Source organism: Microtus pennsylvanicus, chromosome 7 (genome assembly GCF_037038515.1).
Source record: "Microtus pennsylvanicus isolate mMicPen1 chromosome 7, mMicPen1.hap1, whole genome shotgun sequence".
In the NCBI taxonomy this organism is placed as follows: domain Eukaryota; kingdom Metazoa; phylum Chordata; class Mammalia; order Rodentia; family Cricetidae; genus Microtus; species Microtus pennsylvanicus.
The window spans coordinates 64,625,176-64,769,354 of NC_134585.1; the positions used below are offsets into that span (position 1 = coordinate 64,625,176).

Below are 144,179 nucleotides of genomic sequence, written 5' to 3' on the forward strand. Positions count from 1 at the left end.
ACCAGTATTAAACAAGCCCCACACCTCTGTGTTTTCCGAAGGGATTAAGGACCTCCTCTAGAAATGTTCCATAAAATCAGAATTGAGACCCTGAGGAGATGAGATTATTCCAGACAAAGTGGCAGGAGACTCTGAATCAGAGCCAAGAATTGGGGGTGGTTGAGGAGTGAGTTCAGGGGAATCATGTAGTTGGATGGGTGCTAAAGACTCAGGTGGATTTTAAAGCTGCCAAGGACATCAGTACCAAGACTAGCCAAAGAGTCTTGCTGATTCTAGCCTAGACTGATCAGATCTGAGTCAGTTTGTTAGTACTTTCCCTTTCTATTTAAGATGACTGGTAAATGGATATATACATTGAAGAGACTACTCATAAAAGTTCAGAAACCAAAATGACATTAAAATTCTGACAAAAAGTATTAAATTTGCAATGAAGGTTTAACATTTAATCATTTTAGACACATCAGAATCAACTGATAGCTAATGTCTTGATTTACAAAGAAAAAAACAAATTTAATAAATAGCATAAACTGTTAGGAGTTATTAATAGGTGTCAAGTACAAAAGGTGCACCGTACTTATGAAATTTAAATATTTTAGCTCTCAGTGGAACTGAGGCTAACTTTGTGATCTTGTGCATTTGATTTTCTTACATTCTTTAAGTCTAATTTTGGCTTTGTTGGAAAGCAGCGATTGTCAATGTAGCATCTGCTTCCCCACCAGGGTGGAAAAATCTACTTGATGAGTTTCTGATGAGAAACTTGTGGTTGGGAAAGGTAAGAAGTCAGCCGGGAGTGGTGGCACACACCTTTAATCCCAGCACTCTGGAGGCAGAGGCAGGGAGATCTCTGTGAGTTCGAGTGGGGGCAGCCTGGTCTATAGAGTGGGAAAGGTGAGAAGTAGTCACACAGTCTTGCTAAACCTTTCATGCTCCACTCCTTTATCTGGGGTCTGCCTCTTCAGGTAGAGGAACAGTTGGAGATGGACTTTTCTGTCCCACCAGCCAGTTCCTAAATAACCATACAGAGATACACAGATTAATAGAAATCAACCAATTTAAGATGTAAGAGTTAGCTAGAAATATGCCTAAGCAATTGGCCAAACAATATTGTAATTAATATAGTTTCTGTGTGAATATTTTGGGTCTGGAGAACCAGAAAATAAACAAGCAGTCTTCACCTACAAGAAAAATATTTAATTTTTTAATTATTTCGTCTTTAACTCCATAAAAGACCCCAGAAAGGTGCAATATTACCTAACAACTGGGACATCTGGCTGCCTGGACAGTCACCCAATATTCTTCTGTAATATTGGGGCATCCAACTTTGGCCTTCAGGCCTAGTATATCTGACAGACATTTTTGAGAAGCAGGGAATTTTGAAGGACTTCCCTACCTTGTCTTGGCATAGGTTGACAGTCACTTTCTTTTGTAGCCTGCTGGTCCAGTTTGGGCCATATATTGCCAGCAATTGAAGAAAGGATAGTTTTTTTGTCCATATGATTAGCTTTTGCCATAAAGGAAGCAATCTACATACAGAGGTTCTTTGATGCCCATTCTTTTTTGAAGTAGATTGGTACTGTCAGGAGCAGATGTGTCTCGCTGTCAAGAAATGTCTAAGGTTATTAAACATCTTAAGTGCCATATTTTGTAGGTATATGAAGTGTTTAAAGACCATCTAGCTATCTAAATATATCTCTTTAACTTTGAAAACATATCTAATCTGACTACTAACCTGTATTTTTAAATTACACATTATATTTTTAAATGAGTTGCATAAGCACAAAACCAAAAGAATAGAAACATACATATAGCATAGCAAAAATAACTTTAACTTTGTGTCAGTAAACCAAAAGTCATACTAATGTAAAATATTTTGAGATTAATGGTTGTTTTTTGAATTAAAGTTGACTCAATAATCTACCTTTTCCCCTTTCCTTTCTAGATCATATCCCCCTTTCTCCTTTAGAAAGAGATCTTTGAAACTAACTCTTCTGTTTAAATTTTAGCTATTCATTTGAAAAGAAACCTTTGTAGTTCTGGGTGAACTTCAAAATGACATCACTGCTGGGGCAACAGTTTCTATAACAACACTATCTCCATCTTTGCTAAATAAAGGTCAACATAGGCTTTATAGATTTTGGAAATATAAGTATTTTGCAAACTTCAGGATTTGGAGTTAGAATTTGCTAGACCTGCCCAAAAAATTTACTTAGTTTAAAAATCCATGGCCTTGGTTTATTGGAAGGGTCAACAAATTGACCAAGCATTTCAGATACTTTTCTTATACACAAAATACATTAAAGTACTCCTAAATTTCTTCCAGTTGGGGTTGTAATATCACCATGTATCTGAACATTTTCCTGCTGCCGGTGCATACATCTTGACAACTCAGAACCCACCCTGCCCCTACCCTAGGCCTGAACTGGGTTGTAAGTGACCAACTTGTTTATGCAGCTTTGTTAAAGAATATGCCCAGATCTGCCCCTGTTCAGAACAGCCCTGGTTGCTGATCTGCTGCCCTTGGCCGCGTTGCTTGGCCCTGAGGTAAGTGGGCTTGGAGTCACTGCTGCTCATCCTTATTCCGTGTTTCTGGTGAGATTCGGGTGTGGGTTCACACTGCTCAGGACATTACATCTCTCCTTGTCCTCAGCCCACAAGATTTTTGACTTTCCCATCTGGCACAAATACTTTATCTCAAGTTGGCATGGTACGGAGCGTATGGTGCTGATCCATTCTGGTGTCTGCCCTTGCCAAGTGAGGTCTAGCGAGGTCTGACGGCCTTTATTGTGTGGTTAGGTTTGAATGGCCCTGCTTTAACGTGTTCTTATGCCCCTCCTGGCCTCTGAGCTGAATCTTCTCATTTGTAAAACTGTCAGGGCACTTGACTGAGCAGGTCTTTAGAGAAGATTTGAGGATACTTGTATTGCTACAAGTGCCACGGGTATTGACAGGGACTTCACGGAGCCATTTGGGGAGGGGATACTATTGCCGTGTGGCTGTGGGGTCCTAAGAAGTAACAGAGCCTCATCTGCTCTTCATATTGGTCCTCACGGCTGTCTGCAGAGCCCTTGCAAGCTGTGCTGCAGGGAAATGATGCCAGCTCATGGCTTTTAAATCACCCACTTCTCACAGAATAAGTGGAAAAGTTCAGACCCCAAACTATAGGACCTCTGGTGTCAACCTTATTATCCTCCCTCTACCCTTACTATTGAATTTCCTTTGTGTCTAGACAAGAAAATTCAATATTGTCTGGGAAGTATTTTACTCTCAGAGAGCAAAGACAGTTCTTGTTAGTTACATAGTGGGAAAGTGTAATTCTGTTTTCTATATTTATCCAATGGCTTAAAAAACAAAATGAGCAAAAGGGGGAAATAAACTATAAATAGTTTCTTAAAATGATATGAACGGGGTAGTGTCCATCAGGGATCTATATTGTGGCCAATAAGAAGGAAAGGATAGAAATGGAGAAGTCTGTTCAAGATCTCGCCATTTCTTTAAAGAATTGTGGATGTATTCTCATTACTGATGCACTTCTAATGGCCGTAAAACAGGAAGTAAGATAGCATCCAAACTAATTAAAAGTTAGTAAGTTTTAAATATTAGGAACACCTTGAAAGTTACACTCAAAATGGAACTTGGGCTCAGACATGGGAGTGGCAATTCTGTGACCTCAGTACCCAGGGACTGGGGCAGAGAGTTTTGAGTTCATGGTCAGTCTGAACGACACAGAGAGACCTTGCCTCAAAACAGAGGAGTTTGGAGTGAGGCAAGTGGGCTCACATTCTTACTGCATTGTGTAAAGCCACTGACCTCGGGGGAGGAAATGGGTCAGACCCCGAGTCAGAGACAGGTCCTGAAGTAGAAGTTTCCAGCAACGACCCCTTAGGAGGGTGGCAATTAGGGAGAGAGCGGCCATGAACCATCTATTCAATGAGATTTAAAAGGCTGAATTGTGTGGTTTTGGAGACTCCCTGTTTCAAGTAATATAGAACAGATTTCATTCATTTGATAATCAAAGGAAGAAAGAAAGGGAGGTGGAGAAGAAACGGATAGGAGACATGAAGGAAAGAGAGAGAGGGACTTTTCTGACATCCCATCTGGGAAGGGTACTGACTAGAGTTTTGCTGTTTTTGCCATCTAAAAGAGTGATGTCCATGACACTGAGTGCACAGCCTCCCCCACACTTTTGGGGAAGACCACTTTGAAGAATTTATTTGCTCATCTTTAGCTTTTAAGTATGTGGTGTTGGAAATGGAACCCAGGGCCTTTCACATGTTAGAAAACTGCTCTACCCCCGAGGGTCAGCTACAGCCCCAACTGTTGGCTCATCCCCATATCAGAGTATTGCTGGCTGGTATGGGGCAAACGCAGTGCCCACTGGGAACACGGAAGGACACATAGATATAGAGAAAACTTTATGAATGTTGCTTAAAGCATCTTTATTTTTCTGAAAACACTTGCATCCATTTTTAGAACACAGTACATGTATTTCCAACCGAGATTTTTGTTTTAAAAGTGGGGAGTGGAGCACATAAATATGCTAAAATGGAGAACAGCTGAAAGTCTTACAGCCACACACTGAGTCAGGTGGGACCAGCAGTGTGTGCGTTAGACACGAGAGCTGTTTTCTGTGTGGCTATCAGTAGCTCTCAGTGGTCACCAAGGCCACAGGAGGAATTGTTATTGGAGGCTAGAGGGCCTGGGAGAGGAGCTGATCAAACTCCAGAGGAGACTCGGACCTGTGAATGCAGTTCAGGTGTGAAGAGGTGCAGAACTATAAACTATAACCCCAAACAGCTAGAGAAAACAAGGAAAGTTAGGCCTTCACAGCCTCTACACCTGGCAACACCCAGAGCCCTGTGTGAAAGATTTTACAGCGCTTTAGTTGTCCTCTTTGAAGTATGTGACATCAGTTTCCCTTAGACTGTAGCCCTACGCAAGACTATGGCTCTGACTTAGACCCTGTCAGGGAGAAATCTGACATTTAAAGTTGTGAGATGAACTCGACTTGAAAACTTAACTCCTCTAAAAATGTCTAGAATTTTCCATCTTTCCCAGCATGGAACACTCTTAGTTTGATTTGCTCATTTAAAATCTGGCATAAACAACACAAGCATCTTTCTATCACTTGTTTATGAAATGTGTATGACTTATTTTTTTTTACAGAGTAATACTCCAAGTATTTTGGAGTCAGATGTCTGATTACTTTTGAATTGCCTATCTAAATTGCAACCAGGGCTGACGTAGATTGCTGGGATTTTTTTTTTTATTGATAAAAGAAGAATAAAGAAAAAAAAAACAAATTTCCACCTCCTCCCAGCCTCCCCTTTCCCTCCCCCTCCTCCCACTCTTCTCCCCCTCCTCCCACTCTTCTCCCCCTCCTCCCACCCCTCTCCCCTTCCCCCCACTCCTCTCCCCCTCCCTCTCCAGTCCAAAGAGCAGTCAGGGTTCCCTGCCCTGTGGTAAGTCCTAGGTCCTTCCCCCTCCGTCCATATCTAGGAAGGTGAACATCCAAACTGGCTAGGCTCCCACCAAGCCAGCAGATTGCGTAGGATCAAAACTGCGTGCCATTGTCCTTGGCGTCTCATCAGCCCTCATTGTTCGTCATGATCAGAGAGTTCAGTTTTATCCCATGCTTTTTTTGGTAATAGTCCAGCTGGCCTTGGTGAGCTCCCACTAGATCAGCTCCACTGTCTCAGTGGGTGGGTGCACCCCTCGTGGTCCCGACTTCTTTGCTCATGTTCTCCCTCCTTCTGCTCCTCATTGGGACCTTGGGAGCTCAGTCCATTGCTCCAGTGTGGGTCTCTGTCTCTATCTCCATCCATCGCCAGATGAAAGTTCTAGGATGATATGCAAGATATTCGTCAGTATTGCGCTAGGATGGGGTCATTTCAGGTTCCCTATCCTCAGCTGCCCAAGGAACTAACTGGGGACCTCAGCTTGGGCACCTGGGAGCCCCTCTAGGGTCAATTCTCCTGCCCACCCTAAAGTGGGTCCCTTAACTAAGAATTGTGGTTCCGTGCTCCCCTATCCAACCTTCCTTTATCCCGATCCTGCTGTTTCCCCAAGTCCCCCCTCCTTCCCTTCTACCTTTTCTCTCCCCATCTCCCCTTACCCTCTTCCCACCCCACCCCCAAGATCCCACTTTTCTCCCCGGCAATTTTGTCTACTTCCCTTATCCAAGAGGATAACGATATGTTTTTCCTTGTGTTCACCTTCTTACTTAGCTTCTTTAGGTTCGCCAATTGCAGACTCCGTGACCCCTATTTATGGCTAGAAACCAATTATGAGTGAGTACATTCCATGTTCTTCTTTTTGGGTCTGGGATACCTCACTCAGGATAGTGTTATCTATTTCCATCCATTTGCATGCAAAATTCGAGAAGTCATTGTTTTTTTACCGCAGCGTAGTACTCTAGTGTGTATATATTCCATACTTTCTTCATCCATTCTTCCATTGAAGGGCATCTAGGTTGTTTCCAGGTTCTGGCTATTACAAATAATACTGCTATGAACATAGTTGAACAAATGCTTTTGACATGTGATAGAGCATCTCTTGGGTAAATTCCCAAGAGTGGTATTGCTGGGTCCAGGGGTAGGTTGATCCCGAATTTCCTGAGAAACCGAAACACTGACTTCCACAGTGGTTGCACAAGATGGCATTCCCACCAGCAATGGATGAGGGTACCCCTTCCTCCATAGCCTCTCCAGCAAAGGCTATCCTTGGTGTTTTTGACTTTAGCCATTCTGACAGGTGTAAGATGGTATCTCAAAGTTGTTTTGATTTGCATTTCCCTGATTGCTAAGGAAATTGAGCACGACCTTAACTATCTTTTGGCCATTTGAACTTCTTCTGTTGAGAATTCTCTGTTCAGTTCAGTGCCCCATTTTTTAATTGGGTTAATTAGCATTTTAAAGTCTAGTTTCTTGAGTTCTCTATATATTTTGGAGATCAGACCTTTGTCTATTGCGGGGTTGGTGAAGATCTTCTCCCAGTCAGTAGGTTGCCTTTGTGTCTTAGTGACAGTGTCCTTTGCTTTACAGAAGCTTCTCAGTTTTAGTAGGTCCCATTTATTCAATGTTGCCCTTAATGCCTGTGCTTCTGGGGTTATACCTAAGAAGCGATCACCTGTGCCCATTTGTTGTAGGGTATTTCCCACTTTCTCTTCTATCAGGTTCAGTGTTTTCGGGCTGATAATGAGGTCTTTAATCCATTTGGACTTGAGTTTTGTGCACGGTGATAGATATGGGTCTATTTTCATTCTTCTACAGGTTGACATCCAGTTGTGCCAGCACCATTTGTTGAAGATGCTTTCTTTCTTCCATTGTATACTTTTAGCTCCTTTATCGAAAATGAGTTGTTCATAGGTTTGTGGGATAAAATCCGGGTCTTCTAAACGATTCCATTGGTCGACTTCTCTGTTTTTATGCCAGTACCACCCTGTTTTCATTACTGTAGCTCTGTAATAGAGTTTGAAGTCAGGGATGGTAATGCCTCCAGAAGATCCTTTATTGTATAGGATTGTTTTGGCTATCCTGGGTTTTTTTGTTTTTCCATATAAAGTTGATTATTGTCCTCTCCAGATCTGTGAAGAATTTTGATGGGATCTTGATGGGGATTGCATTGAATCTATAAATTGCCTTTGGTAGAATTGCCATTTTTACTATGTTGATCCTCCCAATCCAAGAGCAAGGGATGTCCATCCATTTTTTGGTATCCTCATCAATTTCTTTCTTCAATGCCTTAAAGTTCTTGTCAAATAGATCTTTCACTTCCTTGGTTAGATTTACCCCAAGATATTTTATGCTGTTTGTGGCTATCGTGAATGGAGAAGCTTCTCTGATTTCCCTCTCTGCTTCCATATCCTTTGTGTATAAGAGGGCGACTGATTTTTTGGAGTTGATCTTGTATCCTGCCACATTACTAAAGCTGTTTATCAGCTGTAAAAGTTCTTTGGTGGAGTTTTGGGGGTCGCTTATGTACACTATCATATCATCTGCGAATAACGAAAGTTTAACTTCTTCCTTTCCAATTCGAATCCCCTTGATCCCATTATGTTGTCTTATTGCTATTGCTAGAACTTTCAGCACTATATTGAAGAGGTATGGCGAAAGTGGACAGCCTTGTCGTGTTCCTGAATTAAGCGGGATGGCTTTGAGTTTCTCTCCGTTTAATTTGATGTTAGCTGTCGGCTTGCTGTATATAGCTTTTATTATATTTAGGTATGACCCTTGTATCCCTAATCTCTCCAAGACTTTTAACATAAATGGATGTTGAATTTTGTCGAATGCTTTTTCAGCATCTAATGAAATGATCATATGGTTTTTTTCTTTCAGTTTATTTATATGCTGGATTACATTGATAGATTTTCGTATGTTGAACCAGCCCTGCATCTCAGGAATGAAGCCTACTTGATCATAATGGATAATTTTTCAGATGTGTTCTTGGATTCGGTTTGCCAGTATTTTGTTGAGGATTTTTGCATCGATATTCATGAGTGAGATCGGCCTGTAATTCTCTTTCCTGGTTGAGTCTTTGTGTGGTTTTGGTATCAGAGTAACTGTAGCTTCATAAAAGGAATTTGGTAATGACCCTTCTGTTTCTATATTGTGAAATACATTAAGGAGTATAGGTATTAGGTCTTCTTGGAAGTTCTGGTAGAATTCCGCATCGAAACCATCTGGTCCTGGGCTTTTTTTGGTAGGGAGGTTTTTGATAACCTCTTCTAATTCTTCGCGACTAACAGGTCTATTTAGATTGTTCACCTGGTCCTGATTTAACTTTGGTAAATGATATTTATCTAAGAAAGTATCCATTTCCTTTACATTTTCCAGTTTTGTGGCATATAGGCTTTTGTAGTAAGATCTAATGATTCTCTGAATTTCCTCTGTGTCTGTGGTTATGTCCCCCTTTTCATTTCTGATCTTATTAATTTGCAAATTCTCTCTCTGCCGTTTGATAAATTTGGATAGGGGTTTGTCAATCTTGTTGATTTTCTCCAGGAACCAGCTTTTTGTTTCATTGATTCTTTGGATTGTTCTCTGTGTTTCTATTTTATTGATTTCAGCCCTCAGTTTGATTATTTCCAGTCTCCTACTCCTCCTAGGTGAGTCTGCTTCTTTTTTTCTAGAGCTTTCAGGTGGGCTGTTAAGTCTCCAATGTGAGCTTTCTCTGTTTTCTTTAAGTGGGCACTTAGTGCTATGAACTTTCCTCTTAGGACTGCTTTCATAGTGTCCCATAAGTTTGAGTATGTTGTTTCTTTATTTTCATTGAATTCCAGGAAGACTTTAATTTCTTTCTTTATTTCTTCCTTAATCCAGGTATGGTTCAGTAGTTGGCTGTTCAGTTTCCATGACTTTGTAGGCTTTCCGGGGGTAGCCTTGTTGTTGAATTCTAACTTTAATCCGTGGTGATCTGATAAGACACAGGTGGTTAGTAATACTTTTTTGTAACTGTGGATGTTTGCTTTGTTACCGACTATGTGGTCGATTTTCGAGAAGGTTCCATGAGCTGCAGAGAAGACGGTGTATTCTTTCCTATTTGTGTGGAATGTTCTGTAGATGTCTGTTAAGTCCATTTGTTTCATTACCTCCATTAATTTTCTAATTTCTCTGTTAGGTTTCTGTCTGATTGACCTGTCCATTGGTGAGAGAGGAGTGTTGAAGTCTCCTACTATTAGTGTGTGTGGTTTGATGGCTGCCTTGAATTTTAGCAATGTTTCTTTTATGTACGTGGGTGCTTTTATATTAGGGACATAGATGTTCAGGATTGAGACTTCATCCTGATGAACTGTTCCTGTTATGAATATAAAATGCCCCTCTCCATCTCTTCTGATTGATTTAAGTTTGAAGTCAACTTTGTTAGAGATTAGTATGGCCACACCTGCTTGTTTCTTAGGTCCATTTGCTTGATAGGCCTTTTCCCAGCCCTTTACTCTGAGTAGGTGCCTGTCTTTTTGGTTGAGGTGTGTTTCTTGTAAACAGCAGAATGTTGGATCCTGTTTTCTTATCCAATCTCTTAGCCTGTGCCTTTTTATAGGTGAGTTGAGACCATTGACATTAAGTGATATTAATGACCAGTGGTTGTTAACTCCGGTCATTTTCTTTTTTTAGTCGTAGAGTTTGTGTGTATCCCTTCTTTGGTTTGTGTTGATGAAGGGTCTCTAGATGTCTGAGTTATTGTGGTCATTGTTGGACTCCTTGGTTAGTGATTTTCCTTCTATTATTTTCTGTAAGGCTGGATTTGTGGCTGCATATTGTTTAAATTTGTTTTTATCCTGGAAAATTTTATTTTCTCCATTTATAGTGAACGAAAGCTTGGCTGGGTATAGTAATCTGGGCTTGCATCCATGGTCTCTCAGTTTCTGCAGTACATCTATCCAGGACCTTCTGGCTTTCATGGTTTCCATGGAAAAGTCAGGTGTAAGTCTGATAGGTTTACCTTTGTAAGTAATTTGGCCTTTTTCCTTTGCCGCTCTTAATATTTTTTCCTTATTCTAAATGCTTTGTGTTTTGATAATTATATGGCGAGGGGATGTTTTTTTTGATCCAGCCTATTCGGTGTTCTGTATGCTTCTTGCACCTTCATAGGTATATCTTTCTTTAGGTTGGGAAAGTTTTCTTCTATATTTTTATTAAATATATTTTCTGGACCATTGAGCTGCACTTCTTCTCCTTCTTCTACTCCTATTATTCTTAGGTTTGGTCTTTTTATTGTGTCCCATATTTCCTGAATGTTTTGTGATGAGAGTTTGTTGGACTTGCTGTTTTCTTTGATCATAGTGTTTATTTTCTCTATGGTATCTTCAGAATCTGAGAGTCTTTCTTCTATCTCTTGTATTCTGCTGGTTATGCTTGTTTCTGTAGTCTCTATTCGTTTACCTAGATTTTCCATGTCCAGCCGGCCCTCTGTTTGTGTTTTCTTCTTTGCCTCTATTTCAGTTTTCAAGTCTTGAACTGTTTCCATTATCTGTTTGATTGTTTTTCCTTGGTTTTCTAGGGTATCATTCACTGATTTATTCAATTCTTCAAACTTTCTGTTATATTTCTCATCCATTTCTATAAGGGCGTTTTTTACATGCTGTTTAAGGTCGTCAATCACTTTCATGAAGTCAATCTTTTCTCCTTCTTGATTAGGGTGTTCATGTCCTTCCGTTGTGAGGTCGTTGGTTTCTGGTGGCTTCATGTTGCTTTTCAGTTTGTTGGGCGAATTCTTGCCTTGGCGTCTGCCCATCTCTTCTTCCAAATACTCCCTTATGGATCTTCTTTTACCAGATCAGGTCTCCTTGCCTACCCAACGCGGCCTCCCCAATGTTGGCTCTCCTGGCACCAAGGGATCAGGTCTCCGTGCCCAACCCTGGCTCGTCCCAACGCTGGTTCTCCCCAATGCTGGTTCTCCTGGGGCCGAGAGATAAGGCCTCCGTGCTCGTTGGGCAGCTCGCAAACAAAGTGCCTACCCTCCTTGGTGCAGGCAGGCCACAGAAACAAAGGCACTGGAGCCCGCCCGGGCGCCCCGAGGACTGGGACCCAGCGCCCAATGCCACGCGCCAAAAGAGGGCGGGGGGGGGGGGGGGGGGGGGTGGCGGCGAAGTGGGGGGGGGCTCTGGACGGAAGCTGGGCGTGCCAGGAAGAAAGAGGCAGTACCCAGGGAATAGAGGTCCTGCAGAGAGCCCAAGAAAGACAGGAGGCCAAGGGACCCCCGAGATCCCCGTCCCCGGCTGGCGCCGCGGGCCAGATACTCACCCCAACGCTGGTTCTCCTAGGGCCGAGAGATCAGGCTTCCGTGCTGGTTGGGCAGCTCGCAAACAAAGCGCCTACCCTGCTGGGTGCAGGCAGGCCACAGAAACAAAGGCACTGCAGCCCGCCTGTGCGCCCTGAGGACTGGGACCCAGCGCCCAATGCCACGCGCCTAGAGAAAGCGGTGGGGCCCAAGTGGGGAGGGCTCTGGACGGAGGCTGGGTGGGCCAGGAAGAAAGAGGCAGTAACCAGGGAATAGAGGTCCTGCAGAGAGCCCAAGAAAGACAGGAGGCCAAGGGACCCCCGAGATCCCCGTCCCCGGCTTGCGCCGCGGGCCAGAAACTCACCCCAATGCTGGTTCTCCTGGGGCCGAGAGATCAGGCCTCCGTGCTGGTTGGGCAGCTCGCAAACAAAGCGCCTACCCTCCTTGGTGCAGGCAGGCCACAGAAACAAAGGCACTGGAGCCCGCCCGGGCGCCCCGAGGACTGGGGATTGCTGGGATTTTTAAGCCGTGCCTACATCCAATCTTCACAGCAAGGGCTGTGAAACACAATTGGTCCTTCAGTGAAGAGTTTCATTCTCCCTTCCTGTGTCCTAATGAAGCTGTAAGTGCATACACCAGGATGAGGTAGGCAGGGCCCTAATCAAGTTTTGCCGAAGCTGTGTAACAAGGGGACCTTTGAGTACGGAGGCTGTGCAATGTGAAATGTTAAGGCAGAGTGTGATGTACTTATGTCACAGCATGTTACCCAGGCTGGGACAGGCCGCGGGACACATGGTAGAGTCAGCCATGCCAGAACCTTGGTCTTGGAATTTTGGTCTCCAATACTGTGAGGCTAAGTTGTCCCTGTTTAAATTACTCTGTGGTCCTTTGTCCCCACAGTCACAGAAAGCTAAACACCTTTCCCTCTGAGACAGGCAGATACCCCTGCCACATTGTGGGTCCTTCTCTGTTTCTACTGTACTCTAAGCCAGAATGTTTGCTATCAATGACCTCAAGAGTCATTCTCAAAACCCAGGGTCATTTTACAAATGGGCATCGCTCCTCCTGGCCTTGGCCTTCCAAAGGCAAAGAAAGGAGGACAATACAGCTTCTCCTCCTTTAGAAAACCCTCAAAAAGGTGTAGCAATGCTATGTATGTATTCTAATATTGAGACCCATGTGATGGAGGTGAGAGCCCCATGCCTCCAGCGACCAGAGCCGGTGGGTGCTCCAGTGACCTCGCAAGATTTCAGCTGGGAAATTAGGGTAGGGAAATAAGAAGTCTCTTTGATGTTGAGGTGAGAGAGGATGTTACAGATTAGTTAAAAGAGACATGCCGAAGTGAAGCCACTCCTTACAAAACAGAAAGGGAGGCACTGATGCCAGGAGGGCAGTATGCAGTACCTTGACTTGAGGTCTTTCCTCGGGGAATCTTCAGCCATTCCTAACTTCCTGCTCTCAGAGTCATATATGACAGTGGAGGGGACTGGAGCTAGTTCTTGTACACAGACCGCTGATTGCTACCCCACCACCCTGACGGTCACCTGTAGCTTCTCATGCACAGGCTGCTGGTGACCACTGTGAGAAGCTATTACTCAGTAGCTCTGAAGTAGGACCTTCCAGCCAGTGCTGAGGTGCTGGCTGAAGTATAATACAGAGATATTTTCAACGAAAGAAGCTCAGTTAGAGTGTGCAGTGGTAGAGGGCTTGCCTAATTAGCAATCAAACCCTGGGTCAATAAAAAAGAAAAAGCTGAACTGGAGAGGTGACTCAGACGTTAAAGGCTAGGCTCACAAGCAAAACAGGAAAAGGTTCCTTGAGGGCGTGGTTTCTTTACCTGACACACGAGTTAGGGTTTTCACATAGGGATGAGGTTGGAGCCCCCAGTGTGTAGGGATAGTAGTTGCAATTTGCCCTCACTAGAGAGCAAGATGAAGATGAAAGACACAGGATGGTAGAAAACACCATGGATTACATTCCTGTTTTGAATTTTATCCTGGATCTCAAGGAAGAACAATGTAATGGTTAAGAAAGGAGACAAGTGGGTTTTCAGTTTACGAACAAATGTGACTCTGGCAGCTGATACAGAAGATGATATGGGGGTCAAAAGCCAGGCCCTGTAATTCAGGTGGGGAATGAATGACGCTTAGATTGAATCCTGTGGTGAAGATAGAACTGAGAAAAATGAGTAGAATGGAGTATTCATTCGGTCAGCTCAAGGAAACACAAACGAGTTTGATCTTCCTTTTTCTAAGACCTTCTACCTCCCCCCCCCATTTCCTTAGAACAACATTTATTTAATATTGCTTAAAAACCTCTTTCATATCCTTTATCACCAAAGCCCAGGAACCTTCCCCACCCACCTTAGGGCACTCAGTGAGTTTTTTATAGAGACAGGTTGTCACACCACACTTAGAAGTCTTCCAGTTTTTATCATCCTCCTTGATTTAATCTTCATTGTTACTGGGAGCCCTTGCTTTGCTTCATGTTGAGATTTCAGAGATGTGGTTTTTCCGGACACATTTCGTTTCCTCTCCCCTCCCTGGGCCGCACATTTCAGTGCTTGTTGCTCAGCTCTTGCTTTGAATGTATAGGCAGAATCGTGTTTGCTTTCCCCAGGTGCGGCTCCACAAATATTTCATGTGTAACTCTAAGGCACTGAAAGGAATTTGGCATTTCAGCCAAACATTAAATCGATAAACCATTACTGTCAATCACCAAAGAAATAAACTGAACAGTGACATTTGCTGATGTGCTTATTTCTGAGAAGGAACCCCTACACAGTAGCCTAAACCCTCTCCAAGTGTTCATTTCCTCTCGTTATCTTAGATGCAGGTTGTGCTCCGCTCATCCTCTATGCCTTATGTCCTCTGCCTTCCGTGGCCTGTAGGTGTGGCTCACGTTCACCCATGCTTAGGGAAGGCACAAACCTTGATGAACGTTCTCTTACATGTAGGCTTGGGTTTATTTCACTTTCTGTTAGGATAGTCACTCCATATTAAAACATATTTATAATTGTTCTCTGTAAGAAGTCTAGTGACGTCATCTGTTTGCTCAAACCTAAATAAAGTCTGTCCCAAATGGCCCAAAGAGGGTATGTGTAATGTATGTTGGCAAGTTCTCATGGGTGTTCACTCTGGAGCAGGCTTCACAAGCTGCTTGTTCTCTCCACGGCAGACCCAAGCTTGTTTATGTCAAGAGTCCTCCAACAGGCCCTGCCCTATCCTATGTCAAGCTGTTCCCTGGCTCTACTATGGGAAGAAGGAAAAACACTGTGCCCTTAAAAACTTCATTTCCAGCCAATGTTAGTATTGTCTATCCCGTAATATAAAATTGTCTACAGTGAGAATGGGAAGCTCATCCATGGAGAGAAAGCTCATTAGGAACTCCAGCTGACTGCCTCAGCTTCCCAGTCGGTGCCTGACAGCTGCGATAACCATCCAATTTAGTCACGGCATCTTTCTGATATTTGCTCTTTCACTTGGAAGTCACACCCGAGGGGACACTATGCTCTGCCTGGAACTCACTTGGGAACTCCATCTGGCTGCCTCAGCAAGGCTTCTTCAGTCTCCCTCTGCTGGGTGTTTTCAGCCCCATTGATGATGTTGCCTTCTCAAATGTGCTCCTCCAGTCATCCCTGCCAGATGCTGCGAGCATTGAATCCGATGTTCTGGGGAAGGCTGCTGCTTTTCTCTAGATGCTACTCACTATAGACTCCTTTACCTTCTCTTGCTACGAACTCAATAAACGCATTCAAAACCCAAAACACGGTTCTTGTAGATCATTCTCTGTGCTGGGTAGGCAGGGAGCACACAGAGCTTAGTGACAATTAAATGCCACACAGTGACAGCCCAGGGGCTTCGGCACCGCTCCCATGTGCCACAGTCAGATCACGGACGACTGTGTCTTTACTGGTCCCTTCTATTGGATCCCAAGACACACAAAGGCCAGGTCCTGGAAACCCACAATGTGGCCAGTATTCAAAAGCAACTATAAAGGATATCAGAATGGGCTTCACACAAATTATCTTTATATAAAAAACATTTCATTTAATAAAAACCAAGCCTTAGGACATAGATAAAACAAGAACCACTTATATTTACAGTATTGCCTAGATTAAAAATCAACAGAACGGTTAGTAAACCGCAGATTCCTGAAACACATAAGCACGAATCAAGACAAGGACATAGTTACATCATTATAGTGAACAGAGCCTTAAGATGCCCACACTGTGACAGTTATCTTAACATGCTCCAAATACAGTCCTAAATGTTGAGGGTATGGGAACTATAGACTTCTATAACTTTCACTTCATCTTTATCTTAATTTTCAGCTTTTCTTATAAATAATAAAAGAGCAGACCAATTAAAGTCTGAATTTTCTGTGTCTTGTAGACTCCTATATAACTACAAGACGCATATCTACATGCACCTGTACAAGGCAATGGATCTGCTCTTCTCTTCTCTCCTGAGGAGACTGGGACAAATACAGTTTCTAGTGAAAGTCCCGTCTCCGAATGCCAGCATAGCTGCTTTCTCCAGGCCTGGCTCTTACGGCAGGCTTGGCAGCCTTTCCCATTATCCTGACCTCACAACACAGAACCAGCCTAGTGGACTTTTCTTGGCCCATTTTCATTCACACTGGTTTGTGCTGCTGTGAGAAGACAGCACTGGATATTGGACTTTTCAGTAACTCCTTTCCTCCGGTGCAAATGCCAGAGGACTAAAGTGATGCAAAACATATTACATGCAATACACACAGGACATGTTCAATATATGTAACATGTGATATGTCACACACACTAGCTTATATATTTGTTACATTATATAAAGAACCATACATATAATACATGTAGTATCTTACACAAATATATTACATATAGCTAAATGACTCCGTTGCATATATGTGAAAAGGGGCAAGAACTCAGATCTGCACATCCACTTGGCACATTAATGTTACACAACTTCACGTGTTTAACCCAAAAGTCTTATGGTTGGTGTTATAATTGGTTATAACCACTGATCAACCCCGCTTCTCTATATGCTGTGTGTTGGGGCAGCAGCTCAGTGGAGCTCAGTGGTTTATTGGGAGGATTAGCCCTTTTGTCAACCCCATTACATCATGATGAGAGTGTTTACTTATGATAGCGAGGACAAGGACCTTAAAGCTGATTCACGCGTCTCTGAACGACAGCATGAGTGCATGGTGCAGCAGAATCTGCTCTGCAATAGATGCTTTCCCTGGACAAAAAGGCGAAGGGGCCTTTGGATCCCACTCAGCTTTGTTGAGAACCTAAACCTGCACTAAAAACTAAAGCCTGTTTTTTAAAAGCAGCACCAGGTGTATTATACATAGACACATACTTTTTCTCTCAGAGTTTAGGTGAGTCACGGAAGGGCCAGTCTGGTGTCTGGACATCACCTTTGTCAAACTTTTTTTTTTCAGTTGCCTCACTATTATTTATGTCTACAAAAGGAACTTTACACTCTCGTGTTGCACTGAGTGTGATTAGATCCCTTGGATACAGACACAAAAATCAGAAAGTTAATAATGGTGATATGGAAGCAGCTTCCCACCGAAGTCTTTCCTCTTTCAGACTGTAGTCCTGTACATAAATGTCACCCTGCTGATAATTAATTAGATCAACAGCAACTTCCTAGGTGTCTGATAACACGGAGCTAATAGATAGATAAAGATAATATAGGAAAGGGGAAAAACCACAGAGAGTGAAAGCGTTTAAGGCAGTGTGCAAAGATGCTGTGGGCTCCATGTAGCATCAGGACGAGGGTACAGGTGAGGACACGGATATGAATTGTCCAAGGACAAGGAGAGAACACATGGGACATTCTGCAATGGTAGAACTGATGCCGAGGTCTTACAAATACTAACACTTGGGTTTGAAGTGGATTCTGCCCACGACATTCAACTGCAGGGAGTAAGGAAGTCAGTTTGAAATCGAAACTGAGAGCGCATAGCAAGTACTTGAAGATAATTCTGAACAATGAATTAATCAGTCAGTGCTTAGTGATCTGACACATTGCATATGCTTCACAGAGGTCATCACAATAACCCTACAGGAAGCACTGTTTTCAGCTCATGGGTAGAATAGTTTGAGACCCAGTGGTATTTAATGAAGCTTTCTCAAGGTCACAGACAGGGCCTGTGCATGGTGTATGGGGAGTCAAGTCCAACTTTGCTTCAAAGCCCATGATCCTGCTACATCACTGGTCCTGTAAGTGGGGTGTCATTGCAGCAAACCTTAAGTGATGGTCCTGATGGGGAACACTGTACAGAGCTCGGTCTGTGAAGATGAAATAGTAGATGACAGTTAGATACCCATGGTGGCGGTGAGCGATGGACATTCTCGTAGTGGCATTTACCCTGCACTCAGTGGTGGTCATTGAGCTTAACTCTCAGAAGTGCTTGGTGAAAATGACTGGCTAATGGCTACTGAAGACTGTTGTAAAAACAGATCAAAATAAAGCTGTGGGAGTTGACAGCGGATTCACAGACCACACCACTTGACAGAGTGCACCTGGTAAGGCTCCGAGTGTGAAACAACAGATTCCAGAGTCTCATCTTTTCTTGAGACGCCCACAGAGGTGACAGCGTGGTGCTGTGAGTGTCTAGGCAGACACTGAATATCTGCTGAACTAAGGGAACTGGGTGGGGCTGGGGAAAGAAATCCAGAGGGCAGGTTGAGGAAGGAAAAAGAGGCTGTTGGATTTACAAGCAGGTAATGGTGTTGGATGCTGTTAAAGAACTCAGATAGTTTTTAAAGTTCACTATTTCAATATAGACAAAATTATTTTATTTCATAAAAAGTCACAGACTTAGTTAGATGTAGAATAACTGATAAATAATTTAAAATCTTATTAATTTTGCCCTTTTTGTGTGTGCTGCCTGAGCACAAATTGTGAGAAATCTTAAGTTGATGTTGACTCAGAAGTAAGATTGAACTGGAACCATACTTAGCTGGCTGTATCTGGTTTTCCTTTTTATGGCTTTAACTGAACATTTAATCATCTAGCCTTGGAACTGTTAGTGACACTTGGAAGGCCCCTTAGGTGAACTGCTCCCTTTAAAAGCAGAGAGACAATGTTGCAATTCCTGAATTACTGAAGGGCCTATCCCCAGAAGCCTCGCCTAGGACACAGAACTCTGTGGTGTCCCATGCCAGCTTGGCACAACACTGTTTGCACAACACCCCGCTTTCTCATGTGGCTTTTTTTAAAAAAAAAAAATCTCGTTAAGCTCATAGTTTATTATATGGACAGTTTGCTCTCAACACCTGAATGATTTCCTGTTAAAAAGTTATGCTGCTTTTTCAAACTTAGGTAGAAGAATCAAACTGCTAAAACACGTGACGGTGTCCCAGTGTGGCTGGAGTTGGAGACACTGCTGTACCAAGTCCATCTGTGCTGCTCACCAGACAAGGGTGTGCAATTCTGCCCTACTTCTCAAGTGCAGAGTCCCAGTCCTTCACGGGGGCCAATCAGCATCCAGAAGTTCAGGGTCTCCGTGTGTTTAATGGCAAGAAAAAAAATTAAAACCTGTGGCCCAAAGAAGGAAAATAATCCAAAATATTCCATTATCTTTCTCAGGGGGAAGAAATTCACAGACCCAGGGAAGCAGGGACTGCAGTGAAAGTCCACCTCGGGGTGTTTGTCATCTGTCAAAACAAAGCGAGACCTGTAAGTACAGTGCATAGAGCAAAAGTAACATATAAATAAGAAATGCATATGCCATCTATAGCCAAAACACATGTGTGTAGAAATTAGGTGTGCTTTGTAAATAAGGTCACTTACGGGTACATCAAATACAGATTGTCTTGCATACAGCAAGTCTCAAGGAGTATATAACTGTTATATTCTAAATTCTATTCTATTCTATTCTAAAATAAGGAGCCCCCTGTAAAACGCAGCCTTTCTCATATCAGCTAAGTTCTTCTGCCAGATTTTAAGGTAATGCGCCTTGCTCGTCAGAGTGAAGCAACTCAGTTTCTCACTGACAGAATTTCAAATCTTTAATTCTTTTAGAAAGCATTTTGACTGTACATGGTTTTCGAGAATATATATTATATACTATGCATCACAAGCTCCTTCAAAGTCTTATTAAGCTAAAAAAAAACACAAGTATAAAAAAAAGCAATCTCATAGCTAGGTGTGATGTCTCATGCTTGTAGTTCCAGCACTCAGGAGTCTGAGAAAAGAGAATCCAGAGTTCAAAGCAACATAAAGAGTTTGAGATGAACAAACACCACCACCACCAAGCCAACTAAACAAAGCACTGACAGCAACAGCAACAACAAATGCCTCCACATTTGGGCTTCCAGTCATAGCACCAATACTTACATGGTATCCAGGGTGACTGCAAATTCTGGGTGAGGGAGCTGCAGTGGGCTCCTTGATAAACTCTTGGGCACAGCATATATTAACTTTCTAACGTGCTTTCAAATAGTCTGAGAAGTGCATGTTTTACATCAAAGAAATGAGAACAAGATTTTTAAAAAAGCACAAGTAACAAATGCCTAAAAATCCTTGCAATAATTGTACCAGACAAATTTTTTAGGAGTACAGAGAGACTGGAAAGACAGCTCAGCTGTTGAAAGCACTCTCTGCTACTGTAGAGGACCTGAATTCAGTTCCCCAGGGCTGATATTGGGTGTCTCACCATTGCCAGTCACTCCAGCTCCTGGGGATCTTATGCCCTCTACTGGTCTCTGTGGGCATCTGCACTCACACGCACACACACACACACACACACACACACACACACACACACACACACACACGGTTTAAAAAGTGCCTAAAGAAGAGAAGTATATCAGAAAGAATGAAAAGGACTGTAAGACAGTGATGACTGATGGCTCTCTGGAGCTGAGGAACTAGAGCCCAGCAATCACCCTCTGCTGGGTTATTGGCTTATTTGTTGTTGCTGAGGAGGGAGCCTACCCCTGAACATGCTAGGCCAGCACTCCACCACTGGGCCAAATCCCCAGAGTTTCCCATTTTTTTTTCCACTTTCCAAAGTCTCTATGCAGAGCCTGGCCTAATTTTTTATCTTTTTAATAAGGCAAAACTATAGTCAAATTTATGTTAAAAATTAAAAACAAGGGCCTAGGGAACTGATTTAGGGTTAAGATTTCTTGCTATGCAAGAACATGACAAGAGTTTAGAACTCAGCACACACAGAACAAGCCAGGAATACTACACACCCCCATGCCCTCACTAGGCCTTGCTGATTCTAGCCTAGCCAAGAGGACATGAGCTGCAAGTTCAGGGAGAGATCCTGCCTTAAAGGAATGAGTAAAGTACCTGGAGAGATGGTGCAGAGGTAAGGGAGGAATCAGTAAGGATGACAGAGGAGGACACTCATTACCCTCTTTTGGCTTCCATATGCAAATATAGACAGACAGGCACACAGACAGACAGACACATAGACAGACAGACAGACACACACCCAAACATCTACTCACACAGACACATGCACAGACATATAAACACACTAACAAACAAAATAAATGATATTTTTTAAAGCCTTAAGGTGAAACTAGCAAAAAAAGGTGGAAATAAGTTACCCTCTGTCTTCCCTTTATGCTCTGTAACAAGGAAGAACAGAGTCACGGTATGTCTGGGTGTGCATATTTGATCTCACAGAAGCTAAATGAAGGGCACATGTGCAAAAGTTTGGTGTCCATAGAGAGAAGAGTCAGATCCCTGGAGGTGGAATTGCGGGCAGCTGTGAGTTGCCTAACATGGATGCTGAGAACTGAGCCCAGGTCCACCACAAGAGGTGCCAGTGCTCTTAGCCACTGAGCCTTCTCCCCAGCTCCAGTCTTACAGCCTGTAAGCTTTCCCAGAGTCCACCAGCGTATTCTTGCTGGTCTAGTTTCCAACTTCATGGAGAAACATACTCAGTTATTTCCTTTGTAAAACTGAACCAGTTCTCTCTCAGTTACCACAGCCAGGAGGTGATAAATGGCAGAGATGAGGTATTAGGCTCTTGAACATCCACATTCACAGTAACATCGTGTACTGAGAAGAGGTTACTCTTCACATCCGGAAAACCAGAGAATGAAATACAGTGAGCACACTGGCTTTCCATTTACTTGATAAGCCGAGTGTGTTGTCTTTAAAAACAGTGAAACCCTTTTCTTCGCATCCTCTCTTTTGGACATAGGTTACAGAGTACAATCAAGCTGGCAGACTTCATTCAGTCCGCCCATGGCTCTGGAGTCCCTAACAGACACACGGAAGACAGTGTTACAGGGGAGAACTGATGTTCTAAATTTAACAGCGTCAACCACACATCTTGCTCTTCACTTTGCTCTGTTTTCCAGAGCGTTTGTTCACTGGAGGACACATTTCATACAAATCAAATCAAATCCAAAGGGGAGCTGAGAGCGTGCTGGCCATGTGGCCAAGACATTGGGTTCTGGTGTCTAATTAAAACACTGACTCGGTCGTAAAACACTTATTATGCATCTTGTTATGAGCGCTCAACAGCGGGATAGAGGAGCTGATTTGTCGTAAGTCCAAGCTGGAACCAGTTTCTGTGGAAGGAGGTGTCTGAAGGGTTTCACAAAAGAAAGCCTCTCTGTCGAGTTTTGCTTTCCTGGATCAAAATGGGTGTGTGTGTGTAGGTCAGGGGAAAATCTTGAGTGCTGGTCCTCAGGTAACTTCCCCTTTTTGATTGAGACAGTGTCTCTCATTGTCCAGGCTAGCTGGCCAGTGAACTCCAGGGATTCCACTATCTCCCCCCTTCCCTCCATCACTGAGATTACAGGCGCACACCACACCTGGCTTTTGTCATGGGTTCTGGGTGTTGAACCAAGGTCTTCACGCTTGAGGCAAGCTCTCACAGACTGAGCCATCTCCTCAGTTCTTACCTTCTGATTCTCAGAGGCATTTTTGCCTTCGTATCAGTAGACAGACCCAAGTCAAGGACAAAGGCTTTTCAGTCAAGCTGGCTGCCTCTTTGTCTTACCTTTCCAGCTGGTCACTCCACATCAGAGCTGAGGAGCCTGGGCGGGGCAGGGAGGTGGAGCTGGAAGCATAGTTGGTGTGGTTCCTGATCTGTGGACAGACAGAGGTGTCAGAGGACAGAGCTACTCTTGGGTTCTTTATCTCAGATGATGTTTCCTCGAACGTGTTGGCAGGAAGCCAAAGCCCACACATTGACTACAGTGGGCATGGTAAAGGAGAAACGTGCTTTAGACTGTCTTCCCAAGACCATCACTCTCCTACCACCACGCTAAGAATGTGAGACACTCTGCTTCCTCCACATCCACGTGAAATGATTTCTGTCTCTAGAGGGGTTACTAAGCACTTGTTCAACCCTGAATAAAATGTAATACACTCTGAAAACATAGGTTCTGAGCCTTTCTTCTCCCACACCCATCAGCATTTCTGATCCCGCTAGCTGTACCTTTCAGTAAGCCTCTGCACGGCACACTGTGTGCGGTTAGCAGTGACACAGGCTGAGGCTCTGTGCAGCAACAGGAAGGACTTCAGAAAGGAAGCCGGCCATCAGCCAGCACCAGATGCACCCTGTGGCAAGTTATGCTTAGCTGCAAGTGGGAAGGCTGCCTGTTTTAAGAATGGGGCACTCTGGGAAGAGTGTCTCATGAAAAACAGCCTCCTCTGACCACTGTGATCCATTCCTCTAAGCTAGAAGTTAAGCTTTTAGACTATGTTGAGAAGCGGTGTTTAAAAGTTCATTAGCGCTTGGGAGGCAGAGGCTGGAGATTGGAAGTGTATGGCCAGCCTGGGATTTGGATAGGGGAGAATTATAAAGTGGAAGCATCCTCTTGAAGCTTTTCTTGCTTTTAATATCATTTCATGTTTAACTCCTCAAATGCACCGCCTCCCAGGACACCTCCAAAATGGTACAGTCAACTGCAAATAGACCTCTTAGATACCTCAGCTCTCCACAGCGGAACTCAGCCTTTGTATTGACAGAGGCTTCCTAGAACTAAGCCCCTCAGTCTGACTTCCAGTAATCTCATAGGGTGGCAAGTGTTTTCCCCACCATTAAATGCAATGTACCCTTTTCTCTCTGAGTATGAGGGCGTCTTGTGAAGATATATCAAGGACATGTTTAAGAACCCAGGTGAGACACTGAACACTACCCTCCCATGTGCATGCAAGCGGGTGGGAGGTCGACTTCCCTGTGGTAACTGTGGCAACTGTGGCAAGTGTGTCAACATACCAGTCCCTTGACACAGCCAGTGCTGGGTCTCCTCCGTGGGTGGCCTAGGAGCCTGTGGCTGCTGGAGGTTTGAGGGTGACTGACACCTCTATTTGTGGATCTGATAATAGATTAGAAAAACCCTACCGAATACTCAGAGACTATTTGCAATTATACCAGACAGTAATCTTGGAACTTAGCCACCATTTTACTTTCACAGGATCCCATAGAAAGAACTTCACCCCCATGACAGCTGGAAGTAAATCTAGAAGACAATGTCCCCTCTCCCAACAAAGTCAGGGTTAGGGACATCATTTAGGGGTTGATTATAATTTGTATAGGGTTGGGGATGGGGAGAATTATGTAAACTCAGGGATCTCTTTTTTTTTTAAAGAGGAAATTGGATGGGATAATAGATAAGTGTGAGCTTACTCACACTAATAATAATAGTGAGTAATGGAGTGAATACTTATGAGCTGTTATTTATAGGCAATTTACATTGATATGTATTCTTGTATATTGATACAAACTTAAATTATATTGAATATGTTCCTATTTTAGTCTAGCATATTTGTATATCTAGGCAAAGTTATTTTTTCATATTGTATGCATATATGCTTCTACCTCTGCTTAAGACATTTTGTATAATATTAATACAATTTTAGGATACATTTATCATATTGCAGTATACATTTCTACCTCTGATAAAGATACTTAAACATTATTTACATTTTGAGATCATTATCCTCATTTGTTGCACAGTTGTTTAAAGATTGTTTAATATTCTAATATGAAGTCTTAGTCTTTAAGTTATATAGGTATTAAGATTCATAGGTCAATAGTCATCCATGTTTGTCATACTTATAGTTAGACTAATCAGGTTCTTTAAATACATAGTGATTGAATTCTGCATTGATAGGTAATCTTCAACCAGTTCAAAGAGCTGTAGAACATGGCATTTAAATAACTTAGGGTTCTGTTGAAATGAGACACGATTGCTCCTGGCAGCACTGATCTATTCCCGAGAGAATGTTGAGCACCGAAGAAACTCCACTTGGAGCTTGTTTTCTTCTTGGCAAAACATGCCTTTGGGAAAGGAACTGCCCGTGCATTGACCACTTACAAAATACATGATGCCTGGACAGGACAAGCAGGATACAAGAAAAAAGACTGTCAAATCTTGCCAAGACAGGGTAAGACAACGGTTTTGAAAATTTTCCTGCCTCTAAAAATGGTCAGTTACTGTAGGCCTTAGCCAAAGTTGGTTGTTCCAATGTTGCAAATAAGACTTTGGGTGCTTGCCCAGGTAGCCAGTTGTCTCTGACATTTGTTGAAAATTTTGGAAGTTGCTTGATTGCACTTCCTGCTTACTCAAGTAATATTATTTCTCTTCTTGGGTCTTTGATGAGGTTGAAGACTAGATAGATGTAATTAACTTTCCTCTCATGACTTGGCCAAGTTATTTACATACAAGACTTAAACTCCTTAGGATAGGATAATTATTGAAACATTTATCATGTTTCTTGCTTGATATTGTTTATGCTGGTTGTAATTCTAATTTTTATACCTGATATTTGTTCTTATTGCATATAATTTTGTATTAGACTTAGAAATTTATTATTTAAACAAAAGGGGAGGTGTTGTAGGAATTCCTACCACCAGTAGCAGTTAAGTTACCCACCCACTTGGGCATGGCCCCTTATACTATATATGCCTATGTAAAGCGCCTGTCCCGCCTCTTTTGTGGCTGTGGGATTCGGTTGCTGTTCCCTGTTCCAGCAGAGGGTTGTGATCTGTGAGTCTACTCCTAAATAAATATCCCTATATTATACTCACTTCTGAGCTAGTATGGGATTTCTCTTAAGCATCCATCTTTATATTTGCACTGCCTCTGTGGACTGAACCCTGTGCTAGTCTGTCTGTGAGATACTGTAGTTCAAGGACCCCGTGTGCACGGACTCCTTAACTAACTGGCTTATTCCATCCCGGTCCTGACATCTCAGTGCTGGGACAGTCTACACAGAGGTCTAGGACTCATGTAAACATTAGCTTCATGTTTTGAAGAGGCCTGAGAGGAAACCTGTAGAATTCTCTCCTGTTGTCCCTAGTCACCTGTATTCTTATTACAATTATGCTCTCCCATAGCTGCCCACCCCTCTTCTGCCTCCTGTTCACTGGCCTTTTTCAAACCCTTCTGAATATGAATTATTCTCTTTGATTCCTTCCTTGAAAAACCATAATCATAATGTATTTTTCCTCTGGTAAGCATCGTTCTAAGCATTTTACCAATCTTAATTCATTTAAATATACCGTCTTCCCATGAGATTGGAGGAACTGAAACACAGATAAGTAACCCAGGGTCACCGACAGGATGTCCAGAGTTGGATTCAAGCCACACAGGGATAATGATACACTACCAATCTATAGCTAATATCACGGATGTGTATCAGTATTTATTGCCATTTCTGGTACTGCAGCTGTCAAGCTAAGTATGCCTGTATTGTGGATTAAGCTCTAACATTTATGAACTCGGCTCTCCCTTTTTATATAAAAATAGCAAAACTTCATTATCTGGAATGAAGACATTGTTCTGAGGAGGGAATACGGTAAATTTTATTTACATGACACTTAAAAGAGAAATTAGCCATTTGATCAATTAGTAATTAATAACTAAATATACATGATAGAGATGGAATTGAAGGGAAATGTAGGGACTTTAGGATGCTGACATGGGAAAAAAAACCCTCATGGCCAGTGGCTTTTCATAATCCAGATAATAATATACAGGCATGTATGTATGTATGTATGTATGTATGTATGTATGTATGTATAGTCTGATTTCTACCTTGAAGAATTATGGCATGGTAGAGAGTCCACTGGGATGACCAGAAACAGTAGAAAGGGGATCTAATTACAGGAAAAGAGACCACAGTGGAGCCGTCTTCACCCCAAATTGGAACTCGCAGCTCATTCTTAGGGAGAGTCTGCTCTTAGTCACAGGGCCAACTGCTCAGAGCAGTGCAGTGATCCTGTGAGTAAGCAAAACTGCACGTTTTACAGCTAGAAGGAGCTTTGGGGATCATGGAATCCAGCCCCTTTACACATGGGGATGTGAAGCCAAGTTGATTTTATGGTAACAAAGCTGGATTTTAGTAAAGGTTTGTCCGGAATCCAGTTTCCTCATTTTTGTTCCGCATGAAGCCCAAGAATAGATCGGAAGATTTCATCTACTTATAAACAGCCCAGAGCATAAATTGTCCAGTAAAAAAGAGAAAGGAGAGAGCAGAGGAGGGGAGGGGAAGGAAGGAGAGGGAAGGGAAGGGAGAGAGAATGTGAATTAATGACCAGAATGAAAGCTGACCGGGGACCTGGCCAGGTCTATTGTCATCAGCCCCAGATGTCCATCGGATTTTGTTTGTCGATGCCTCTGAGTGTCTAGCCTCTGGGATACTGCATCCTGATTACTCAGGGTATTCAAATGAGTGGGCCTGTGTTTTCACCTAGTATCTGTAAGCAGAGGTTAGCTCCACTCACAGGCAAATGTTGTTGATCATAGCACTTCAGTGAAGTAAGGGAGTTGCTCAAATCTAGATCAAGAACCACAACCTCATGAGCTCTGCTATGGATTATTCTATAGTGAGAATAAGGATGGTAAGTCACCCCAGGCAAGGAATAGCCTCTTGTCAGGTTTGTTAACTCCATCCTGGTCTTTCTGGAGTGAAGTTATCATTCTGGCTCATCATACATGGAGACCACTCTCAACCCCTCAGAGCTTCCCTGCTCCTTCCTGCTCTTCTCAGAACCCAGATCACTCTGAGAGGGAGCAAGAGGGCCTCCCTTTCAAGGGCCTTGGCCTGACTCCAGACAGATCAACATTCCTCTCCATTGTGGAGTTTCTGGGAGTGCACAGCCTCTTTCACAGTCCCATATGCTTCCCTTTTCTCCAGGTTTTGTGACTCCAGGACCACTGCTTGAATCTGGGTGTATCCAGTGGTATTCTCTGCTTTTGCAAAAACACCAATGTGCATTCTAAACAGAATAAATTGTCATTATTCTTCTTGCATTAACATAAGTTCACGATGCCTTGAGAACTTAGAGAGGGGATCTATAAAAGTGATTTAGGAGATCTGGGGCTTCCTGGGAAATGGAAAGAAGGATTGTGAGGAGGACTGCAGAAGAAGGGCTAAGTTCTTAAAGGCACAGTGGCAGGCCTGAGCCAGCACTGCCTGCCACAGGGGCCATTTCACATTGTCCTAAGATTGAGAGAGGTGGATGGTGTCTTGTGAAGCATGACACCTCCCCTCCATGTGAGCCCAAGACTTTCGCACACATTTGAGGGTCACAAGTAATAATTAGCTGTAAAAGTCTGAGGAGGAAGAGAGTTCAAGGTGAAGTCAATTACCTTGTAGGAGGAGCCCCTGGGAAAAGGCTGGGGAGAGCCATCACCTATTGACCTGTGTGACCACACCTGGACTGCTTGCTTTCATACCAGAAACCATGGAACCTGATGCTGAGCATGGCTCTCATCCCAGAGCAGTCTTCACTTCGCATTGTGAAGTAGGAGACTTGGTGTTCTCCTTAAAATAAAAAAAAAAAATAAAAAAAAAAGAAAACCACAGCATCATCACAGAAAGCAAAGGAAGCTGCTTGTAGTGCCCAAAGCTGTGAGCAGCCCTGTGTGGGACTGCCCAGAAGCAGGGGATTCTCTGAGAAGAAGTCAACAGTTCTTCCCACAGAATTTGATAGGTATCTGTAGACACTCTGTACTGCAGTGGGTTTTCACTTCCTCTTCAAGTGGTTATTCTCCAGGAGGATATGCATGCCTTATTTATTTAAAAATCCATATTCCAAAATAGTGTAAGAAAAAAGTAAGAACATTAAAAATACTTATTCCAAATGATTATCCCTGAAATCATATACATACAAGTCACTCTAAATAGACTAAGGTCATATATTTGTGTTCACATATGTGTGTTCACATATATATTAATAACAATTAAAGAAAAAGAAATCATGATTTCAAGAGAGAGCAAGGACAGGGAAATAGGAAGGGGTAAAGGGAGAAAAAGGAAAGGGAAAATTATACTTTAATTTTAAAAGCCAATAACAAAAATTTAATACAGTATCTAAAGCAAGCTTGCTATAATGTAATAATTCTCAATTTAACAAAAATTGAAGGAATTAATTTGAACATTACCCTAATTTTTAAAATGTCAGCACGCAAAAACTAAAACAGAAAAAAATACATCCATATGCTAACTGACAAGTTGAAGTGATTCTTATTTTTTAAATATCTTTCTGTGCATGGGGGTGGATACATGTCTGTGTGTCATATGTACCTGGTGCCCTTGAAGACTTAGACGAGGGTATCAGATCCCCCAGAACTGGAGTTACAGCTGTGAGCCTCCATATGGGTCCTGAGGACAGAACTTGGGTCCTCTGCAAGAGCAGCCAGTGCTCTTAGCTGCTGAGCCATCTCTCCAGCATCGATTCTGTTTTAAAAAGAGAAATCCTGCTGGGGCATCTCTTCCTCCATAAACCATGGCACATTTTCAGTTCCTCCTTCATGTTCCCTGCACCATCATGCGGACAGAAAGTAGCTTGTGTTTTGTTGTCTCTGGTCTTTGTTATCCTTGTCCATATCCATCCCCTGTATAAGAAAGCCAGCAAGCAGTGTTTTCCCCATTGATCCCGCCTAGATGCCTCTCAGTGCTGAACTGTGTCCTGAAAGTGTGAGGCCAATAAATCTTCTCCTCCCCAAACTGCTGTTTCTCACAATGGCAGAGCAGAAACTAGAACACGCTGTATGATTGTGTGTAAGCCTGAAAGGGTTGGTGTGTCTGAATTGCTCGGAACAAAACTGAGAGTGTGGCCCAAGGTAAGTGCTCAGGAGAGTTAGCCAATCCCTTTAAGCTGTGTTGGATACGGTATTTATTACCCTGTCTACAATTCTAGGATCCTGTAAGGGAAAGTCCGTAGCCATCACATCATCTGAAGGAATAACCATGAGTCTCTTTATATATATTTTGTATAAGGATTCTGTCCATTGCCGTCCAATCTGACTATACAGGCATGCACATCCAAGTCATAAGTTCGTCAGTGACCTATGACCTTGTCAATCAAGCAGCAAATTGTTGATGCTGGTTCTTATTGGTAGTCCACCTGAAGAAAGAAACTGTTGAGAGGTCCATGAGGGAGTTTCTAGATTGGGTAAATTGGGAGGAAAGACCCATCTTGGCTGTGGGTGGCACCATCCACAGACAAGAACAAAGCAAGCTGACTGTGGATGCAATGTGACCTCACATCCTGCCACGGTGACTGTCATACTTTGGATGAGAAATGTTCGCCCGGGGCTCAGGTATCATCAGAATCTTTAGTCCCAGCATCAGTTTTAGGAGCCCCATGAGCTTCAGGAGGGAGGGCAAGGCTGGCATGGTTGGATCATGAAGGTGTTTCAAGGTTTTGCGTCCTCCCAAACCATGAACCAAACTAATCCTTCCTCCCAGGAGCTGCTTTCTATTTGATTTTGGTCACAAAAACAAGAGAAGTAACTAAAGAGATAGCCTGGTGACTCCCAGCCTAGCTATCGACTTTCTTAGTTACTATTCTTGGCAAACCTGGAAGTACAGGGCTCAGGCAGAACTGGGGACACGCCCCATCAGCCCCACAAGAAGGCCCAGGTCCAAAAGGTTACACAGCCTTCCATAATTGTATTTTGTTTGCTTATTTGTTTTCTAAAGAGAGAGAGAAAGAAAAGGCATAGAGTTGGGGGGGGGGATAGGGAGGATCTTGGAGGACCTGGATGAGGAAAAATTATGATCCGAATATACTGCATGAAAAAATTTTCAGTAAAGGAAAAAAATATTACTGTTCCCTGCTCTCCTACATGTAAACACCTTTGGACTGTAACCAGAGGGAAAGGAAAATTATGTGGAGCTGAAGTGACAAGGGAAGAAATTGCAGATGAAGACCTACTTACGCTGAGTGACAAGCAGGGAAACGATGTCCTCCATCCAGGATGGGCGCGTCAACATCAAACTACATGAGCGTGAGAGGGAGGCAAGACCAGGAACCCCAAAAAAGAGGAAGGAAGGCTCTAAGCCTTTGAGGACACGCAGCAGCAAGGTGTCTTGGTGCTTGTGTGTGAGGTAAAGGGGAAGTTGATGAGGATGCTCTCATCTTTCCTGGCTTTCTTGAATTCCTTTGGGATTACGGAAGGGACAGAAAGCTGGTGGATAGAGACCAGCATAGGGACGCTGTGGTTAGGGTCAAAGAGTTGTCCTAGCAGAGGCAGTGTTCCTACAGGTGAGTAACCCAAAGCATTATCTAGACTCTAGAAGGAAATGGCTGAGCTTGCAGTGACTTCTATGCCAGAAGGAGGATGGTAGTCCTGATGTGTAAGGAAGTGACCCTCAGTTTACCACAACTCCCTTGTTTTCACAAACAGGAATCACCTGTGGGTAGGTTGCGCTCTGATTGGCTGAACCAGGTCTACCTGTGGGCAGCCTTCTCTCCCCTGTCAGGTAGTTTGGAGTATGTAATAGCCTGCTCCTTCACACTGGTACCATCTAACAAGGGAAGGAAGAAAGGGAGAAACAACAAAAAGAGAGAGAAAGAGAGAGTACCTTCAGCTGTAAGTTTTGGAACCCACTGTGCTGCTCTCCTGCCTCCCAGGCCCTACCACATCAGCGGAGAACACGGATCAGTGCTGATTGGTGGTGATGTTGCATTCTACACAACAAATATACAAATAGACAGTTAAAAGCTGCTAAAATCACAGTGATTTTACAATCAGTCTTGTTACTGTCATAGCAAACCCTAAGTTGCGGAGGATGTGTGCAACACCTCCCTCCTACTAGTTAGCAGAAAGGGAGAAACAGATGCCATCAACTCTGAATAAATACAGCACCTGCCCTTATACATATGTAAACGTTGACCTTTCCCCCAACTCAATGCATTACAAAAACAATCAGAAAGAAATCCAAAACAAAATTAAAATCTCTGCCCAAAATGAAAAATAAAAAAAGCCACACTAATTCCAAACAAACTAGGAATGTAGAAACAGAGACAAATAGAAGGTATACATTCTGCTCCTTTGAATAAATTGTCATCCAAAAGTCTATTGAGGATCTCCTTGCAATTTCCCATGGTAAACAGATCACAGGAAATTCAGCTCAGACAAGAAGCAAACAACCCCAAGGCTCTTATTTATCACCAAGTCATTAGCTGAGAGGCTCAAGGAAGATTAAAGGCTGCCGTGAACATGGGGATGTGTGAGAGCCATGGATTTCATGATAAATCAGTCCTTATGTCTAGGTCGGATAAGGTTTGATTAATACCGCTGCACTTGTGTACACTGCAGGGTTTCCTACTCCCTGATGCAGGCGCTGCAGTCAGCAGAAACATTTGCACCAGAGAAGTGACCCCTGTGGTTCCTATGTGCATCATAATCACCCACAGCCATTGAACAACCAGATGCTCTCCTTTATGCACAAGATAAATACTTCAGCCTCATGATGAAGGTCAACTCAATCAGCTCTTGCTGATAACATATTCTATGCAAAAGATGTTGTCCAGGCAGTAAAAACATTTTGACTCAATAACAAGAAAATTGTTGCAATTTGTTCACGATTTAAAGTGATCATTCTACAGCATATACCCTATGGGCTGATTGGTTATGATGAGTCTAAACACGGGGCACCCCCATTTCTCTTGGGTGACAGAGTCAGCCAAAGAACAGCCAACACAACACCAGTTCCAGCATGGGTGTCTGGAATCTGACCCAGAAGAGAGATTTCTCAGTTTTAAATACAAAACAATGCAGTAAATCATCATTGACTGGTATTTCACAGTCTGAATGTCACAATAACTATAACCCTCAGGCAGAGTCTGAAAGATTCCTTGACGTTAAGTAACTCACACAGAACAGGCATCACAAGATCACTCCCAATCCCAGCACAATAGTTAAGGATCGTGGCTCCTGCAGCTACTCTCTCTTCTGTGTACCAGAACCCATTACTGGCTGGATACCAACTAACACATTGCGTTCCCAGATCTCTTTGTTAGGTGTGGCTATGTGAGAAAATTCTGGCCAGTTATACGTAAGCAGAAGTGGTGGGACTTCTGTAAAGCCTTAAAGAGGCAAGCTTTTCTTGACTTCCTCCTCCCTACCAGAAAGGAGACTGATGGCTGGTACTCAAGAGGTTGTATTGGACCATGAGGCAGTAATTGAGAGTGGCATTTTATAGCATTGAATAATTATCTACTGTTATTAAAATGACCCAGAGCTACAAAGCATTAAAGGACCTTCTGTTGACAGTGACAGTTCAGTATCTGCATTGCTGAACCCATTGATAGGCACCACCCACAGACAGATAATAGGGAGCCAATGAGGACACACACATGACCTGATGCAATTTTGCTCTATAGACAGTAAAGTTTGGAGAAAAATCTGATTTAATTGGAAGTAGAATATTGACATCCATGTTGGAGGACTCTGGTAGATTTTAGGGACACCCTCCCAACAGGCACCTAGGTGGCCCAAGGTTTCATGATTAACTTTAATCATGAAAGTCACCTGATTTAAACTCTACTTAGCCCCCTCTATCTACTTACTCATACACACACTGACACACACAAACACAGACATAAACACAGGCACACACAGATACAAACATGCACACACACAGTTACACAGGTACACACACGTACACACATAGACACATAGACACACATGTATGTACAGAGACATACAGCTATGCACACACACAGAGGCGCACACACATAGAGATAAACATAAACACAAAACTCACATATATAGACACAAAGACACGCAGACATATAGATATATGTGTACACAGATTTAAACGTAGACACACACAGATGCATACAGGTATAGATACCGACAGACAAGGGAACACACAGACACATAGATACACATACATACACAAACACAGACACACACACAAAGGTACTCACAGATATACACAGATACACGCATGGACGGACACACACACACACACACACACACACATACACACTTGCTCCTTTCCAATATGACTTAGGAAAATTCAGCTCTAAAGAACACAAACTTGCCACAATCCTATAGATTTCTTGAGCATAGTGCCCTTGACCTGGGGATGTCTACTGCTGCATGCAGCCACAAAAGTCTGAAAGTCGGTGTTTAACCCTGTGGAAACACTTCATAGCAAGATCCCAAAGTTTGACCCCTTCTCCACACTACACTGAAGTGGAACAGACCTAGAGCCCTCAGAAAAGAGGCCACTGTTCAGTGAACAAGGAAACTTGCTTCATTTTTTTCCACCAGTTTCCCTTAAGGCTCAGATAAAGGATGGGTAATTTAATCGTTCACCCTGTACAGTGGATAAGGCACACAAGAGGCCCCAGATTAAATACCTTCCTCTTCTGACATTGAATGTGGATCTTAATTCTGGACATGTTTTTTCTTCCCCAAATCAAATGTACTTCAAGATCCCCACTCTTCCTCCTTTCATAGTGGAGCACATGTCCTGAATTGACTTGGCATCTGATATCATTACCATACCTTTGTCTTGCTTGTGCCAACCTCCCCTGTGTGTCGCTGGCAGTCCTTCTTTAAGGGGGACCTCCGAAGGGAACAAGGGAAGTCTGTGTGTGAAGTGATATGTGGGCAGGAGACCCCTGTGCTACCCCTGTTCTCTGAAGAATCCACTCTGTGCTATAGAGTGAACTGATATTGGACAGAAATACACATTGTGTGCAGCCAGGCTATGACGTTATCACGTTTGGCTCTTTGGCTACAGCCCCTGTAGAAGGTCAAGGCTGAGGAGTGCAGGAAAGCCTGTGGCTGAGGACTAGAGGGCTGTTCAGGTGACTTCCAGGCCTTGCAATCTGGTGTGCGTCGCCTGTAGGCTTTGTAGAGTGGTAAGTGGGAGCCAGTCCGAAGCCCAGTGTGAGCTGGATCCATGAATGAAGGACTAAGAGCTGTAAGTGATGAGCGCCATTACCAACAGAAGCAGGAAATACCTCAGAAGTGTTCACCGATCACAGCCTCACCACATGGGTGTTTTCATAAAAAGCTCTTGGTTCCGAGAAGGGAATGATTTGTGAACCCTTATCAGCCCTGTCTTCACACCCTGGGTGGGTGAGAAGCAAGGGAATTGCACTTAGAGTCAGTGGACAGAAACAGTGTAGCCAAGGCTCTGGGTCATCACAGCCACCCTTCTCTTCCTGCCTGGGCTCTCTCCTATCTGCTTCCCACCTGAGGTCCTTTTAGGGACACACCACCCTTCTCTTCCTGCCTGGGCACTCTCCTGTCAGCTGTCTGCTTCCCACCTGAGGTTATTTTAGGGACACTGAGTCAGTTCTGACAGGGTTCTCCCCTAAGCATACCTAGAAATGTGACGTGAAGGTGTGAGCATGGCTGCGCTCGGTGAATTGAGCTCATTCAGTTTAAACTTCTCTCAATGGCAGCGCTGTGAACAGGACTGGAAGATGTCCTGGATGTCAGCCTTACCGCTGGGGGTCTGTAGTTCACACACCTGTTCCCTTGGAATAGGCTAGGACTCTTCCCAGCACTAGTAACTTCCGTGAACTCTTAATTTTCCTCTACTAAGCACCTCAAATATTCTTGTACTTATTGATGGGTAATTCTACTGTGATCCTTCAATTCAGTGAAGTTTTCTACATCTGCTAAGTGTTTCTACTACAAAGTCTTCACTGACCTAGAGGCTGGGGGTGTGGGGAGGAGAGCAAACTGGGCAGGCTAGAACACCAGACTTGAAGATGCGGTTTGCTGTTTGAGGAGCCACAGAGAGGTGGGTGAGAGACAGGCATAGCTGCGGTGTGCAGGTGAGGGTAATAGGAAACCATCCCAGACACAACTGAAGGACAAAGCACAGTGAGGGGAGGGGGTCAGCCATTGGCTCTGAGTCAGTCAGAAGGAAGAAAACTCTCATCCTAAGCATTGATAACCTGGGTCTTCATGGAAAAGAAAAAAGTCTCCAGGTAATAAGGGGAGCATGTAAGCAAAGGAGCCTTTAGTTTGCCAGGATTCTAGAGAGGTTGGGAGCCCTACTTCTGGACACCCCAGGAATGGGAGGTTGAGCCCAAGTCCTGGTAGGTTTGGATAAGAAACGACATCCCAGTTTGGGGCATGGTGGAAACACCAAAGGCTCTTCAGGGAACTACTGTCTCTGCTTTCCAGAAGAGAAAATGGGGCCTAGAGAGGAGAGACACTTGCTCCAGCAAACAGGGAGAAGGTATCTGTGCAGAGTCCGACTCAAACACTACACCTTCTGTTGGGGGATTTTCCTTCATAACCGATTTATTTTTATCATATAAGTAATTATTTATTATATAAAGTATTATATATAATAGACTAAGTACTTGTTATATAAGTAATAATTTTATATATTTATGGTATATTCAATGAATTTATATATTAGTCTTCTTATCTCTAAAATTCAGAATAATATTTTCTATTTACCTATAACATCTGATGAAACAAAATTATAACTATTTTTTTTTAATTTTTTTATTGATAAAAGGAGGATAAAGAAAAGAAAAAAAAAACAAATTTCCACCTCCTCCCACCAGCCTCCCATTTCCCTCCCCCTCCTCCCACTCTTCTCCCCCTCCTCCCACCCCTCTCCCCTTCCCCCCACTCCTCTCCCCCTCCCTTTCCAGTCCAAAGAGCTGTCAGGGTTCCCTGCCCTGTGGTACGTCCTAGGTCCTCCCCCCTCCGTCCATATCTAGGAAGGTGAACATCCAAACTGGCTAGGCTCCCACCAAGCCAGCACATTGCATAGGATCAAAACCGCGTGCCATTGTCCTTGGCGTCTCATCAGCCCTCATTGTTCGCCATGAGGGAAGGAGGGTGGACTTGGGGAAACAGGAGGATCGGGATAAAGGAAGGTTGGATAGGGGAGCACGGAACCACAATTCTTAGTTAAGGGACCCACTTTAGGGTGGGCAGGAGACTTGACCCTAGAGGGGCTCCCAGGTGCCCAAGCTGAGGTCCCCAGTTAGTTCCCTGGGCAGCTGAGGATAGGGAACCTGAAATGACCCTACCCTAGAGCAATACTGACGAATATATTGCATACCATCCTAGAACTTGCATCTGGCGATGGATGGAGATAGAGACAGAGACCCACACTGGAGCACTGGACTGAGCTCCCAAGGTCCCAATGAGGAGCAGAAGGAGTGAGAACATGAGCAAAGATGTCGGGACCACGAGGAGTGCACCCACCCACTGAGACAGTGGAGATGATCTACTGCGAGCTCACCAAGGCCAGCTGGACTGTTACCAGAAAAAGCATGGGATAAAAATTATAACTATTTAAATGCCTCAGAAACTAGGAGTTCTGTGACCATACATGACTAGTGCCTTGTTATTTCATTGTTATCATAATTCATAATTCACTAACATTACTCCTGAAATTACCATGAGGGCATTTCTGTAAAGGTAAAGGTATTGGCGTTATCTAGTGTGAACGCTGGCCATGAGGGATGGGTCCTTACTGTGCTTCCCACATGTATTAGCTCATTACTTTGACTACCTTCCTCCAACAGATAGACACAAGCAGAGGCTAACACCTGCCCAGCAGCGCTGCATACATAGTCAAGAACCAGGCTTCACAGCTTTCATAACCAATGGTACTATGAAGGCTGCTGGGAGAAAAGCCATCAGCAGTCTTTGACTGCCATGGCAAGATGTGCCCATAGGCACACAATATCAGGGTAAACAAATACGTCCTGGTTTGATGTAAGGTCCTCTCTGTAGGTACTGCAAATTTGGCCATGAACCCACAGCTCAGGAACTCACAGACTCCAGAGAAGAATCTACTATGGATATTCTGCTAAACAGACATAACGTCAAACTACCCTCTAAATTCCCACCTCTCTGCTCACAGATTAGTACAACCCACAGACAACATCAGAGATATCTCTGTGTGGGGGATGGTGGTTAACATGGAAACTCACAGATCAAAGTGCAAGAGAGTCATTGTCTATGGGATGCTTAGCCACAAACACAACATCTATACACACGCTCCTCCAAGGCTCGAGGGACCATTTGGGGAAAGAGGAAAGAAAGATTTTAAGTCAGAACTGTTGTTCCCATGAACTCCCAGTGGCTGTGGTTTCTTGCACAAGATCTGCATAAGATAGACCCAGGGAATATTATAGCATGACTGGGAAGAGGTTCATGAGCACACACCCCTACTGAAGTGTGTGTGTGTGTGTGTGTGTGTATGTGTGTATGTGTGTATGTGTGTGTGCGTGTGTGTGTATGTGTGTGTGCGTGTGTGTGACATAAAGTTTGGAAGGAATAGTGAGAGTCTGAGTGGTTGATCTTGGAGAAATTAGAGGGGTAAGGTGATTATTACAAAATACATTATGTGTGTGAATGAAATCTTGAGAGAATTAATAACACATAGTAAATTTATTTTAAAAAGAACCATCCATCAGATGCATGCACCAATATACCAGCCCTTCCACAGGTGACCCTTTTCTTTCTCTGTTGATGCTAGGACCTCATGGAGTGCATGACACACTGCATGGAGACGCTATCTTCAGGGAATGCTTAGTGACACCACAGGCATCAACCCTTAAAACAGAATCAGCACCAGATTCTGTGGTGTAATGAGGTGTTGAGGAGTTAAGTAGAATGGTCCCTAAGGCTTGACTGATCTGAAAATCGTAGCTTATTTCACCTCTCTGAGTGTGAGGGCCTCAATTCAATCTCAGGGCTCACATAAAAATGCTGGTGGCATGTACCTTTCATCCCAGCACTTGGGGAGGTAGAGACAGGCAGATCCTAGCCAAATCAGCAAGGTCCATGCCATGTGAGAGACACTGTATCAGAACCAGCGTGGACGGCATCTGAAGACAGCAGCTGAAATTGTATGTGCAGATGTATGCGAACGCGTGCCCACACATGCAACAGGACACATGCCCACACATGCAACAGGACACATGCATGAGCGCGCGTGCGCACACATACACACACGCGCGCATACAGAAGGAGAACAATCCTATCGCTGATTTAAAAAACAAAGACAAAACCCCCCTTTGATTGTGTAAAGGTATCAGTTCCTTATATTATTTCAAACTTCCAGTGCTTCCCCGAAGACCTAAATCTAATGATTCACCTTTCCATATTTAAAGCCTATTTCTCTTTTTCTTATTTTTCAAACTTAAAAACACTTAACAGACTTGGTCATACTGTACAAAAGTTTGGTGAGAGATGTTCCCAATGGGCTTATTCTATTACTGTATGAATAACATGTATAATAAGATGATCAGGATAGATGATTATCTGAGTAGGCAGAAGCCCATATTGTTATGGGCATTTTGTAGGGAAGAGACTTTGTCCCTGGCATTAACGATCACTGCATGTTTCATATAAATGCTGAAAAATCACCATTGTGGCTCTTTACATTTTTTCCTCTCCTGTTTGTAAGAATACAGTTTTCAAACAAAAGTACAAACTGGAGAAACAAACATAGCCACCTGGCTAGACGAAGCATTGAGATTTGGGCTCCACACAATGTGTTTAGCATCACACAGAGCAGATGTGCCCCGGGGAGAGGTTCGGTGGAAAGCTAAACTCAGATAAAACTTTCTCATTCACACCGAGATTTGCTAGCCACTCTATAACTGGTTGTTTCATAGGATCCTAGAGTCCCGAGTTGGAAGAAGCCTTAAAGAGTGCTTACATCCATTTCCAGTTCTCCTCTGGTTGCCCAGTGTTTGCAGGACACAGATAGGGTCAGTAACTCACTAAGTCTTCAGGTGCATCCTTCATCTTGGGCCACACTGGTTTGACCTCCTCTCCTCTCCTCTCCTCTCCTCTCCTCTCCTCTCCTCTCCTCTCCTCTCCTCTCCTCTCCTCTCCTCTCCCCTCCCCTCCTCTCCCCTCCCCTCCCCTCCCCTCCCTTACCCTCCCCTCCCCTCTCTTCTCTCCCCCCTCCCCTCCCTTACCCTCCCCTCCCCTCCCTTCCCTTCCTCTCCTCTCTGCCTCCTCTCTCTCTCTCTCTCTCTCTCTCTCTCTCTCTCTCTCCATCAAGTCAAACTCTCTCCACCTTGGTGTTGAAGTACACCTGATTCCGAAACGTGGCACTCCTTAAATACAGAGACTCCATCCTGGCTCTTGGATACTGCCAGGCTTGAGGAGAGACTTTCAAGGACCAGCATTTCAAAGGGATTGATGATGGTGGCCGGCTCTGAACAGCATCACATCATTTCCCTCTCTGTGCTTTCTCCACTGTTGGGATTTCACACATTGCAAATGTAATGAAAAGTATAAACAAGCCTATTTCTATTTTGGGAAAATATTTAAGCTCTAAGCATAATGAATAAAAACCAAAACAGTTTTGAAGAATCAGACAATCTTTGATTGGAATGTGTGTGCTGACAAAGTTTGGTTCCTGGGGATGGAGTTCCACATTAACAATGTCCATTAAAGATTTATGGAGACTTAAAGAAACCAAACAATCCATTTGTAATTAAATTGTTAATCCAACCCTACACAAACCAGATATCCCCATACATATCCCTTCCTTTACAGAAACAAAACCAGGGCAGAAGTGGGGTCTTAAAGGATTGTTTAGAATCCAAATGCTATGAGAATTGTGATTGCTTCCGTCCTAATCAAACCCATTTAATGGCCTTTTATTATGTTATTCTCAAATGCAGCGTGGGCCAACATTCTCTGATAGTTCTATTTGCTAATTAATCCATCCCTAGACAAACACAAAAAGAATGATTCTGTGTGCATACAAAGTATTGCTTTGCTTTGGTCATGATAGGTCTGTTGATGATTTTATACATGAAATAATGGCAACAATTAGAATGGATAAGTACTTTATTAAGAGGCCAGCCTGTGTGCCAACAGGTTTGCCTCTCTAAAATAATGCAGTTCCTGTAAACTAAAATTCATGAACCTAATGTCCCTTGGTAGAGAAGGAGGTTGAGGTGTGTTTGTGTGTGTGTGTGTGTGTGTGTGTGTGTGTGTGTCTGTCTGTAGCAGAGGTGGGTGTTATACCAACAATCAACCTGACAGGAGAGACTGGTGTGCCTAAGATGGGGAGGGTGAGTCGAGTTCTGCAGAGGGAAACAGAAACTTCTCAAATGACCTTTTTTTTTTTTGGTTTTTCAAGACAGGGTTTCTCTGTGGCTTTGGAGCCTGTCCTGGAACTAGCTCTGTAGACCAGGCTGGCCTCGAACTCACAGAGATCTGACTGCCTCTGCCTCCCGAGTGCTGGGATTAAAGGCATGCGCCACCATCGCCGGGCTCAATTGACCATTTTTGAATTGTTACATAGTTTCTTATCTCACAAAGACAAATTGAAACTTGAATTATAGCCCAAGCAAGGTGGCTCTAATGTTTCTAATCTCAGCCCTTGACAGCCTGAGGTGGGAATGTCACCAGCACCAGTCAGTCTGGGCTAGATAGCAATAGCCTGTTAAATAAAATAAAATTAAGATCTCAGATATGCATGTTTTGATGTTTCCTATAAATTCTCCTACTTTCTATGGAGCTGGTCCACATCCGTTCTCTCCTCTCTTATTCTGAGGTGGGTGAGGACAGTGGTGAATACACTTAGCTTCATTTGAAGACTGGAGACCACTTGTCTTCTAAACTTTGCTTCAATGCCAATAACTTACAAAAATGAAGCAACCTTACTGCATGCTTATGTTGGCATTATTTCATGAAATTCGTACAATAAATGTGCTCTTATATAAAACTGTTACATCCACTCATAGCTAAATTCAAGATTAGAGAGATGACATTTGACTAAGATCACCCAGTGAGTAAATTAACGAAGCTAATTTTATGCTCCATGCTCTCAAAGACAACATTGCATGTTTAGGTCTCTGAAGACAACAGCAAGACATGAGCCCTGGAGTCAGAACGTCTTTCTCCACGCGACTGTGCGGTGTGATGAATTTCTCAGGTTTGCTCCACTGCAGCTGCCTCTTCTTCCCCCACTGCTAATGCAGCAGTACCCCCTCCAAATTGGTGCTCCCTCACTCTTCAAAAGATTTATATCGCTTTCTTTAATTATCACAGCTGCCCTATAAGACACTTCTTCCTACAAAAATCTTACGAGCATTTACACCGCTTCTTTCAAATCCCATTGTTATTACCTCAAGTTTGAATCTTAGATGATCCCTAAAGACATGTTTTCATAGTCACAGAGGTTCCCTGAATGAAACACTTCCCTTCCAAACACAGTCCCCACCAATCAACTGGCATCCTGCTTGCCTCTTGCCTCTAGAATATTCTTCTCTTCCCAACGGTGGTGCTAGGAAAATGTGAAGGGTGTTAATGCTGAGTGGGCCTTTTCTTAGTCAGAGAGATGCAAGACTGTGCTTTCTTCAATGAAACCATGAGGTTCAGTCTTTCCTTGCTACTTCAATTTTTTTAACCATTGTCTTATTAAACCCTGCTCCCATAAGATGAGGTCCATCAATTATTATATAATTTAAAAATTATATAATTACTGATAACTATCATGAAGACTTCTAGACGCCATATCCAATGCAAACTGCATAGAAGCTGGCCAGCAGAGGGAAATCATCACTAATTTTCTCCTAAGCAACTCATTTAATTTGGTTTAATTAACTCTAGGCTGGTAAAAACAAAATTTTAAATAAATATAAGAAATGTGTTAAAGCCACTCAAAATAAACTTCCCTGGATTCCCAAGATGCCTGAGAACTTCATTCATGTTGAAGTAGTCAAAAGCTATCATAAAAAATGAGATCAGCTATAGATTCCAATGTGTACCAATTTTCAACTCACTAACACTCTGGGTAGCTTGCCTTCAGAATTCACTGAGCAATAACAGCAGAAATTGAATTTAGAGATGTTGAAATTTTATTCCCTTGAGAAAAAAACATGTTCTCCACTGGTCTAGTCAGTGTGACCAGGGGACGGGAGAGCAATGCGCTGAGGCAGCGGGAGAATAAAACGCTAAACACACCAACAGGGAAAGGAAAACTCAAAAAGAGAGCCAGGAGTTATTTCTCTTTCTCAAAGACAAAATACAGTCTGCACCCAAAATTGCATTTTGCAGGAAGAAGCGAGAGCGAGTTTCAAAATTTGGCAGAGGGGAGGATTTCACTGCTGACAGGGGCCGGCTCTCCCGTCTGAAGTCCTGAATGCCACACTGTAAATGCAAGGCAAAGCCTTTGCTTTTCAGCTTCTCAGCAAGTCTGCCCCCATGTTAAAGATTGGAGAAGCAAAGAACACAAGGGTTGGGAGGGAGATGTGGTCTTGAATAAAACAATCGTGACAAACATAGCTTCTGCAAAACCCACAGGCCTGGGCAGGAAGTGCCTGCCACTTCTGCCAACCACCCGCCGCCTCCGGCAGGCCTCCTGTCCACTGCTCACTCATCTAGCAACGAAGAGCCCCAGTTTGCAGCTCTGTGCAAATGCTCAGATTAGACGTATGGGCATACCAATTTTTGATGAGAGTCTTGTTTGCTGGTCTAATAATCAATCCTGTTGGAAAAGCTGGCTCCTTGTGTCTGCAGAAGATGAGTCTGGCTTTTCAGAATGTCTCAGCTTCAGTGGAGTCAAAGACTTTCTTCAGCAGAGCTTCTGAGAACGCCTCTACCTTCTATCCTCAGAGGTAGACTCAGAGCTTCGGAAAATGCCTATAGCTGCAATCCATTGGGGAGGGATTATGTGATATTTAAGCTGAGATAGGTGTGAACCCCAGCACTGCTCCCATTCCATCCGTGGACATGGTTGGGTATTTACCTCTAGTGACCCTCAGACTCCTCCAGCACATCCTGATGATAGATCTACCTCGTCTATAGGCACAGGGTCTGCAGGCCTGTGAATAACATGAAATGGCGTCTACACTGTCGTTATCATTGCTGTTCCATTTGTGCGCATTCATCTGAAGATTCCCAGGAATGCTAAATTTTGTTCACTTATGTTTTGTGATAGGGCCCTACAGTCCAGGCTGGTTTCAACTTCAAATCCACCTACCTCAGCCTCTCCAGTGCTGGGATGACATCCATTTGCCACCACGCCCAGCTGAGAGTTTGGCTCTTGACACATTTTCCTAACAAGAAGTCCGTTTTGAAAGCAAATGTGATAAAAATGGTGGATGATTTAAAAATTAAGACATGGTGTCCAGAGAATAGGGAATTCAATAAAGAGAGATGGAAGGATGAACTAAAAATGTATTCTTAAAAAGAGATAAAGGATGGATTTAAACTGTACTACAAAGAGAGAATGGACTCGGAGACAGCCATGGTCAGTGTGTGGTGTTTGATGATGTCAGCATAAGCAAGCAACACACACATTAGTTAGAAATAAGGCAATGAACATATGCCAGGATATAGGCCAAACAGGAGCAGTGTGGAGGTACGGGGCTAGGCCGGGACCTCAGGCCTCATGGTGAGCCTCACAGTGAGCCTCTGGCACTATTTCACTTCGGTAAACCATATTTATTGGCACATTTGTTGCCCATAGTGAAGGGCTTTAGAAACATAACTTCAGGAACACCATGTACTCTGACCAGATTTATCTCACAACATCCCTTTCCTCTGAGTTTTTCTTAAGAGTATATACATTTATGCCAGGCGGTGGTGGTGCACGCCTTTAATCCCAGAACTAGGGAGGCAAAGGCAGGCAGATCTTTGTGAGTTCAAGGCCAGCCTAGTCTACAAGAGCTAGATCCAGAACAAGCTCAGAAAACAAAAAACAAACAAACAAACAAAAATACTACAGAGAGAGGAATACACAAACATAGTGTATGAAAATTTCCACGACATAGTCTTTGAGACAGCATTTTCTCAGTCATAAACACACATGTGCGCGCGCACACACACACATGAATGGACATGCATACGAATATAAATACACAGCATCTGACAACTGAAAATGCAGGACTGGGAAGTGTGTCTGGATCTGGTGTCAAAGCATCGTCTTAGCTATCAGCAGGCCCTAGTGTTCCAGAACCACACAGCTGAGTTGTAAAGGAGATCAGCATCTTACAGCTCTGAGGGCGGAAACTAAAAACCATCCTGAAGGGAAGCAACCAAACCATGTGCTGTCCTTGCTGTCTCCTATGAGTTGCTATGATATGTTTGTGTTGTATAACTGGAGAAAATTCATGACATTTCCAGAGACTAAGAGATTTCTCATTTTTTGGTGTGAAGATGGTTCATACGTGTATGAAGTCCCAACTTTACGGATAAATCCAAAAGAAATGAGGCGTCTTTCCTAAGAGGCCTTGAGGGTCCTAGTGAGAGTGTGAGTGCCTAACCCTGACAGGAAAAGCGGCCCAGTGAGCTTGAGATGGGACTGGCTACGATTAGTTCTCCGGTGGGAATGGCTATGGTTAGTTCTCCGGTGGGAACAGCTACGGTTAGTTCTCCGGTGGGAATGGCTACGGTTAGTTCTCCGGTGGGAACGGCTACGGTTAGTTCTCCGGTGGGAATGGCTACGGTTAGTTCTCCGGTGGGAATGGCTACGGTTAGTTCTCCGGTGGGAATGGCTACGGTTAGTTCTCCGGTGGGAATGGCTATGGTTAGTTCTCCGGTGGGAATGGCTACGGTTAGTTCTCCGGTGGGAATGGCTACGGTTAGTTCTCCGGTGGGAATGGCTACGGTTAGTTCTCCGGTGGGAATGGCTATGGTTAGTTCTCTGGTGGGAATGGCTACGGTTAGTTCTCTGGTGGGAATGGCTACGGTTAGTTCTTCGGTGGAAACAGGAAAAGCCGCCCAGTAAGCTTGAGATGGGACTGGCTACGGTTAGTTCTCCGGTGGGAATGGCTGTGGTTAGTTATCCGTTGGGAACAGCTATGGTTAGTTCTCTGGTGGGAACAGCTATGGTTAGTTCTCTGGTGGGAATGGCTACGGTTAGTTCTCTGGTGGGAACAGGTACGGTTAGTTTTCCGGTGGGAACAGCTACTGTTAGTTATCTGTTGGGAACAGCTATGGTTAGTTCTCCAGTGGGAACGGCTATGGTTAGTTTTCTGGTGGGAACGGCTACGGTTAGTTCTCTGGTGGGAACAGGTACGGTTAGTTCTCTGGTGGGAACAGGTACAGTTAGTTATCTGGTGGGAACAGGTACGGTTAGTTATCTGGTTATGTTCCCTCTAGTGAGAGGAGGGTGATAGGACAGTAGCAGCCACCAGAATAGCATTCTTAGCAGTATCTGAGACCTCAGCCTAATCGTGGCTTGGCTGGAAAAGACTCACTGACTTATCAAGAAGCAATAGCAGGGGCTGGAGAGATGGCTCAGAGGTTAAGAGCATTGTCTGCTCTTCCAAAGGTCCTGAGTTCAATTCCCGGCAACCACATGGTGGCTCACAACCATCTGTAATGGGGTCTGGTGCCCTCTTCTGGCCTGCAGGCATACGCACAGACAGAATATTGTATACATAATAAATAAATAAATAAATTTTTAAAAAAGAAGCAATAGCAGTAAATAACCAGTCCAGCAGTAAGACTCCTCTCTGACTCTTTGCCCAGTGTGGGAGACTTCCTCTTTTACTTCTGCTCACAACAACTTAGAAAGCATTTTTGCAGAATGGTTTTATTTGAAGAATAGTTTATGATACTTTAAATTATTAATCTTCTGAACAGACTGTATCAGGAACACCCCACGGGACAGGGGAGCCTGGTTAAGGGTGTACAGCACTCACGTTTGTAATCCCTCTCAGCCATATATTAATATTTCTATGATAATTTTCAGTAAGAATTACTTTTGTTACCATGCCCCATAATTTGGAAAATTATGATGTTAGGAGAAGTTTTTACATGGCCATGAAATACCAACAAGCAATCATTTTCCTCTGAAAGTGACCTTTGGGGAATCTTTTACAAACCACTGACCCTTGAGAATCCCCATGCAATGTCAAACACATGCTTGTACGGCTGTGTGAGTCTGCACACACACCCTAAATGCAGAGTCTGCACACACACCCTAAATGCAGAGTCTGCACACACACCCTAAATGCAGAGTCTGCACACACACCCTAAATGCAGAGTCTGCACACACATCCTAAATGCAGAGTCTGCACACACATCCTAAATGCAGTCTGCACACACATCCTAAATGCAGAGTCTGCACACACACCCTAAATGCAGAGTCTGCACACACATCCTAAATGCAGTCTGCACACACATCCTAAATGCAGAGTCTGCACACACACCCTAAATGCAGTCTGCACACACATCCTAAATGCAGCCCACTTCTGTATTAGAGAGCAATTTCTAATTGATGCGATTTTTTAAGGCTCTAAGATTTCATTTCCATCTTCATTTATGAAGCAAGAGCAACGCAGAGATAAATTTCACAAAGCACTCCATTCTTTTCCCCAGAGAAACTCAGACCATAAAATATGGTGCAACCCTCTACTGAAGGCAACAGCTCAGTGTGAAAGGTCGGCCCAGGGCTTGACCAATTTTACATTTGCAAGGACATCAGTGGGCTGTGCCCATGCAAAGATTTGACCGCTAGGTCATTCCTGCTGCCTGCATTTGAAATAGCAGTGCAATGCACAGCTGGAGTTCACACAGAAGTAGAAATAGCTCTGCTTTACCTCTTAATAACATGGAGCTACATTCTAATCGTTAGCCTGTTTGTGTGTAGACTGTACTCAAGATCAGGACTCGGCTTCTCATTGAATTCTGAATATCATTCTAAGTCTTGCTGGAAGGAAAGCACACAGGACAAAGCAAAAGAATCCTCTCTGTGCTAAGCCAAAGGAGCCATTGGATAACGTTTACTTAAAAAGAGAATTGTTTCAAGATTATGTAACAATGGAGGACGATGCTCTCCAGGCAAGCACAAGGCCCTGCATTTGGTTCCCAGCACCAGAAAGGAGCGAGAGATCGAGAGCGAGAGAGAGACAAAGAGAGAGACACAGAGAGAGAGAGAGCGAGAGAGAGAGACAGAGACAGAGAGAGACAGAGAGACAGAGAGAGAGAGAGAGAGAGAGACAGAGACAGAGAGAGAGACAGAGAGAGAGAGAGAGAGAGAGACAGAGAGACAGAGAGAGAGAGAGACAGAGAGAGAGAGAGAGAGAAAGACAGAGAGAGAGAGAGAGACAGAGAGACAGAGAGAGAGAGAGAGACAGAGACAGAGAGAGAGACAGAGAGAGAGACAGAGAGACAGAGAGAGAGACAGAGAGAGAGACAGAGAGAGAGAACTTGGTCCTGCTCAGATCAGCTCTTCCTAGGGTGGGTCATGCAGCGGCAGTTTCTAAAGTGACAGTAGTGTGGCGAAGTCACTTTACCCTGCGTGTTCCTGTCTGCTCCCAGGGGTACGGATGAAGACCGTCATGGGGTGTCCATGTCCACCAGGAAGTAGCTTGGTTACAGCTTCAGCTTCCAGCTTTGTTTATAAAACAGGAAAATTCACTCAGTCCCTGACTCATGAAGAAACTCGGTGAGATTCCTTCACCATCTACTTTCAAGGAAGTCCAGAGACGCTCAGTTGTGGTAATAGAATCAGCACTGTGCTCTATGTGATACATCTCAGAAGTCCTCTTACTGTGCCCAAGGAGGGGATCGAACTTGCAATCAAAGCATTTAGTAGAAATTCTGTGTTTGAAGGACCCAGCCCGGGTAACTCACTCACTGACCTTTCTTTAGTATCCACTGCCTGTGTCAGAGATTGCCTTCCAAGGAAATGCATGTTCTGTATGTCTGTCATGGGCACCAGGCAGATGAGAAACCCCTTAAAGAATGGCTCTACAAGGGCTTCCCAGGAAATGGTGTCCTTAATTACAGAGACTCATATCAGCGATCCCTTGTAAGACATCAGAATAGATGTCGGGGCGTCAACAGAAAGACAATACTCCTGAGAAAGTGTACCTCTTCTTCTGTAGGCTTGCAAGCTTACGGAAGCCGGTCAGACCACTCTGAAGCTGGTCAGACCACTGTGACCCAGGCATTGTTGACGTGGTGTTGCCGCATTTTTGTGCAGACACACACACACTCCAGTGCCTGGCTTCAGGGAACAGCACCACAAGGGACACAGACCCACCTGCATCCACTGTCCCTTCTTCAAAGCCCAGGTTTCTTTTGGGGTCCAACATGTCCCCATGGTTTAACTGGCAGAGCCCGAGAATAATGTTTCTTGTCCTTGTTAGGGACATATTGCTGGCATGGCATGAGTGAAGGCCAGAATGCTGCATAATAAGCCGACTGAAAAAGCCAAAAATCTGCCCCAGTGTCTGCAGTACCCAGCTGAGTGGCCTGGTCACTTCTGTCTGACAAATAGAAAGAGAAAGGTGGGACTAGTTAGAAGCAGTCTGATAACCTTGGAAGCTGTAAGTTTTGGGAAACGTGAGGTGAAAAGTTCTCTAAATCCTCTCTCCAGATTGGCAGAGTCTGCTTCTCCAAAACACAATGAAACATTGCCCATTGATTCACAGGGCTCACATGTCACGGTGACGTTGTCATCAAAATCGCTCCCTTCCTCCCTCTGGATTGTAAGTGCAAAGCCTGAACTAGAGTCTACTGCAAAGCGTGTGTGTGTGTGTGTGTGTGTGTGTGTGTGTGAGTCTCTGTGTGTGTCTATGCGTGAGTGCCTGTGTGTGTGTCTGTGTGTGGGTGTCTGTGTGTGTGTGAGTCTCTGTGTGTGTCTATGCGTGAGTGCCTGTGTGTGGGTGTCTGTGTGTGTGTTTCTGTGTGTGATTCTGTGTATGTGTGTGTGTGTGTGTTCTCTGTATCTGTATCTGCTGTCTGCCTGTCTTTCTCTCTCTGTGTGAGTGCATATATGTGCATATATGTGCATATATGTGCCAGGGTTGCATGTGGAGATCTGATGACAATCTCCTGGAGCTGGTTCCTCCCTCTACCATGTGGATCTCCAGTCCCCCTATCTGCTCAGCCATTCCACTATCCACCCCCCCAAACATGAATTTTTTAAAAAAAATAAATCCTGGTATTTCACCACCTACAGAGCTCAATGTGAGACAGGTACACTAGGGACTGTTAGGCAAAAGCTCTGATACGCACAAGGACTGTTCTTACCTCAGGGGCCAGTGTTTACAGCACAATCCACAAGAGCAAGGAATTTATGAATGAGGTTTTGTGTTAAAAACAGCGATCAGGAGGTTACAACAGAGAGAGAGAGAGCATACTGAAAATGTGGACAGAGCATCTCTCCAGTGTGGAAAGAATTAGTGATGTTCTGCACGGGGTTCTGGAATCAGAACCAAAACCGACCAGTCATTCCAACAGGATATGGCTGTTCCAGGACACTGGGTTTTTATCTGACCAAAACAGAGCAAGTAGGAAATCAGAAAGATACCATAGTCAAGAAGATATCCCAGACAAGAAAACATTCCTGAGATCCGGAAATAAAGACAGGGACATTTCAGATCACTTGTTTTATTTTCCATTGACAGACTCCATAAATAACAGGCATTTATTAAATACACAGACAAGCTGTCCTTGGATGCAGTCATAACTCTGATATACATCTCATACATTCATTCTCTGTCTACATAATATCGAGTATCGGCTGTAAAACACATGGAAGGTATATTTAAATACACTGCAGAGAAACACCCAAAAAGCTTACACAAGGTGGTAAGACGCATTTTCCTGCATTGCCAAGCATCTGGGGAGGAGCAGTGAGGAGAGTGGAGAACTCCCTGTTTGAGCTCTGCAGTGGAGCTTCAGGTGCCGATGTGGCCAGAACCGCACACCAGATTGTGGGATTGTGTCTGTTGGTTGTGAGCCGACCACAGTAATTGCTGTGACAATAGGTTCAGTCCTCCAACTCTTTCCCTCTTCCATCCCTTCCTCCCTCTCTCTCATTTAGTGATTATCTGAGTGAATAAGTTTATCATTTTCTTTTACAAAAACAAGTCCAGGCCACACCTCTTTGTTTTCATGGTGAGCAGTGTGTAAGGGTAAATGAAGTCCATTCCTGTCTCTGCCTCCGAGTCAGCCTTGAAAGACCAAGAATTTTAACTCTCCCTACTGTCTCCATGTTCTCCACCCGCACCCCACACCCACATGGCTCCCCTTTCTAAAGCACCAAGAATCTTGAAGAGTATGTAAATTGCATACATCTCCCCTGGCTTCTCAATAAATCTTGATTTTTCCAGAATCTAAAAACTATGCAAGGAAACACACACACCAACAAATGTAAAAGAACAAACTTTTCTTATTTCCGTCTCTGGTTTGCTCTCAATCCTGAAGTGCTATTGAATGACTGAATAATTTTTATGCTGGGAAACCTGACAGCCAGTGACTAATTTAGGGCCCCAACCAATAACACTGTGAAAACCGTTGGTAAAATAAAGGATCAGATCCATCTAAAGTTCAAGCAACAGGATACAGCCAAGGTGCCACCTGCCTATGAGTTTTTAGTCTTAATATATGGGACATCTTATAATATTTTGCTATAACTCTGTCAAGAGATCTTTTATGAGATAAAGAAGAATTAAGCAGAAATATGCATATGCTTTCATTTCAAAATAGTTTAAACCTATTGTGATTAAACATATTTGTTTAAAATATCTTGGTATACAACATTAGGCAAGTTTGATAAATCTCATTGCTTTGGTGTTGATGTTTTTTGAGATGCAGTCTCTGTGTTGCCTGGCTGGCAGGAAATCACCCCTTAAGCCAGAGTAGCTTCAATTTGGGGTGATCATCTGGCCTCTACTTCTATAGTCTGAGAAGTTACAGTAACACATTTTGCTTCTCCAACTGCAAAGTATTTGAAGATATTCGCTAAGTCTATTTTATTTGAAACATTAACTCTTTGTATTTGACAACGTATCATCTCTGGCATCTATGACATTAAATGAAGCCTAAATTCATTTGAAAACCATAGACACTTATTAATTTTAAATGTGTCTCTATATTTCATTCACTTGTTCTTTCTGTGTGGTTTTTTGAGATTCAAATGAATACTTTCAAGTTCAGAAAAGAGCTATAATCTATGCATGCATTCTTCTTCATGTGGATACATATGCATGACAAACCAGCTGTCTGGGAGTAAACTTCAAGGCCAGTTAATCAGACTCAGAGATTGAGATGCCACCTTCTGCCTGCAGAAGCCCCCTTTCTCCACAGCACATCACTGAACTCCAACCATCCCAAGCTGAGACTGTGGAGGATTTTTACTTCCTATCCAATGGTTTCTCAGATAACAAAACTTACAGTTTCTTCCCTTTCTGACTCCTTTTCAAGCGTGGTCAAAAACAGCCACTCATTTACTCCTGCTGTGGAACCCTTGGGCAGGAATGGGTTTCATAGCCAAGGGTACATTTCAGCCTGATCTGTGTTTGCAGCTTGATGTCCTTTTGCTAGTCGTCTCTTTACCAGCTGAAGATACACCTCTAGACAATTAATACAGATGGCACTGTACCATACAACAACACAGCAAACTTTTCTAAGGCCAGAGCTCTGTTTACTCAACTAAATAAGAAGCCATTTGCCTTAAGGCTGGACGAGCTGTAACAGATGTGTCAACTGCCCCAAGAGTGAGCAGAAGTTTTTGGCAGAATCTCATTCACTCGTAAACTGTACAAGGTTTATTGGAAAGTCCTATATTCCAGATGCTACAGTAAGTGAAAGTGAAAGGTAAGTCAGGGAAGCAGCAACAAAATTACATTTCACCATGCAAATCCAGAAGGTCTCAGAACACTCCAAAGGCAAACAAAGCCTCTTTTGGATACAGTTGTTTAAGGATGGGGGAGGATAATGTTGTCCTATACACTATGAAACATATCTAAGATTTTTATAACAAGGCTAGTATATATAGCCCTATATTTATGTCTTTATTTTAACATCTGGATCATGGAGCCATCCCGGATGATGTCAGCACCTCCACTAGAATTTATATTCTGTCTCACTTTTATGTGATCATTTAGACTAATTATCCTAATTCATCCAGGCCAGTGGGCATAATTGACCTAACAGATACACTATAGCAGTTACAATCAACTGTCATCCAGACTGGTACTAACCACAAAGAAAATGTCACTATGTAAGAAGCAGAAAGAAATCCCAAGCTTTGAAGAAACTAGGGAGCAATAAAGTACAAATCAAAATCTTCACATTAACTGGCAAAATTATTGAACTGGCAAAATGGTGGTGTGTGACAAAGAATAAAGGCAGTATATGGGATGGTCCTGTAGGAGCCCAGTCTTTGTGGGTAACTTTTAACCCTTCAAATCCAAAGCTTCTGGTTGTAATTTACCTGTGCCACAAGAAGTCACTAAGCCAAAAGCGCCAAGCCGTGTGCCCTTGTAGCGGTGTGAAAAGCCAATCCAGCAGCAGAACTGTGTAATAGCATTCACCCAAGGGCAGGGCAAGGGGGAAGAGAAGCCATCATTAATATTCCTATCTTAGAAGAAAGCCGGGCATGAAAACATCTCTATTTAGTTTCTATATTCCTATTGGCTCTACAATGAGAATTGGTATTTAAAGACCAGAGAACACTAGTTGGAACAGTTCTCAATCCAGTCTTTAGGTAGCATTCTGAAATGTAGTTTCCTGACTCTCATACATTAGCTATGACTCTCCCCTGGACTTCTGAGAATGCAAAATGTCTTTTTTTTTTTTTTGGTTTTTTTCAAGATAGGGTTTCTCTGTGGTTTTGGAGTCTGTCCTGGAACTAGCTCTTGTAGACCAGGCTGGTCTCGAACTCACAGAGATCCGCCTGCCTCTGCCTCCCAAGTGCTGGGATTAAAGGCGTGTGCCACCACCGCCCGGCCAAGAATGCAAAATGTATTCAAAGGAAAGAACATTCAGCAATGGGTGGACAGAAACTGTTGTATTTGGAAAAGTGGAACTTGTTCTTATTTAGTTAAGAAGTAAACTCCCTGACCAACCCAACCAAAAGTTAAGTTTTGTAGGGTTATGAGTTAACAATGTATTGAACAATATTTAATATTTAAATAGCATCAAAACAACATATATGTGGATACTGGATAGCTTATACACTTTTAAAAACACAACTAGATTCTTTAAAATTTGAGTGGAAAAACAGAGGAAGCAAAAGTCACAGAAACAATGATGAAAGAGAACACAACCAATGTTGTTGGACAAAACAAATCTCTATGACCTGGTCCCCTACCCAAGGGTTTACACTCCAAACTCCCCACACACAGTGTGCTTGGACAGCAACTCTTTGTACCCAAGTAGCTCAAGGTCATTTATCATAAGTGTTTCATCACATAAATAACCCCATATTCAGCCACAAATGGCAGAGACTCAAACTGCTAGACTGTTATTAACAGATTTTCCTCTGTTTGTATTTCAAGATTTTGGCACAGAAGGGATTATCTATGCTCCTCAGACCATCCAGCTTTATATCAAAAATTCCATTCCAAAGCATAAACAGCAGCATACCAGAGATGCCGCGGTCCGAGGGATATTGGCTGAAAAAGCTGTGTGCACATTGGCTATGTTCACTTTCATGGCCCTGGCTGTACGATTTCGTTAGACAATGAGATGGGCTGCCCTTTCTGTACATCGCTAGAGCAGCTGGAGACGGCATTTGCTACCTGACAGAACTTCCGAAGAAGGATCTTTCTTAGCAGCAGATAAACCCAGGGGTCCAGGATCTGGTTCAGCGAAGCCAGGCGAACTGCAATGAGGAAGGAGTTGCACTCTCTCCCCTTTCCCATCTGTGTCTTGCAGTGCTCAACGGATGTTTGATTGAAGATCATTCTCAGCATCATTATCTAAGAAAGAAGGACAAACAGTTGCTGTCATGAAGCTTGACAAAGTCACAGGCATCTCTGCAGAGTACATCACTGAAGGAAGTCAGGACAGAAACTCAAGCAGGGCAGGAACCTGGAGGCTAAAGCTGATGTAGCGTCCTCTGACATCACATTTGAGTGGTAGCACACATAAGCCAACATGCACTTATATACAACACACACACACACATACACACACACACACACACACACACACACACACACACACACACACAAACCCTTGCTGCTTATCCACTTTTCCCCTATGGCTTGCTCAGTCTGCTTTTTTAAAGAACTCAGGACCACCAGCCCCGGGATGACTCCTCCCAAAGCCACAGGATTTCCACAACGCAGGGTACCATCAGGATAATCAAGAGGAGCCCCAGTGAGGGCCCAGCATCCATAGCGTAGCAGAAGCCAGAGGCCTCGGACCAGACCAACGACTCTCTGAAATGAACACTTGCGAGTAAGGATACATGGACAAATGGGTTTATGTGTGACTCACTGTGTTTCCATGACGAGATCAATTCTTTCCTTCTCTCTTTTCTCTTAAGTGTGGTGGGGGCGGCTGCAAGGGCAGAGGGTGGATACAAAGGGACCGGGAAATGAATGGGGTGGAGACACATGGTGTGAAAGACACAAAGTCTAAGGAAAATGAAATAAATGTGGCTGTGCAAATCATAAACATGTGGCTTGTGTTCTCTGCTCACAGGACGCGTCTGTGGAAGCGACCTCTCTTGGGGTTCATCATGCTGTGGGTGTTCTGTTGGAATGTCCCAGATTCAATTAGACATTCCTTAACAATAAGGCTCCTAGCCACACATTCTCTTTCACAACACTTCAGAGTCTCCCCTACGCTATTGCCTCACCCTGCGCAGCGCCTTTCACTCTGACCACCGTCTCACCCTCGTCCAGGCCCTCACACACACGTTTAAGTGGGAGCAGTAAGGGTCACCGAGGCTGGTCTGGCCACGTAGTGAATGTCTGTGTTTTCTGGAGCTCCTGTCTGTAGCATCAACACCTGCTAAGGTGCTGGACCTGGTCCTTTGGAGAGGCAACTTAGTTCTTAGATGAGATCGAGAGGTGGAGTTGTTGTGTGTCATCTGTCTGGCGTCCCGCCGCCTTCTGTCCTGTCCTGTCCTGTCCTGTGCTATCCCTGCCTCCCATTGTTCCCTCCCCACACTGTACTGGGATGGGGGAGTGAGAGGTACCAGGTCCTGTCCTAGCTATGAGGGTGCAGCCTGAACTGAAGACAGGCATCTGTAAGACAGAAAACTGGCTTTCATGAGGAACTAAACCAGGAAGCTTCGGGACCTTGGAGTTCCCAGTCTCCAGAACAGTGGAAAAACACACCTGTCATTTAAGGTACAACATCTTAAACTGTGGGGTTGTGACCTCATATGAAAACTGGTGCAGACATTGGAGATTCTTCAATAAGCTATTAATAATTTGCCTTATGACCCAGCTGTACCAAGCCTTGGCATACACCCTGAGGCCTCAATATCCTGCTATATAGGCACCCACAGACACCCACTTATCCATGTTCATTACTGTTCTACTCATAACAAGAAAGGCATGAAAACAGCCTGTATGTCTGTCAACTGATGAACAGGTAGTGAAAAACATGTTAAATATCCATGATGGAATTTTATTTAGCCGTAAAGAGAAACTGTTATTATATTGGCAGATAAATGGAAATGGAAAACATTATACCAAGTAAGGTCACCCAGGCCCAGAAAGGCAAATGCTGAATCTTCTATCTTATATGAGGGTCCCAGCTTCAAATCTTCATATTTATGTGTTTAACATGGAGTACTGGTAATTACCAATAACTAGAGAGGGTGTGGGAGAGTGGGCGAGTAAAACACTAGGGATATGAAGAGGGAAGGAGATGATGCAGAGGGAAGGCAAGAGGGAAGGGGGTCACACAAACTAAGGGGTGTCTAGAAGAAGCATAAGTGTCCTAAAATATATAGTGTATAGGAAAGGGTGTAGTTGGAGCCACCTCCACAGAGGGCTAGGGGACGATATTCCTCCCAGAAACCACAGTTACCAAAGAGCCCAGCGCCAGGTGCAAGAAACTTCCCGATGAGTTGTTGCTCAGGAGGAGCTGTCCCAGAAGCCCCCCCCAAACAATCACCATCCCCTGGGTTATCGAGAAGAGCTTGAGGACTTATTGATAAGGATACCACTTGCTTTGGTCACTGCCTTTAGGAAAATCAAGCAACAATGTGGCTTCCTGGCCAGACTGGCTGCAGTCCAGGGATGCCCACGTCAGATTAACCATGTCAGAGCTCTGGGACAAAGCCCTGTGGCTTTTGAGCTACCAAGTGTCTAATGATTTGTTAGAGCAGCAGCAGAAAATTAATACCTCCATCGTGCTGAGAAAAAACGTGGAGTGAGGGATAAAGCTTGTTTACGGTCTTCGTTTTCTCAGGAACATTTTTTAAGCGCTACAAAGGTAAAACACAATCACAACTCCTGCCTGAGTGACCTTGGTTTCTATGTAGACAGCAGACACAGATGAGTGTGTGCTATTCAATGGTGTGTGGGTATTCGGTTGATTAAAAGCTTTACAACTGCTCTTGTATACTCAGTTGTTTTTGCGACAAACATACCAGCCAGTCCTCATTCCCCTTATTTTAAGCAATTGCAAAGTTTTACCTACTTCTTAAAGAACCTTATAAAGTCCAATCATCTAAAATCCAAATGTATTTGGCTACTACCTGTCTTTCAGGAATTGTTCTAACCATATTATTTAAAATTGCTTGCGGTTATATTTTCATTTTCTTTTATAAAATGAAGTATCGCATTTCACAAAGTCCTTCCTATAATCATTTTTAAATTTATTTTATGAGGCTAATAATTTTAAATCATATTTATAAAGTTAACCTAGGTTCCTTGTATCTTAAACTGGTTAGTAGTTGGTAATTTCCCACCGGCAGTGCAGTGGTTATAAAATTATGAGTACATTCTCTAAGCAATAGCTGGCACCCAGGCAGGCGACCAGCTCTTCCCAGGAATCATGTGCTGGAACCCATGGATAATTGGAGTTGAAGGCAGCACCCACAGTGCTCCATCTCCAGCTGACTGCAGACAAGGGAGCAGGGCCTCAGATGTCACCTCTGGAATAAGAGTGCCGGTTGGCATCTGCTTGTCGGTTTCCTTATACTCAAGGAGCGAATCTGTGATGGTGATATTTTTCTTAAACCGTTCAGACTTTGAGAGAAAACTTTGAGTATGGATCTACGACTTCTGGTAGAACCAATTGATGCAGTTTTGCTCTTTGTACAGGCGAGAAGGAACACAGAAAGCATATTCATCTCATAAAGAAGGGATTTTATTTTTTCTTTTTAACCAAATATATATATGTGTGTGTGTGTGTGTTTGTTTGTATTTTATATACACATGCATATTGTATGTACATATATATACATAGGATATGCACATATATATGTTTGAATATATATGTTTAATCACACACACATATATAAGTATATGTATGTATGCTTTGATCACTGCTCTTTCTGAGCAGCCACACATAACATGGGATCTGGCCAAGGGAGTAATGTGGCAGCATCCAAGGTTCTTTGCCTCTCCCTAGTGTCAGCTGGAAGAAGAAATCTCTACACTATAGATGTAGGAACAGAACAGAAAGAAAGCAGTGACTTTTATGTTCATCCCTGGCCACAGCCAGGTGGGATTCTTGCAACAATTTCAAGGGAAAACAGTCTGCTCCTACCCCATGGCCCTGCTCTTTTATGGAGGTGAACGCAAGCCAACAAGAGTAGTCTTCATATTCTGCACATGGATTTTACTACTCTGAGAGAATTTCAGAACTAACCCTCATGGTTCAATAATGCCTTGCCTTGAGTTGTTGGCTAATTGTACCATTGAAGATGACAGATGAGCACACCCAGACAAACTAATTTGCGTAGCGGAGATTAAAACTGACAAGCTGGTCTTAGGCGCCATGATGGGACATTTACACATCCTTGCTTCATTCCTAATGTAATTCTTTAAGAGAAGTTTCCCCGTAAGCGAATTTTTATCTATGATGTTTTGCTCTGGGTTCAGTTGGGCTGCAGCAGAGCAACCTGCTCCACTGGAAATCCCCTGCCCTTTGATGCACACGTTGCGCTGTAAGACACTGAAACCAGTTTGGGCCGTTTCAAGCACGTAATTGCATGGTGTGAAGGATTGCTGGAGAGTTGGGAAAGAGTGATGGCTTCTCCAAGCTGCCGCTCTGCTCTCTAGCTGGTTCAGGTCGCCTCTGGGTCCCACTCTGCTGTTTCTGGAGCTCCCCTTGCAATAATCACAGCAACACACCGCTCCCAAACACTAAAAACAAGGTTGGCAGTGCCCCCACCATTGCCAGCTTCAGGCGCATCCTCTGCTCTCTGGCTTTTGCAAACCACCAGCAGGACTAGAGACCCTGTATGCAGCCATCTGGTTGGACACTCTCTGATTAATTCTGGAAGAAAGTTGGAAGACAAAAGAGAATTGATTTGGAAAAGAAAATAAAGACAAAGGAAGAAGCCATGAAGTGAAAATCAATTCCTCATGAGAGAAACTTTACATCTTTGGAGTAAATAAAGGAGAAATACAAAATCCAAAGACTGTAAGTGAGGATTCATGAAGCTATGGGAAAGGTGGTCTCAGGAGCAGAACTGTAGGCAGTAGGCTGCCCAAGAGTTAAAGTCCTTTCATAGGTCAGATCCAGTTCTGATTGCAGCTCAGGACAGGCAATTAGTTTGGATCACACAATTCCCCTTCTCTGATGCAGGGCTCACATCTTTTCCTGGCAATGAACTTTCAAAGGCGACAGCAGGGAATCATGTTGACCTTCAGCCTGCACAGTGCACCTGCTTCCAGCCCAGAGTTCTGTCCCAGGCTTCTACAGCAGAATCCTTGACATTCAGAGACAGCACAGTTCAGGAGAGGGGACATGCGGGAACAAACATGTCATCGTGTCCTAGTTCCTTTTTTATTGTGATAAAGCACTGACCAAAACCGGCTTGGGGAGGAGAGGTCTTACAGGTCCCAACCCATCGCCAACAGAAACCAGCGCAGGTGCTCAAGGCAGGAACCAGTGAGAAACGCTGCTCTGTGGAGTGGCGCTTCAGGTCTGTTTCCAGGTTCTTGACTTTCTTATTTCTTTAAATATAATTTAAATAAAACCAAAAATATTTAACTCTGCCATTGCCCACCCAAAGAAACATAGTCGTGCTTAAAAGAAAGAATTGAAAATGTGGGTTAATTTAATATGCAGAATCTTGACATCAACATAAAAATGTATAATTTTAAAAGCCTAACTTTGGAAAAGTAGACACTATGTGTGTGTGTGTACGTGTGTGTGTGTGTGTGTGTGTGTGTGTATGTGTGTGTGTGGTAATGTGTGTGTATGTGTGCCTCTGTATGTATGTGTGTGTATATGTGTGTCTCTGGGTGTGTATGTGTGTCTGTGTGTATGTGTGTCTGGGTGTGTGTGTGTTTGTGTGTGTAGGTACAAATGTGTCATGGTTGCATGTGAAGGTCAGAGGAGAACCCTGGTCATTAGTCCTTGCTTCCCGTTTTGTTTCAGACAGGTCTTTGTTGATCAGCCTTGTGTATCCCAGCCAGCTTTCCTGTGAGCATCCAGAAATTCTCCATTCTATGCCTCCCATCTCACTGTGGAGTGCACATCACTGGGGTTGAACACACATGCTCCTGTGCCTGGCTTTTCCTGGATTCAGGGGATCTGAGCTCAAGCCTTCACGCTTACCAAGCCCACCGTGATCGCTCCGGTCCTGAAAATGGCTTTCGTTGGGTACATAATGTATCTGTGCTCTAACACTGCCATTTAAAACCAGGCTTTGGAGACAAACAGCATGGAGAAATATTCAGGGTGTGGAAACAGAAGACACGCTGCGACTGTAATTAATAAATTTCTGTGTATAGAAACAAAGTGTTAGAAGGAGTTACCAGTGAGCAAGAATTGTTGATTTCTATTATCTTTTCTGTGTTTTTGTGGTTTCTCAAACTCTCTACAGCAAACGTATTATTTTTATATTTAGAATACTAGTGTTCAATTTAGAATATTATTAGATTACTTAGCTCTATAACCTAGTCTAGTAACCTAGTGAAATATTAATGCTTGATCCTGCCTAAAACCATAATGTGACCATTTTTGTTTGAATTATATGCAGCCAATGTCTGTATAATTTAACAATTAATAGGAAAACACTTTAGTTTGTAAAAAAAAAAATTGGCTTAGCCAATGTATTCATTAGGATTCACCAGGGCAAAGGACTTTTTCTGGTACATGTTGGCGTCAGTTACCACCACAGCATACTAACGCATCTCTTCCCGTGCTGTGGTCATGGATTAGTGATTGGATTTCTTTTGCTTTATTAATTGTTTAGGCGAGGTGGACTGGTCAGCAAGTTCCAGGGATCCTCCTGTCTCTCCCTCCCAGCACTGGAGCTACATACAGGCCCAGGCTACTGTGTATGTCAGAGTGGGAGATCTGAACTCAGGTCCTCTTGCTTCAACAGAAAGCATTTCACCAACTTGAGCCATCTTCTTGGCCATTGGTATTGCATACAAAGGGATAGGTTTACTTACAGCATTTTCCAAAACTGTTTTTTCTAACCTGATTGTACAACACCATTATTTAACTTTGTGTCAAAAAGACAGGGTCTACACTGTGGGACACCTCATCTTACAGGAGGATGTAGGTAGACATGGAGTCACCTCTAGGTTCACAGTTCCACCTGCCCCCCCACATCCATCCTCCAGGGGCATTGCATAAGCTGACCCTGTCTCCCCTCCAGGGCATTTCTTGTCTGTGCTCCTGGAACACCTCCATCTGGAATCCAGAACATTTCACCCCACTTTCTAAGTCCCTCAGAAAAACAGAATTTCACTCTATTTTGAATTTCCAGCTACCATTTCAACATGCCTTGATTTCTGCTGACCCTTGCCTTTGGACCTTAGAACATGGGTTCCTAGTTCTGGGAAGTCCCTCCTCCTGCTTTGCTTGAGTAGTTTTGCCTCGGTTCTGTAAGGATGCGAAACACCAGTCTATCTGGCAGGCCAAAAGCCAGCCTTGCTGTAGCCCGAGTCGAGGCTGATACAGAACCCTCTGACTCTGTTTCCCTTTACACTTTGAACCTTTTCTGATGCCGTTTGCTTTTTTTAACTGGTCTATTTATTTTAATTGTAAAAACATTTGTTCATCAACAATGTTTTCAGATTCCTGGCGTGTGAGTGTTTGAGTTTCAGGAACAATGATTCAGTATTTCCAAGTTCTCAGAGTTTTCAAAATTATGACATTTTACATATTCTCCTGACAGTCTTCACTCTCTATAATTTGTATCGCTAAATCCCTGTTTAAAGAATGAAATACACTATTTGGAAACTTTAGACATGTGGTTCACGCCTTTAATTCCAGCACTCAGGAAGGCAGAGGCAGTTGGATCTCTTTGAGTTCAAGGCCACTGGTCTATAAAGTAAATTCCAGGATAGTCAGGGCTACTTAGAGAAATCTTGTCTCAAAAAACAAACAAATGAAGAATAAGGGGGAGGAGAAGGAGAGGAGAAGGAGAAGGAGAAGCAGAAGGAGGAGAAGAAGGAGAAGTAGAAGTGTCATTTGGTATTTCCATACAAATAGTTTGTCACAGGGGGAAGGAGCCACTTATTGGTTCCTGGCTGCCCAGCCAGGATATATCCACACTGTTTGACCAATAGCTTAAGCGTATTTCTGGCTAAACTCATATCCTAAACTAACCCATCTCTCTTATTTTGTATATCGCCACATGGCTGTGGCTTACCAGGTAAAATTCCGACCAGCGTCTGTCTCTGGCAGCTCCATGGCGTCTCTCTCTAACTCTGCCTTCCTCCTCCCATGCTATAGGCCAAGCCAGTTCTTTATTCATTGACCAATAAAAGCAACACATAGACAGAAGGACCTCCCACACCAATAGTAAACTTTAGGTGCTCATGGAAACTCTTGTTCGTTTTTCAAGAAATCTGACTTTAAGACATCACTTAAACTATGATCAGCACTTGATTTTATACCAGGTTTGAGAAACTTAAGAAAGATTAAAATGCTATATTTCATAGAAGATGGGCATTTTCAATGAATCTTCATCTATGTTTGCTGTCTTGGTGAGTCTCTCTCTGGTCCATTGGCTTACTAGAGTTAATATCATTTAGTTCAGCAGCAACATAGCCTTCACACAGAAGGTGGTACAAGAGGGAGACACTTATTCTCCAAAACTCTGACTCCCCCAAGGATCCTGCCATGAAAGCAAAGATCCATCACCTGAGTCCATTATCTCTTTCTCTCCTTAGAGATGGACTCTGCCATCCATTCTCCCCACAGTACTTATCCTCTCAGGACAGAGCTCAAGCAGGCAATTACAAAACTATCCTTGCTATTATCTCAATGACAATGCTTCTGGAGAATTTGTTTTAAGTTGTAATGTCAGTATTTTCAGGAATGGCTTTGCAGGACTAGGGGATAGAAGATTTGGACATATCTGACCCTGCGCAAGCAGAATTTCATATAAAGAGACTTATAGAATAGAATACAAGCAACTGATGTGAGCTATGCCATGCATTTCAGCCTTCTGGTAGACTCGTCTTCAATGTGCCTGAATGTTAATTTCAGCATGTATTGATTCTAAAATGTACTGAGATGTATCCTGGTCATGGGGATGTGTTTAGGTCAGGAATGACACACTGACCAATGAACAATAGCAACAAAATCCTCTAAATAGTCGGCTGTGGTGGTTCATGTCTTGAATTCCAGCACTTGGGAGACAAAGACAGGAAGACCTCTGTGGGCTAGAGGGCTAATATATAGAAAGTTACAGGAAAGCCAGGGCTACAGAATAGACCTGTCTAAAAAAAGAAGAGGAAAAAGAAAGAAAGAATTCCCAACTTTCAAAACCTTTACAAATAGTTTAATTCATCCTTGATAGTTTATATATGTACATAATGCATTTTTATTGAGTTCACCCATTGTCCTCTCTCACCAACTCATTCCAGGCCTTCTTCTTCCTAACAAGTCTCTGCCCCAATTTCATGTCTTTTTGTTTTGTTACTTTGTTTTGATTTTTGATTTTTTGAGACAGGGTCTCTCCATAGCCCTGACTGTCCTGGAATTTGCTCTATAGACCAGGCTGACCTCAAACTAACAGAGATCTGCCTGTTTCTGCTTCCCAAGTGTTGGGATTAAAGGAGTGTGTGCCACCACCACCCAGTTTCATGTTGTTTTATTTAAATGGCCCACTGGGTTTTATTAGGATCACTTACATGAGCATGGGTGTGTTTCTACATTATCCATTGAGATAAAGTCCTTTACGGAACCTGAAGCTTGCTCACTTTGGCTCGGCTGGTATCCAGAGAGCTTCAGCTATCCTCCTGTCTCGAACCCCATCCCTATCCCTGGGGTCGCAGACACACAGTCACACTGGGCCTTCTACAGGAGTCAACCGCAGATCCCCAAATTTGCACAGCAAAGCTCTTGTGCCATGAATCATCTTTCCAGCACAGATTATTCAGTTTGGGAGATTAGCGGAGACGCCTATGCTAGCTACCCTCTGCCCATAGAAGGCCATGGTTGCAGCAGATAGTGACTAGAGCAACATTAGAGCTAACCCTCTCAGCCTCTGAGAAACATAGAGCGAACCTTGTCAGCCTCTGCTGAGAACCACTCTCCATCTGCCGTCTTCATTGTTCCCTATTACTGAATCTCCCACTCTTTTGCCAGCCCCAGAGCACCTTTCCAGACCTCCTCTTCATTTTTCATTTTGTGGATTCCAGGCATTGGGACAGCTGTTTTCTATTGTTCCCATTGCTGCTTCTAATTAAGTCCTCCCTGTTACAAAAGTCACATTGTTTCTCCCCTGCTTATCTATCCTGAAGGTATTTTTGTCTTTCTAAGAGCTTTGATTCCATGTAACAAATTGGAAACATTAGTAACCACTACAAAAAAAGTATACTATTGTTAAAGTGCTCATGAACCTCCGGTGGCAACTGTACGGTCATTCTTTAGCACAAGCCCAATTAGTGCTTTGGAATAAAAGCTGTGGTTTGGGTCACTAAATACCATTTATGGGGTGTAGGCCTTAAAGCATGCTGTTTAGTCAGAAAATTAAAAAAAGATGAAAGTATTGCTGCCGTGTTTCAGGATTAATACCAATATTAAAAACCACCCAGTACAAGTGAAACTCCGAGTGGGGATGTGTCGATGATCTTTGACTCTAAACCTTGCCTCCTTTCAGGATGTTGCAACCCCCTTCTTCATTTATCCCGCAGATGGTATGGAGTGGCTGCTGTGGCCACACAGATACATCATCAGTTATGCTCCACTCTTAAGCAATTTATACTTTATAATGAGCCAGAGAAACACAAGAATATTGACAAGAAGGAATCTATTGTAGCTTGCTTGCTAATTGCAAAGGCAATAAAGCTAGATAGGTTTGATATGAAGGCTGGCTTTGCCTCTTTTTTTTTTAGCTTTGTGACCTGAAAAAGTACCCGAGTATTGAAATATTATTTCTTCATCTGTATACATGGTGTGGTTGGCAAGACAAAGAGAGGCTGTGCCCAACATGCGTAGTTCTGGCCCTCAAAAGCAAGCGCTGGCCAGCAGAAGGCGCTCTCTTCATTGTCAAGGCAAATACACCTGCATCTAAGGAGTAGAGGGTGAGGGCACTCCAATCACTCCCCAGGTTTAGGGAAGTGCCCTGTTTACTGAAGGAGGAAGAAAAACAGCTGATAGTTTGGAGGATTTGGGAAGAGGAAGAGTTCATATGTGTCTGTGTGTGAAGATGTGTGTTATTCTTAGAGCTACAAGTCTTATGAATGAGGCACGAGACAGGGTTTCTCTGTGGCTTTGGAGCCGGTCCTGGAACTAGCTCTTGTAGACCAGGCTGGCCTCGAACTCACAGAGATCCACTTGCCTCTGCCTCCCGAGTGCTGGAATTAAAGGCATGTGCCACCATGGCACAGTGGAAATGGAACCTTTTAACGGACTACTGATAGATAAAACTTCCATCACCCTCTACAGGAATTTTCAAAATACGTTTCTGAGAAACCTGTGTTGCTAAGACTATCATTGGTTAACAAATTGCTGGATATCCCAGAAAGTCTTTAATCACGGTGGCTTGCTGGACTGGACAGGTTTTGTGATTTTATTTCACTGTATTCTTCCTGATGAAGTGATCTGAAAGTGTTTAAGCAAGCTAATCATACAAGGACTGATGAGACAGGGTGTACAGAAGTGTCTGGGCCACTGATTGCTGGACGTTTGATCCAGAAAGGACTGTAATTTGAAACTTCATGAGTGCAGTTGAAAACCATGGGAATGGAAACTCCGAACTTGTCTTTGTGAAGGTTAAATCAGATACCATGAAAGGCAATTCCCTTAACCTGACAGAGACTCACTCGGCACACAAGAGTCTTTTCTTCCTGCCTTTGCCTCTCTTCACGGTGCTCTGCTAACATTAGCATTGTAGTATGTGTATTGCTAATGTTTCTGAGCGTTGTAATAGACTCGGTGGTAGAAAAGAACTCTATTATTATCCTATTATTGTGATATACACCCTTTAGGAAATTTCCTTTTCCTCCATTCCAGAAACAGAGGCAGGGTGCCTGGTGCTTCTGCTGACCCCTTGGCACGGCCATGTCTACCCCAAATCTTCAGGAATGCTTGCTAATCAGCAGTGTGCGGCAAACATTGTCTGCCAGGGGAGCCTACACTGTCAACAGCAGCCCAGCCTCCTCCAGCTTCTTGCTGACTCCCGAGTCCCACATCGTCCCAAGATTCCATTGTTTGCTAGCTAAAGCCAAGTCCAGGGAGGAGACTGGGGCTCTAAAGCCAGAAGATTTTTCTGTCTCCTGACATTGATCAATAGCATAATTTAATTGGAAGTGGATGCCAGAGGGAAGAGCTTCAGAATTTCCCTCATGTCTTGTGTAGAACAAAAGTTAACGTTAAGAAATTTACTTTTGGATCCAGGCTAATCTTGGAGGAGGCCACTATCCCTAAATATGCCATCCAGAACGCTGGCCTTGGCACAGCCACTAACGTATCAAGAGAATACAGACTACAGGATTCTCTTTGTGAAAAATCAAGAACTTTTCTCCTTTACTGGCCTCCTCTCTGTGGCACATAAGGATTAGTTTTGAGCATTTCTAGGCTCACCGCTGACCTCTTGATAAACTCCACTCAGTTCAGGAAGATTCTCAAGCTGAACCCCTTCGTCATAGATTTGCAAATCTCATGCAAGTCTTTGAAGATGATGCGGGGTAGTGAAACATTTTGTCATCTCTCTGTCTCCTGGCAAAGAGCAAAACATAAGGGGGGAGGGAGGGAGAAGGAGAGAGAGAGAGAGAAAGAGCGAGAGAGGTCTATGGTGTTTAAATGGTGCTTAAAGATGACATAGTCACTGAAATACTGTATTGCTGTGGAAACAATAACGCTCCACTTGCAGACGGTAAATATAAGCCTAGAGACTTGAAGCTGTAAGCGAAGCTGAGGTTGGCTCCTGAGAGCAGGGACTAAACTGGGGATTTGGACACTTGGCAAGGTACCAAAGTCAGAGATACATGAGGAAGGCTGTCTCCAGCCACTTCAGCAACTGACAACCCTTGCTGTTCCTGGAGCCAAGCTTGTGGCGTGGCTTCTAAGTTTGCCATGTTTGCCTAAAGCGTTCTCAATAGCTCCTGCTGTTTGCAGTCTCACAATCCTGATTCGAGATGTATGGAATATGAACCTGTGAATCATCCCCACTTGGAAAAAATGGGTGATCCTGACAGCTAGCTTAATCACAGATGCAATGAACAGTTCCAGCTGAGGTCTGGCTTGCAGATGCACTCAGTCTGGACCTTATGCGGAGGAACAAGTGTCTTAGGACAGAGTATGTTTTGTAAGTAAACTGGGCTAGCCTGTGTGTTTCTGAGGGACTGTTCTGAGTCAGGCATCAGAAGGGGAACATCACCCTGCCACACACACACACCAAATACCCAAAGGCTTAGCACCCATGAGCTCTCAGGGAGTGGAAAAGCCCTTTGGGGAGAGCTGGCCACCTTCCCTCAGAGGCCCAGCGAGGTGGCATGGGCTCAGCTCTAGTCAGTCAGCTGACTGGGAGAGAGGAGCTGAAGAGCTGTGGTAATTCACTGCTCACAAGCTCTTGTGTATACGCCACCTCCACTCCATGCCTCTCTGCTTCTGCTGCCCCCGCCACCTGGACAGTGTCCTTCTCACTGCTTTAACTACCCTCGTCTTGCTTTCTGCGGTCCGGTCCCCACTACTGCCACCTAAACTCCATCTCCTGGCTTCAACCCTTCCAATGGTTCTCAGTTCTTAGGCAGTGTAGAAGTGAGCCCTCCACTTTGGTCTCAGTCCAGTCATGATAGCTTTCTCCCTCTGGAACGCACTGAGGAAGAGTGCTCCCCAGCCTAGAGCTCTGATTCCCAATAAAAGCAACCAAAGCCAGGGACGGGTTTATCTCAATTCATGATTTAAGGCACCGTTCATCACAGTAGGAGCACATAGGGCATCAGGAAGCGAGCACTGGCCATCCAATCACTCCCTCCGTTTCTCCTTTTCATTCAGTTCAGGACTCCAGTCCATGAGCGAGAGCTACTCACATTCAGAGCGGGTCTTGCTTCTTCAGGAAAAACTCTGGGAATACCCCAAGGACACACTCAGAGTTGCGTCTTCTAGAAGATTCCAAATCCAATCAAACTGACAATGAAGATGGACCATCATGCTTTAGTCTTTCCAGTCTTTTTGGTCTCAGCTTAGACGTGACTTTCACAGACATTTTCCCTGAAAGCTCGGCCCAAGAAGTCTTACTTCCTACACTCCACGTGGCGTGCCTTTACTCACCTCTGTCACAGTGAGTGGGTTCTCAGCTCCATTTCATGAAAGTGACTATGGAGAATAATATCAGTCTCAAGACAGCCTCAAGTTTCTCCAGAGACCCACAGTAGAGGCTACAATTCTACAAACACAAGGTTCATGGGGTTGCTTACCAGGCTGTAGAGCAGTAACTCACACACAATTGATGTGAGATTCCCCTTTGCATGCCGTGAATATGTTTTATTACCATTGGTTAATAAAGAAACTATTTTGGCCTATGGCAGGAAAGAATATAGCTAGACTGGAACACTAAACTGAATGCAGGGAGAAAGAGGCAGAGTCAGAAGACACCATGCAGCTAGCTGCCCGAGAAGCCAGGTGTGAGGACAAACCACGAGCCTCGTAGTAAAATACAAAATAACTAAAATGGGTTAATTTAAGATGTAATAGTTAGTAATAAGAGGACTAAGCTAATAGACCAAAGAGTATGTAATTAATATTAAGCCTCAGAGTGGTTATTTTGAAAGCGGCTTCGGGAGCAGGCAGGCAGAGAATGCCCAGTGCAGTAGGACCAGCAGGATGGAGCAATATTTGTAGCAATGCACAACCAGTGTGAATGCCTGCAAACTGGAAGCCTTGCCCAGAGAAAGATCCCCTCTTGGGAGGGGATCCCCAAGAGTCATGTCACTTTCGGGCAAAGCTTTGTGAGGAAAACAAAGCCATGTACTTTAAAAATGAAGACAGTGTACTCTCCTGAAGTCACATCTACAGTGTCCAGAAGGGACTGGGAAGGAGAAGCTATGGCTTCATCTGGGTCGCCTCTTTATCTCAAAGGAAGATTCTGCTCTGAAGCGCTCTTGGATTTTTCCAGTTTGAACCAGCTGTGTCCATTTCCTTCTTGCCAGGAGCTGGGGAATGTGACTCAGAGTCCTGTGTTTAGGTGGCTGGAATGCGTGTCCCCTACTCTGTGCATTTCTCAAAAGGACAGCTCTTCCAGTCCAGGAGCAGCTGCCCTGGTCTTTACACCCCACACTGTCAGGTCTTTGCATCTTACCATACAATGCCCCAATTGCTCAACCTACAGCAACAAGTGCTGAGGATTCTTAATATGAAAAGAAAAAGTTACCTTTGTCCTATAAAACCAAGGAATAGTATCCAAAACCAAGGGTGAGGGCAGATTCTGAATCACCTGGTTTAGAGCAAAGGAGATTTTTCTAACAGAAAGAACAACCCAGGAAGCCCATGCTGGCTGAGTGGGCCTGGCCATGGCCTCCCAGCTTGATCTTAGCTCCCTTGCATCTTTTGAACTGCAGGTATTGATGCCCACCTCTTGGTGGAGGTTGTAAGACGTTTGGAAAGTCTTTTGTGCAAACCATCTGGCACAGTGCTCAGGTCTGATAATTCCATTTTATTCTTGAAAAGTAGCAAACACTGTCTAAGGAAAGGCATTCAGGCAAAGCTTGATTTTCACCAAGAATATCCCAGAAAGAGGTCAAAGAGATGCTTGGCTTTCCTATGTGGTCTCCCTGAGTTCTGGGAACAAAGAAGCAACACAACTTACCCAGAAAGCAATGGGGATTCTCATTCCTAACTCCACAGCCACCTGCCAAGTCCAACTTGACCACGGTGTGTCTTGACATTCCGTGACTTGGTTTCCCCACTGCTGCCCCCTGTCATCCACACTGTGCCAAAATGACTCTCCTTTCATCTCTTAAAGAAACTCTTAAGGGAAAAGGGATTCCTCTAATTGCTTTCTCTGTATTTCTCTATCATCAGACTTGAGGGCAAGGATGTCAGCCTCTAATGCACCAGGGTCTCCTCCGTCCTCAGTTCACACCACTGCCTTACTCAAAGATCTACAAGGCTGAATGTGCTAGGTTACAGGAATAAGTATAGCAGTCTACCAAAAGCTTCATGAATGAAGATAATGTGCGAACCTTACCCTTACCACCATGGCTATGATGGAGTTGAGCAGGTTGCACTTGAACACCATAATGTCTTTACAGGGACTACGACCTGATAATGCCTCCTAGAGCTGGGTAGTTGCCTAACCCTGCCTATATGAAGTAGCCTCCTGACTGCGTATCTCACTAGAACCATCAGTGTGTGTAGGGGGTAGTAAGTGTTCATAGATACTCACAGAGAGACTGGATAAAAGAGTGTGCAGCCTTGTCCCTAACATGTAGACTTCATTGCTTCTCCCTCAGAAATATGCTAGACATCTTCTCCTTTGTGCCCAACACTGTGCCCTTAGCAGGGACACATCGGTCTCTTTAGTGCCACAGGAAGTCAGAACTGAAGAGAAGGTCAGAATGGAAAGCGATTTTGTCTTACTGGTGAGAAGAGGGAAGAGCAGCAAGATAAAGTGGCTTCCGACGCGTGACAAAGGAAATAGATGAGTGCTTCTGTGGGCCCCTGCATTGTACACTGGCCCGGGGCTGCAGGGGAAATGAGACCTCTGTGATCTGCCAGGAGCCTGGACAGATAAAGTAGCAGGCAGCAAAGAGTTACCAGGGGATTTCATACACAAAGATAGTCTCCATTTTGAGGATTTCCATCAAGGCATCTTGTCTTTTAAATTTCTCATTCTCAACTTGAACAATGTACCTCTTTCCCCCCTCCCAAAATTTTCTATTTGAACATGTACCTCTTTTTCCTCCCCAAATTTTCTATTTATTTCTTACTTATTTATTTTGAGAATTTTATTGTTTTTGTTTTTTGAGAGAGACTACAGTTTTTTCTTTTTAACTCAGGCTGGTTTGGAACTCACAGTAATGCTCCTGCTTTTACCTCCCAAGTGTTAGGATCTCAGGTGCGAACAAAGATATCTGGCTTCAAGTTTGCAAGCCTCACACCAGTAACAGCAATATACCCTCAACTGTGAGATGCACTTGGTCTTCAGAGACACAAGACATGGCAGTCATAAGAAATCTACTTTTCAGAAACATCACAAAAGTAACAGAGCGCGCATTTTTAAAACTGTTTTTTTCCATTAATAATTGCTGAACACAGTGTGTTTTATGGCATGGATTTTGCCAAAATTAATAACCACTTTCCTTCCTTCCTTTCTTTTTCTTTTTCTCTTTTTTTCCCCAGAATTAGGTGGTAAATGATCAAGTTTACTTTTCTGTGTCTGCTTCTATTTTTCACTTTTGGTCCTTCACTGACATGAAGTCTGCACTGGTGAAGCAATGTGTAACCTCTTAGTTAAGAGATCCACCCCTAAGAGCCCCTCCTCCGGGCTGCCTTCCAGGGACTATCTGAGTATACCACAGAACATGCTTTCTCCGCTCTGCAAATGATACCATGTACTGGAAGTGCCTGGTCAGCACCAGAAACAGTGAAACTCGAGCTCCCCACACTTGGTTAGACTTAAGCCTCATGCTAATTCAGCTCTGGGTTTTGAGTCAGCAGAGAGGCTCAGTTTGGCCTTGCTGCCTGTGGCTATCTGCAGAGATATCTCTACAGGCTCCACCCTGAGAAGTCTGCAAAAGAGCCTGGCCTAGACAGCAGCCAGCTGCACAAACTGAAGTCAGGTCTGTGTGTAAAGAATCCCTGACTAGAGAAATTCCCAGGAATCCACAAGGATGGCCCCAGCTAAGACCCTAAGCTATAAAGGAGAGGGGGCCCGAACTGGCCTTGCCCTGTATTCAGACTGATGAATACCTTAAATATCCATAAAACCTTCATCCAGCAATGGATAAAAAGAGAGGCAGAGACCCACATCGGAGCCCTGGACTGAGCTCCCAAGGGTCAATTGAAGGGTGTGGAGAATAAAAGTATGAGCAAAGAGGTCAAGACCATGATGGTTACACTCACTGAAACAGTCTATCCAAGCTAATGGGAGCTCACCAACTCTAGCCAGACAAGCATAGGACCAATCTAGTCCCTCTGAATGTGGTTGACAGTTGCCTGGCTGATGGGGGTGGGGTGGGAGATATGTGGAGGGATTGGGAGGAGGGGAGGGAGTGGGAACTTGGATTGGTATGTATACTGAAAAAAGAATCCCTGACTATAAAAAAGCCCCACAAGGTGTGGGAACAGAGAACGCAGAAACTCACCTCCAGCCCAGAGAAGGCTGCTGAAGCAGGAGGGTGGGCTGCAGATGAGCCCTCCTGCTCTCACAGGCATGAGGAGAGCACAGGGTAGTGGCGACCACTGTTCCACTAGAGAGGCAACTGGACTCTAGCAAGCTTTAAGGAAAGGGAGGTCCTGACAGCTGTCCGGGGACAAGAGAATAAAAGGGGTTGTCGGCTCTGGATGTAGCGAGAGGAAAGGGATCATGAGCCACATGACAACTGTCCGGGGATGAGAGAATGAAAGGGGTTGTCGGCTCTGGATGTAGCGAGAGGAAAGGGATCATGAGTCACGTGTGCAATATGTGCGCAGAATTCAGCGTTTCTCTTTACATGCAACATGTGTGCGCAGAATTCGACGTTTATCTTACTTTATATGCAACGTAGGTGCTCATAATTCAGTGCTTTTCTTACTTTTGTCTCTTTTTGGAAATGCTAGATTTTCTATCATGTTTTCTGTTTTGTTTTGAGTTGTAAAACACGAACACCATATTTTCAGTTTTGCAACAATAACAATGATGATGATGTCCTAGAAGGCAGGATATTGAAGTGAATGCTGTCATTCAGTGAGACATCGTGGTGACATTCTTTATGGAAGAAAGCCACCAGCTTGCCAGGCTCAGATTAAAGCACCACGCACTGTATGTCTGCTATTTCACACGCGCCTGCCTAGCTTTTCATTACAATCCTGTAAAATGGGCTGGCATTCTTATCCCTGTTTCAAGGTAGAGAAAGAAAGGAAGGAAAATAGTCCTACAGGTAGGTGCCAATCACTTGCCTGAAATGTGCCGAGGAGGAGCATGAAACCAAGAAAGGGGAGAGCTCCTTTAATAGCGGCCTCTCACTGGCTGGATCCGCAGCCCGAGGGGATCTGTGGAGTGGGCGACAGGTGGAAAAAGAGGGGACAGGGCTCTATGTGAAGATAGCAGCAAGCAAGTTCTCCAGCTATCCCCATGTGCCCCACTGAAGAAGCCGCATGCTGTCCTTCTGCCGCACCTTGAAAGAGTGAACGATTGCATTCCTGCATTACTGTGGTATACTTACTTAGGTTGAGACCTCGGGAAAACCACTTGCCATCTTTATCTATGGAAGTTGGCATCTCAGGGAGAAAGTGGGAATTTAAGAGCCATGGCTGGTGGGAGGACGGTCTTATCTGCCCTGTTACCTCCAGGATGAGGAATCATGGGAGGGAGGAGGCAGCCTCAGAGCCCAGGTGGAGACATAAAGCAGACACACCCCCCTCCCGCATGGTTATAAAATACCACACATGCTGAAGGTCTGGATGGCTTCCTACTGCCCTGGAGGGCAGTGTTAGGGCCGAGAGGGGAAGCTCTGCCCTAGCTGCTTCCACAAAACCCTGCTGCACCACAGAGCAGCCCCAGGCGTGTTCCCGACTGTTAGCCCTGTGTGGCTGACCTTTGCAGCTTTGGTGAGAAAGGCTGGTGGCTCACAGCTCTGCATTCTGTGGACCACCCGACTCCCCTCAGATGCTCAAGGAGCACTGAGTTGTTGCATTCTCACAAACCCCAAATTTAAATGTCTACATCTTTCAGTTCTGATTTATCTCAATCTTTTGGTTTTATTGGCCTCAAGCTGCAACATTCAGAGAACCCCCTCCCTCCTATGTACTCAGCCCCATCGGCACAGCATGGAACCCAACTGTCCCTTGTCCAAACTGCAAACCTTGATGCACTGAATGGTATTTCTCCCAAACAAAAGCACTCAGCCCCGAGAATACTATCCTAGCAGAAGGGCCACCTCTATGCATTGCAGATCAGAAGGTTTAAGGCTTCCCATGCTGTGGTTAAGGCTAGAATTCCCAGGCATCAGGCAAGCAAGCAGCAAGCAAACCACAACCAAAACCGAAAGTAAAGTCAGAGGTGGTGTCCTGGGTCACAACTCTGGTTCTAATTCCATGGAAGATGGTCACTGAATTTTGGTGTTGCAGGAGCTGGGGACAGTCTTAGAGCACTCAGGCTGCTCATAAACCCCTGCAACAACGCATGGGATTCCATCCAGGAAGCAGGATCTTCTTTTCCTTTAGCTAACCAGCCTTCCCGCTCAGTCTATCCTAACAATAAAGTGGCAGCCAGCCTCACCATCTTCCAGCCCGCGTATATCCACAAACCAGAGTCCTGCTAGTAATTGTTTTCCCAATCTCCACACACGGGGTTCTGCTGCTTGTCACCCAAGGGGGGGGGGGGAGGTCTTCATTCTGCCATCTGGGTACAAACTAGTAAGTTTGGGTCTGGGGAGATTTTACATGCATCCTCTTGATCTACTGTGCACACCGTCCTCACTGACTGTGCTTCTGGAAACACTAAGGTCAGCACGAGATTAAGCCATGCCATGGGACCTCTGAAAAAGGCATGATTCCCGCCTATCCTGCATCGTGGTTTTTTAGTTGTTTCACCCATAAGTGTGGAAGTTTACTTCTCTGAGAAAAAAAAACAAGTTAGGTGTATGGGTGTTCTGCCTGCACACACAAATACACACACACACAGAGATATATATATATATATACACACACACACACACACACACACACAGAGAGAGAGAGAGAGAGAGAGAGAGAGAGAGAGAGAGAGAGAGAGAAAGAGAGAGACATACCAGTGCTCAGAATAAGAAAGAAAGATGGGGGAGGGAAAGAGAGAACCAAACAGTATATTATATTGAAGTAAACCCTAAAATGCCTAAAATGTAATGAATTTTGAGTACTCTCACTTCATAAAACAAATTATAGCCAAATCTTCCTAAGGTGCATATCTGAATTTTTATTTCTCCCCGTGCACCATCCAAACATGGCAGGATCTACAGGTAGAGATAATTTGGGGTTGGCAAATATTTTTACATGCTGTAGAATCATATTGCCACCTAAAATAATCTACTAAGTCATATATCTCTTGTTATCTTATTAAAACAAATGCCAGTTAAAATACGTCTCTACTGAAGTATTCCTGAGGATGTGTGGACATCGAGCAGCAGTGTGGCTAACCCAGGAATGAGGACAAACACTTCCAGGCTTCCGTGTCCGGCCCCAAGGCTGAGGATGAGCAGCTGCTTGCTCATCAGACCTCATCCTTCATAGCATCCGTAGCTTTGGGTTTATTGTTCTTTAGTGGCTGCAGTCACATTTCTTTGGGGATATCAGGCTACAAAAATATAAAGTGTCTTCCTGGCCTTGTCTGAACAGCATCCTAAGGGTTCCTGTGTCTAGGAATCTGAGGATCATGTCAAATCACTGGACTACTTGGTGGGCATGGATCACTAAAGATTTTTAAAAAATTGTAATCAGTCAAGAGGTCGCCGAGTCAACTGGCTGATGCCAACGAAATGACAGTTTGATGCCCACTAATACAGACTAAATGCAACCCCGTTACCCAGCAGGCCACTTCTTACTGATTTCATCACCTTGACGGCTTCACGTCTCGTAATATGCAAAGCTTCTAGGTGGGAGAAGCTCTGTCCTCCCCTAGGACATGTGTGGTGGTAAGGATCGGCAGCTGCGCCTTGCTCTGGAAGGGGACAGGCTGTTTATTCTTTCCCTACAAGATGCCGCTTCTACTCTGTTCTGTAACTGTAACAACTATTATCAGAGAAGCTTCAAAACAAGATAAACTTACAGACAGACAGAATAGGGCTAACTAGATCAGTATCCTATGAAAAACTTCTCTAAAGACAATAAGAATCCCACATTTTACTCGTCGTTAGAAAATACGCAGACGGCTTCTTAGGGTGACAGGTACAGGCGAAAATACAGATCACGGGGTTCTTGTAACCCCCTCCCCTACCAAAAACTCTAAATTTGTACCCCAGCTCTTTCTGACACTGTGCTGATAAATATTTTGATGTTACACCAAAGAAATGTAAATGATTTTTTGTTTCTCTGAGTCTATTCTAGGACAGGGAGGATGGTTGTGTGGGAAAAGCACTTGTCACAGCATGAGGTGAGGACCAGAGTTTGGACCACCAACATCCAGATTAACTGGTTGCGCAGGCGCGGTGACCAGGTCAACCCAAGTGCAAGGTAGGCAGAGGAGTCAGCAAGCTGCACTAACCAAAGAAGAGAGCCCTGGGTTCCAGCGAGAGACCCTGCTTCACACATAAGGTGAAACATGACCAGAGAAGACGACATCAGCCTCTGGCCTCCACAAGCAAAGGCACCAAACAGTGCATGGGCACCGCCACGCCTGTGCTCTCGCTCACATACATGTGAATGTGTACTACACATACAGAAATACACAAAATTGCCTATTTTGAAACTGAGTTTCTCCTCTGGTATGATCTCATGTTGAATTCAATTAAATCGTTTTGTGAGAAATGAACTTTTAAAGTGTTAGCTAAAATGCTAACATTTCGGATCGTCCTGTGGCCAGCCGCCCCATTCTTGTGTGTAAACGGCATCTCTATGCACTGGACCATAGGGCGGGATTCCTGACTCCGGACAGTTGTGGTAGGTTGGGAAACTGTTTGCCTTTAAAGCCATGCTTTAAACTCCAGTGAAGTGTTTATTCTCGGATCTTTGTCTTCCTTTGCTTGGCCACCTACACCTCATTCCTCAACCAAGGCAGTAAATGTCTAAAATTGGTGCTGGTTCTGGTAAACACGATGATGACATCAGCCTGTGTTCCAGCTCCAGAACAGTGACCACTCAGCCACTTGTGGCCAGTTAGGTCCCAGCAGCACTGCCTTGTCTGCACAGGCTCCCTGACAGTCACCATGGGGTTCTCAAAGGCTTGCTTTGTCACGATCAGGGATCAGGGGAGGGTGGAGGAAAAGAAGAACCACAGAGCTGTTTCAAGGGAGATCTAACATCAGGTCACACAGCAATATGACGTCCCTGACTTCACTGAACTGTACATATGCGATAAGTGGCGTGCTAACTTTGTCAAAAGCTGTACGTGTGTGTGTGTGTGTGTGTGTGTGTGTGTGTGATGGGCAGCAATTGTCCACACCGCGGGGCTGCTGCTCTGTCATCTGTTAAGTCAGGTTGCCTGCATCCTAAGTAAGCATCCATTCTTTGCGAATTAGCAAACTGCCCTTAACCACAGAAGTTTCTAGCTACAAGTGCCCCAGAAGAAAACCTCAAAAACACCATGTGAGAGTAAGGGATAGGGATCATGCGGAAGCACTGCTTCCTCTGGCTGGTTCTTTGATGGACGGTGTGGGGAGCCAGGGACTGAGGCATCCTTACCCCCTGTCTCTGGGATCACATAGACTTGCCCTTAGGAGCACAAGACCCCAGTGATAGCTCGCCAAAGGGAGGGTGTTACTGGGCCGAGAGTCCTCCACTGCGGTGTACACACTGTCTACTGGTTTTCCAGAGGTAGAGGCGACTAAGCCTTCGAGTCTTCTCCATAGACAATAGCTAACTGAGGAAGGACCTTTAGCGTCTGCTAAAGCCCTAAGAGCGGGACCTGCCAGGCTCTTGGGTACTGAACTTTCTTTTGCAGCAGAAAATCAAGTTCGGGATTAGAACTAAGCCTTCGAGTCTTCTCCATAGACAATAGCTAACTGAGGAAGGACCTTTAGCGTCTGCTGAAGCCCTAAGAGCGGGACCTGCCAGGCTCTTGGGTACTGAACTTTCTTTTGCAGCAGAAAATCAAGTTCGGGATTAGAACTAAAACACCGGTCGTTGGACTAAAGTTGTTAATCACATCCGTGTTCATAACGCAGGGGGCAAACGTCAGGCTTCACTGGCCCTGAGACGCCCCTATAGACCTCTGCGCCCAGGTTGTCCACACTTTCATGAGCGCCTGGAAGGTCCGGGCAGACTGGCACTTGCAAGCTCCACAGCTGCTGAGACGCTCGGCTGGAGGCTGCAACCCGAAGCTGCAGGAGCAGCGGCCTGGCCAGCACTCGGGATGCCACACACTTTCAAAAGTTTCCATTTAGCGCTCGTCGCTACTAACACCCCACCCTCACAACTACTTACCAATAGTGGAGACCAGCAGACAGACAGCACACACATGATTCCCATGAGTTGGATGGCGGTCTCGGTGGTAATCCGGCCCCACTGGGCGCTGGACTGCGAGGCGGCGGCTTTGGCCCGGCAGCGGGATACTAGGGCTTTGATGGTCGCCAGGTTGCAGGCAAAGGTGACTATCAGAGACAGCAGCCCCAGGCATGCAAAGGCGGAGGCGAAGGCCACGCTGCCCGGCTCGCGCGCAGGGTCGGTCTCGTTGCCCGCGGGCCCGGTGCTAATGAAGCACCACGTGCCGGGCCACTGCACGCTGTAGCGGCCCACCCCCAGCACCGGCAGCAGTGCGAAGGCGAGCACAGCCAGCCACACGCCTAGCAGCACCGCGCGCGTGGCGCGAGTCTTCATGTGGCTGGCGTACCAGTGCGGCGCGCGGATGGCCAGCGCACGCTCCACGGCCATGGCACTTGCCACCAGGAGCGAGGACAGCCCGAACACCGTCATGGCCAGCCCGAAGAAGGTGCATAAGCGCCCTGACGGATCGAGATGCTCCCAGCGCCGCTGAGACAGGTACACGAGGATGACCACCGGGCTAGTCAAGAGCTGCCCCACCATGTCGGTGAGCGCCAGCCATCCAATGCACAGCAGGAAAGACTTCTTGCGCTTGCTCTCGCGGCGCCGGTAGCTGCGCGACACTAGCAGCATGGCCAGCGCGTTTCCCACGAAGCCGGTGACCATCATGGTAATGGGGAAGGCCACGGACACCGAACCGCAGTCCTCCGCAGCGCTTGACAAGTTGCTGCGCGTTTCGGCGGAGCGACCCGGCGGCCACATGCCGGCCGGAGTAGCGGGGCCGCGGAAAGGCTCGCGGGGCGATGGTCTCCCGGTTCAGGTGCGGGGAAGCGGCGCGCGCGGGGCGACGGCGCGGGCTCGGGCTCTGCTCTCCATCACCCGCCGCCGCCCGCGCCCGGCAGCGGGGTCTCTGCAGGCGCCGCCCGACGCTGCGCGAGGCTCCACCCGCGGCTGAGAGCCCGAGGGGCGGTGCCGCGCGTGGGCAGGCTGAGGGCGGTGTCCGCCGGGATCACCTGGCGCAACGCCTCCTCGGCCACACTCACTAGCTCCGGGGCACTTCCCCAACTCTATAAAGCGCTCAACCGGTTCCACGTCTAACACCGAAGGGCGAACAATGCTGATTTCTTATCACGTTTGGCTGTCATTGAATTCTTTTTGTATTTGTTTTATTTAGGAAAAATAATACTTAACAATGAGACCCACAGCTGGAAAAGAATACGGATGACCTTGCGTTTTAAGTCCTCTTCATATTTATACTGCCTTATTTACTTTGAACCAATTCCAAATTCATATTGGGAAAGTATTTTTCTAGGATAATGTCAGTTTAAAAGTTTAACAACAGCTGACGTCATTCTTGGATGTAAAAGCAAGCAAGCACATGGATGAGAGAGTACACACTAAATTCACGTTTCCAGCACCGAGTGAAATTCTAGTATGAAAATTTTAAGAGCATTTCAGAATTCATTCATCAAAGAAAATAATGCCATCCTACAGTTAAGTAAAAAAAAGTCTATTTATTAATAGAATCATAAATTAAACTATTAACTTGTAATATTAATTAAATATTAATATTTATATAATCTCCCGCTCTATCCCCTGTCCCACCGTGTGCGCTTGCGTGTGTGTGTGTGTGTGTGTGTGTGTGTGCGTGCACGTGTGTGTATGTTTGCATGGAGGTCGGACTTCAACACTGTGACTCCTGGGGACTCTCTCCCCACACCCAAACACGGGTAATAGCACAGCAGCTAGGTTTTTCCTCAGGTTTTGGGAAATCCCAATTCAGGTCTTCATGTTTTCATGGCTGCCATCTCCCCAGGTCCCAAAGCTTACTGAGCATGCCCACAGTGCCTCTTTTCCCTTAATTAAATTTCAGCAACCTTTCCTGTCACAGCACATCCCATCCCTAGTTATCTACTTTTTAGCTGTTCACCTTGCAAATAAACAACTTTGAGTCTCTGATGGTTGGTTTCCTGTTGGCACTTTTTACTATCTGCAAGAGTTGGCTGAGTTCATCTGAAACAACACTCCCCTCTAGTGACTGAAAGGCTAACATGCACTCAAAAATTTTTAACCTTCATTGCTGTAGCTCTATAATAGAGCTTGATGTCAGGGATGGTGATGCCTCCGGAAGTTCCTTTATAGTAGAGGATTGTTTTGGCTACTCTGGGTTTTTCCATATGAAGTTGAGTATTGTTCTTTTGAGGTCTGTGAAGAATTGTGTTGGGATTTTGATGGGGATTGTATTGAATCTGTTGGTTGCTTTTGATAGGATTACCGTTTTTACTATGTTGACGTTACCTCTCCAAGGGTGTGGGAGATCTTTCCACTTTATGCTATCTTCACCTATCCAAGGGTGTGGGAGATCTTTCCACTTTATGCTATCTTCCGTAATTTCTTTCTTCAAAGACTTAAATTTCTTGTCGTACAGGTCTTTCACTTTGTTGGTTAGTGTTACCCCAAGATATTTTATGTTATTTGTGGCTATTGTAAGTGGTGGTGTTTCTCTGAATTTTTCTCTGCCCTTTATCATTTACATGTAGGATGGCTACTGATTTTTCTTTCTTTTTCTTCTTTGAGTTGATCTTGTATCCTTCATCCAGCAACTGATGAAAGCAGATACAGACATCTACAGTGAAGTACTGGGCTGAGCTACCGGAGACTAGTTAAAGAGAATGAGGAGCAATAATATGAGTGGAGGGGTCAACACCATGATGGGGACACCCACAGAAACAGCTGATCTGAGCTAGTGAGATCTCACTGACTCTGGACTGGTAGCAGGGGAACCTGCATAGGACCAAACTAGGCCCACTGAATGTGGAAGACAGTTATGAGGCTTGGGTAGTCTGTGGTACCACTGGCAGTGAGACCAGGATTTATCCCTAGTGCTTGAACTGGCATCTAGGAGCCCATCCCTACGGAGAAATATCAGTCTAGATATGGGGGGGGGGGCTTGGTCTTGCCTTGAAGTGAAGTGTCAGACTTTGTTGACTCCCCATGGGAAGCCTACCCTTTCTGAGGAGTGGATGGGGGAGGGGTGGGAGGAAGGGTGAGGTGAGGAGAGGGAGTGGGAATGGGGATAGCTATGTAAAATAAGAAAAGTGTATTAAAATTTTCTTAATAAAAAAAGAAAAGATTAACCTTGTGTAAGTATATGTGTAAATGTGTTCATGTGTGTATGGATGCTCATGACTGTGGAGGCCCAGGGACAATCTGGGGTATCATTCCCAGCAATGCTGTTTGTAATGATATTTCATTTGTATTTTAATAAATAGAGTTTGCCTGAAGATCAGCCCTGCTGGTCAGCTTTACAGACCAGATAGTGGTGATACATATCTTTAATCTCAGTAGCCACACTAGTTTGCCATAGAAACCGGGCAGTAGTAGTGCACGCCTTTAATCCCAGTCATACAGAGGAATATAAAATGGGAAGAGACAGTCTCATTCTGAGGATTCCTGGAGGCAGAATCATCATTTAGAACTGAGGTACAGGTTAAGAGCCAGCGACTGGCTATTTTGCTTTTCTGATTTTCAGGTTGAACCTCAATTTCTGTCTCTGGGTTTTTGTTAATTGTGCTACAGCTGTTCACTTTCTTTGAGGCTGGGTCTCTCATTGCCTGGAGCTCACCAATTGGGGTAGAATGACAGTGAACTTCAGGGGTTTTTGTCTCCCATTCCCCAGTGCTGGGTTTATAAATCCACACCACTAGACAGAGCATGTCCACATGGGCTTTGGGGATTGAGCTCAGCCTTGTACTTGAAAAGACACCATCCCCCTTTCCTCATTAAGGACAGTTTGCCAATGGTCACTATCTGCTTTTCTTAGGGAATCTGATTTCTTTTTTTAAATTGCTTTAATGATTTATTTAACTTTATTTTATGTGCATTGGTGTGAAGGTGTCAGATCTCATGGATCTGCATTTTCAGACAGTTGTGAGCTGCCATGTGGGTGCTGGGAATTGAGCCTGGATCCTCTGGAAGAGCAGTCAGTGCTCTTAACTGCTGAGCCATCTCTCTAGCCCCTGATTTCTTTCTTAGAAATTTAGTCATTAGTAATAGTAATCATTGCCCTCACCCCGAGTTCACAAACTTTCATCTCTGATTTGCCAACAAACCAGTAGAGACTGAAATTAAAGGGCCGTGTTTTCATGTTTCAAAAAATTTCAAGCTTATATTCACATATGATCATATTTTAATATTTAATGTATATTGAACTTCCATAGTAACACTAGCCTCAGAACTAGACCCATTGCCTTGTGGAGAACCTACAGTTAGTACTGAAGTGTATTTTTCATTCTTCGCCCACTTGGTGAGCACTCACTGGGCACCTGGTCTGTTAGATACTGTCTTAGTCTTAGAGATACCAACCAACACATTGAAGTTTCTACAGTTATCAATTTTAACATTAAACCCTTGATTTTCAAAAGACCCACGAAGGAAGGGAAGGATTCAGATCCCAGAGGCTTTTGTCTTTGTAGAGTAATTTGTTCTGGAGGTGGCATCCTATAACTTAGTGAAAATTATACATTGTAGTGACTCTGGATTGCACTTGCTTCCTCCTGTGGACACTTGGCTGTCCCACTGGGAATTCCTGTCCTGAGGTTCACACCTCTTTCTATCTCTTTCCTTCTCTCAGACCTGCTGTTATGGCTGTGTTCACTGCAGATGGACTTGCTCTGTGCTTCTGTAATTTGCTGGTCAGTGATGGGGACCACATTCTCTGGTTCTGATTCTAAGGGTACTTCTTTCAATCTCCTGCCATGTCCTGAATTGCCCATGGTGGGTAGACACTCCTTTAGAACCATCCATGCTGTAGACATAGTCACCAACTTAGCCATGTCAGGTCTGGCTTGTGACTGCTCAGTACTTGTGTTTCTTCTTCATGGGGTCTCTGCTCTTTGGACAAAGTTGAGCTGTGAAACATGGATCAGTGTGGGTTCTTTTGCATCTCTTCTGTGGGCCCAATTGTGAGAATCTCGTTAAATCTGTGACTTCAGTCCTGGCACCTTTCACCTGTAAGGCTGTGTCTTCCTCGTCCCTGCTGTCCAGAGTGTTCTCATGAAGGTTGAGCAGCAGCCTCATTCTAATAACAGTTCTCAGCCCCGGGCTTCCCTTTTTCTTTTAAAATTAACCCCATTTTGTCTTGAATAAAATTTAATTTAAATATTTTTGATATTTCAAAACTAACATTTATTGGCATCTTCAAGGCAGTGTGATATTGGCATAGAGACATTGCTCTTGTTAAAGCGTCAAAACGTCTTATGATGGTTTCAGAAGTAAAGCATATATATGTATATGTATATGTTTATCCTTGAGCATACACTAATCTATCCCAAGTACACGGAAGGAACTAAGGTAGATATAAAAGTGAGTGAACGTTCTACAACTATATAAATGAAATAGATATGAGTATGAACTCTTTATTACATATACACACACCACAGTAATTCAATGTTTTTTGTCACAGGTGTTAAAAAGAACAGTCTCCAACAAATGCTATTATGAAGTTGATTATAATACTGCACAATTGCAGTCTCAGCACTGGTGAGGCTGAAGCAGGGGAATTTCCATGAGTTTGAGGACTCTGGTGAAGGCCATGTGACAAGATCATGTCTGAGATAACAAACTCCTGGATCAAAACAGATTATCTGCGTAGAAATAAAAAATAAATGAGCCTTCCTACACATAGAATGAATAAAGATTTAAATGCATGTTTGAGGGCTAGAGAGATGGCTCAATGGTTAAGAGCACTGGTTGCTCTTCCAGAGGTCCTGAGTTCAATTCCCAGCAACCACATGGTGGCTCACAACCATCTAGAATAAGATCTGGTGCCCTATTCTGGCATGTAGCCATACATATAGGCAGAATATTGTATACACAATAAATAATCTTTAAATGCATGTTTGAACTATAAATCTATACGAAAACAAAAACATTTTCATAACTCTTCAACAACTCTAGGAGAAGCCCTGTAGCATATTTTGTTTAGTAGCATATGATCACCCCTTTTGGCCAATACCTCTGAAAATCTTTCATCCTTTTTGAATGCTAATAATCTGACCAATTATTTCTGAATGTTTGGTAATTTATTTTTACTGTCAATTTAGTATTTAGTTGCCTAGAAGACACACCTTTGGGTATGTCTATAAGGGTGTTTCTAGAGGATTAACTAGGGATGGAAAACTGGCTCTGGGTGTGGGCAGCTCTACCTACTGAGGGCCCTGATGGAAAAGGGAAAGGAGAAAGCCAGCAGATCCAGGAGCATCAATCTGCTTTCTGACTGTGGAATCAATGTGACCAGCTACCTTGCACATCTGCCAGGGTGACTGCACTGCACAATCGACTGTTTCCCCACCCCACCAAAAACAAACAAAAGCTGTTGTGTGCTGGAGAGGCTGAACTGGAAGGTGGATCTGCTAATCCTGTTGGAGGCCAAATTAAGACAAGTTCCTCAGATGCTAGATGCTAAGATTTGATGTTTGCCCTGCTGAGTTTTGGTCCCACTTTTATCCAGTTTCCCATATGTCCCCTTCCTCCCTTTTAGAATGTGAATGTTTATTCTGTGCTGAATATTGGAAATATTTTAACTTACATTTTGATTTTTGTAAGGTATGGTGATTTGAATAGGAATGTCCCCCATAGACTCGTTTGAATGCTTAGCCCATAGGGAGTGACCAATTAGTTGTGCCTTGTTGGAGTAGGTGTGGTCTTGTTGGAAGAAGTGTGTCACTGTGGGGCTAGATTTTGAGGTCCCATATGCTCAAGCTAGGCCTAGTGTCAATTTCACTTCTGATACCTGCAGATAAGGATGTAAAACTATCAATACCTGAAACACAGTAACTGTCTCAAGCCAGAAGAGAACAAAATATTTAGGGCAATATTCTTGGTTGGTTCCTGGTATAGAAAACAGACATAACTGTAAATTAGTGAAACCTTATTAAACCTGAAGTTTAATAATACTGGTTTCTTAGACATTACCTATGTACTTATAAATAAAACTGGATGAGGGCATAGGGAACTCTATTGTGAGACAGTATTTTTGTACACTGTAAGATGTGTCTCTGCCTAAGGCACCTACTGATTGGTTTAATAAAGAGTTGAATGGCCAGTAGCTAGGCAGGAGAGAATAGGCAGGATTTCCGGGAAAGAGAGGAACTCTGGGAAGAAGAGAGGTGGGAGATCCTAGTGAGACACTGACAGGAAGTCAGACATATAAAATGGAGAGGTAAAAAGTCATATGGCAGAACCTCGATGAATAAAAATAGTATAATTTAAGTTAAAAGAGCTAGTTGGGAACAAGCTTAAGTTAAAGCCGAACTTTCACAATTAGTAAGTTTCCATGTCATTATCTGGGAGGGGGCTGACAATCCAAGAAAGTCCGACAAAAAAAGACCTGCCACAATTTGTGTCCAATGTACGTGTAAATCCACATAGGACCTGAGAAAGTTGCAAAAAGTTCTAAACATGGAGCCAGACACGGTTTTTGCAATAACTACAGATTCTCATGCAGTCTTGCTGCTTAGGGGCATACAGAGGAATGGCTTAAGAGGCTTTGCTGTTCAGCTGTGCATTTGAGCTGTCAGCTTGCTACTTGATGCTTGGTAACTCAGCAAATTCCCAGAGCTGGGACAGTTTGGTGTGGCTGGCATGGTTAAGTCAAGTGCGGTAGGGTCAGTCACCAGCACCATGTGCTAGTGGAGCCAGGCAGCAGGTGTTCTAGCTGTTTAAGATTTGTCTCCCATGGTCAGAGACTGCTATAGGTGCATGGCTGCAGACATGCAAAAAGTCAGGCCCAAACAGAAAGAAACCTCTTAAATAGAATGTTTTAAAATGTGCTTAGGTGCTGAAGAAACTGGGTAAGACAGTCATAGAAAAAGTTTTAAAATAATATAGTCTTTTAAGAGAAAGTAAAGTAATATAAAAAGTCATGTAAGGATGAGAAATACACAGGGCATCTGGATCCTCTTTGGTGCTTTGTTGACTTTGAAGTTTTAAAATGCTAATGAACAAAAAACCAGCATCTGTTGATACTGGATTGTGGGGAAAACTACTGTATTAAACCAACCTATGTATTTTAAGGAAGTCCTAACTTTAGAAAGGAAGTCTGAAAATGTGTTGCATCGGGGGGAGAGGTATATAAGGTTAGAGGCATAAAAGCTTAAGTTGTTTATCTAAGAAAATAAGGTTTAAAGATATTCTTAGGTTGTATACAAATTACGATAAAAAATGGTTTAGGTATAAAACTTTGGAATCAAGATAGGATAATTTCTTCAAATTTGCCAAATACAAACCAGCCATTGTAAATGTAATTTTTTCCTGATAATTGTTATTATAGTTTTACTGTGTGAGTTAAAAATCTTCCTTTTTATTTAGACAAAATGAAGTAAATGTTGTGGAATTGTTTTATACACTGTAAAAATATTTCTCTGCCTAAAGCACTTTCTGATTGGTTTATTAGAGTTGAATGGCCAATAGCTAGGCAGGAGAGATTAGGAGAGATTTCCAGGGAGAGAGGAACTCTGGGAAGAAGAGAAGTGGAAGATGCCATTGAGACACTGAGGAAGTCAGATGTACAGAATGAAGGAGCTAGAAAACCATGTGGCAGAATTTAGGGTACAGAAACAGGACAATTAAGTTTTAAGAGTGAATTAGGAACACACCTAAGCCAAAAGTCAAGCATTAATAATTAATAAAGTTTCTGCATCATTATTTGGGAAATGGCAGTTTCAGGGATTCCAACAACAACAACAAAAAAAGACCTGCTATAGTCCGCTGTCTTTGCAACCTTTCTGTTGTATGGGTTTGGAGTATTTCTCATTATCTTCACATTTAGTTCCAATGTTTGTATTTGTAAGGAGGGTACTAACATCTAATGCATAGCCCAGAAATGTTTATTATATATAGGCACTATTTTCACACAAGTATGCACAACTGTCAATGATCTGGATTGGACATACAGTTGACATATAAAATTTGAATTTAGTCACCAGTCATTGCCTTGACTCAGAGTAATCATTGATTTCTGCTGGAGTAGCTAAAATATGGTCTTGATTTTCATGCAAATTCTTATGAAAGTATGGTCTGGACATGGTCTGCTAGGGTATGTTGTCAGCTCTAAAGAATCTATAATCACTTGGGTTAACAGTTTTTCTGGATGTCTATTGGAGATTAACCTGATTACAGTAACTGTTGGGCAAAGACTCATCACAATTATGGATGGGACAATTTGCTAAGCCAGGAATTCTCAAGAAAGGGAACTAAGTAGCAGCAGGCCCTGTGGCTTTTTGTTCATTCTCTGTGCTACTAGCTGCTTTGAGATCGTGCTGCCCTGACTGGCTATATTGAATTCCATGAAACTACTGTTAGGATATTCCTTAATAAGTACTTGGGATAGTGTATAGGTCATTTTGCAGTGTTCTTCAGTGACTCAGGCCAGATCAGCTGGTGGTAGTTTTCACAAGTCTTGTCATTTTCGACTTAATGACATCAAAAAGATACCTTGTTGTAGCTAGCTTTTGCTTTATATTCTGAAGGTAAAGATGTGTACCATGAAATGCCCTTCAATTCATTGATCTTTTGTTATTCACCACTTCCAAATACACTTCAGAAGCTAACTCACTTTTTTCTTCAGATTTTTCTTCCCTCTTACTTAGAACCCATTTCCATACAGTTTAGCAGACAGGCACAACTTTTCATTAACTGGGGTGTTTGCATCATCACTACCAATACTGTTTGGCTTTACCCATAATACGTTTCTCTGCAGTTTTCAGAGTATGCAGGATTACCTTTCTCATCCACAGGTTCATTACCTTTTGATTCCATTTCGAGGCCGATTTGGGGCTCAGTATAAATTAGCTTACATTCAAGATGAGCTGGATCACAGTACCAATACAGCCAAAGTACAAAGCTTGCAAAAACATATTTCAGCTTCTCCCTTCCTCAATGGCATGCTGCATACTTTAGTAGTACATATGAGATCCACCACAGATTATGCTTGCTAAACATTAAGTATATTCATATTGTCTTACGCCATGAAAACTCAACGACAAGAGTATTTTTTCCATAGGCTTTTTCAGAGACCTAGTGGTGAATTCTTTTAGCTCTTTAATAGTAGGTTAGTACCACATCTATACTGTATTTTAAGTTGCACACTTGGCTTGCCTTGCATCTGCTCAGCTATTATCCTCTTTAAAGACCATCTTTCTCTATTGCTGGCTTCATTACACTTTTATTATTCCATTAGCAACACTGGGTTTTATCTATTACTAATTTGTCCAGTAGCCTGGGAGCACTTATCCTGGCATCTTTCATTGTCTTACAAAGTCACATATAGCAATTACTGTATTTGCAGGCAGCAGGGTCCAAACTCCTGATAACACACACATCAGGCAAGGCTTCTTTGAAGCAGTCTCCTAACTCCACTGCTATAGGTCCCACTCACACCATTTGACAGTTCTTCCACCTCCTTTCCTTTCCATTGGAAAGCGAGACACATCAATGGACACATAGGCCAACCTGAAAGAACTCTGAATGACCAAATATAAAACAAGTAACAAGCATAGGCACGTGAAGAGATGAGCACATGGAAAGTCTGAATAACACCTCCAACAAGAGGTACATTTTGCCATTTCTTTACTGGTTACGTACACTTATTAAAGAATGCTAAGGGAAAGGATCAAAATGCCCTAACTAATTGCCGAGGTTAACATTCCCAGGGAATATAGGCTTCATAGATCAGAAGGGGATACCTTCCCTCTGGTGTTCTTTTAAACCTAACGCCCTAGTCCATAGGGAGAAAAAACAAGCCTAACCCAGTGGGAGTAGGAAATAGTTATATGTGGTGGTTTGAATAAAAATGGCCCCCACAGATTTACAGGGAATGGAATTATTGGAGCCATAACCTTGTTGGAATTGTCATCAGGAGCATGGGCTTTGAGATTTCAGCCACTCAAGTCAGGCCTAGTTACCTGAGGATTCATTCATATGTAGAACTCTTGGCTTCTTCTCCAGCACCATATCTGCCCCCATACTGCCATGCTCCCTAACACGATGACAATGGATTAAACCTCTTAATTATAAGATAGCCCCAACTAAATGTTTTCACTTTTAAGAAGTTGTAGCCATGGTGTTTCTTCACAGCACTAGAAATCTTAAGACAGTATGACCTGGGCAGAATCCCTCAAACTGTCATCAATGACAAACTACCAGCTAGAGAATAAGAAGGCCATATAATTGCAATTGTGAAGCTGAGGCAGGAGCGCACAGAGCCTGTCTGGCCACATAGCAACTGTCTTCAAAAAACAAAGCCAGGATTTCATGGTAGCCCAGGGTGCACTGGCTTGTTTTTCTTGTCAACTTGATATAATATAGTGTCACCTGGCAAGAGGTCACCTCAATTGAAGAACTGCCAGATCTGTATTGCCTATGGTCATGTCTATGAGAGACAACTTCAGTTGATGACTGATGTGAAGGGCCCAGACCACTACGGATGGCACTATCTCTGAGCAAGCAGACCTAGGGTATATAAGAAAGCTAGCTGAGCATAAGGCCAGTGAGTAGACTGTTAGCAAGCAATTCTGCCTTCGAGTTACTGCCCTCTCTCCTAAATTGCTTTTGTTCAGAATGTTTTATCACAGCAACTGAGATTAAACTAAAATTGGGAGCCATTTTGTTTCAGCAAGGTAGTTGTTGGTAGGCTGAACCATGCTCATGCAACAGTGACTGGACTGTGGGTTATTATTTTAAGAGAAGGCATGAAGGTGGGAGGGGATCAGGTTAGTAGGGTTCCAGGGACTCGTGGGTGGATGTGGTCAAAATCCTTGCATATATGTATGAAAACTGCTGAATAAAAAATATTAAAAAAATAAAAGAAAAAGCAAACAAAAGATATAACTCACTTATTTCTTAGTCCTAACAAACATGGACCCACAGTATCAGGAAGTATTGGAAATGGAAAAGTAGCTTATGTATATAATCTTTGCAACTTTTCTATGAATACAGTTATCCCAAAAATGCCTACTTACTTAAAGCTTCTTTACCAAGTTATTATCCTAAAAATATGTGAACAGTTGGTTTACTAATTGTAGATGTTAATTTGTTTTTTATAAGAAATAATACTGAAATTTGTCATTAGACTTGGCTCTTCTGGTTCCCGCAAACAAGTTTTTAATTGCATTGTGTTTTAATCTTACATGACTACTGTAGTCTGGCTGGTGAGACAGCTCAATGGGTAAAAGTACTGATCATCCAACAATCTAGGTATGATGACCTGGAACAACCATGAAAGTGCAGAGTATGGACTCCAAAGTTGATCTCTGGCTTCCACTTCCATACTGTGGCAGAATGTGTACCCCAGTGCCTCATACACATCGATAAACCAACAAAATTTAGGAAGCAGAGCCCTCCTTATCCTCTACCGGACTCTAATAGTGGTCCTGAGCACCAGGCCACCAGGAGAGACAGACTGGCAGCAAGTGCCCAATCACCTTCCCACCTGTGATAGATGGCCTTGTACTGACAGCTTGTTCTGAACTACACTGTTGAATGCAATTCTAGGACACTGATATTCTCTAACTGACCCCAGAAAGTGAAGCCTGCAGTGTCCTGGTACTAAGCAAATACAAATGCAGATTCTGAGTAACATCCCTAAGCTGTTACCATGTTTGTTATGTCTGAAAGCAAGGATGATAAAGCGATCAGAAAAAAGCATAAACAATTAACAAAAGAAAAACCACTATGATCTTAGAAGTGAACATGCAACCAGAGCTTAAAATTTTCTAGTTTATTTCTAATAACCAACACTTGATGCTTGACTCACAGATTTTATTTACATTTGTCTACAGTGTCATTTCCTTATGAAATGAACTAGCACAGCTCAATTAAACCAAATCAAATCATAATAATCTGAACTGTTTGTAAACTCCTATTAGCTAAATTTATAATCTTGTATTTGCCTAGTACAGCCCAAGTGTTAAATACAGAAAGCACAAGAACAAACGAAGGCTAACACGTCGGATCTAGAAGATCTGGACAACTGAGAAAGTCGACTTTTGAGAAGTCTGAGGCACAATTACAAGAGAGTAAGAGCTCGTGTGCAACCTACAGTAAATGCAGCAAGGAAAATAAGACAAAAAACACAGGAAAGCTTGTAAAAATATTATGAAAATATTTCTACATACGATATTCTGTTTTTATCTTTAGATCAATTGAGGTGAAAAACACTCACTTTAAAATAAAAACATTTTGTTTGATCTGTCTCTAAACATCTTAGAATGCTTTACTTATTTAAACTGCAGCAGACAATACTAAGGGAGAAACAGGAACCACAATTCCTATAACAAGGAGCTCCAGCACAACTGCTGGTCCCTTGTATACTTACCTTGTTTTGCTGCGGGAGAGACTGTTAGGAGAAACCTTTCAATTTTTAAACCAGAGAACAAAATGGATCTCAAGTGACCAGATTTTAATTTTAGAAATAAAACTCTGAAAGCATTTTAAGCCATATGTTTTTTCAGGTGAGAAAAAAAAAACTTTCCTTAAATCATGCAGAAAAATAAGGATTCTGTTACTTAGATATCTACAGTGTTGGAAAAAAATCAGACATTTCAAGGCAAATCACTTAAATTCGCGTCTGTCAGCCTGTCACTGAGAAATAGGCTTCAAAAGCTTTCTTCAATTTGCTCATTAACTATGATTTGGCCTTTTTTAAACCTTTATCAATCAAGCACAATGTTTGTTAACTAGATTTTAAAAACATTCCTATTTCTTAAACTTTTATTTCAGAGACATTTTGAATCAGGATGGCTAACCTACTCCTCTGCGAGGGCTAGCATCTATCCTCTTGCGTTAGAAGCGGTGGAGAGCTGATGAGATAAGGATTCTAAGGCACCCTCAGTAGAGAGAACTCAAAGTTCCCGGTTGTCAGCTTTGTGATGTAGTTCATTTCTGGTAAGAAATTACTGGCACAAGTAAACAACATAACCAGGTTGACCACTCCTCCCATATGAACATGAATTGGTTATTCCAACAAGTTTATTAGCCTTGCCCACGTGTCTGGAGTCCAGGCAAGCCCAGGCAACCCTGTCTCAGTCAATAGGACATTTAGAAATGAAAAGGACAAAGAAACCAAGGACTCAGTTACAGCTGTCTTTAAACGAAGCGAATGGTTGTAATAATGAATAGAGAGCATTTGACTGGGGAACAGTATGGCTTAAAATGCAATTTACTTCAATTTCACAAATAAACACAGTTGTACTGTTTTGAAAAGCAATAAAGGCATGCACCTCTACTAGCAAATGTAGTAGCACTTCTGACCAAATGAGACATCAACTTCCTAAAAAATATGCTTCATGCACTGTATTCAATGTTTTTAAAGATGTAAATTTTAATACATTATTTCTTTTTTGAACTTGAACGGGAACCAGAATGGGTTGATCCAGAAGACGACCTGTGGTGCCTGAAAGACACAAGAGAGCAGCACAATCTGTAAACAGCACTGAGCAGAGCAAACACCAGAAAAGAGCAGTGCAAACACTAGGTATCTCGATGCTGGCAGGAGTAATTAAACCTAGGACGGCTGATATACACTTTTGGATGTGAGCCCAGAATTGATGTGATTTTAACTCAAAACTCTCTACAAGTTAAGAATAAACACTCATTTCAAATATAGCCACCTCTCAATTATTCCAGGAACGAAGGGGAAGCCCTGAAAAAAGCCTGCAATCATATGGAAAGGCGTATAATAAAATCACACCAGGTCTCTATGCACACAGCAGGTTTCTGGTGTATGAGAAGGTACACTCAAAGCAGTGAGGTTTTGGAAGTCTAGATCACATAAGGTGACTGTAGAGTTAGCTAAGTGCTAGAGTCATGCAGCCAATATGAGTAAGTCAGTATCAACCTGGGCAAAGTGGTGGTGGTCTGCAGGGGCTGGCCCTGGGCTCAGGGTTGTTTAATGTTTTCACCAATCACCTGGCTTATGGAATAGAGAACATGTGAATTAAGTTTAGATGACAACAATGGGGGTTTATATGTGGCTAAGATAAAAATTTGCAGAAGTGGTAAGAAGGCATCAGAATGAATTTCACTTAAGTACACAGTAATTTTCTTATAAAGAAACAATCAATGTACAGAAAGAAGACTGGGCATAATCTTGAAGTCCAGGTATCAAGGATATCTAACTCTTTGAGAGCAGGAATAACATGATCCCTACCCACTGACCCTGGCCGTCACCAGACTCTATTGATCATTCTTTTCTTTCACAAGCTGAGAAGACATGGAAAATTTGCTAAGATTACAAATGCAGCTACAAATCATAAGATATTGAGAACCAAGAGAAAATTAGTGAAACCGAGTAATCAACTCTGTTGCAGGCTGACTATGCGCATGACAAGTGCATTGTAGGTACAGGCACCCAGTGAAAGTCCTTTTCAAAAGAGAAAAAATAGATCTGGACGGCAAGAAGAAAGAGGTGCTAACTACAAGAAGTAATTTCCAAGGGCATAAGAGTCACTTGCTATGGAAAAACACTTATATGTATTTAAATGAGGATAGATTCCAATGATCTTGCAATTTAATCCTGATTAGGTCCCCTAGAATCCCTACCACTTTGAGTATTTAATTTAAAAAACAAACACATATAAGTTATTTCAACACACAGTTTTTGGATTTCAATCTTTGAGAACACAAAAATAACCGAGAGTTGGCTATAATAATATATACATGGAAATAAAAATTCAAACAATAAAATGCTCAGCGAATAGTCTGTCCCATAAGTTTTTCTAAAGTTAATAACAAGCTAAACAAAGTAATTTGATTTCTGAAGTTTAAAGATGAAAAATATAATTTAAAGAACAAAGGAGAAAGAAACCTAACCCTTGCTTAGAAAGTCCATCTACTCAATACACGTAAGAACACCCATTCTTATGCTACAGAAACCCAAACCTTTCGGGTGACCGTGATCTCGTTCGTCTTTTTTTGCGAACGGCGGGTGAAGAAGGTCTAGAGCGACTCCTCTTCCTGTCTCTCTCAGGAGATGATGAAGAACTCGAGTAAGATCTTTTTCTTGGGGAGGAAGAGCCCCTGTGGGACCTGGAGCTGGATCTTCATTGATTGAGAGACAAAGCAGACGTTTCATTAAGGGCAGAAGTGCAGACTGTCCAGTTCCCAAAAGCAAACAGGACTGTGACTATGAGAGCTTTGTAAGAAGGAATACTTACTGCTTACTCAGCAGAAGACTTCTGGGTCAACCTTCAACATGTTCTATTTATGCACAACCATTTTATCTTTAAAAAAATTCTAAATATTTACCCCTTGTAATTAAAAAGCAGCTTACGGAATTATGACAGAATAATTTTATAATTGCTTATAGCTCTACAACTTAAAGTATATAATTAGTGAAATCAAGACATAACTTCAATTCTGCGACTTCATGATCAGAAATTAGATCCTTCCATTTTGGGAAAATCCACACTATGTAAAATCTGAGGACAATGAACTTAACTTCTTACAGGTAAGGTGCAGCAGAGAACCCAGGGACACAGCCCAGAAAGACAGAACAGTATGTTGTAAGTAGTCAAAGAAAATGGCAGCTTTAAAACTTGGTTTGTGCTTAGATCTGTGCTATGAAACATGAAGTTGTGACATTCACGTTTTAGGTGGAAGTAGATGTAAAAATTTTTAAATGCAAATCTATCTTCACTTACATATTGTGGTTGAAGGAATTTAGCTCAAACTTCCCAAAAAATTCACCTTTGGGCTTAAAATAAAATGAGAAAGCCCAAAAGGAGAATTCTTTGGAAAGTTGTAAGCAATTACAATGTTTGGGAAGGGTATGGAGGGACCCACCGAGACTCAAGGGTCTGAAGGAAGCCCCGGCATGTCGACACATAGGAAAGCACCTTTGCTCTACTGTACTGGCTCAGTGAGGGCACGCACCACTCTCCTCCTCAGTGGGACTCAACGGTAGTTGCCCTCAAACGCTAGAATGGACTCAAGTAAGTGAACCTTTCTCCAGAAGAGCTGTTAGGAAACTTCAATGTGAATTCCCACAAGTGGGATTTTAGAGGCTTTCGTGTTAATGCTGCGTGCCTGCAGTAGACAACAATACAGTGACTTAACATAAAGGCAGCATATTTTGATGAAGTACAGAAAATGTTTTCAAGAAAGCAAAAAACTAGCGTTTCAATTGCTTCTTTACCAATCATTTCCCTTTGATATCTGAATAAACACAACTGAAATGTTTACAGCACGGCTTATATCACATATGAGCTAACATCCTATTTGACTTAAGTTTTAAGAGGAATGATTGTTACACAGATAACTTATAACAGTCTTTAAAGTCAGGGAGACACTCAGTAGAAACTGAGATAAAAATGGCAAAGCTGTTTCTGTAAACAGCTGCCTGTAAAAAAATCTATTCTGAAAACTGCATACTGGACTGGTCTTCCTTTTTTGTTTTGGCAATAATGCATCATTTGTATGTCAAATTTAATTAATGACTGCAAACATAATCTTACTACACTAGCTACCTGGTGGAGTAACTTGGCCTCACCTCCCCACATTATACATCTTGGCTATGAATGTCCTGGCACACACTGTGAGGTGAGACTGAGCCCAGGCAAAGGCACTAGCTTCCTAGTGCTAAAATACAACTGCAAATAGAAGCCGTTGATGAGGAAAAGCAGCAGAGCCTTTGGGAGCCTTAAGTACTTTCCTCTCTTGCCTTACAGAGAGGGGCTACCTCATTCACCTTGATTTCGAACCACGGGATCTGGAATGTTCTCTGGAACCGGAGTGAGACCTTGACTGCGAGCTGGAAGAGCTTCTTGAACGGGACCTGGAACAACACGGAAGCATTTTTTTCCCTAGGACCACATTTTTAAGCTCTGTGATATGAACACTGAAAAAAAGACATATTAAAAGTGCATTTTTCACATAAAAGATATCTATGCAAGATATTTTTCCAAGCAAAATACTCAAAACAAGGTTTCTTATAATAAAGATTAAGCTTAAAACAAAACACAGTGCTGACTTTCTGCACCAGATTAAATCTAAGGCTCCTAGACCGTAAGCAAATGAACAGCACGGGTTCACAATGATACAGTTGTTCACACTGAAGTTCTCCAGTGCTCAGAGGCCGGAAACACTACTGCTGCAGCACACCTTTGACGGCTACTCTTCACCTGTTTGTCTTAGAGAATTAAAGATAACAAACCTAGCAGTGCTCTACATTAATTGCATTACTGGCAAGAGCGTAGCCCAGGAAATATAAGATTTATAGTCTGAAAACCACAAGTGACATCTCTGACACCATCTTTAGTTTGTCCCCACAAATGGGAAATGTCATACTTTTATCTCAAAATTATTCTGTTTTAAGGAAAGGGAGGGATTTGAGTTGAGCCTAGGGCTCCATACATGCTAGATAAAGCTGTATCACTGATGTATATTCCCCAGCCTTCAAAATTACTCAAATAATATTGTTAGGCTGTATAGTACTAATTTAAGTAGTTGGTAACACATTTTATTCTTACATATGTTTAAAAATAATGAGCCATTAATTCTCAACTGTATGATACACTATTTTTTAATTACTAAATACATATTTACAACAACCTAACATCCTGCTTTAATTTCTGGTTACTTGAGAAGCATTAAGTACCCAATGGCTAGATTTCTTCCTTTATTCAGAAGAATACCAAAATAAATTATCAGAAATTTTGCAAGTGTCATTAATGGCCAGATATCTCCAGCTAAACCTCTAATATACTGAAACAAATATCCACTTGATAATGTCTGAACATATGCTATCTACTTAAGTATATATCACTTACACAGTGCTTTTGAACTTAAGTTATTCTAGTCAAAGCCAAGAGGGTGACACAGAACAAGCAACTTCTAAGGTTTGAAATTTCTGAAAATACAGGGCAGTATCTGTAGGGTACAAAGATAAAGTCTAGCTAAGGTGACTTGACTGATTATTTAAAATAAAAGGCGTATTTAAGTAAAATAAGGTTTATAAGTAGAAAGTTAGATACTGACATTTTGACTGGTGTTACCCTTGGCCTGCACCCGTTTACCTGGACCTGGACCTTGAACTTGAGGGGGAGGATGAGCGTGATGAAGATCTCGAGTGAGATGATCGAGACTTTGAGCGACTCCGCCTATTGGCTTTCTTTTTGTTACTGTCTTCTTCTTCACTGGCATCAAGATTATATTTTGAGAGATCAGCATCATCTTCATCCTCATCCTAATAAAATTTTAATTCTATTTAGATATTTACATATTGATGATACCCACCAAAATAGATGAATCTTCATTATACAGGACATTATCAGATGGATCTGTTACCAAATGCTGCAATGTAAACTTGTTTTCCATCTGAGGGTTCACCTACTAAACTCATTTGATAGAACTGACTTGAGAACTGGGCAGACAGTCCAGGCAAGATCCTACAAGCTACCCCACTGGCTCTCAGAACATATAACAAACTGTCAGCAATTTTTAATTTTGGCTTGAGTTCTTGGTCCACCACTACCAGCCTTAGTCTGGAACACCATTTTCTCACCTCTCTGCTACAATAACAATTTGCTTGGTTCTGTGCCACTAACACTTCAAGGTGCTAATCACATTGAAAAATAGGCACCCACTCTTCCATCAGCTTGGCTTAAAAGACTAAAAAAGATTTAATATATAATAAAGAGATACACACGAACCATTTGTTTCTTAAAACACAAAACCCTTACATTGTAAGGTCCGGACTTAAGATAGCTGGACCATAAACTCATACTATGGTGCACTCCTTAACTCTTTACCTCAAGAAACCCAACCCCCCCCCGCCCCGACCCAAGCAAGATAGTGCTGCAATGGTCCAGGTGTCACAAGAGGTACCCTGAGCTTCAGAACAGTTCCAGTAAGATAAAGGGGAATGAGGGCAGGGTCGTTACCTCATCCAGCTTATACTTAGACAGATCTTCATCCTCATCCTCTTCTTCTCCCTCTGATTCTTTATCTTCGACTTCCTTTAATATAGATGCAGGACCAACTGCCTTCCCCCTGTATTTTTTCTTTTTACGTCCAAACTAGAGAAAAACAAATAAAAAATATTTCTTTAGGCTGAAACACATGAAAATCATTTTATTTTTAACACTATTTGTGTCTATCTGGAAAGACAGATATTGAAATTTGAGCCTGTAAGCCCCTGCACTTGCAGGTGGAGATGGAAGATCCCTTACTGGCCAGCCAGTTCTAGGTTCAATGAGAGAACCTGTCTCCAAAAACAAGGTAAAGATACCAACAGAGAACGGCCTCCAGTATCAATCTACAGCTTCTACAGATGCACAAGTAAGGGCACATACACGGCTACTACAATGCACTCGTGCACACACACACACAGCTCTTCTGAATTCCAGGTTATTCTATTCATTTTTTATCATTTCTCTAACATAAAATGTAGTTTGTATACATCTATTGAGAGCTTACCTCATCATACTCCCCATCAGATTCTTCTCTTTCTATATATTCAACATTTTCTCTTTCATTAAAACCACCTCCATATCCTTTAAAAAGAGGGCATAAATTGCTGTAACAACTCAAATAACAAAATTTGTATGCTCATACTATTCCCAACTAACAGAAAATGAAAATCTAATCAATGGTAGTTCTTTATGTAAATAATAATTAGTAATCTTTTCCAAGTTAAAAATCCTGATAGAGAATAAGCCAGATCTACTTTAGTTGTGACAGGTCACTCATGAAAAATATATGCAGAATATCTGCTATGACAAAGTTTTAGACAGAGTTTCCTCTCCAGTATAACTCTTCTCATAAGAACCAGGATTAAACTCAATATTTATCTGACAATGCAGACTTTGAAGGTAGGGTTAAGATGAACCATCCAACCAAGGGGCACATCCTGATGTGGGCAGCACTAATCACAAGATACAAAACTCTTCAAGAGACCAGGTCTTAGGGGGAAATCACAAACCCAGCTGGGATATAATGAATTGACAATTACACAACAATGTAAAATAAGTAGCTTTTATAGGAAGGTCAAAAATATCACATCTGGAAAAAAGTCTGGGTATTACAGTTCATCTATTGTTACTTAAGACTTTGGCTTCAGAAGAAAACAAAGCCAAGAGAGAGGGCCCAAGGTAGATCTTTAAGGTGGAACACAGAATATAGTGAGAAACACAGAGCACTGAGAGGAAGGAGATAAAGTAGAACTTGCAGAAGGCAAAGCTGCCTCTGGAAGTTAAGACGTAGAACCCCAGGAAAGAAGAAAAAAACACCGAGAATGTTATGTATTAAGTGTCTTACATATTAAGAATCAAAAACAAATAAGCAAGCAAGCAAAGTGGGGAAAGAAAAGCTGGAAGGACTAGATTTAAAAAAAAAAACAAAACAACTGATCTACCATTAGGCCCCTGATCCCCAGAAACCAAACAGGGGCAGTGGTGTGAAATTAGTGAGAAAAGGCAAACAGGGGAACAGTGTTACCAACTTAAGAGCCTCTCACGCTGAGTATGAGCACTGTCTGTGACACAATCACACCGCAAGGAGATAACAGTTAACTGCTGGCAATGGCAAATAACACTCTGCCAGAGGTTCACCATCAACACACAGAAAATACAGTAGCCAACAATTGGCAAAAACCATCTACACAATGACGAGGCTTTGGGACCCGTTCCTCAAAGTCCAATAGCTGACACAAGTATAAAGAGTTTATGATGTTCGCACAAAAGGTGCCACAGACTTGAGTCACAGGACACGGAGCTATCAAGCTGGTGCTGATCTGAAAGTTTTATTCTTACCGGCTAATTTCATAGTGGCAGAAGTTCCTACACTCACTATCCAAGGAAGAAAAATAACCAACAGTCTTACTCAGCTGCAAACCCTGCTAGTCATGAGAGGCTTTTCCAGATATGCCCCGTGGTGCAATAGTAACACAATGTTATGGGGACCACGGTCTGATAGGATTCACAGTTCTCTCTAGCAGACAAGCAAAAAACCCCATGGCTCAGTAGGTCATAGGACCTGGGGGGAGCCTGGTACAATTACTCTGCTATATGGACAAGAGAACATGTGGAGGGCTTCTCTTTGGGCGGCACATACCACATCCTTTCCCCTAAGGCTCAGTGATCACCAAAGGGGGATGGAAAGACTGTAAGTGCCAAAGGGAATGCAGCACAGGGTAGCAGAACAGTTATTTGATGGATCCAGCTGCACAGCTGAACTATGGACTCACAGTGGCTGTGACTGTGGACACACTTTCACAAGATCAAGCCGCCCAAGTCCAGCATGGATTGGGGAGGGGCTGTTACTGCTGGCTGCTAGGAAACAAGGGCCCACTGGGCGTCACCCATGCTCCAGGAGACCCATATACATACAGTCAGCACTAACGGTGCTCAGTGGTTTAAAAAGGAAAGAAAGAGCACATAAAGCTGAGGAGTTAGGAGATGAACTGGAGGTGAGGGAATGTCTGGCCTGTGAATTCCATCAAAACACAAAGGCAATGTGAAATTTGCAAACAAAACCCCAACAACAACAAAAAAGAATTGACATCTTATGCTCTGTAACTTGTAGTTTTAAAGTTTTTCTGGTAATTCAGAAATGTGACGAAGACTATGAATAACCTTTTAAGTTTTACAGGATGTCTTTAAAGGTGTCCTTTACCTATCTGTCACACTAGGACACATCTAAGCTAGGAGAGGGAGGCAGAAAAGCATTTCTGAGTACCCTACGATTCCAAATGCTAGGGCAGGCTGCCTAACACTATTTCATAAACCCAATGAATAAACCAGGTGTGGTGGTTCATGCTGGTAATAGTAGCACACAGGAGCGTGAGGCCAAAGCTATTCCTGGTTATACACTAAGTCTGAGCCCAGCTAAGGCTACATAAACAGAACACACACACAAAACAAACCAAAGAGAAGACAGATTCCTTTTTCTCCCATGCTCTCTTGAGAAGGTAGTAACTTCTTTTAGAAATTGCAATTAGAACGTGGCTCTATTTACCTGTTCTTTCTTCTAGCTTAGCATACTTTGGAGTATTACACATGTTACACTCCGATCTTCTGGCCCAATTCACATTACTGCAACTACAATTGTAAAAAAAAAATCACATCAGAAGGCTCCCAAACATTGAAGAAATATTATTAAAAGAAATATTCAAAAACTCTTTGGTGAAATAACTAGTACCAAGCAACGTTCATAAGAAGTAATGAAAATTAAAACACAAAACACAACATTGTTCTAGAGAACATGGATTCCCAGAACAGCCTGAAGTATGTAGGCAGAGAACAAAATCTATTCAATATAAACAATAGTTCGAGAAGTGACATAACTAGAGATTTGGCTACCTAGGAGAAAAACACTACTTTAATTAAAGATGCTATTATTTATCATCTCTGAATCCACCTTTTAAATATGGCTACCGTTCTTATTCCCCTCTAAGGACCCCTTTGCAGTACACTAAATCCACTGACTTACATTTGTTGCTGAACAATTTACTTGCATAGATTCAAAGTCTATCTATAGGACCAGCGCTTTATCTAAGATGCTTTTCTGGTCTGGTGCTTTTTCATATATGAAGGATTTATCTATATTCTATAAAATGTGGAGACTGGAAAAAAATCAATACAAAATGAAATCTAAATTTGAAAGACAAAAATATTAAGAAACTTAACAAGAAACATTTTTCATGGGAGGCAATTTATGCTTGTCAAGTGACTTTCATATTATAAAGAGGCAATTATCACTAACAGGAAGTAGACTACTCGGTGCTGTCAATGTCCCCATCCCTTTGGTTATCAGCTCATAAACACTCCATCACAGCAACAATTGGTAATACCCCTGAAAGATAAACATTTCCTTTTCACTATACTTAGGATGAAAGCCAATGAAGTTGTGGCTGAAAAGGATACACTGTCTTGTCATGGAATTAGTAAGAGTTCACCGTATTAACGAGTGGTGATGGAAGTATCTTTAGTGTGGTAACGGCAATCTGAAGCACATACGTTTTGCATTGCCAGTCATTTGCACTAAACAAGCCCCGGCTCTTCTCTGCCAGTGTCTTTCCTATTTCTGTGCCCCCAGCTTTCATCATCTTGGCCTCAGTTGTTTTCTCTCGACCACATCTGTTACAGCTTGTTCTCCTAGCGAAGTTCACATTTCCGCACCTGCAGACAAAATGAGAAGCACGTAAAGAAGTGATTCCTAAATATTAAAACTGTCTTCACTACACCCTGGAACACAGAACAAGCTTACCCCATCATGTTCATCAGCATCGTTTGAGAGAAACAAGGACTGGATAAAAATCTCAACCTTGTATTTTCAACGACAGTAACCACTTCGGGATTTAAACCTTTCTAACTCCAGACTAGCCATTAGCTAAATTAAACTCCCCTGTTCCAAAGTGCCATCTGACTCTTCCTCAACAACTAAGGTACCAGAGATGGAAAAAGAACACCGAATCAACTCTCAGTTAAAGCTGTGATGAACTTTAGAAGCACAATCCTAGGGATAGACCCACCAGGAAACAACAGGTACAGAGGGGCTCCGGAGAACTGATAAAATGTCCTTTCAGAGGTAGGATGTGGGATGATAAGAGAAAACATAGGCTATGTTGACTAAAAGTATACATTAAACAGTAAAGAAATTTGAGTAGTATAGTGTTTATCAAACCTAAAACATATCGGAAACCAAATCAAACCACAACCAATGAAGTCAAACCTTATATTAAACACTAAAGGTTTTATATTTTATGTACTTACAAGACCTTACTGATTACCAGTTAATGCATGTTAGATGCTCCAAATAGCATTTAATGTTTAAATTAAGAAATACAAGGGACCACCCGATTTAAAAATGAATATGTCAATGGAAGTGTAACACTAAACTGAACGACACCATCCAACTTTTAGGTTGCTTTTCTGTTAAAAAAAAATACACAAGATCCAAGTAACCCTAAAAATATGTTCTGAAAAAATGTTTCCCTGACATATATTCAGTAGAACATTTTGTTTCTGTCAATGAGTTTAGGTGCACAGAACTACGAACGAAGTGTCCTCCCGAAATATCTGGGCTCGGTTTTCAGTAAGAACACAGAGAGCACATTTTCTACAAGTCACGGAAGGCACCAAGTCAGAGGCTGGTGTCCTGATCTCTGAATGGTTCCAAAGTGTCACGTCGTTCCCTGCAATGTCCAAGAGGACCACGGTTCTACTCTGCTAGACGGTTAAAAATCAGGTGAATGTGAGCGTCGTCATTTCCTTGCTCTCCACTCACACTACCTATGTTATTTCGGTGTTTAACTGTAAGCGAGCGGAGGGGCTTCAAGTTAGATGCTCGGCAGCGGAGAGAACTGGCAGGACACCCGGGCTTCCTCCAGCTTTGGCTCTGGCTAAGAGCACGAGCTGGTACATCCCGGAAGATTTCCACCGCCACCAGCCGAGCACTCCGGCTTCACAGCCACGTACGCGCCGGGGCCTCTGCCTCCGGGAAGGAGGGTGCGGGAAAAAAAAAAAAAGCCAAAGTCACTGGAAAGGCTCGGCAGGCCCGAGAGCAGCCCCGACTGCTCCCGGGCGGGGACGGAGGGCGCAGCGCAGCGGCCGAGCTCGGAGGAGGGCGACCGAGCGTAGAGCGCCGGGCGGGGGTCACGTGCGGCCCGCCCGCGACCCGCTCAAGGCCGGCGGCGACCGTCCTGCCGTCCCCCACCCAGGCCGTAAGCCCCGCCGCCGCCCTCAAGAGGGCCGCCCCCGGCCCCACGCCGCCCCGCCGCGCTCACTTCTTGTCCGGGCAGATCCAGTCCCCGTCACTGACTCGGAAATTCTTGGTCGACATTTTGGACACCAGCAGCACAGCCGCCCGCAGCGACGTCCCCGACCGGAGCCGCGGGGCCTCGCGCCGGGCTGCCCGCGCGCCGCCGGACCCGCCCTCCGCTGTTGGGGGGGGGAGAGACGGGGTCAGACGACGAAAGCCACCCGGGCCGCGAGCCTGCCGCCGCCGTGAAGAAACGACGCCCGAGACCCCGCCGCTCGGCCCGAGGCTCTGCCCCGAGGAGGCCTCGCCGCGTTCCTGATCAGGCGCTGAGGAGACAGCCCGGTCTGGTGGCCATCGCGGCGTCGCGGGCGCGGCGGAGTGTCCCGTAGACTTAAAAGGACCCCGGAGCGATGCGCTTCCGTTTCCGGGGTGGGGCTAGGGTCGCGGAGGCGGAAGTGACTCGGCGGGGCTCGGAAGCATGGGCTTTGGCGTTGCCTAGGGTTCACTGGGGCGAGCGATAAGGTGGGCGGTTCGAGTCTTTGGAGAAGATATTTTGAGTTTTGAACAGGGTGTGAGACTAGTCCGGGCGCCCTGGGTTTCACTGTGTCGTCCAGGCCGGCCCCGAACCTCCCTCAATCTTCCGTAGGCCACGCCAACACATCAGGTGTTTCTCCTGTTAGGTCCAGCTGGCTTCGAAATCTGCGTAGCCAGGCTGCTTAGTATTTTACTAGAAAAGTCGTATTAATAAATGAAAGCAACTCTCTTCTTTGGGATGTTGTTTAAAAACTTAGCTTTTAAAATATGTAATCTGTAAGAGATATGCCTGGCACAGGCTTATCGAAAGGGAGCTATCCGAAGGTTTTTAGAAATAGGACATTGCCAGTAGTGGTAACGATTACCGGTGTCTTCTGATACCACCCCGCTACCCCTCTCCAGTCTTAACGCTGGCCCTTACTTTGAATTTATTCTCTCGCTTTTTAAAAGATTTAGTTCATGTACCGTATGGTTACTTTTTTTAAAAAAATGAGAAATAGGAGTAATTTGCTGTTAGAGAGTGGTTTATAGTTCTGAATGGTTTCTGAGTCTGCAGGTCGTTGCACGTAGCTTACCTTTGTTTCAGTTACACAGACAGCTGCCACGTCTTTGTGACAGTTAACTCCCCAACCCCACCCACACCTTGTTGCTGTAATTAGCCCTCATGTGAACATTCTTAAGCTAACCCCCAAGCCCTATGTTTTGCCACTGTAATCAGCACGCGTGAACATTCTTAATGCACGAATTCTGCCACTTACATGAGAAAGGTTTTCTAGCATGTAGCTTATGTCTAGGAGAAAAACTGTTAAGCTACTTTTTGGTTTTAATGTCTAACACCTTTGATAATTGTAATATCTTGATCATCTCAGTTGAAAACTGTTGGTTATCTTTTTATCTTGACAGTTGTTCACATCTTCCCAGTTATTTTGTATTGTATAATCACTGATTTTTTTCCTGATTTTTTTAATCCTGGGTAATGTGGAATTTTTATTTCCTTTTAGCAAGCAATCCTTGCGTTGGCATCACAGGCTCAGTCTTGCGTGTGAGTACTGGTTCTATATCAGTTGACTCCTCTGAGTATTGCTGTGCTTTAAAAAAACATTTTTACATGTATGGGTGTTTCGTCTGCATGTATGTCTGTGTAACGCATGCATGCTGGGTGCCCTCAGGTCAGGAGTAGGCGTGAATCCCCTGGAACCGGAGTTACAGAAGGTTCTGAGCTCAGAGCCGTCAGTACTCTGAACCACTCACCGAGCTGTCTCTTCAGCCCGTGCTGTGCTGCTCTCTTGAGTCTGTCCTGTACCTAAGCACTTGGGTTGTTTGGGTACCTTAGCAGTACTTTTAGATGTAGTTTATTACATGAATCATTCCCATGCTGCTTTGATTTGTTCTGCACACACTCATATATGTGAGTGCATAACTTGAGTGTGAGTGAGTTCATACTAGATTTGGAGAACATGCTTTCCCATCTTTTTTTTTTTTTTTTTTGCTCACATACTCTGTCTTGCAGTGTTATTTTTTTATGGTTATTTTGTGAGAAATAAAAGGTTTCCCTTGAAGTTTTGGCAGCTTGTCATAGCTATAGCATTTGACCAGGGTCCTAACATAAGGTGAAGTGGTGAGGGAAAAGAGAAAGGTGTGGGATTTTTTTTTTCCTCCACACTTAAGACTACAGAGATTTTCTTTCCTTGCTTTTATACAGAAATATAATTTCCCCTATACTCTCACTCTTTGGATGGGAGGAGAGCTGTGAAGCAGTTTAGTATTTCCTTACAAACTGGTAGCTCACAAATGTGTCTTTCCCCAGTTCTTATGGCTAGAAAAAGATTATTAATTAATTATTACAGATTGTGCCATTACTACAGACTTACTAGCTGCCAAGTCAGCTACAAGAGAGAAAAGGAAGCAACTGTCAACGAACCCATACCACTAAGTTCCGGCCCTCTCTGCTGCTATTTGCCCATTTTTATTTCCTTCTTGGTGCCCTCAGATAAGGAAGGGCTTTGAGTATTTTATCCAGGTTTTCCTTGTGATCAATGGGAAAAAGAATTAACAGTGGGCCTGCCCCATCCTCTGTTACAAATTAAACCATAATGAGGTGTTAGTACCCATCTATCAAAGTGAACAAAGGAAAGCTCAGGTAGTCCAGGGGTTAGGATGACTAGAGTTCCCACGGACTGCAGGCTATGTGTTCCTTCACATGGTACTCAGGGTAGTAACAGTGAGATAGCATGAAGGTGGAGGACTTAATCTCTACAGTGTACAGTGTCGCTAAGCTATGGTGTTCAGTCAGTTAGGTATAGTCAATGTGTTTTCAACTTACAATTGGTTTGTTATATGATATTTTCAATCCAGTGAACTTTATGCAACCTCAGAACAAGTCAAGTAGCATTTTTTTCCCCCTCTGGAAAATACTTGTCACACTCTACTAAAATCTGAACAAATGCATGCACTATGACCCTGAAACTCCTCAGGGTGTTCCCTAAGCCCTACAAATGTTTATACTGAAGATGCAAGTAACAGTGTTCATAACTTCATTATTCGTGATATTCCCAGTTGGAAGTTTTCTGCCATTCTAATGGTAGCCAGAGTAAAGAAATAATCATACAGTTGTCTAGTGAACTACAACATGCAGCAGTAAGAGTGACATTGAAGCCACATTGAACACTGATGGTCACCTGAAATACAACATTGAACTGGTAAATCCAGACACAAAATGGAAAAGTCTATATCATTCCATTTATGTTAAGTTCAGTAACTTCAGAGTTAGTCTCCCACAGCGCTTACCATTGAGAACTGGAGATAATGACTGGGGCTAGTAAAATGGCATGTAGTTACTGGAATAAAGGAGGGAATGTAGCTGGTAAAGCTCTGGGAGAGTCAAATCAGCAGAAAAGTGTAGGCGGATTTTTCTGCCCCACGTGCCAGCTCCCAGATCACAACATGAGACCTTGTTAATTATAAACGTTCACCCAATAGCTTAGGCTTGTAACTAACTAGCTCTTACAGCGTAATTCATTTTTATCAATCTTCTTTTTGTCTTGTGGCTTTATTACCTTACTCTGTCCTGCCCACGCTGCTTCCTTTTCATCTGGCTGGCGACTCCCCCCTTCGTCTTTCCAGTGTCCTGTGTGTCTGAAAATCCTGCCTAACTGTTGGCTGTTTAGTTTTCTATTAAACCAATGAGAATGACACATCTTCACAGTGTACAAAAAGATTACTCCACAACAGAAGAGTCCTTTACAGTGAGTCTGGGATAGAATAAGTACAGTTGAAGTGTAGGTCTGCCAGTAACCGCAGCAGGTGAGTTCAAAGACCATAGAGGGCTTTTCAGGGAGGGCCATTCCTAGAGTAGTGAGTGAATTTCTTTGTATTAACCTGAAAGAAAAACCCAACTACCCATTATTTTTATTCTAATTTTTTGATTAGTAATTTTGTCCCATCTCCTGGGTACACTTGACCTATCATGGTCAAACATTCAGAGTGAATTATCCATGCAAGTTACTCATACATGAAACTATACTTACTGATTGATAAATATTCATGCAGACAAGCAAATCTTGGTCCCTAAGAGGTTAATCAGGTATGGTGGACACATCTGAGATTGTGAACTTACATAATAAAAAAATCTGTCTTTATTTACTCTGTTAGGGCTCTCTCTACTTGCCAAGAACCAACATCAGAATATATGCTTTAACCCCTGCCCCCAAAGCCAAACCAAAACAGACAAAAGAGCTGGGGAGGTGTGTTGTAAAAGGTAGTCTCATGGAATGTTGAGGCAGAAGTATCACTCAGGTCTGAAAAGGGCTAAGAGAAGCTCCTGTGTTTCAATAGCACATTCATCTAAGACAACTGTTTCCGTCCTTAGTTTACAGGATTCTCAGGCTGCACTACGATGCTTAGACCTGAGCAAGCAGGCTTTTAGCTTGTCCTGACCCCATGTGCGCTTTGGAAAACCTTTCTTGTAGAGATCCCTGTCTCCTGTGTCTTGGGCCACACTAAACTTGGTCCTGTGTGGCTCCTATGTGATAGGAATCCTGGTGTCTTTCATTACCCATGGTGATAGTGATGGGGCACTTAGGTTGTGAGGTTCTCCGGATGCTCTCTTGTGTATGGTTCCAGCAGAAGGTCTGTAAGCTCTGGGGCTGGCTTCTGTGAGGTGAACTAGCGACCCATGGCCATGGCAGGCCCTGGAGGGAGGCTTGATTAAAATTCTCACTGACCAGGGCAGAAGTTTTTTTTTTATTTGATGGGATCATACAAATTTGGACCACTAAAATGGTGCTGATTGACTGATTGATAAGTGATATATTAAGAGGAGTGTATAGTGGGCAGGCCACAATACACTTTCTGTGAAACACGATTAATAAAAACTCAGAGGCTGATATCGGGGTTCAACCTGAAGATCCAAAAAGCAAAACAGCCAGCCACTGGCTCTTACTTCAACCTTAGTCCCAAATGGTGATCCTGCCTCCAGTAATCTCAGAAGGAGACTGTGAGTGAAAGCTGTCTCCTCCCGTTTTACAGTCCTCTCTAGGTCTTAGATTAAAGGCGTGCACCACAGTTTCAATGGCAGACTAGTGTGGCTATTGGGATTAAAGGTGTGTGTCACATTGCCTGGTCTGTAAGGCTGACCAGTGGGGCTGTTTTACTCTGATCCTCAGGGAAGCTTTATTTATTAAAATACAAATGATCTTTGGACCTGAAGTCACCTTTATGAGGTTGTGTGGACTCTCCTCTTTCCCCAAGGGAAATACAGGTAGTCATAGGTCCCTTTAATTTGCCCCTGCTGTCATTATTTCTACATCCAGGGCTGCAAGTGGCATGCTAGGTAGCATTTTTTTTTATGGTTTTTCTTGTCTCTTCCCAGGGCTTTTCCTGACTGTGGTAGTGCACAATCAGCTTGCCCCTTTCAGCCGTACCTTTTCTTGCTTTTAATTGACACAGTATCTCCCTGCTCTCCTAGATGGTTGAAAGTCTTGTTCAAATGATGGGCATTGCTTACCTCAATAAGAAAGTGCTTCCTCACCTGCCTAGGGCCCCTCACCTGTCCTTACTGCTGGTAACTGTGGAGAGAGCCAGGCTCCCAGTTGGCATTGCAGTATTCAAATTCCAGGGTTGCCGTGAGGAAGGCCCAGAAGGGTCAGAAGACGATGTGGATGGAAGATGGACTGACCTGTAAATGTAAATGCTAAACATTCTATAAAGACCAACAATTATGTTTTCTTTCATTTTATGGTGACACCTGTGTTTGTGGTCCTCTTCCACAAGTTCCTTGACAGTGTTCTGGAGGCCATTGTAAAGTGGCTCACAGACTGCACAGTGGATGTTGTGGGGTATGTTAATCACTCAGTAGGCACCAAGCAGATGGCATCAGAGAACCCAAGAGGCAAAGCAGCCGTACTGTCTAACTAAGAGACTGTAAGAGGGTGTCACTGGATAACACTGTCACCATCTTCTCCTTGCAGTAAGAGCTGTGAGATTAACCAGGAATGGTATTTCCGACAAAAATATAAACAGGTTCCTTCTGGGAATGGGGAAAATTTTTATGTGTACTGACTCAATAAATAGAATAGCCATGCAATGTGTTTTTCTTATCCCACACATTTATCAACGAGTTGGTACACCTCAGGTGGGCCCTGTAGCTTGTAATTACTTTTATAATCAAATTGTTGTTAGAGAGAGCTCCTCCCAACGTCTTGGATGTCCTCATAGTATTGCTGGTCAAGGCACTTCTGCTAAACAGTCTGCACTTCAGACCCCAGTAAGTATCTTCCCTGTAACTATATTTCCAAAGGTTCTGCTTGCTCTGGTTGGTTTCTTTGTTCTCCTGTGACCCAGTTGGTTATGGTATTCAGGGCCACCATAGCCTCTAGGCAGTGCCATTTGGGAAAAAGCACACAGGGAGAGGTAGCTTGATCTTTGTGTTTGTGTGCTGAATAGCAGCTTAACACAAAATTAGCTCAAAAATTTAATCTCAGTTTATGTGACTGAGAAGGTTGGGAGGGGCTTAGTTGTTTTTTCTGCTCAGTGTTTCACCATGCCGCTATCAAGCCGGCTGCAGCAGCTGTGCTGGCGGCAAAGTCATGGGTGAGCAGCTATCTCATGTGTTTGTGCCCCACATTGGGCGCAAGGTGATGTGCTTATCTAATTATCCTTATCAATAAAAGACCAGGAGTCAGATATCAGGTAAGAACCCGAAAGATCAGAGAAGCAGCGGAGCAGCTCCCAGAGGCTTCCAACCTCTTCCATCCCTTCTTCTAAAAAGGGCCAAAATCTTCCCTAAGCCCTGCCTTAACTACTTCTTCAGGCCTATAAAACCTCTGAAGCTTGGAGTCTTTTTCTGAGCTATTCTGGTTTTTGGTGTTGTAGAACTCTGAATACTGAGGTCATCGTTTTCTTTGCAGATTCTGGCCAGGGCTTTCTCGCAGCTCCTAGAGACGGACCTCAGCCGTGCATCATGTGGCCCTCTGAAAGCATGGAGCTTATTGCTCCGAAGCCAACAGGAGAGCTTCTCCCAATTCTGCTACTACTGCTGTTACAGCTGCTTACAACAGCTATTATCGTTGCTAGAGTCTTATATTCAATGTGACATCATAGGTGAAATGATTCTACTCTGTTTGCTGTGTTACATGACCTAATAAAAGGAGGGACATCCCGTTATACTAAGTGCGTCAGGAATCTTAAGAGCCATTTTTAGGTCTCACCAGCCATGGTTCTTGAATGGGTAACTGCTGTCAGCACATGAAATCCTTCTTAAACAGGTTGTCTGCTTTTTTTTTTGACATTCTTTTGGGAACAGTCACTAATTTATTAGTGTACTTAGAAAGTATGAATTTCCAATGTGAATCTACATCGACACTCATGTCTCACAGACTTCAAAGGGACATCTCTGAGCATGTTTTGTCATACAGAGTTTTCCTTACACTTTAAAATAAATGTACTCTAAGAAATGATTAAACAGTGTGTATTTAATGTAATTTATAACTGACATTTCAGAAAGTCAGTGATAGGAGACTGGAATGCACACACTTGCACACACACTTCATAACCCTTCAACTTAACAGCGTTTTCTTATTCTGTAGGAATCATTGGTGGAATTTATTTGCCAGCTGGTGTTTCAGAGTCCTTTATAAATTAGTTATAGTATTTACTAGCCATGTGGAGGTGAAGAGATCTAATTAGGTCAAGGAGGCTGGCCCTGCTGGAGACCCAAAAGCAAAGCCGGGAAGGTGTCAGCTGCAGATCCCTGTTGTGGTCTCGTGAGTACACGTTTAGGGGTGGGTAGTGGAACAGCAGAAAAGATACAAGTTTACAATAAAAATAGTTTTGATGAAAATTATTGAAGCTGTCCATCAGTAAATGAACAAACAGACAAAATTCGAAAACCTTTTCGCTGACGAAGGCTTTCTCAGGTGTTCTATTACAGTGTAAGAACTGGATGTACAATGCTAAACGCATAGCCATGAATTTACTCCCTTGGTCAGTGAACAGAGCTGGTTGTGGTAGGTAAAGAGGATTGTATCACAGTCTCTTAAAGGAGCACAAAGGTGGCAAACACGTCTGTATAAGCATGAGAGAACTGGGTTTTAGGCAGACTTAAGGGTAGGGGAGGTAAAAGCATTGATATTACTCCATCACAAGTGTCAGAACTTAATCAGACAAACTTTAAAGGGTTGGGAAAGGAGCAAGGTCACAAGAACACAGAGCAGGAGTGAGCCTGGGGTGCTGATCCTGGAGGCATTGCCTGGTTGCTGAGCCTTTTCCCACAGCTCCCATCCTCTTCCACTGTTCATTCTCTCTCTCTCTCTCTCTCTCTCTCTCTCTCTCTCTCTCTCTCTCTCTCTCTCTCTCTCTGAGAGACCTTTGAGAAAACTCATTCATAGTGATGTAAATAACCTAGTTTAGCATTTATATTCTTATAAGGGATTTCCAAGTTACCAGAAATAAAATCTCAAAATCGGGGGTCAAAACCCTCAAAATTTACTGGGGCCTGTCGTCAATATAAATGAATGGCTAAGGGCCCGAGTAAGACACTGGGGAGTGAGGGGGACTGTGACAGACTATTTGAGGACATGAAAACCTGAAAACAAATGCTGTTTCAGCTGAAGCAAAAGTGCCTGCTGGATGATTATATCAGGCCAGTAGTTGCCCCTGTATCCTGCCTTTAAAGTTATGTTTCTAATTTTGTGGTAGAGAAACGAATCCAAGAAGAGGAGACAGTGTGTCAAGCCCTGCATACAATATTATTCCTTCACCTGAATCTGTTGGGGGGAGGTTCTGGCCAGCATCCCCCAGCTTACTTTCTCACAGGCCCCCAGTATCTGGCCCGCCTTCCTGTCTATTACTGATATTTGTTTTTCGTTTGCTGTAACCTGAGAGCATCAGAACAGATATGGAGACTTTTTACAGACAGAAACTACAGGGAATAGATGAACTAACTGTGGGAGTTCACACCATCAGCGCTTTCCAGCTTCTTGTCTATGAGGAGCTGTGTGGTCAGGGAATAGATGAACTAACTGTAGGGGTTCACACCATCAGCGCTCTCCAGCTTCTTGTCTGTGAAGAGCTGTGTGGTCAGCTCCTGCTGAGACCCTGCCTGCTCTAGCATCTCCAGGCAGTTCACACTTCTTTAGCCTCAGGCACAGTTTTGGATTTCAGGGCCCATGAAGCACAGTCAGAATATCTAGTCCCCTAATGAGGAAGAGGAAAATTAGCTTCTCCATAGGCCATTCACTTTCTTTCCTAGAAGGGCACCCTAGGGAAAAGAAAAGCAAGCTGACAACCTGGTTGAATCCTTTGGTCAACAGAAAACCCAGCTAAATGGAAAAATAGTTTTAAAAAGGAGGTTTTGTCTTGTTTTTCTAACACCATCCTGAAGGAGTCCCCTGGAGCAAGGATTAGTGTTGAGAGATATTTGATTGCACTGCAAAACTCTGAGACTGTTAAAAAAATTAACCTTGGATTGGGCGTGGAACCAGCAAGCAGTTGACAGGATTTAGCCATAGAGAGAATGGAGGAGCCAGGAACACAGAGAGAGTGATGCACAGGAAGCAGTAGGGAGGGACTTAGAGATTCCTGGTCTTTTTGGTTTGCAACAAATGGAGAGACACTTCTCTTATTGGGTCTTCAGCCAAAAAGGAAGGTCAGGTGATTGCTTCTTGACTTCTCTGACTCCAGAGTCTTTAGAGCGATAGAGACTTAGTTAAAACCCACATTTGTGGGCCTTGACCAAACTGGTACCGGTAGAACGAAAAATCCCACCAGAGCGCTGACTCTGAGGCCTTGGGGCACAGATGGAAGTTAAAATATCAGCAGACTTAGGTGTGGCTGCTAGCTGACAGAGAAACAGCAGCTTAGTTCTAGTCAGTAAGTATGGAATCTGTTGTCTCGTGCAGCATGGCTTTCCTGGAGGATATCGTAGGATGTCACACCTACATTTTGTGTTTTGGAACACAAAAGGAGAAGATTTTATTTTTTTTAACCATCACTGATCTGTAAAAATCATTCTGTATAGCCAGGGTTTCCTTCACCGTCTTCCAAATGTGCATAATTATTTTACTTGGTATGAAGCAAGCTGAAACATTTGCAGCAGTGAGCTGGCTCGCTCACACTGTCCCATAGTTTGGTCAGTAATGAAAATCCTGGCACTTTGGATTTAGAGAGCTCGTTCTGCCTCCTGATAGCCTTGCAGCCACAGCCTCCTTGCCTGGCTACAGGAGTGGATAAACCCTGTTCTCAGTAGTGAGAACTGTCTGTAGAACTGTTTGCTGGGGATCATCTAGACACAGTCAAGGGCCAGGTAAGTTCCTGTTCTGTGGTCACAGTCATTCTTATTCCCTAGACCTCAAGCTCATCAAAGTAAAATGGGGACAATACTCTTTAAGTGTGTGGATTTTAAATGAGTAATTCTCGCGAAATGCCTGGCAGCAACACACTATTAACAATTTTAATAACCAAAATAGGAATGTTGAATATTTAGTATAGCACACGCTCAGTAATAACCCCTGTAATATTTGTGTTAACAGGTAGACATCTGTACCAATCTGCCTGGGTTCTAACCCATTGTTTGAGTGACTGATCCTGATCAGGTTATATAATGTCTCAGGATCATCTGTAATAAAAAGAGAATAATGATAGCATCCGCTTCCTAATGTGGTTTGAGGTTTCATTGCCAAGGTCCCTCTAAAGTAATAAAGGCAACAGCAGGCAAACAGCACACAGCCAATAAACCTGAGCTGCCGGTACCTCTCTCAGCGTCAACCCCTGCCAGTGGAGAAAGTGATTATGTCTGCTTGTCCGGGCTGAAGTGTGGTAAAATGTGATGATGCTCATGGAAATAGCTAGTCAGTGGTGGGCACCCGATAAATGCCGGCTTTCTTTTCCTGTTTTTGATTCAGTAGACAACGCAGAAGTTTATGATGCTTTGGGATTACAGCATGAATGCCAACCTCATCTGTGTGTGATTACAGGACAGAAAAGATAGATGGAATTTTACCAGTGACATGCATTAAACACTGTTCATTCAATGGGCTAATTCATTGTCTGGTTTTCTTCTCAAAGTGGCTTCATCAAGAAATATCCAATAATTCTTAATTCTTTTGATTCTGGTCACAGATAGGGCGATTTACTCTCTGCAAAGAAAGATGGAGAAATAGGTTATTTTTCAAGTTTTTGGTGGCAAACCTTGACTCACAGCCTGGAGGAGCTGCAGGAAGGTGCTGTCAATCACAGGGTAGTCAGGGAGCTCAGGACTCATTACTTCTGGTTTACTTCCAAGACTTACACCCGCAGCTTCCTAATGAGCCTGCCCTTTGGAGACAGCTGGCACTCTGCAAGGTGCATGCCTCGCTGAGCTGCTTCTTGTTTCAACTAACTTGTCTTCATGGCTCTGTTGGTCAAAGTCTTAAATGATGTGAGAGCCTTTGGTAAGGCTATAATTGGCTGAAGCAGTTTTTAACTGGTCTACAGGAGCACACACTGATGGAACTGTTCTTCAGAAGCACACGTTGCTGGACAAAGAATGGCAGGATTCGGGACAGTGTTAACAAAGAGCTGGGGGGGGGGGATCTTCACGGTGTTCACTGAAGAGAGAAGTTTATAGCAGATAATAAGATGTGATAGGCAAGACGTCCAGCAGGTGGCAGCTTAGTAACATATAATCACAGGTCGTTGTGGGAACTTGGTGTTCAGGATCTTAGAAAAATCTCAAACTATGTATCTTAAACATTGCATATTTATTGTAAGTTTGTGTGTGGGGGGGTAAAAGTTAGCACATACCATCTTGCCTATGATCTATGGTAGTTTAGAAAATCAGAATTGTCATGTGAAGTAACCCAGTTGAAGGGACATTGAAGTTTTCTGGGATTTTCTACTGTATTTAAACTAACACTCCATTATTTTGAAGCACATATGATGTGGGAGTGTCATATATCAATTTGTTGATTTCATTGGCTAAGCAATAAAGAAACTGCTAGGCCCATTGGATAGGCCCACCCTTAGGTGGGTGGAGTAAACAGAACAGAACGCTGGGAGGAAGAGGAAGTGAGGTCAGACTCGACAGCTCTCCTCTCCAGAGCAGACACCTTCAGACGTCCGCCATGCTCCCGGCTCCTGGGCAGACACACACGATGAAGCTCTGAACTAGACTCTTCCCGGTAAGACCGGTGCCACAGATTATTAGAGATGGGTTGATTGGGATATCAGAATTAGCCAGTAAGGGCTAGAGCTAAGGGCCAAGCAGTGTTTAAATGAATACAGTGTCTGTGTAATTATTTCGGGGCATAAGCTAGCCGGGCAGAGCCAGGCGGCTGGGGGTTTGGGGACGCAGCCCTGCCGCCGCTCCCCCTATTACTACAAATGACGCCCAGACGTGTGGCTAACTAAACCCACTTAAAAAACCTGAGAAGGCTTAAAAATAAGGGAGAGAGAGTTTAACACAGATTTTTGCTGTTTGTTGGTGGCGTGCTGTAGAGAGATTTCCTGATTCGGCAACAGCAGCAGAAAAAATGCTGTGTCATTTCAAAGCATGGCTTCCTGGGGCTGTGCCGCCAGTGCAAACTCTGGCTTTATGTTTGTGTTCCCGCTTGGGATCGGAAGGAGAGTGCTCTGAGACCTTGACGATGACTCAGAACTCCCCGCCTGCTCCTGGGCAGAAGGCAGAATCAGGCTTAGGCAGGCAGAAGAGCATGGCGGATTCCTGCCGCCATACAGGGATGTGTTTTCAGACTGCGCAGTGCTCTGCGAGTCAGATTTGGATGTTACTTGGATGAAAAGAATTTCTGTGCTGCACGCTCAGTCTCAGAATTAAAGTGCTGAGTGCCGCTCCTACCTGGTAGCCCCAGAGCTAGCACAAAATGGTACGTCCTCCATTTTGAAATTTTCCTGACTCAGCAGCAGGAACAAACCTATGTTGTTTTAAAAATGCTGGCTTTCTGGGCCATCCTGCCAGGGCAAACTCTGACTGTTTGAGGCAGGAGGGCCGGCTACAGAGAGAGGATTTGAGTGTTGTCTGTTGTAGCTCGCTGGCTGGCAGGGACCTTGCAGCCAGTACCTCAGCCATGAGGCTGGAAAGCTAAGGAATGGACTGGATCTAGCTGGCAAAGCCACGCCTTTAGTCCTACTGATATTGCTTGGTAAATTAAAGGCTCTTGTGGTCAGAAAAAGAGATATACAGTAAAGAGAGATTCAAAGACAGAGAAAATTTCTGAATGGTTTAAAGTGTGTTAAAAATATATGCAAGCTGAAAGTTAAAGTTCTTAAAGCAAAAAACAAAAAAAGGAAGAGAGTTGTTGTGTGTCCTAGTACACACCTTTAATCCCAACACTTGGGAGGCAGAGGGAGATAGACCTCTGTGACTTCAAGGTGTGGTAGCACACGCCTTTAATCCCAGTGCCTAGAAGGCAGAGACGAACAGATCTCTGTGAGTTCAAGGTGTAGTAGCAAACACCTTTAATCCCAATGCCTGGGAGGCAGAGACAGGCGGATCTCTGAGATTTCAAAGACAGCCTGGTCCACAGATATACGCTCAAAAAGCAAAAAGTTAACTTAGGAATGTCTCAGCTTAGATTCTTAAGCGCCTAATGATTTAAAGGCGCAAATCAAAAGTGCTCCTGGATAGTAAAAAATTGCAGATTCACAATAGGACAGATTCAGACCACTAAATGAGTCACACTGTTGGATGAATGTACGTAGGCTTGGGAGAGAGAAGAAAAAGAATATAGAGAATAAAGTTAATGGTTTAAAAAGAAAAAAGTAAAAGTAAAGTCTTTAAAGAGACAGAGTACAGATAGTTATAGATATAAATAAAAATAAGCCGCGTAAAGATGGAAAATTCACAGAGAGTCTGGATTATGTACATTGTGTTTTCTTTAAAATTTTTGACTGTGAAGGAGCTAAGTACAGAGAGACATTTCATTATATGGGCTGCCCAGTGGAACCAGAACGGATATCATGAGGGTATGATTTCAGAATTTGGGTCTAAGGATATGATGCTTTGGAGAGAGTCTTCTTTTGTTTTCACAGAGGATGAGACCCTGTTCATTTCTTCTATTCCAATTTGGTATGATGGACCACGTCCTCCTGAAGGTTTGCTGTGAACACCTTCAGAAAATTGCTTCGCTCAACTGCCAACTGAGATGAAACTAGCACACAGGTTATACCATGAAAGACCTAATTAACGACGCCCCCATTCAGCAGGAAGCAGTTTGGAGAGAAAAAACTGCGCCCATGTTCCCAAATATAGTTTATAAATGTTCTTTTACATTTAAAGGGGGATATGATATAGACATGAATAATTTGCATTAGTATAGATTTTGCTTTATTGATAGAGATTTACGGTCAATTTTGTTATATGTATAAATGTTTCTGATGTAACTTTTACTTGATAACTGTTTTGTTATATGTAATTTTGCTATGTTAAGGTTAAAGCCTTCCTTTTTTTGTTTAAACAGAAAAAGGGGAAGTGATGTGGGAGTGTCATATATCAATTTGTTGATTTCATTAGCTAAGCAATAAAGAAACTGCTAGGCCCATTGGATAGGCCCACCCTTAGGTGGGTGGAGTAAACAGAACAGAACGCTGGGAGGAAGAGGAAGTGAGGTCAGACTCGACAGCTCTCCTCTCCAGAGCAGACACCTTCAGACGTCCGCCATGCTCCTGGCTCCTGGGCAGACACACGCGATGAAGCTCTGAACTAGACTCTTCCCGGTAAGACCGGTGCCACAGATTATTAGAGATGGGTTGATTGGGATATCAGAATCAGTAAGGGCTAGAGCTAAGGGCCAAGCAGTGTTTAAATGAATACAGTGTCTGTGTAATTATTTCGGGGCATAAGCTAGCCGGGCAGAGCCAGGCGGCTGGGGGTTTGGGGACGCAGCCCTGCCGCCGCTCCCCTTATTACTACACACATATATGCATTTTCCATGCTCAAAAAGATGGCCGACTTGAAGTCATTTCTCAAGTAAAATGACATTGCAACCAACAATTGATCACTTTGAGAACTTGGCGATCCTGAGCAATGAGTGTTTGCAGAGGTTTTCTCTTACATGTACTTGTAGCTTGATTTCATCATCATTATTTTGTGTGTCTCATAGTTTAAGAACATTTTTCTTTAATTAAAACATGTTATTATTTGATAATTCCATGCATGCATATTTTATTCTAACCATATTAAACTTCTCTCCTCCCCCCAGTTCCTCTCAGATTATACCCTGCACTTCTCAACCCCTTTCAAACTTTGTGTCTGTACACACACACACACACACACACACACACACACACACACATACACATGCACGTGTGTGCGCGCGTGAACACACACACACACATACACACACACTCTACCACATTCAGGTTGTGCTGCTCATACACCTGTAGGTGAGACTATCCACTGGACTATAGTCTACCTATTAGGTTCCACATCCTTGCAGAAAATTGACCTTTGAAGAAAACCGACTCTCTGTCCCCCAGAAGTCATCCACTGTCAATAGCCCGTCAACTTGGGATGGAGGCTGGCAAGGCTTCTCCTCTATGGAACGTTGGCTGGTTTAAGGATGTAAAATCTTGTGGAAGGAACCACAGCTGCTCTGAGTTCATGAGTCTAGTGGTCCTGTCGTGTTTGGGAGACACTGTTTTTCTCAGGTTCTCCTTGACCTTATGCTCTTAAAATCTTTCTACTCTCTTTTCCAAATTTGTCCCTCAGCTCTTTTGGGTGGATCTGTGACACAGATGTGACTTTGTGGCTAAGCTCCCCACAAACATTTATCCTCTGAACTTTAACCAGTTGTCAGTTTCTGAGTCAACTGCCATCTACTGTCCAAAGAAACTTCATCGATGAGGTCTGAGAGCTGAACTAATATATAGGCAGAGAGATAAGAATTTAAGGGGTGGTATGTTGCTATGTCCACTGAACAAATAAATAAAAGTAGGAGCCTATGACCTTCCACACAATGAGTTCTTGGCCAGATTTATAGTATCCGGTATCAGATGTGTATTCCTCCTCTGAACTTGGCCTCAAACCAATAAGAAAGCAAATTGTTGCCCCCATAACATTAGTACCATGACTACACCTATGAGTATGTCTTGACATGTCAGGTTCATATGTGATTAGACTGTTGATAATTTTTTCTCTCAGTAGCCTGCATAGCATCTTTAATTTCTAAAAGAAGTTACCCAGTAGGGAGGAAGCTTCTTGGTCAGTGCCAACTTGATTTCTTCTTGTCCTGTGACCAATGTGTATGGTGTTTTCAGCACCTGGGTCTTACCATCAAATTTTGGTGGGCAGCCCATAGCAATGGCAACAGTCTGTATTGTTTTGGGATTCTCTCAGACACCCTTGACTAACAACTTGAGGAGAGGTATGTCACAGTGGGTATGGGTCTTTTTACTTATCAAGCTTAGGTCATTAGGGCAAGCATTGCCACTTTTGTAAGGTAACTCAAATTAAACACATATATGCATCTATCATGTATATACATACACACACATGCACATATGCAGTTTATGGAATAGTAGACTTCCTTTCGGCTTTAGTGTTAGTGATCCCTCTGTCCCACCCTCTCTTTCCTCTGCCTCACCCTCCCTCCCTTCAGCACACTTAAACTTCCCTCCCCATTTTATCTCCTTTACCCTTTGTCTCACCCATTTTATGTTCTCCCTCCTCCCTTTAGGTCTTTCTTCCTTATCAATGGCCTGTTCTTCTTTCCTGTATTCTACAGGGCTCCAAGTTGCACACAAAGATCCAAAGATTCCATGGTAGGATCCACACATGAGTTATAATCGTTGTTAACGTTTAATGATAAAGGGCAGCATTAAGTTACAGGTCCTTCGTTTGTTCATTCATCTCGACAGACATTTATGAGCCATCTCACATGCACTGAAGATTCTAGCAACCATGGCCGGGACTGTTAATGCACAATGAATACCTCACTATGTGCATCTCTTAGAAGGAGCTCGAGTTATGAAGACAGACGGGCAAATTAATAGTTATACATAGAGTGATAAGGGCTACGACATGTTTGTATATGACTATGGAAAAGCACACAAAGGAGCAATCTGTGTTTCTTGGGATTCTGTGGTGACAACAAAATAGAAATCACATTTGAGGTAGGCCTTGGATTAGAGCAGGAATTCTCATAAGACAAGAGACAGCTCAGGTTGTAGGAAAGGAAACACACAGAGGCAAGAAAGCTTGTGAAGTGTGATAATGTAAGACAGGAAAAGGCAAGAAGACATGGGTAAGGCAGGGGAAGGCAAGAGGACATGGGTAAGATAGGGGAAGGCAGGAAGACATGGGTAAGGTAGGGGAAGGCAACCAACCTTGAAAATGTTTCAAAGGAGATGGCCTGGTACATGCATTGAAGAAGTTATCCCTGGCATGGTGCGAAAGTTAGTCTGTTCTATGAATGGGTAGCATGTGGTATGTTCAGGTCCTGTAGCATCACCATGGAGGTATAGTGGAAAAAGACAGATGTTAGGATGGGTTTTGAGAAACTGAAATGACAAATCTTAATGGTCAGTTGCCAGGGAAAGGCAAAAATTAAGGAGAAAAGTCAAGATAAACTTAGCTAGGTCTAGGCCACATGATTAATATTGAAGTTTAGAGAGGCGTTTACTGGATCATGTTCAAAAGTTTCTGAAAATCATAACACGAGGCTCTCCAAAGTCATTGCCAGTGGAAATGCCGTGAACTTTTGTGTCCTCAGACCATATGCTTGGTTCTAATCCCCGCACAATGGTGTTTAGAGATGAACTGTTGAGGAGGTAATTAGGCTTGGATGTTGTCATGGGTTCTCACGAGGGGATTAGTGTCTTTACAAGAAGAGGCCAGACAGACAGCTTTCCCTCTAACATGTCAGGATCCAGCAAGGAGGTGGCTGCCAAAAGCAGGCCCTCGCCAGAACTGGAATGAACTCGTACGGTAACCCTGCATTTCCAGCCTCCAGAACTGAAGTCATGAGATGTGTGTTATTTGGTCAGAACAGGCTGAACAGACTAGAATTATCAAATTGTTAAGAACTTATGCAGGCCATACAATCTCTGACTGATTCTGAAATCTAACCTCTTCACTGTTCTGCGTTTAGTTCTGTATCTGGTCCAGGGAATACAAAAGGAAAAACACTTTTTCTAGGGAGGATAATGTGTTCTTTAACATCTTGAGGCTGAAGGACCTTGTGGGTTAGGCAGTAGATATATTCAGAAGCGAGCTGGAAATAACAATCCAGTTTCGAATCTCAGGAAATAAATAGAGGTCAGAAAGCTAAGGTGTAAGAGATAGTGAACAAAGTCAGAATGGCGACCCTGAAGGCCCAGGAAGTAGACTTAAAGCGAGAAGACAAGGGAAGAAAATTGTTCTGAAAATTTCTGAGGCTGTTCAGCAGGAGGGGTCAGTGGGGGATACTGAGAGGGAATACATAGATGGGAGGAAAACTCCCTGTAACTGTGGCATGCATCCACACGAACCTGGGAAGAGTTGCTTCCTCTCCTGTTGAGCAGAAACTTGGACCAGGATCTTAACTGTCTGCTGTTTCTGTAGGAGCCTTATTATAACTGAAATTTCTCATCTACAGTCTCTTCACATCAAGTTTCCCTCCACAGAGATCGTGTAGTCATTTGAGGCCGTAAGCTCACATCTCTTCTGTGATCCTCCAACCGTCCCATGAACTCCTGGGCGATGTGTGAGCCAGTTTCACTCCCGCCATCTTCATGTCTCTGTGAAAGCTCAACTTAGGGAATGTGTTTGAAATTCCCATGGCAGAGCACGTATCTCTTCCGCTCGCCCACTGACTTCATTCACAACATACTTTAGATGCATTCATTATCGATATCCTGTCACTCAACAATGCCCCTCCCCCATAAAACATCTCACAGTCAAGGAGGAAGCATGTGTCCATGTGTGATTAGTAAAACAATGGTGGCGTATTACAGGTGCTGTGATGCAGGAAGTTGGAGTGGTTGTACCTGAGTTAAAATGGGAACCGTATCATTTAGAAGTTTACGGTTTGAATTCTGATCCTCAGAGCAGGCATTGAGTATGGATAGAGGAGGTCTCACTGTCGAGGGCCTGTGCTGTCTTTATTCTGCCCAGCCTCACCTGTGCTCTTAGAAAATTTTATCAGCCCATTCCCTCTGTGGACATACAATCTCATCACGTTTTCAGCTTTGTGCTTCGTAGATCGTTTTTCTACCTCACCAAGACAGTCAGTGTTACACACTTTACAATCTCTGCCTCAAGGTCGTTTGGTCTCATGACCTTGCTGACCTCATCACTGTGACAAGGTGGACCTGACCTCCCACCTCCTCTGAGGTGACTTGCAGCTCTCATCATCATCTTCTGCTCTTCTGACACAGTCATTCTGCTTTCTTGACTTTTGCTCCTGTCCCCAAACTTCTACCCCTGGCTAGATGTTGCTCAGAAATTATGCCATTTATTATATGCTCGGCTTCTGTCTTTTTACAAGTTTCCTTTCCCCCCAAAGCGTGTGAAAGTATCCTCTATCTCAGATACATCCGTGTTCTCTCGTACCCTTTGCCTATTCCTCCTTCGTTCATGTTTACTCCTTAACAGCCTGGCGCTTGACTTCAAGTCTTGACTGAACACTAACTGATCAACATACACACTACACATGTGTGTGTGTCTGATTTTTTAGTTGTGTGTTTGTTTTCTCGTTCCCATACTGTGGTAGAGTTTTCGCCTCCATCTTACTTGTAGTGGAAGGTGGAGTACAAATCCAGTCACAAGGAACCTGCCCTTATAGCAGTGGGAATTGGCAATTGGCCATACTCACATGAGGGGTGAGGCCGACAAGATGCCTTAAATTTTGAACTCCGTGGGTTTCTTTCAAAGCTCAATTGCATTTCGTTGACATTTGATTTTCGAAGCCTGTGCTGCGTCATGGGTCAGTGAGTTGAATATCCCTGTCTCCCTCTTTGCTTACGGCTGCTTCTTAGGGTATAGGCACACTTAGGGAGTTGTCCCATGCGTACAAATCATCATTATTTTATGAGCTGTGTGAAACATGGTTTAGGGGAATCAAAGACTTTTAGAGTCTGGACTTTCCCCTACGATAGACAGATTTCCAAAGCAGAAACTTGGCACAGAGGAAGTGATAGGAGTTTTTTTTTTTATGGGTTGTAGAGATGAATATTTTTATAGGTGACACAGGGAATTCCTTGCACACACATAAAGTATATTTCTGATATTTCTAAAGATATTTGTCATTACTTTTTAAATTTTTCTGTGTCTGAGTGCTTGTCTGGATGTATGTCTGTGCACCACCTGTGTGCCTGATGCCAGAAGAGGAGTTAGATTCCCTGGCACTGGAGTTAAAAGTGGTTGTGAGCCACCATGTGGATGTTAGGAGCGAACCCTGATTGTTTGGAAGAGCAGCAAAGCTCCTCACTGCTGAGCTGTCTCTCCAAACCCTGTTTCAGATATTTTAAATCAAGTATGCAATCCATTGTTACGGCTGAGAATGTTCTAACATTCTGACTATTGTGCTATTGTTATTGAAAGGAAAATACAGTCTACAAATCAGGACAGCAATTCACAGGATTTGTTTTCTTTGGTAAATCTCATATTAGAGTGTTTAACTGCAGTCTACCCATAAAAACGCACTAAACTCATGAGGAGTTTGAAAGCTAGCTACTGACTGGCCCTCACTGTATGTGACTTTCATCTTGCAGCCTGTGAGCTTATTTAACAGTAGAGGGGCTGGGATCTCAGTCTCCCCACCCCTTTGGGAACTTGTTCTCTAACATTGACATTCACTACAGCCAACCTGATGCTAAAATGAACCATTATCCCACAACACTGCCGTGCCTTCCATTCTCCTCACACCCCAGAGCCTGGCTGATGCTTCCTTTGGGTCAACGTGCACACACAAAGCACTTCATCAACAGTTCTCTGCATTTTCTGTTAAATTGTGCTTACTCTTCTTACAGGAATTTTCCCCTAGGTACTTTTTTTTTCAAATAATACATAAAGTATTTGTATTAAAACTTTGTAATAAGAAACTTTGTGACTATAAAAACTGAAAAAAGAATATTGAAGCACAATTTGGAAAAATTATAAAGCAAAAAAACTAGTCTAAATATTAAAATCAAAATCTCCAAGAGCCAGTGCTCCTTAAGTGGGGCTTCTTTGGTGCCTGCTCCACAAAGTAGCTATTTTACCGTCAGAATTATAATAAAGCAGAGGAGCTGGGAGCTGGTTCTGATGGTAAAGAAGATCTGAGTTCAAATCCCTCACACCTGCATGAAGAGTTGAGCTGCTCACCTGTCATCCCACAGTAGAAGGAGGCAGGAACAGGAAAGTCCCTGGAGCTTGTTGGTTAACAAGAATAGACAGTCAGTGAGCTTCAGACTCGGGGAGAGACTATGCCTCAAAAATAAAGTGCAGAAACAATTGAGAAAGTTAAACTGACCTAATAAGTTAAAAAATTCCTAAATTATGTTCTTGGAAGTTTTATCTTTTAAACACACACACATACACAATGAATTTTAGTTATTTCCATACCGTTTCCCTCTCTCATACCACCTTCTGCTGTAACTTACCTTTTCCTCAAGAACTCACCCCCCATTTCATGTCTTTTTGGTGTGTGTGACCCACTGAGTTTAATTATGTTTCATTCATTCACTAATTAGCTTAATTAGGGTTGTCTGCCTGAGCGTGGTTGGGAGGCTTTTTACCCGAGCATGGGCAACTTTGCAGTGGCTCTACCACTGAGGAAAGTTATGTCGTTTCCCTCAGATGCCATTAATTGCCAGCTGTCCTCCTGGGCAGGGCGGCCCCTCATGAGCCTTTCCCTCGGTGGTGATGACATCTTGTCTGGTAACCGCAGCTGTACTAAGTTCACGAGGGTGGAGGCCATGTTCCATACAAAGACTGTGTTTCACAGAAGCCCCTCTCCCTGCAGCTCTTCCACAGTGCTCCCCAAGCCTTGCAGTGAGTGATCTCAACAACCCCTTTAGGGCCAAGGGCTCCACCGTCCTGTAGTCACAGCTCTTCCACCGTACGGAAGTCTCTATATTAACTGTCCCACGATAACAAGATGCTTCTGTGATGAAGGATAATAACTTTGTTTTGAGGGGCATCTAAAGAGCTGTTTACCTTCAAAAATACAACCAATCTTTAAGTTCCTGTGAACTCTGTCATCATTTTGTTTTAGAGCTCCTGTTTTCTTGAGTGATCTCATTACAATAAAATATGTATTCATAGGTTATGTGTGTGTAAGTGCCTGTGTGTGCATGCATGTGTGTGTGTGAATAAGACGTGGAATCCTAGCTATGTAAATGAGACCAATCAGAAGGATTTTGGTGAAAAATGTAGTGAAAACATTGTCAGAAAAGCGCACAATTCTCTGTGAAAGTGGCTCAGCTACATATGTGAAGGTTGGGCGCTGCCATTTTTCAGCATGTCTTGTCCCTACTACCATCACCTCTCCTTCCTGTGTGTTCCCTGGTGGAAGATTCCTTTCGTGCGTCTTTGAAGTCAGGCTTCTGAGAAACCCTCTCTGGACATCGTAGGAGGGAGCGCGGAAGCGTCTGGCTGTGGTTCCCTGTGACATGAGGACCTCCGCTGGAGCTCTGCCTGTGCTGTGTGCTCAGAACTGGCCCTGCAGCAAGCTTGCCGAGCGTGCTGGTGTGGCCAACCTGCTCTGCTCTAACTATGGGAGCTGTCACTCCTGAGGCTTCTAGTCTTCATCAGCACTGTGCCTTCTTAGGTCTCTACAAATCACATGCATCCTACAGACTCAAGCCAAGCCCTCTGTGAGTCCTGCGCTGTCTGCAGCCAGAAAGGCTTCTGTCCTGCTGTAACTCTCCCCGCTGCTCTCTGCCTGTTTCTGACCTGACCTGCACTGGAGCCCTGGAGCCCTGTTTTTGGAGTGCCCGGCAGTTCTGGTTAGGGGGAAATCAATTCCTTTCAGGGCCAGGTTCATTCATTCATTCTTTCTTTCATTATTTATATCTCAACCACAATTTTCCCTCTCTCTTCTCCTACCAGCCATTCCCTCTACCCCATCCCACCCCACCCCAGCCCACCCCACTCACTCCTCCTAGGGAGATCAAGCAGCCATGGCATCTCAAGTTGCTGGAAGCCTAGGCACCTCCTCTCCTATTAAGGCTGGACAGGCAACCCTGTATGAGTGGGTCTCAAAAGCAGGCAGCTGTTTGGAGTTCCATAAGAAGACCAAACTACAAAGCTGTAACGTGTACAGAGAGCCTATGTCAGTCTCAGGGTGACATCTTAAAGGGTCTTAGACAGCCTTGGAAGGGGGGGTCTTTGCCAATTTGTCCTTGCACTCTCCTTCAGCCCAAGGGCACTGATGACGTCTGCTTATAACTCATAGTTATTCCCTTATCATAGCTGACAATTTGTTGTGTGAAGCTTTCCTTGTTTGTCTCTCAGCGTGGCTTGTTTCCAGACTGGATCTAGGCTGACAGATTTGGTGTCAGGCTTCCAAATATATTGCTGGGATCAGTGTCCTCCTGGCTTTGTCTCCCTTGGGTTGTAGCCAGCTTAGCCAAACTCCCTTCATGTGGTTTCACATTTGTTTTATGACTTTGATGAGATCAACATTCCTTTTTCACAGAAGCCACAAATTCCAGCAGTTTGCCTTGGGTTCCATGCACACCACACACCCACAGTGTGAGCCGAGGACTGGACTTCTTCCTCTCTACTGATCTGGACTCTGTGAGAACCACATTTCAGGGCATGTTACTTACAACACATGGCTTCTAGCATCGGATTTTACATCAGTTTTACAACAGCTTTACTGTTGCAAATGGCATTAACTCACCCTAAATCAAAGAGAATTTACTGGTTCATGACCCAGAGAAATCCACAGGTGAACCTGGATTTGTGTGCTGTTTGATTCCGAGCTCAGATGATATCCGGAGACTCCCCAGGGCTGCCCATCTTCCCATGCTGACTTTCCACATGAACACAAAGGACAGAACAGCTCCAGGCTTCTGAGCTTCAGACACAAAGCAGTCAAGCCAGAGTTTCCCTTTTCCTGAAGTAGATGTCCCAAGGGTTGCTATCGTAAGGTCTGAGTTAGGAGGTCAGTTGGGATGCTGTTATGGTCAGCTCCTAAGAATAATGTGGCAATAGACTAGCTAATCAGAGGTACTAGAAATGGGGAGTTGAGGTATTAATTCTGGAGCATGTGTCTCCAAGCAGCAAGGTTGTCAGTGAGCAAAGTGTGGAGTTGATGCAGTTATCACGCTCATACTTAGGTAGCGGTTGGGAAAAAAAATCTTAGTGGACCTGAGAAGGTGGAGGAATTTCACTGACACTGTTTTGATTCTGAAAGACACTACTTGACGTATTAAGCCACTTACCAGCCTAGTGTTTGAATTTTTGACCCTCGTTATCTTCCAAGACTAATTTTCACTGTTGGTGTTGGAAGATCATTCTTGGAACATGTGGGGTCTTTCTGTGAAGGAAGACCTAGGGCAGTGATGGGCAGCTAAACCTCCTCTCCCTCAGTGAACACCTTCTGAAGAGAAGCCTGCAGCTACCCAGACCTGACAGGCACGGTGTAAGGAGTGACTATGGTTTGGACTCTCCTGGTCTGGGAGTTCAGGGAGCCTCAGTTATATAGTTGTGAATATGATTTTGGTCTGTGTGTTCTCTTATTACACCAACATGAACTGTGTTTTCTCCTGTTTCAACAGAGCACTCACTGTTTAGAGGCAAGTGCAGAGGGGGGCACAGATCTGCCCCAGGACCAGCACCTACCTTACCTGAATCACATCGCAGCCCAGGTGTGTTATTGCTCTGGCTGATTTATTTGTTGACACTCCTGGGTTGCCTGTCTTAGAGGAGCCTATGCAATTATCCTGTGGCCTCATGTGCATTTCAGCACAGCCTTTTAGATAGAGGCTTGGTTTAATATCTTTAGTGATATTTCATCTGCCGCTATATCTGGAAAAGTATGACTACTCATTAAACTGTTTATATTGCTTCTTCCAATGGGATGGCTTTGACAAATGCTTCATCTTAAATTTGTTCTTTCCAGGACTGTGACTGTGCTTTCATAGCTCACGGGTGACACTAACAAGAAACAGAATTAATAGTATCTTATATTTCCAGCTACTTTAAAATTTACAAAGCACTTTTTACATCCATTATCCTCCATTGCTTCATGAGTGAGGTGTTATTACTTTGTTTCACAGATCAAGAAATGCAGGCTCAAGGACATACACAGTGTCACAGCTACTGGCTTGTGGAGATCAAATCCGATTTCCTAGTGTGAGGCTCAGTGCCATTTGGCAGTGACTCTGCCGTGATTGTCTTTCAAATCTGGCTGCCGATTTCCCTATTATCCTTCCACTGTTAATCAGAAATACATTCTTGCCAGGTGAGGATTACGTGTATATTGAGTACATAGCATTTGACAACAACAGCAATTCTCAGAATTAACAGGTTAATTTACTAACTGAACGCAGCCACACATTCATCTTCTTGCGTAAACTGTGCCTCTTACTGTCTTTCCATTTGCCTCGGTAATCCTTGGACAGTGTCAGCGTAAGTCTCTGGGCAGTTCGGGTTTGGCCAATGTGACTGAACACCTGTCATGGCTCCTATGTGGCACTGATAAGAGCTGTTACCATAGCCTGACTATGTCATTCGAGAGTTGGCTTTCATCCTAGTCTAAGAATAAAGTCAACACACATGCAACAGTTTTCTCAGTCCTTTTTTTGAAAACAGAGTCTTCTCTCTGATCACAGTTTCCCCTCTGTCCACTCCTCCAAGCCCTCCCCGCCTCCCCTCACTCCAGGATCCACTCAGTATCCATGTAACTTCAGAAATGAGCATGCCCCCACAAGACAACAATGGAGCATGGGAAAACAATACAACCAGAGAAGGGATTAATTTGGTAATAGAGTCACAGACTCGGAATAGAGAGACATTGCAAGGTGGTCCTGCTCTCCTTGGCGTGGGATCCTCTCTATCTTCCATGGAGTAGTAGCCAGCATCTCTGCTGTGCTCTCTGAGAACAGTCCCTCGTCCCACTCAGTAGCCCTCACTTATGATTCATTTCTGGCAACACTGCATGATTTTCTCTGCTGCCTGAGGCTCAGTGTAAAAACCAGTTGAGGTCCAGCCACACCAGCAGTGAGGGTGCTGATGAGACCTGTGCTGGATGGGGCACAGCAGTTGGCTTTCTCTCCCGAGAGACTTCGCCTCTATTTCCTGCTTTCAAATTCTTTAAATGAATCGCCCTGGCTTTTCTTAGTACCAAACCGAGTCTCCATCAATTCTGTGCACGACAATCAACTAGGGAATGTTTTCAGAATGAGAATTTTCAGACGCACCCTCCTGAAGCGTGTAGTTTAGCCGCCTAGGGTGGTACACGAAGCCAAATGACAGCACATTTCAGGGGGCATGGATGCAGGCAGAGTCCACGCTGGACTGAAAACTCATGTTCAGATGCTAGAACTCAGCTGAGGGTGGAGAGGATTACCCAGTGACTCCCAAAGGTGTGAACATCAATTCCTCCCCTCATTCAGCAAGCCACCCACAGACATTAATATATACACCGTGAGCATGGGGGTGATAATGTCCTCAAGACTGAGGCAGAGAAATCACATCTGGATTCCTAAGTCTCGTGTATGGCAGGCATTTTCAACAGCCTTAAAAATAAATGGACAGGTGCCTATGCTGTATGTCTCTATGTTCCATATTCCTCCAAAGTTTACAGTCTGGAAGTTTTTTATTATAGGCATGTTCCTTCCTACTGGTTAAAAACAAAAGTAAAAGCAAAACCTGTAGTCTCTGCTCTAGTTGGTTGGGTTTAGAAAAATAATAATATTGAGTCACGCTAATCTACCAGATTTGAAGAAAGAAGTTCTGAGTTTTACTTCTCACTTGGCTCACAGATAAACACAGATGCAGTAGGCCACCTGCAGGGCTGGGGAGGACGTGAAGAGGTTCAGTAGCATCATTTTGGAGAGTGCAGGAAAACAAGTTTATGTGAAATTAGTCTCAAACTTCATGATTTTAAAGGTTATTTTAATATAAATATCTGATCTTAAATTTGAAGATTCCCTTATATCCCCTTTATTGACCTCTACAATTTCTCATTCTAAACTTAGATAATTATAAAATGTACAATCTATGCAATTCCTAACACAAAACTTATCTTTTGAAAAGAGTCTGTTTAGGATTAATCAAAGTCCAGATTAAACCGCTTCAACAGATTCATTTGTAACAGATATTGTATATTCTGTCTGCCTAAAAGTCCTTTAGGGATCGTTGCCTTCCTGCTGTAGAAAATGTGTGCCCATGAAAAGGAAATTAAACTCTGTGACCATGAAAATATAGATGCTAACATTTCCTCTGAATTAAAACTTCAATATACTTAAATAACACACAATCTAAACCACCTAAATACTTTTGAATTCAGATAAACATAAAAGTGTATTTCAAATAATCCATCGTTCTGACAGTCGGGCTATTTTTGTTCAATAAACATATGCCTCTGAATATCACTTATTGCTAGAAGGAGACAATGACAGCATCAATCTATTCCACTTCTTTTTTTTGTGGATATAAGATCTGAGAAGATGCATTTCCATAAATAAGTAGCTAGGAGTGGAGCATCGGTTTAGCAGAACCACTCAAGCCGTTGAGCTCCTTCCAAGTTCTATGCCCACAATCACATCACTATCTATCATCAAAATTATTTTTAATGATCTACCAGCTGTCAGCTCAATTAGGACTTCTTTCAACTTTATTAAAGACAAAGAATTGAAACAATTTCAGAGCCATTATTCAGTTATTAGAGTCGTTTTCTTTCTCAGCACAGTTCCAATATTTTGAGCTGTACTACTGTTTGCAGCTAGAGATTTTCCCACTTGCTGTCAACATCCATTAGTAAAGTGGCCAAGGGTACGAAACACTCCACCCCTCCCCTCTTTTAAGTGTGACAAAGACAGGAGCAGCCAACATGAGTATTCTCAGGAACGCATCTTAAGTTCATAATGCAGAAGTTATATTTTTGAAATCACTCACACATCCATAGTGTACAGATTGAAGTTTGAAATATGCTGGTCTGAGTACAGCCTCTTAGAAGATAGTCATTACTCGTATGTGAAAACAGAGACAACTGGGAGCCTGTAGAGTCAAGATCTCCTTTCTCAGGCTCCTCAGCATGCGCTGTTGCAAGTAGAACCTGTCCTTCCTTGCTTTGGATTTGGGTGTTGCGCTGTGTCTGTGATTTTGAATGGCTGGCTCATGAGGCTAGGTCATTAAAGGAAAGTTCTGTCTAATCTTGGAGACATACTGCCCAAAAGCCAACCTGCAAAGCAAGGATGCCAAAGCTCTTTTAAGTAATACTTTTCCTCCCACTCCTTTTGTATCGATACTCCCTTCCCCCTCACCAATTAAAGGTCCCCTTTCCCCCCTTTCTTCTTCCTATCACTTAAATCCTGGAACCCCCTCTATTGTTCTTCCCATTGTCCTTTTTTACTTGCCTGGTTTCTTCTATTCTTCCAGGCCATATACTCAACATCTGAAGATTTGGAGCTAAGAGCTCCAGATGGGAGAGAACATGCTACACGTGGCTTTATGGTTCTAGGTGTCCCTACTCAATATGATGGGTTTTAGTCCCATTCATTTACCTGCAAAGTTCATGATTTTGTTTTTCTTTACTGCTGAATAGTATTCCATAGTGTGTTGGCGGAGGCTGCTCATTCGGTTCCTGGCTGCCCAGACCAGAAATAATCCCTCAGAAACAAATTAATTAAAATACCACTTGACCAATCACTTAAGTGTATTGCTAGCTAGCTATTATATATTTTCTATTATTTTATATTTTACTATGAGTCTCGTGGCCTACAGGCAAGGTTCAGGATGTCTTTCTCCTTTGGCGGCTACACGGCAGCTCACTGACTCTGCCTTATTTCTCCCAGCATTCAGTTCTGTTTTCCCACCTAGAGAGAGCTCTATTCTGCCCTATCACAAGCCAAAGCAACTTCTTTATTCATTAACCAATAAAAGGAACACATATACAGAAGGACTTCCCACACCAATAGTGTATATGTACCACATTTTTTAAATCCATTTCTTGGTTTTAGGACATTTGGGTTGTTCCCATTTCCTACCCATCCAATGAACATGATTGAGCAGGTATTCTAAATCATTGGGTATGTGCTATGGAATGGTATAGCTGGATCAGATGGTACATTTATTTTTAACTTTTTGAGAATTCTCTACACTGATTTCCATAGTGGCTGCACCAGTTTCAATCCCATTAACAGCAAATGAGGGTTCTATTATCTCAACATTCTCTTCAGCATTTGTTGTTGGTTGTTTTGCTGCTCCTAAACATTCTGATTAATCTTAAAGTTCTGATTGCACTTTTCCAATTGCTAAGGACAGCGAAATATTTTTATATATTTATTGACCAATTTTTTGAGAAGTCTCTGTTTAGACCCCAGGATTATTTTTTAATTAATCAATTTATTTTCTAAAAAACACTTTTTCATTTTACATACCAATTCCGGTTCCCACTTCCTCCCTTCCTCCCAACCTCCTCCACTTTCCCTCACAACCTACCCCACATCCTCTTCTCAGGGAGGGTAAGTCTTCCAATGGGGAGTCACCAAAGTCTAGCACATTACTTTGAGCCAGGACCAAAGCCCCCCCAATATCTAGGCTGAGTAAGGTACTCATCCAAAAAGAATTGGTTCCAAGAGTCAGTACAAGCAGTAGAGACAAATCCTGGCCTCACTGCCAGTGGCCCCCCAGTCTGCCCCAGCCATGCAACTGTCCCCCACATTCAATGGGCCTAGTTTGGTTCCCCCACTGTCAGACTAGAGTCGGTAAATTCCCATTAGCTCAGGTGAGCTGTTTCAGTGGGTATCTTTTTTATGTGTAACTTTTGAACTCCTTTTTGAGTCTTTACAGTCTGGATATTAATCTTCTGTGGATGATACGTAGCTGATAAGATTGTCACCTGTCCTGTGGGCTTCCTCTTCACCGTGTTGATTGTTTCTCTAGCTGTGTCACAGATGTTTAGCTTTACGAAGTTCCCATTTGTCAGTTTCTGGCCTTAATTCCTAGGCAAATGAAGCCCCATTCAGAAGGCACATCTGTTTCTTGAAAGGTATTACCTATGTTTTCTTCTAGAATTTTCAGCTTTCACATTTAGGTCTTTGATCAATTTGGAGTGCGTTTTTGTGCAAAGTGACAGATACTAGTCAAATTTAATTGATTCTACGTTCACAACTTAATTAAAATGCAGCCAGGGATACAGCTTTATATTAGAAATATTTTTTCCTTAGAATTCAGAAAGCCTTTTCTCTTAGCTTTTTTCAGCTTTATATACTACGGTCTAGGAAAGCCAAGATTAAGGAACTGTGGGTGTATCCGTGGGACAGTGTCATGATTGTTAACTGATTTAGGTGGGCCCAGCCTGCTGTGGGTGGCAACAGGACTATGGGTGGTCCTGGGCTGTAGACAGAAGCTAGCTATACATGAGGCTTTGAGGGAGCCATAAGTAGCGTTCCTTCATGGTTCCCGCTCGAGTTTCTACCCTGACTTCCCTGGATGGACTATGACCTGACGTGTAAGTCAAATCAGCCCTTCCATCCTGTAAGCAGCTTTTGCTCACGGTGTTTCCACAGCAACAGGATGAAGCCAGGACACCCTGCTTTGCTAGGTTCTGCCGTCTCTTCCTGCAGTTGTTCAGCCTGACGCTCACTTGGATGTCTGATGATTGGTTTCCGTTTATGAAATTTTTTGTGTCTTATCCTTCATGTTTTGAAACTTATGAGGGACTTTGATGTTGGTCTTTTAATCATGTACTGTGTTCAACTTCAGTGGTAGGCTTTCAGTATGAAAAGTTATTTTTACTATTTCTGAAAACAGTTATTTTTTGTTAAGTTTGGTAATTTCTTTTTTCTCATAGACTTCTTTTTTTTAAGATTTATTTTTTTTATTATGTATACAGTGTTCTGTCTGTCTGTATGCTTGCTGGCCAGAAGAGGGCACCAGATCTCATCTCATTACAGATGGTTGTGAGCCACCATGTGGTTGCTGGGAATTGAACTCAGGACCTCTAGAAGAACAGTCAGTGCTCTTAACCTCTGAGCCATCTGTCCAGCCCTCTCATAAACTTCTAGTTGCATGTTGGGCCTCCAGAAACAACTACAATTGCCCTATTTAAACATATATATTTGTTTTCTACTTTCCATTCCTTTTCCTTTACATTTTCAGAAGAACATCCTTAAATTTATCGCCTATCTTTTTATTGACTATTTTCAATTATTTAAAAATTCCCATAACTATTTCTTTTCTTCAAGCCTTTTCCTCCTCCTCCTCTTCTTGTTTAAGAATCATTCTGATGCTATGGATACATGATTACTCTTATCCCCCTAGAGATATTTGAAATGTAGAGAGAATTTCTGATTGCCTTATTTTCTCTGATTTTTCCCATTCTTTTCCTTTACTTTGATTTATGTATTTATTTCTAGAAACTTCTTCCTCGTATCTCTTCATGCTTTGGCATTTAAACCTGTTTGAGGTAGAAAGATCTGAGTAAAAATTTCTGGTTCTCTGTGTGGAGGGAGCTTGTGGACAACTGCAGAGCCATCTGCTTTGCAGGGGGAGGGGAGCTCTAAGATGTCAGCTCAGTGGATATTTTCTCTCAGGCCTCTAAGTTTCCCTGCTGGAGAGTCTTCCACTTTTCCTGGAGGGCAGAGCCCATCTGGGTTCATTTGGACAAATTGGTTTGTTGCCCCCTGGGGTTGGGCATGCCAGTGTTTAGTATGAAGCATATTTTGTCACTACCTCCAAAACAGGCTTCATTCCTGGAGTCAATAATGCCATTGTTCTGGGGTGTGGAGGTGCAGGCTCATCTCTAACAATGACACAGGCCATGTGGTACAGCAGAAAAGCAAGTCTTCTGAGGATACCCTCTGTCACCATCAGTTTTCAGTCCCTTAGTCTTGCCTGCACAGCCACCTGGTTTTGGAACTTCCTGAGATGGTTTGGGAATTCTTCATTTGAATCTTTGACTTCAGATGTTGATACTTAGCTATGCTTTTCCATAGTTGATGTGGGATTCCCCTCTGTATGCTGTGAATACCATTGATTAATAAAGAAACTACCTTGAACCTGTAGCAAGGTAGAACTTAGTTGGAGGGGACAGACACGTACCATGGACGGATGGACAGACTATGCTGAATGCTGGGAGAAAGGAGTCCGAGTCAGAGAGAAGCCATGGAGCTGCCACTGGAGACAGACATGCTGAAACCTAAATACTGGAAATGGGTTAATTCTAGATGTAAGAGTTAGCTAGCAATATGCTTAAATGCTTGGCCAAACAGTGATAATAATGTTGTTTCTGTGTGATTATTTTGGTCTGAGCTACCGGGTGGCCGGTTAACAAACAAGCAGCCTTCTTACTACACACGGTGTTAGTATCTCTTGTTTACGATCTCCACTGCCTCACTCCTTCTCCTTTTCTTTGTTTTATTTTGTCCATTCCTCATTCCTTATGCTTAAGCTAATGGTATTTCTGAATTAAATGTGTTTAATCATGTTTAGCTCGTATTCTGAAGCTTCTCAGAATATGAAGCCGTTCCATTAATTATATTTCTGTAAGTTACTTTTTAAATCTTAAGATTTTGAAGTAGTCAGTAAGCATGTGCTTCTATGTGAAAACTTAACAGAAACACACTTTTTTATTCTTGTGTCTTGATTCATTCGTCTTAAGAATGGTCGGAAAGATGGCTTAATGTTCTTGTAGAGGACCTGAGTTCAGTTCCCAGCACCTAAATTGAGTGGCTGATAACCATCTCTTACTTCAGCTGCAGAGCATCAACACCTTCCTCTAGTGTTTGCAGACACCCGCAAACACACACACACACACACACACACACACACACACACACACACACACACACAGAGAGAGAGAGAGAGAGAGAGAGAGAGAGAGAGAGAGAGAGAGAGAGAGAGAGAACAACTTTAACAAAAAAGAAAGCGATGATGTAAGTTTCTTTTCAGGAAAATGGGAAAACATTTAAGGAGCTGCAATGATACCTCTAGAACACAAGGAACAACAGGGAGGCTGTGAGCTTCTTGACTCACTGGCAGTCTAGTTGGACTACTCAGGACTGGATCACAGAGCTCAGAGGTCACAAAGATCCTGCTTCCCTGTGACTCTCGCATCTCTTTCCAGACAAACAGATGCCCACACTCACACCGCAGAAGCACAGGGAGTCCTGTCACTGGGAGATGGGACTCTCTCTGCTTCTGCTGGAGTCAGAGCCCAGAGAATCACCACACCTCAGCATCAGGAGGCACTAGGTCAATATCACCGTGAAACCAGCTGCCTGAGAAGAAACTCCAGTCTGCACTTGCCCTGGACCTCAATGTGCACCTCCCTAAGTAGAGCACATGTCTAATGCATGCACACACACTTGTACACACTCACACTGACACACATAAACACATACTCACATATTCCAATCCATGCACACTCACACTCATACAGACATTTACACACGCTTCCATATACATACATACATACATACATACACTAACACTCAAACACACTTTCACACACACACACACACACCCCACTATACACACAATCTCAAACACATACACACACTCATGCACACTCACACACACTAGAATGAAACCATGCTGCCTGGGAGGGACCTGTATGCTGCATTCTTGGCCATCTTTCACACCATCCAGAAGACACACACATTTACACATTCACACACACACACAAGTACACTCTCATACCCACTTATATGCACACTACCATGCACACACTGCCCTGCCTCCCATGGCAGAGCCCCATGGGAAAGCAGCTGGCAAGGAAGCCTGTCAGATGCAGTACCCAGGCTCCAAGCCATGCTGTGATTCAGAGGAGATTCCAGAAGGCTGGGAAGGCTTCAGGGAGCCAAATGACACCCAGCCAAGGCAGACGTTGTAAAGGAAAAGGCAGCAACTGACTTGTGAATCTTACTTTCCATGAAGGCGCGTCTACCTGGCATTTCCTCACAGCAAGACACATTTCTAAACACATGTGGGTTTTTTCTTTTTTTAATAGTCAGGGAGACTTTGAGAATAAAGTCTGAACTGCTTGTGGCACTGAGGTCTGGTACTTTTCCAGTTGTGGAGAAAACGTTACTGGGTGATGATATTTCATTGATTGTTTTAGCATTTTCAGCACTTTTCTCACACAGGCTATTTTTATTGACATTTGAAGAATTTAGAGCAAGCATACCAACTTAACAGGTTGCTAAATGGGATTTTCCCATTGTCTAAGATTTTGGGTGAGGTTTAAAAACCGAGTTTCAGAGTTGTTAACTTCAAGGCAGGCAGTGGTGGTGCACACTTTTAATCCCAGCACTTGGGAGGCTAAGGCAGGTGAATCTCTGTGAGTTTGAGGTCAGCCTGGTCTACAGAGCAATTTGCAGGATAGCCAAGGATCTCTTGTGATTATCCCTGACTCCAAAAGAAAAAAAAGAGTTGCTAAATTCCTCACATTCTAAGATCACTGCAAAGGCACCAAAATTAGCTTCAGAAATGGATGAGGTCCAGAGGGCTAGGACTGGGGCCAAGGCTGTCAGTATAACCTGTACGCCTCTCCCACCCCAGAGTGTCCTCCTCTGGCCCCAGCACACAGGTGAGTGGAAGTTGAGCAGGTTTCCTCCTTGGGTTTTGTTTTGTTTGTTTGAGGCACGGTCTCTGTGTAGTCTAGGTTAGTCTTGAATCCACAGATTCTCCTGTCTCCCCTTTCTGAGTTCCGGGAATATAAATCCACACTAGCCTACATTTTTCCTTCTAAAACTTGATTATTAAGGTATTTTTTAGATGAAATATGTGTATTTTTACTACTTAAGCAGATGGTGAATAGAATCCTGATGACCAGCTTGTAATCCTAGAAAACAAGAGCGTGTGAGTGCGTTGTCTGGTTCATGGTAGAAACCTACGGGCTTCACTGTGAGACTTATCCAAAATCACTTTAGAAATGAAAACTGTCTTCAGATGCTTGTTTTGAAAAGGTTCCTCAATATTTTTCATTTTAACAAAAGCTGGTTTATTGTTTTTTAATGCAGCTCAATGGGATTTAAATTCCTTCTTGGTCCTCATATTAGAGCTGCAGACACAGAAGCATTCCAGGAAATACCCTTTCTAGACTAACATGGTATCTGACTAGATGGACCCAAAGCTCTTGTTTTGGAGAAGTTCAGCCCAGGCAATTGAAACAGGATGGCAGGCTGTGTTCTAGGAAGGCCACTCTGATCATCAGCCAGTCTCCTAAGCAGTTTTGCAGAGCACAGTGAAAAATAAAGGAAAGATTGTATGTTCTTTCAGTCAGGATGCTCTGCTGTACTGCCTCATTCCACCCACTCATCGGCTCTGTAAGGAGCCAGCATTATTATCTCTAGTTCATAGGACAGACAACTGAGGCCCAGAGGACCTAGGGAGTCTGTCCACCTCTCCCGTGTCAGTCATGGCAGAGGTACGATGTAAACACATTGCGCTTGACTCTCTGGCTCATAACCCTGAGCCATTCTCCTCTGATGGCTGGGAAATGTCTTTGTCCAAGAGAAAAGGTGTCTTTCAGATGAATCTTTGGAAAATAAATGTCTATGCTTTGCAAGGGGGGCTTACAGTTTGGCACTCTACACTCCTTTGTAGAGGTTTAGACGCCCCAAGACACTCCAGGTGGGGCTGTGGCTGTTGTGCTTACTATTGGGTCTGATGTTCATTCTCTGGTGAGAACAGTGACTCGCTCTGTGTGTGTGTGCACATATATACACATACACATGTGTATATATGTATACGTAAATGTATATATATACACACACATGAGACCTATGATTGACTTGTTGGAAACAAATTTTAAAATGTTGTAATAAAGCTGGGTGTGGTGGTGCACACCTTTGATCCCAGCACTCAGAAGGCAGAGGAAGGCCGATTTCTGTGAGTTCGAGGCCAGCATGGTCTAGAAAAAAACTTCCAGGACAGCCAATGTTGTTATACAGAAAAATCCTGTCTGAGAACACACACACACACACACACACACACACACACACACACACACAAACACACCATGTGTTTTAATAAGTGGACACAGGCTATTTTGAAAGGACTGAAAACCCCGGATCAGGTGTACTTCTACTCTCTATTTTACATATGTGCATGATTTCATCAGGATTTTGTTTTGTTTTGGAATAGTGAATGGAGTTATCTTAACTGAACACGAATGTGGTGAGTGCCAGGTGAGAAAGCCAACTGAAACGCTGTCACAGATTCCTTTGTTTTCCTGACAGGAGATGTCATGTTCTCTCCATTCCCGATGTATGGACTGCGAACTGATAAACAGTTGGGAGATGAAGCTGTCAGTCACCATTATTACACTCAAGCAATTATCTTTTCTGATGGCTTGCGATGTTAGCTATGAAATTTAGGTTCTGAGTTGTAGAAGCAAAGAAAAAGTAAATAATAATGATAATAATGATGATGGTGATAACACAGATGTGATCAAAGACGGGGAATAAGGAGTAAGAAAATCAAGGGCTAAAAAATAGGAAGAACGACTTTTTGGTATTTTCGAGACCATTAAAGGAAAAGAGTGAGAGAGAGGTGAACCAGGCTCCCAACACGATGGAAACCAAAGCAAAGCCTGCAGGGAGACTAAGGAAGATGAAGCGATATTTACGGCCACAAGCAGCAGCTCCCGGATTTTCCACTTGGCTTCTCTCTCACTGTATTTCTCTTGCACTTTTTGGTCCTGTGGGAGCTCCATGCTTGTTTTTGAGGTGTAGCTAAGGACGGGTGAGTGGAGTATACATCTTATTTAAGTTCAGTGGGGTTATATCTGTGTATTTCTCATCGTTACTGCCTCCTTACTGTGGCACAGCCACACTTCCAGACACATTCATGTGGTCAACTTGATGAGTGCGGTTACTCCCTGGTTGTGGCCAGAGACTAAGATGAGTACATCTTCAGGCTCAGAGCGAGCCTTGAAGGCACCGGTGTACGCGATAGAACCAAGGTTTGAAATGAGCAGAGCTAGCAGCTAGTCTACGGAATATCTCTTATACTCATATATATATATATATATATATATATATATATATATATACACATTTATATAACTATATATATAAGACTGTGATTGGATTCCTCAATTCCTATCAATCAATATCCCCACCTGTCAGGCACACACTTAATAATGCACCATGAAAAATATATTCTTGGCTTTTGGAGGAGATAGGGGTTTATATGAAATACAATCTGCTAGAATGGCTACAAGCCACCTTGCGTCCAAACTGAGGCAGGTGGGACAGGAGTAGCAGAACTTTTTTGGTGCATGGCCGGGACCTGGTTTTCATCTGTGGACGGCTGTCTGCACTTGAACGTGGGATGGGCCACTGATAGAGTATTGTCAGCGTGATAGCAGGAGGTGAATTTATCGTTCTCAGAATAATGAACTGCGCCCAAAAAATGCCTTTGCAAGGAAGCTAGACCAGGAACAACAGCTTAGTGGGATGCAGAAATGGGAGACCATGGAAGACAGCAGGAGGGTCATTCATATTTCCATACACTTCTGCCCACATTGACACATCCCACTACAGAGCAGCCTTCCCAATTTATCTGACACTCTATCGCCAAACCCTGACCTAGTGCTAGGAGGGATTCTCCCATGCTCACAGGGTCCCTATGGAAGCAAGGCCCAGCATGCAGCACCCTGACTCACTATAAAGACTATGCAGTCATGTGTGCTTCCTGCTTAAAAGTATGCCTTGGACAACTGAGAAGAGTTCAAGGAGCATCAACGCCCGGAGTTCATACACAACAAACTCTCCCAAACTGTAAAGGGAGTCTGAATTGTTTAGGACCTTGCCAATCCATTTAGTCAGGAAAACTGGATCTCTCCCTGTCACATTTAAAGAAAGATCCTTACTGAAGGCATGGTGTCCTATTTTTTTTTCTTTTGGTTGCCTGAGGAATTAAAAGAAAGTCTAATTTAGGAAAGCTTTTCTGTCTTAAGAAAAATCAAACTCTCAGTATGTTGGAAAGCATCTTTGAAAAGTGATCTTTATCTGCATTGCAATTTTATTGAAAATATAAAATATTGAGATTTTATGCATTTAATTTACAGTCTACCCACTCTATAGAAGTAACATTACAATATATGTTAAACCTAGTGATTTGTTTTTCTCCTAGAGATGAATAAATTATCCTTGGGCAGTTGCCTAATGGAGGGAAAACACCTCAACTTTGTATCCAAGCTATAGTTCGGAAGAAGAGTTCGTTTTAAATCCGATCTCTAAATTTGGTAATTGGTTGAATGCTGTGACTAAACAGGATATTCCCAAAAATACTCAGGACACAGATGAGCTTCTCATTCTGTTTTTAATTAGTTGCACGGTCTACTAATGTCCCAAGGCTTTTCTGTTTATATTCCCTTGAGATTTACAGCATATGTTGAAACTGACAAAGGCACAGTAGTTTTTCTGGGCGTGGTTGGGAGGACATGGGAGATTAGCATGATGGCTAATGATAAGATAGTAAAAATATAAGTTATAATGAGGAGCATTATATTCTCAAATGGCCTCTCCACTTGAGAGTGTTTTTTTTGCTTATTTCAGACTCCCCATTTGGTTGCCACTAGATGAGATTTTGTCTTTATTTTAATATTATTAATTTTTGTTTCTCATCTGAAATTTAATGTAGTGTTTTGTCGATCCACTTCCTGGACTGATCTTTTAATGACCCACGCCTTTCTTTATAAAGTAGAGAATCTCTTTTTCCTTTCTCTTCTTGCCTGACTGATGCGATTTCTTTTGCTTTGGCTTTTATTTTGAAAGGTGGTTGAACCAAGATGAGCATATCTGTCTTCCTTCCCCAGATTGGTCTTCAGACAGCAGCTTCTATTCTGGCACCCTTTGCCTCCAGCCATATGATGTAACTGCAGTCAGCAGTGAGGTAGTCACACACTCATCTCCTCACTACTCTCCCCAGCATGGGCCACCACACAACAGGCCCACACTCTGCATTGTTCTTCCAGTTTCTCCTCAACTCATTCTGTTTACCCTGCATCATTAGCTCACTCCTCTCTAAAGGTGATATTTTACAGAAAACACAAGCTGTAAAATAAAATGGATAAATTCCTTCAAAGTTCATGAATAAAATTGCTCCTTGAGAGACATCACTCATAAGATGAAAACATAGCCTATTTACAAAGGACTGCTAGACATATTAACAGGTTTTTAACTCAACAAGAAAGTAGATAGAAGATTTGATTAATACTTGGCCAGGAAGATCTACAATGACATCACTAATTATAAAGATAGTGAAGATTAGGACCATGATGAGTTGTTAGTGTGACTGGACATGCTTACGTTATTGTAAAAATGAAAACTATCAAACGTCCTAAGTGTTCAGCAGGTGGAGTGGCTGGGATGCTCTGACAGCATGGCTTAGTTCAGAAAGCAGCTTGGCAGTGTGAACAAATACACACCATCAGACTGAGAAATTCCACTCCTCATCTTCCACGCAAGAGGAAGAAAAGTGCATCCCAAATTATTACCATTGATGATGATAGCTGAGAAAAATAGAGGGGGATTGGAGAAGAGGAAGTCGAGGAAGATGGGGAAGGAAGACTTCTAAGGAACCTGATCCAAATAAACGTCCATTATTGCTGAGTAAGAGCACCATTGTTACCTCCATGCTCTCCAGTCCTACTGAGCAACAGCAAGGAAGGCCCATGGCCCATCTTAGAACATCCTGCTGGGTCCAAGAAGCCAGACAGGAATCTGTGTTGTGCAATCTCATTTACACCACACT

At 43.3% G+C, this 144,179-nt stretch overlaps 2 protein-coding genes and 1 long non-coding RNA gene across 5 annotated transcripts; 1 reads left to right on the forward strand and 2 right to left on the reverse strand.

Moving 5' to 3' along the window:
- Positions 1-15,744: 15,744 nt before the first annotated feature.
- On the reverse strand, positions 15,745-79,459 carry Ptger3 (prostaglandin E receptor 3). Of its 2 annotated transcripts, XM_075981022.1 has the most exons (4): positions 78,494-79,459; positions 54,424-54,603; positions 22,705-22,793; positions 15,745-19,387 (listed from the first exon to the last, which is right to left on the reverse strand). In XM_075981022.1, exons 1-4 carry the CDS (start codon positions 79,310-79,312, stop codon positions 19,384-19,386), a joined length of 1,092 nt encoding a protein of 363 aa, XP_075837137.1. In that variant the 5' UTR covers positions 79,313-79,459; the 3' UTR covers positions 15,745-19,383. The 2 variants fall into 2 exon arrangements, with proteins under 2 accessions (XP_075837137.1, XP_075837136.1); XM_075981021.1 differs by lacking the exons at positions 15,745-19,387; positions 22,705-22,793 and adding an exon at positions 50,269-53,196.
- An 11,854-nt stretch (positions 79,460-91,313) lies between these two features.
- On the reverse strand, positions 91,314-104,693 carry Zranb2 (zinc finger RANBP2-type containing 2). 2 transcript variants are annotated; one of them, XM_075981024.1, is made up of 10 exons: positions 104,334-104,532; positions 102,565-102,726; positions 101,564-101,646; positions 99,026-99,102; positions 98,491-98,625; positions 97,624-97,793; positions 96,297-96,383; positions 94,490-94,648; positions 93,447-93,521; positions 91,314-93,002 (listed from the first exon to the last, which is right to left on the reverse strand). In XM_075981024.1, the coding sequence occupies exons 1-9, from the start codon at positions 104,387-104,389 to the stop codon at positions 93,488-93,490; spliced, it is 963 nt and encodes a 320-aa protein (XP_075837139.1). In that variant the 5' UTR covers positions 104,390-104,532; the 3' UTR covers positions 91,314-93,002; positions 93,447-93,487. The 2 variants fall into 2 exon arrangements, with proteins under 2 accessions (XP_075837139.1, XP_075837140.1); XM_075981025.1 differs by lacking the exon at positions 93,447-93,521 and having other exon boundaries at positions 104,334-104,693.
- On the forward strand, positions 104,694-111,803 carry LOC142854775 (uncharacterized). The gene is made up of 3 exons (XR_012911368.1): positions 104,694-104,830; positions 105,844-105,884; positions 111,250-111,803. It is a non-coding gene; the product is annotated as an uncharacterized LOC142854775 (long non-coding RNA).
- The last annotated feature ends 32,376 nt before the right edge of the window (positions 111,804-144,179 follow it).

Bases quoted from the DNA above. Each gene is read 5' to 3' on its own strand.
- Zranb2 (XM_075981025.1), bottom strand. From the start codon at position 104,389: ATGTCGACCAAGAATTTCCGAGTCAGTGACGGGGACTGGATCTGCCCG. The intron at 98,626-99,025 runs GTAAGCTCTCAA...GTTTTTCTCTAG, and splicing joins CTGATGGGGAGTATGATGAG to TTTGGACGTAAAAAGAAAAA. The intron at 96,384-97,623 runs GTAAACGGGTGC...GTGTTGTTCCAG, and splicing joins AGTTCAAGGTCCAGGTCCAG to GTCCCGTTCAAGAAGCTCTT.
- Ptger3 (XM_075981021.1), bottom strand. From the start codon at position 79,312: ATGTGGCCGCCGGGTCGCTCCGCCGAAACGCGCAGCAACTTGTCAAGC. The intron at 54,604-78,493 runs GTAAGTAGTTGT...CTTCTTTCTTAG, and splicing joins TCTGCTGGTCTCCACTATTG to ATAATGATGCTGAGAATGAT. The intron at 53,197-54,423 runs GTAGCAAATGCC...GCTATTACACAG, and splicing joins TTCTTCGGAAGTTCTGTCAG to TTCTGCTGCTGGATTGGCTT.